The sequence below is a fragment of the Lampetra planeri genome, chromosome 55 (genome assembly GCF_965212315.1).
Source record: "Lampetra planeri chromosome 55, kcLamPlan1.2.h2, whole genome shotgun sequence".
Lineage (NCBI taxonomy): Eukaryota > Metazoa > Chordata > Hyperoartia > Petromyzontiformes > Petromyzontidae > Lampetra > Lampetra planeri.
In genome coordinates, this window is record NC_136161.1 from 1,945,807 (window position 1) to 2,089,351 (window position 143,545).

General features: G+C 48.7%; 6 protein-coding genes across 14 annotated transcripts in view; 3 read left to right on the top strand and 3 right to left on the bottom strand.

The window, feature by feature from the left end:
- The first annotated feature begins 4,222 nt into the window (after positions 1 to 4,222).
- On the top strand, positions 4,223 to 9,136 carry LOC144735477 (E3 ubiquitin-protein ligase TRIM7-like). The gene is made up of 4 exons (XM_078617877.1): positions 4,223 to 5,062; positions 7,533 to 7,628; positions 8,373 to 8,606; positions 9,032 to 9,136. Exons 1-4 carry the CDS (start codon positions 4,850 to 4,852, stop codon positions 9,134 to 9,136), a joined length of 648 nt encoding a protein of 215 aa, XP_078474003.1. The 5' UTR covers positions 4,223 to 4,849.
- A 21,816-nt stretch (positions 9,137 to 30,952) lies between these two features.
- On the top strand, positions 30,953 to 52,657 carry LOC144735574 (hemagglutinin/amebocyte aggregation factor-like). The gene is made up of 5 exons (XM_078618007.1): positions 30,953 to 31,132; positions 40,981 to 41,083; positions 49,552 to 49,746; positions 50,471 to 50,623; positions 51,751 to 52,657. The coding sequence occupies exons 1-5, from the start codon at positions 31,075 to 31,077 to the stop codon at positions 51,806 to 51,808; spliced, it is 567 nt and encodes a 188-aa protein (XP_078474133.1). The 5' UTR covers positions 30,953 to 31,074; the 3' UTR covers positions 51,809 to 52,657.
- Positions 52,658 to 56,349: 3,692 nt separating this feature from the next.
- Positions 56,350 to 85,589, bottom strand: LOC144735412 (complement C1q and tumor necrosis factor-related protein 9-like). Of its 8 annotated transcripts, none has more exons than XM_078617808.1 (6): positions 74,795 to 74,870; positions 74,437 to 74,501; positions 70,267 to 70,385; positions 69,337 to 69,526; positions 65,637 to 65,681; positions 56,350 to 57,224 (listed from the first exon to the last, which is right to left on the bottom strand). In XM_078617808.1, exons 4-6 carry the CDS (start codon positions 69,515 to 69,517, stop codon positions 56,743 to 56,745), a joined length of 708 nt encoding a protein of 235 aa, XP_078473934.1. In that variant the 5' UTR covers positions 69,518 to 69,526; positions 70,267 to 70,385; positions 74,437 to 74,501; positions 74,795 to 74,870; the 3' UTR covers positions 56,350 to 56,742. The 8 variants fall into 8 exon arrangements, with proteins under 8 accessions (XP_078473934.1, XP_078473938.1, XP_078473935.1 ...); XM_078617812.1 differs by having other exon boundaries at positions 74,437 to 74,497; positions 74,795 to 74,811; XM_078617809.1 differs by lacking the exon at positions 74,437 to 74,501 and having other exon boundaries at positions 74,795 to 74,884.
- Positions 85,590 to 93,236: 7,647 nt separating this feature from the next.
- Positions 93,237 to 102,282, top strand: LOC144735459 (uncharacterized). The gene is made up of 4 exons (XM_078617862.1): positions 93,237 to 94,364; positions 97,390 to 97,468; positions 100,653 to 100,798; positions 101,515 to 102,282. The coding sequence occupies exons 1-4, from the start codon at positions 93,960 to 93,962 to the stop codon at positions 101,701 to 101,703; spliced, it is 819 nt and encodes a 272-aa protein (XP_078473988.1). The 5' UTR covers positions 93,237 to 93,959; the 3' UTR covers positions 101,704 to 102,282.
- A 2,196-nt stretch (positions 102,283 to 104,478) lies between these two features.
- On the bottom strand, positions 104,479 to 106,598 carry LOC144735496 (uncharacterized). The gene is made up of 3 exons (XM_078617894.1): positions 105,870 to 106,598; positions 105,441 to 105,614; positions 104,479 to 104,837 (listed from the first exon to the last, which is right to left on the bottom strand). Exons 1-2 carry the CDS (start codon positions 106,344 to 106,346, stop codon positions 105,453 to 105,455), a joined length of 639 nt encoding a protein of 212 aa, XP_078474020.1. The 5' UTR covers positions 106,347 to 106,598; the 3' UTR covers positions 104,479 to 104,837; positions 105,441 to 105,452.
- Positions 106,599 to 114,354: 7,756 nt separating this feature from the next.
- Positions 114,355 to 143,545, bottom strand: part of LOC144735413 (uncharacterized) — a 29,710-nt gene continuing 519 nt past the window's right edge. The window contains exons 1-3 of one of the 2 annotated variants that reach the window (XM_078617814.1): positions 116,120 to 116,723; positions 115,294 to 115,467; positions 114,355 to 114,705 (exon numbers count right to left, since the gene is read on the bottom strand). In XM_078617814.1, coding sequence (XP_078473940.1) covers positions 115,306 to 115,467; positions 116,120 to 116,596 — 639 coding nt within the window. In that variant the 5' untranslated portion in view covers positions 116,597 to 116,723 and the 3' untranslated portion in view covers positions 114,355 to 114,705; positions 115,294 to 115,305. Of the gene's footprint in view, positions 114,706 to 115,293; positions 115,468 to 116,119; positions 116,724 to 143,545 lie in introns of those variants that run through there. The other variant, XR_013588605.1, reaches the window with a different exon arrangement.

A 143,545-nucleotide genomic window follows, 5' to 3' on the forward strand; every position in this document is an offset into this window, starting at 1 on the left:
TGACGGTGAAGGATCATGGGTCAGCGCGGGGTCATGGGTTATGAGGCGGTGATTGGCTGGGTATCGGTGACGCGCGCTGACAGCGAGGGGATCGTGTGGCAGCGCGTGGGGATTGGTCAACTAAGGGGGTGCTCACGTCGCGGTCCGCATACGCTCCTTCTCCCGGGAGCGGAGGCTATATAAGGCGGTGCGCACAGGCGCACGGAGAGTTGGTGACCAGTGAAGACAGAAGACGGAGGAGGAAGAGATAGGGCCCTGAGGCACCTAGTCCCGCTGTCCTTGTGGGGACCGGGGCCCTGTGTGGCTCAGAGGCGGGACCTTGGGACCCGGGGCCGAACGTCCGTGTGAGGGCCGGCCCGCGGGACCCAGAGGTCGTGACCCACGCCCAAGCTGGGGTGGGTCTGTAGGCTCCACGGACGCTACGGGGCTGGAGTGCCCGTGAGCGTGCACCGTGAGTGTGCAGCGTGAGCGTGCAGCGTGAGCCGTAGTAACCACACGTGTCAAGTGGAATGTGCAGCGTGAGTTGTAGTGACCACACGTGTCAAGTGGAGTGTGTAGTGTGAGAAATAGTGACCACACGTGTTATTGTGGAAAGACAAGATTTAATAAAGTGTGCTACCCGTCAAGTGGTTTCCCGCCGTCATTCCGAATACTTCACCTGTATCAAACTCGGCATCAATTAATACATTAATTCGCTACTTTAAAGCAATTTACATTTTGTATGGACGCCTTATTATTTATATATATATTTGTGGAGTTCTAAAACGCCGTGGTCCCTAAACTGTGGAATCGGCTCGCACAAAACGCAGGAAACCGCGTGTCTCAGGCGCCATTGACGTCCTTCTCGAAGACCGCGAGTTAAACGAAGCTGTTAATAAAACCTTTGTTTTTAAAAACTTTTTAAAACGAGTTTATTTCTTCAATCTACGTGACTTTACCGAAAGAAACATAGAAAAAATTAGTAATTGAGGTTCATGGTATGTGAAAAAGTGAACCCCTTGTTTTATTAGCTCAATGGAATAATTCGGAACAGGTGTTTAAATATTTAGGTAGACCATCAGGGGTGAGTTTGGGAGGCTCCACCCTATATAAATATCATAATCTGTGTGGCAATATGCTCCGATCTTCTTTATAAATATGTAGTGCTATTTCACGCGGACAACTGCCTCTTCTTTTTTCTCCAGTGTCACTTTTATTTGAACAAAACTCCTCGCGTTCAACACAGTTTTCAGTTTCATGTATTAGGTAAAGCCCTGTGAGCCATGCGGCTCTTGACTCGGGTGCAACCGCAACAAACAAAAACATGAACAAGAAACATCTTAAAGTGACTACACGCAAACAGAAAAATCCAGGAAAAAACAGCAAAGTCTTGCAGAAAAAGCACCGCATTGCAACACTGTGTGCAAAAATCCCAGTGGGATGCAAGTCAAACAATAACAGCCATAAGACAATTTAGATTAAAGTTATCAGGCTAACTCTGTACTACAACAAACAAACATGGCTAAACCAAAACGTTTTCGAAATCACCAAAATAAAGCGATAAAAGCAATTTAACAGTGATCATAGGAACTGTGATTGAAATTTAACAATAATGATCTATATAACATGTACGACCAAATTTTGCAGCCATAGCTGGCAGCATGAGTCACTCCATAACAGCAGGAGCATCACCACCTAACTCCGTCGCAACTCTCCCGCTCGCTCCACTACAAATACCTTGATAATTGTTTTTTTACCCTTCTATCTGGCAACAAAACTGACACCTTTTTACAAGGAGTCATGTTTGCATAGACCGCAATACCTGCAGTCATAATACAAACAAAAGACATAACTCTGATAATGTGCACAAATACCTTGTCTTTGAAACTGATTGACCGACACATGAGGTGCAGCTTTCGTCATCGTGGAGCACTTTTGTCCGATTGGCTCCCCCAGATTTGAAGCTTTCGTGACTGCAAGGATTCATAAGGATTCAGACCGGTAGAGGGGCCCTCAGTGCGCACAGCGCAAGCTGACCACGAGGCCCCTGGGTGCTTAACATGTGAGCTCACCACTAGGGCCCCCAGACCCCTCGGCGCTTACAGTGTGAGTGCTCCCATGCCCCTTGGCGTTTAAAGACTGAACAGACCGCTAGGGCCCCTAGGCTCCTGGGGCTTAAAGCGTGAGCTGACCACTAGGGCCCCTGGGCCCCGCAGCGCTTACAATGTGAGGCCCATCGGTGCTTAAAGCGTGAGTTGACCACTCGGGCCTCCAAGCCCCTCGGTCCATACATCGAGCGCAACGCCTGGGGGCCCCTTGGTACACACAGCACATGCTTGAAACGAGAGCCTCTTGGAGAGTGCAGTGCTTCTGTACAACTGAGCCACTGGTTGGCAAGCTACAATATGCTGTGACATGATACAATATTCACCAACAAGTCAGTTCATTTTGCACAACAGGACAGTTAGAAGGGCGTCATATTATGGCAAGTTTGGCGAAAAAGGAAAACTCGCCAAACAATAGCAGATGAGACTCGGGATGCCAAATATTTTTCAATAATTGCTGACTCCACCCCAGACCTGTCACGTGTGGATCAATTGACGTTCATATTCCGGTTCGTTAACAGCAGCGGGAATGTGGTGGAGCGATTCCCGGGCCTTGAGCCAATCGAGAGCCACACTGGTAAAAGTTTAGCAGACTGTGTGACTTTGATGGTGGAGGGCCTTGGGTTGGACCTCTCAAACCGTAGAGGTCAGTCACATGACAATGCAAGCAACATGTCAGGAAAATTCAATGGGCTGCAGGCCCACCTGAAACAAAAAAAACCCCTCTGATAGAGTCAGTGCCTTGCGCAGTGCATTCCCTTAGCTTAGTTGGTGTTAACACCTTAGACGGCAGTAGCCCAAAGGCTGACGAGTTTTTTTAACATGTTGCAGTCACTGTACACGCTTTGCTCTTCATCCACACACAGAGGGGGGAAAGTCTTTCGGAAGACAGACATCAGACTGGCTTTAAAATCGTTGTCCAGTACTCGGTGGAGTGCTCGGGCAGAGTCAACCAAGGCACTGTGGAGAAATTACACCCACGTCAGAGAGGCATTCGGTGGTGTGTGCAATGATGATAATGAGAAAAGAGATACTCGAATTGAGGCCGCTGGACTATGTGCTAAATTGGACACCTTACATATGGTGTTCATGGCACATTTCTGGGACGTCATACTTGACCGGTTCCACGCTACAAGCATGCACCTACACAAAAGTGACATTGACCTCTCTAGCAGCACAGCTTTTTTCTTCGTTGAGGGATTTTGTGGTGGGACAGTGAGACCAGTTTGAGGCATTTGAAAGGGCAGCCTTAAATGTGACAGGTGTATGTCAGTCATCTAAGCACGATCTTCAGCGAAAAATAAAACGCAAAACATTTGCAGATGAGAGCTCAGAGCCAGGTGTGACACTTGAGGGGAGGAAAACGTTCAAAATAGAAACATTTATGTGGTCATTGATAAGCTTGTGGCATGCCTTGAACATCGCTTGGACGCTTACAAGCATTTGACCAGTCTCGTTGGAGTTCTGTTTATGTCAGATCAGGTGCCTAACAGTGATGTCAAGTCTTTCATGTCTGACACTGAGGGTGTGAAGTTCCCAACTAAATTGCATGAAACGTTGCAGGCACTTAATCTGCAGTCAGTGTTCCCCAATGTTTTTCGTGGCACTTCGGATTTTTCTAACTTTCCCAGTGACAAACTGCAAGGGTGAGCGGACATTTTCCCTTTTAGGCAGAATAAAAAATGAGCTGCGGAGGAGCATGTTGCCAAACACGTCTGAGCTCATTGTCACTGATGTCAATAGAGTCAGACCTTGTCAGACAGCGAGATTTTGACGACCTAGTGGATGATTTTGCGAGAAGTAAGGCAAGAAAGACACCAATATAAGAAAGCGGGGGGGGGGGGGGGCTCCAAAAGTCATGTGCCCAGGGGCCTAACGGGACCATGATCCGGCCCTGCTGAGGAGATGGAATCTGCCTCAATAGCCAGCGATCACAAATCACTCTTGAATTCCATTAAAAAGTTACTGATTCATCCATGAAGAGCAGAGAGCATCAGGCAAAGAACGTCAAATTAATTGATAACTATTTTAAAATTCCAAAGCATGAGGCCAAAACGCAGCTGCTCGATTAACATCACGACAGTATTTATTTATGAATGGCAATGTTTTTACCACCTCAGCTTTGCTGTGGCCACACGAGAGGCCCCACCGTAGCCAGCGACACCAGTCTGTGGGGCAAATAACGAGTTCTCCTGGTTACATGGGTTTGTTTTTTACATTCACAGGTACGGATGGCCACATTGGAGTACCATTCAAGGGGCGTGTCTTGTGACCTATCTACAGTATATTTTACCCTCCAGTAAACTCAGTTTGCCAGCCGTGCAAATGCGAGGGTGTGTATCTCGTGAGAGATATAAATATCTGTAGTTCTACTGACCTCACCCCGGCCCCTTTCCGCAGCGTCCCCATTCCCCGACTGTCTCGAATCGTGGCGAGCGCAACCCACTGCGACTGTCGCCCGTGAGCTGAGCTGCCCCATCTGCCTGGCCACGTTTGACTGCCCCTTCATACTGGACTGTGGACACTCGTCCTGTCCCGAGTGTCTGGAAGACTGCTGGAAGCAAGGCAGCCGCTTCAGCTGCCCACAGTGTCCAGGAGTTCTCTCTGAGCGACCGCAACGTAAGAGGAACGTGGAGCTCACCAACCTGGCGGGCAAGCTCAGAGTTGGAGATGAAGTGGCCTTCACTGCCGAGCGCAATGCCCTCGATGACCCCAAGGCTCCTGCAGTGAAGAACTGCCCGAAACGTGAGAAGCCATCTTCTGTGATGCCCCTAAAGCCCCACGCGGAGACTCGCAAGTTGACGAAGCAGATGCCTCCCGTCGTGAGCTCGGAGCAGCGAAGATGCAAGAAGCATGAGGAGGAGTTCGAATTCTACTGCAAGAAGGAAGTGTGCCTGGTCTGCAAAACCTGCACTGTCACCTGTAAACGTTCAAAGCACGTTGTCAAGACGTTGGAGGATGAGCATAAGATACGGAAGGTGAGTCCTTTGTCGTGTTAGCTGGAGTTACTCTGGTGCAAACACCGTTGATACCTCAACACGAGCTGATTCTCAATACAATATTTAAAAGTACTTAAAAAAAAACACGCTTTAATGAAATGTACTGTCCGAGCTGCCCCTCCCCCTGCCCCCTTCCCCCATCGCCCCTCCCCTCCTCCACACCCCCCGCCCCTCGGCGTGGCTCCTAGAGGCTTGCCGTGACATAAGGGACCGTGGTGATTTACAGGCAACGTGAGTTGAGCGTCGACAATTAGAGCTGTTAACGTGGACAATTAGAGCCGTAAAAAAGATTGTTTAAAAAAAATATTTTAAATGTTTAATGATAGAATATAGTATTGTCATCCGTATGACACACCTATACCAAGTTTGCAGTCGATACGACATTGGGAATACGGTTGAAATTGAGTTACAAGACTTTAGGATACAACACACAGAGTAAGTTAAATAAAAGCGTGTAAAATGTAAAAATATATGTTTTGGATTTTTTATGATAGAATATAGTATTGTCATCAGTATGACAGGTATTTCAAGTTTGCAGTCGATAGCACATTGGGAAGTGGGTACAAATTTAGTTACAATATTTCATTTTTGAGGATACAACAGACGGAGTGAGTTAAATAAAAGCGTGAAATATTAATAAAATACACTAAACTACAGTGTTTTATTTTACTAGTGTAATAAAAGACTTCGCCCACACACTGCTTGATCTCCGTCACTCTTTATTTCCATTGACGCTCGCACTCCGCTGGTCCCGACAACGGACCAGCTGCTCCTCGCGCACGCCCCGCACGCGCTCTCCCGTCAATCGCACCGCTCCCCCGCTCCCGCACACCGCTGGCCGACGGTGTGCTCGAAGCTCCTCCAGCCACGTGGCTGATGGCGCGGATCCCCTCCGGCCACCCAACGTGGTCCAGCTTCGTGACTCCACCAACTGACCCGGAGCCCTTCCGGGATCCCACCTATAGCCCTTTCACCACGTGACCCTGTCTCCTCCCTCTCACCACGCCCTTCACCGAACCTTCCAGATCCGGCCTCCGCATAGCGCCTTGCTGGCTCCGCCTTTAGGTTCCGCCCCTGCTCACCTCGCATCCGATGGGGCCCGAGGTGAGCGGCGGACCTTCACATACGCCCCCATACTGGGCCCCGCCCCCCAATACCCTGGGCCGTATGATTGGCCCAGAGCCGAGCAGCGAACTCCACTGAGCTATATAGCTATTTTTCAGAAGCGACCTGGCCACAAATGATAGCTCAACGAAGTGGCTTATAACGTGAACATGTATAGTAGCAACCAAATGCTCTAAACGCGTGTTGTTTCTAAATGTGGAGGGAAAACTGTAGGACATGGAGAAACATACACGCGGCTACGGGGAGAATATGCAAGCTCCAAATCTACAGGCATCAGGGCAGTGACGTGCGGTGAGGTCAATGGCTGGGGAGGCACTGGTTAAGACACGCCCTCCTTATTGAGGCAGACGTGATAGCTGCCTCCCCTGGTGCTTTTTTATTGCAGTTTCATGACGAGACCAGCGAGCCTAAATATATTTATAGACATACGTGAAATAAGTTACCTGGACTATGGAAGGCGAGGACATGTAATGAAGGGATCTATAAACATTACATTGGTGACATACTGAGAGATAGTAACAGGCACGCGCTTATTGCCCGCGCTCCATCCAGTGTCTGAGGGGTTGCGCAATCAGAGGGGAGGCTGAGCTCGTCACTGCCTCACCTCTCGTCTCTTCCTGTTTTTGTAGCGGAGCTCCGCAAATTTGGCGATTTTGACTATAAAAATTATTGGAATCGTACAGAAATTACATTTATAAAACAGATCAGTGGAACAATCTTAATATTTATTTTATTATTATAATTTTTTGTTACTTTTCTTAACCGCTATTTCCATTGGAGTATGCCAGGTGAGGCTCTGCCTCCCCTGCCTCCCCTGACCCCACGTGACTGCATCAGGGTCAGGATCGGACCCATGACCTCCTGCATACCAGGCGAGGGAGATAACATCTTACCACCATGGCGAGATGTGCCACCAGTCATAACAACAATTAAACTTTTTAAGTGATGAGAAAACCCATCACATAAGACCATCGGTTCAGTAGAATTACAGTGTGGCCATGTAGTCATTTTGACCGTTAGCTCAGGAGAATTACAGCGGTAGTGGTGATGAGGAGGAGGGGACGTAATGAGGAGGTGTGGAGTTGTAACGAGGAGGAGGTGTGGAGTGGTGACGAGGTGTGGAGTGGTGACGAGGTGTGGGGTGGTGACGAGAAGGAGGTGTGAGTGGTTACGAGGTGTGGGGTGGTGACGAGGTGTGGGGTGGTGACGAGGAGGAGGTGTGGGGTGGTTACGAGGTGTGGGTGGTGACGAGGAGGTGTGGGGTGGTGACGAAAAGGAGGTGTGGATTTAAGTCTTCCTCTGGTGACGTCTCGGCCTCTCACAGGAGCGAGTCAGAGGGGAGACGCGAGCGGTGGATAAGAAGAGGAAGAAGGCGGAGGCGTCACTTGGACGGAATGAAGCCGCTCGCAAGGACGTGCAGGTACCACAGGGTTGGACTGGGGCCCTAAGCTCAGAAATGTAGTCCGTCACGTGATAGACTCACATCATAGTGAGTAGTCTGTCACGTGTTAGACTCACGTGGTAGTGAGTAGTCTGTCACGTGTTAGACTCACGTCATAGTGAGTAGTCCGTCACGTGATAGACTCACGTCATAGTGTGTAGTCTGTCACGTGTTAGACTTGCGTTGTGGCGAGTAGACAAAAACCGTCCAAAAATAATCAGATTTGTTCAGCAAGCTAGATGCAGTAGTTGAGGAATTCCTGAAAATAGCCACGTTAAGTAAAAACAACTTCCCCATAAATAATGTAGTGGCGATCAAGTTTGGCGAGATGCGATGTCCTACTACGCACACCATACATTGAGATGGCGTGACAAACAGCGGAGGATACGCCGCTACTGCATTACTGCATGATTCCGCGTACTGTATCAATCTACTGATCAGCCACGCAGTCGTGGTCGACCGCTCAGAAACCGCGTTATAACGGGGCGCGTTCTGCATTCTAACGGGGGCACATTCCACTTTCTGCGTTGTGCGAAAAAGTGTTCCCTTGTGGAAGAACCGTGGTATTATAGTGACAACGCGTCAACATACACACAAGCATGCAAGTGAGGACTCACCGTAGTCTAATTTGCAAGGGGGATGCAGTTTGCTAACCACTACACCACCAACCTAGCGATGGAGCCCTGAATAGGAATTCATGAAACACACCGCGTGTCCTTGCAGGAGTCCATTGCCCAAACCAAGGCTCGCATCTCAGGCAATTTCGCCCTCATGAGGGCGACGCTGGATGAGGATGAGAGGACGGCTCTGGATCGTGTGGACACGAAGGGCTGCCGGCTACTCTCCCAGATTGACAAGAACATCGCTCATTACGAGCGCGAGGTCCGCGAGCTCCAGGCAGCGGCCACGTGCCTGGAGGCTCTGGAGGAGGAAATGGACTCGCTCGCATTCCTCAAGGTGAGCTACCACGGCACCAGGGCAAGTGTGCAATGTTGTTTTCTGGTGCTGTAAACATTATTACTTCACCAGGTAAGGCTCACTGAGCTATCTAGGCCCTTTTCAATAGCGACCTGGCCACAAATGATAGCCACAAAAAGTGGCTTATCATGTGGCAATTTAGAGCAGACAAATATGAACGCACGTTGATTCTAAATGTGGATGGAAAAACAGGAGAATCCGGAGAAAAATCCACACGAAAACGGGGAGAACATGCAAACTCCAAATATACAGCAGGCGTCAGGGTCGGGACCGAACCTACGACATCCTGTGTACCAGGCGAGGGAGTTAATATCTCACCACTGTAACACACCGCTCCCCACCCCAGCTCTGTGATTGGTCTTTGAGGGATCTATGTCATCGCGCTTACGCAACACGTTTCACAGTTCATGTGCTCGAGGAAAAACAAAAAAGTTACTATAAATAGCCCAAAGCTCCTCCACGAGCAGCAGCAGCAGGAGTACCCCACGGAAGCGTTCAGGAAGCCCTGAATCTGAATGATTATTTGTTGTTAAACTCCTAATAAATAATAGTATTAAGTATTACATTTATACGTATTTTATAAATTGAGGGCTAAAATAATGATCTGATACTTAACATGTCTTCGGTAACGCAACCTCTCCCTATACCATGTATGTCTATGTGAAATGGGATTCATGCAGCGCGATTCGATTTACGAACAGTTTTTCATGAACGCATGTCGCGCGTACTGTGAGATACGCCTGTACACTGTTTTATGTGCTTCTTTTGAAACGTGGTTGTGTTTATACAGCATTGATATAAACTTGCTATGTGTGACAGCGAGAGACATGGCGAGTGAGCGAGATGACTCTTATGCACGCAAAGATGCCAGAAAAAAAACTTCGTTAGAGCGGCGTGCGATTCCGCGTTATAATCGGTTGGAAAAAGTTTAAGGAGATATAAAATTTTTGTTTACTCTTTCAATCGGTTATATGACAACAATTTACAGGCATTCCTCGACGGGACCCTCTTGACCTGGCAATAGCTTCGGGCCTCAGCACTTATCAGAAACCGGCCTTGCATTGATGGCTGAGCGCAGCCAATCCCACCACAGCTATCGATTGTCGCGTGTTGAACGTGACTGAGGAATACCTGACTGACGCTGCCCTGTATCTGACTCCTGCAGATTCACCTGGAGAAAAGCAGGTATTGACTCACTAGATCACGAGGCTGCACACACGAGGTGAAGCTGTTTTCGGGGACAATGGCTGTGTGTGACGTACATCAGAGGAATGTCAACGTGATGAGATCCTTTCGCATCGTACGTAGCCAACCATGTCAATAGGAAGGTGTGGGGGAAGGCCAACAAACTAAACACAAAAAACAGTTCTCAAGAAATTAGTTTTCAGTCTAAATTTCAAAGTGCATAGCTGCAGTGGCTTCCTAAAATCAGAAGGAAGAGCATTTCAGACGGCTGCAGAAGCGCATCTGAAAGCGCCACACGATGCGGTGACTTTCTTTGTTCGATGGCGAGCCTAAAGCCGCCGCTGCTGCGAGGATGAGCGAAGTTTGCGTGATGGTTGATGCTCTTTGACGAGATCAGCAAGGTGTTGTCGTTCATTTGTGGCAAGCACTTTGTGTGTAACGTATTAATTTGGCAACCAGAAGCCAATGCAGCTTGACGAGCACTGGATGGACATGGTAGGATATTGTAGTTGTACACGCATCAGCTTGGCAATGTGATGATGCTGCATGGGACACTGCAAGTGCGATGATGATTCTGTGTTTGAATCGGAGTTGATTTGATGTGTTACACGGAGGGTCAAATGTTGCAGAGATCGAGTAAAGAGTCCTTAAACTAAACACGTGAAACAGTGCAATTATAATGAGAGCAAGTGATGCCACAGAAGGTACAGGCTGTGTGTGATGGATGCTGTGTAAGACGCTGGCTGTGTGTGATGGTGCTGAGTGAGACACTGGCTGTGTGTGATGGTGCTGTGTGAGACACTGGCTGTGTGTGATGGTGCTGAGTGAGACACTGGCTGTGTGTGATGGTGCTGAGTGAGACACTGAGTGATGGTGCTGAGTGAGACACTGTCTGTGTGTGATGGTGCTGTGTGAGACACTGTGAGTGATGGTGCTGTGTGAGACACTGGCTGTGTGTGATGGTGCTGTGTGAGACACTGTGTGTGATGATGCTGTGTGTCACTGGTGGTGCCGTTTGCTGGTTCTGGTCTCACAGGACAGAGGGCTCCAAGGGAGCTCCGACCTCATCTCCCAGCCCAGAAGACATTGCCGCGATCAGTGCTCTGGAGGGAGTCGTCGTGAAACTGCTGGCGTTTATGTGTGAGTAACACCAGCTCTTGCCACATGTGTGTGAATGTGTGTGGAGAGTGGTGGTATAGCGGTTAGCGCGCTGCTTTACGAACCTGGTTACCTAAGTTAGATACCCGATCACGGCCACCAACACCAGGGATGATGATCTGAACTGGTGCTAGGTCTCCCCTAGGTGAACTCAGCCTCATGTGAGCACCTGATGTGGTGTGTAGTAAACATTGCCACTCGAGAGAAAAGGCGTCCAGGCATGGTACTGGCCACCCACCCCCCTCTTGTGCCGTGGCGGCCTTCATAGGTTCTTGCCAACAGCATTTGCCCCAACAGTCAACGCGGAACGCGCTCCATTATAGCACGGAACACACTCCGTTATGAAGCAGAACACGCGCCATTTTAACGCGGAAAGTGCACCATTATAACGCGGAACGTGCTCCGTTATAAGGCGGAACATGTTCCATTATAACGCAGAAAGTGCATTGTGGTAATGTGGAATGCGCACCATTATAACGCGGTTTCTGAGCGGTCAACGACGAACTATTTTGTTGAGCTGCGCGGCTGAGTGGTAGAGGTGATCCAGTAGGCAGAATGAAACAGTAACGCAATGGCGGTGTGCCCTGAGTTGTTTGTCTCGCCCTCTCACTGCATGGTGAGCGTAGTAGTCCATCGTATATTGCCAAATGTTATCGTTATTACATTAATTTATGAATATTTTATTATTACTTCACACTTTTTTCGCTAAATGTCGAACTTTTCAGGAATGCATCTACTGCTAGCGCGTTGAATAAAGACATCCTGTACAAGTACACATTATCTTACTGGTAGTTATGTACTAATATTTATAGATATGAAAGTGCTTTATTACAACAGAAAACCATTTTTTTTTAAATACATAAACGCTCTTGTTATACTCGTACTGCTATTATTATAAACGCATTGTTATCGTTACTACAGATGGACGCTCACCAACTCTGGACCCAAACTCAGCCCACAATGACCTCCAGATTTCGTCGGATCTCAGGACGGTGACCCTCACCCCCGTCTCGCAGCGTCGCCCTAAACACCCACACCGCTTTGATTCGTATGCCCAAGCCCTGTGCTCCGAGAGCTTCTCGTCGGGTCAGCACTACTGGGAGGTGAATGTGGAAGGCTTAGATTACTTTGAGATTGGAGTCGCGTATGGGACAATACCACGGAAGGGGATCGGAGTTTCTAGCTTGGGTAAGAACGACTCATCCTGGGTTTTGTGTAAACATGAACACACCTGCTCAGTGGTCCATGATGGGTTAGTGACCTCATTGCTAGTCAGGGATCCTCCCCAGAGAGTTGGGGTTCACCTGCACTGGGAGGCAGGGCTCCTGTCCTTTTATGATGCGCGCACAATGGAACTGCTACACTCGGTTGAGCACACGTTCACTGGGGCTCTCTACCCAGCGCTGTATTTAGATGACGATCATCGTGACTCTATGACGATTCTGGATCTGAGTTGCGCGTCACGTGAGTACTTGGTGTGAATAACAGAGAGAACATACACAGCACACACACATCACACAGACACATATACAACAACAGCCGCCATTCACAATTAAATGGTGGTCATGTGCCACGCTAGGTGTAATTTGAGGCCATGTGAAATGTGGATGGCTCGCTGCTGGCTGGAGATCACAGAACAGACCCAGGTGCCATAATGTTGCACACTCGAAATGAAGGATGTGGGCAGGTGCTCCAAATCGAGGGAAAAACATTTATTGTGGTAATTCTGTAAAATGCAACAGCACGTTTGTCACACACAGCAATCCTCAACCGAGTCGCCATTAACCACGTGACTGGTATACAAGTCCGGTTAATCAATAATCCTGCCAGCCACCCACAGGCCCAACTCAGTCATCACATGCTGGTGTACACACGTGCATTAATGTACTGCACAGCATATAAGGACTTTCACAAAACCACACTCCCTTGCTGCACGATGAGATAATTAAAAGAGTGTTCCATTCCTAATGTACTGAGAGGACGAGCAGATGCACCACCTATGCTCCCCACCGCACCAACTTGCTATGTTTTAGCTGCCCGCAGCTCCACTAGTTGTGAGTATTGCTTTGCTGTCTGGAACAGGCCAAAAGTGACCTTCACGAGTCTCTACCAAATAGGCCGATATTGACACTGCTGGTAACAGTCATCGGCAAGTCAACCCAGCGCTACAACCTCCTTCATCACATCCGCCCATCTTTGCTCAGTCTGTGCTGCGTCCATTTGCACCCGTCTCTATCCGGCCAAATAGAAGCTGCTTGGGCATGCAATGGCTGGGTCTATAGGTTACCCAGCCAATGCTGCCTCACCTGGAATAGGAGCTAAAGATGTGGGCCATGTCCAGTCTAGTTTCAAACCAGCCAAGACGATCTTTACAGTGGTCCACATTTTGCAAACATACCTCTGGCTGAGAAGACTCGAAGCTGCAAATGGAGTGACAGACCAGGTAGCTTCCACACAGCGTGACGCAGCCAATATTTTTTTTTTATAATTCTGTTCGACTGATTCAGAATGAGAACTCTGCTGCCAAAATGGCACTGGACATTGTCTCCACAACTGTTTCACCATTCGTGGGGAGGTGAGGGGTGGAGTATTTGATGACAATAAATATGCAGGCAGGTGCTTTGTTTTGGTGGAGCTGATGGTAAGGCCCAATCTCATAGTGTCACCTTCCAGGTTCAACGGTAGAGTTTATAACTCTTTCTCAGAGTGAACAGCAATTACAACCAGTTCAACAGCATCGATAACATGGTTGACCGAAAGGCAACCATCCCTCGACCACATCCGGGCATAGATTAGCCTCCCATTGTATTTGTATCAGATCGTAATCCTCCAGTACAGCCATGGAAAGATTCTCAAATCACGTGGTAAAAAACTATGTAAAATAGTGTATGAGGCAAAGAATATCCCTGTCGCACCCCAAGGTGAACAGGAAATGGCTCCAATCCACTTGGGCACAGAGAATGCTCAGTAATGCATTGCGCATCTATACTGTACAACCATCGGCGTGCATAATAAGTGTATATTATTGATATATTAAGATATATCTCCTTGCCTATTATACTCTATGCATTACATGAAAGAGACTATAGCCAATCTTAATTTGAAGCTTTCGTGACTGCAGGAATCCATACTCTTTGGTTCTTTCGGTAAAGTCACGTAGGTAGAAGTAAAATAAAATAAATCACGACGTTTCGAACGCAACGACAAGCACCCGCCTTCAGGTGAACATCGCGACAGCTGCGATTTCTGCTGCGAGCAGCATGATGTCTGCTCCCTTGTGAAGAGAAGCTGTTACCAGCAAGCGTTTATATAAGTTTTGAGAACAAAGGCAGCCTAAGTAGTGTTAATGGGGTATTATTATTACCTTTACACTATAATACCCCATTAACGTCGTGATTTAGACAATAGCCAGTCAGGGACGCTAAAACTTCGGCGCCATCTAGCGCCTCAATGTTCGCCGTGCAGCGTAAACCATGTTCGTCTTAATAGTGAAGTTCGTCATTCTCGAGTGTGTTATGGTGAGGTACAGAGTGCACATAGTACACATAGGGCCTGTTCTCCGCACCAAATGCTTCAATGTGTAGTGACAGGGTGCAATCTGCTGACCATGGGAGCTAATTACGGGTATGGGTGCGTTATAGAACAGCACACATATAAGCAACTACAAGGGGGGCATAACTGAGTCAAGGGTCAAGGAGAGGATCGATCTGGAAGCTCCTGGACCCAGCAAGAGAGTTCCGGAAGTGGGGCGTGGCCAAGGGCGGGGTTTGGCCACGCTGGAGGGATATAAGGGGGTTCAGGGCTGTCGTGGGGGTTCGGGTCCTGGATGTCGTAGCTGTCATCGCTGCCATCTCTTCGTCGTTGTCATCGCTGCATAGCCAGCCGGCTATTCAGTCTTCATCGTCGTCGTCGCTATATTGTCAGTCAGCTATATAGTGTACAACGCCGATGTGGCTGCATGGGTGGCTCAGCTAGAAGTAACTCAGCGTTTATGTTATTCCGTGACCCTGTCCTTAAAATATGGAGAAATAAATAAGAAACCCTCTACAAGTTGTCTCGGAAGTCGTCTCATTACAAATGTAACAGTTTAGTCACAGCTACCCGTGATGTACAGACTCAGTTTTGCTCCAAAAGGCAAAGTATGGAGGTAGCTTTGACCCAAGCATAACTTTTGTGATGCATAATTAGTTTATCTTGAGTTAAATTGTGGAGTAACATGTCATTAATGAACTTTAACCCTCCAGCACGTGAAAGAGCCAATCTAATCAAATTGTCACGAGGGCTAATATGCCAATTGACTTATGTGTTTTTTGAGAAAATCAGGATACAGTCTGTTGCTCTATAACGCGGGGGTAGTTGCGTTCCTGAAGAACACTGCATTATGGAAAAATCGCGTTATAGTAAATAATATATAGTATAGGGGTAAAGCACAGTCCGTAATAACACGTGAGATGCGTGCGTAGGCTGAACAAAGGCTGAGGTGCGTGGGTAGCATCTAAAAGCATCCAGCAGCAACCCATCTTATGTGATGCTACACCAAGGTAGCTTTACAACTGCGTATTCCTACTCGTGCGACGTAGTTCTGTTCACTCAATTGCGTTATATCCAATTTGCATCCGCATGATTAAAAAATGTGTTCCCTAATACATTAATCGTGTTATATCCAATTCGCATTATGAAAACACGTGTTATAAGAGAACAGGCTGTTTTGTAGAATGTTGACAATTTGACACGACGTTTCGCTAGAGATTACATTCCAGCATTATTAGCTGTTAGCAAAAGCTCAACTCTCACATCTAAATTGTATTCTTACCCATGTGTAGTGTGTTCAAAATTTACTCACACCGACACGTTGTAACAAGTCACCTGCTTACACTTTATTCACCGATTCTTGCACCAGTTGTAGGCACTCCTATAACTATCTGTGTGGACACTTATGTATAATTTCTCCCCACTCGTATCTACTTTGCACCTCACTTATCCTGCACTCGGCAGCTCTGCTCTCAGTGACTCCACACACAGCAACTCTACATCTCCACTGCTGCCCTCACCTACGCTCCCTCAGAGCCGCTCACCCGTCTGTCCCGGGCGGGGGGATCAGCCAACACCCGCCCGGCGATGCGTGAGGGTTGAGGTCCCATTGATGGCTGGAGCAGCAGTGGCGAGATGTCTTCACTCTTGTCCCCGGCAACAACTCCCTCTCCGCTCATGCACACACTCTTATATCACTCTGCTAATTATCCGAGACCTCCCGTGCGTCTCTTCAGCTCTTGCCAGGCTGTCGCCAGATGTCACATTAATCACCTTATCATCGCCCCCCATCTTCCTTCTTGTTGTGTTATCTTGCCCAAAGCTTGCATTTAGTGTTGAAACATCGGTAGGAATTTACGTAGTTTTGCAATTTGTACTTATATAATATTTTCTTACCTTTTCTGTATTTTACACTCCTCTTGTTATTTTTGTTTTCTTTTTGTATGGTTTGTGGCTGTACCTTGCTGACCTCATGCCTTACTGGACATCTGTGACAAAGCGCTTTGTAGCTAATCGGATCCCTCCTCCTGCAGTTTAAATACTGATTGTGAGCCAAATCATCAGGACAGCCATGCACGTGATTCATTTTAATAAAAAATAATTGAATTGTTTGTGATTGGCAGGTTAGATTATTGGAATGAGGTGAATCTATTGTAAGTGGCTGGTGAAAATAGGCTTAATTATATTGAGGTGTATTGTGCTTGTTATAAAGCTGGAGATGTCATGCTGTTGTGATTCTAGTTAAGCATTAATGGGTTAAGAAGGGTCATTATTTAGCTTCATGGGGATTTATCACCAAGAGGTGAGTCACCGATATTTATCAGGTAAGGCCCCACTGAGCTATACAGTTATTTTTCAGAAGCGACCTGGCTATCACAAATTATATCTCAAAGAAGTGGCTTTTCGCGTAGAAATTTAGAGCAGCCAAACACTCTAAACGCGCGTTTCAGATTTTCGGAGGGAAAAATCTGAGCTGGAGAAACATCCACGTGACCACGATGGAAGATAGAGAGGGAGAGACACACACAAACTCCAAATATACAGGAGTCTGGGTCGGGATCAAACCCATGATCACCTATATACCAAGCGAGGTAGTTAACATCTCGCCACAGTGGCGACCCATACCTCTAAAACAGACTGATAAATCTGCTGACTTCGGAACTAATTGGCACGCTTTGTTCACAACGTGACAACGCTTTCTAATTTGACTGTGTCGGGTGGAGGTCGGTTTGCAACACATTCACAATTATGCGAGCTAACGAAAAAAACACTTTTTATGAGCAACTAGCAACAACCACCATTCGCCACTTAGTGGCGGTGACGTCACCGGGCGAAAAACACACAAACACATCGACTTAGACACACACAGACATCAACCCACACACACAAACACATCGACTTACACACGCACACATATGGACTCAAACACACATCGACTCACACACACACATCAACTTACACACACATATATCGACTAACACACACACACTTGGACTCACACACACATCGACTCAAACACACATCGACTTACACACACATATATCGACTAACACACACACACTTGGACTCACACACACATCGACTCAAACACACATCGACTTACACATGCACACACATAGCGACTGACACACACACATCGACTTACACACACACATTTTAACTTTTCTCAGTTTTTAAAGATTAGTTTTCTATGTACGTCATGTTAAGGAAAGAACCAAGGAAGATGGAAAATGCAAACAATTGTTAATGCACCTTTGAGAATCAACGCACTGTAATCGAAGGTGAAGGTCATACTTAACTTGTATGATATGCCTTTGTCTTGTATTGAATGCTATGAGTCATACGTAATTGTTTAATCGTATAAAAAGACTAAAGTATTTGTACTGTAGTCTTTATTACTGATGTTTTAATAGTACTGTAGTAAGGCGCTTGAGGAAGCACAGACGGTCTATAATTTGTGTAATGAGAGAGCGCCATCTAAGGGACGACGAGGGGTGTTTGCATAGTCACTGCTGGGTAACTTATATCCAATCAGAAGGAAGGGTTCCATCTTGGCCAAAGGTAGCGGCCCGAGCTCGTGGGTATGTACGGGAAACATCTAGAAGGTTCCACGAGGGGCGTGGCTAGAGGCGGAGCCGAGAGCAATATAAGGAGAGGCAGTGAGAGGACTCTTGGTCGGTGTGCGGAGCCTGGAGTCCGGACTGCATCATCGCCTACCTCTGCTCGCCACCGGCCACGTGGCGGCCTCTGCCAGTGAAGCCTTCTCTCCTCCCAGCGCGCCAGCGGCGAGCGTGGAGAGAGAGAGAGACGCGCCGCGACGGTGGAAGGGGGAGTGCGTGCGTTACGGCAACAGAGAGAGAGGGAAGCCATCCGGAGAGAGAGAGCGGAGCTGTGCAGTCGTTGTTAATAAAAGACACAAGTCAACAGTCATCGTGGAAGTGCTTTATTACATTTGTAATACATGCATGGGGTAAATGGGGAGAAGGGAGGGAAGGCAGGTAGTGGCCGAGGCGAAATAAGAGCAGCACGCGGGCGGTGCCGCAAACAACCGCTGGCAGCCAGACTGCCGACAGGACACTTGGCAGGCATGGAGGCAGGCAGGAGACTTGGGGATGGAGCGATGAGATGTGGGACGGTGAGGAAGCCGCGCTGCATGAGCGCCGTGACGAACAGTCGCCGGCAGCCAGGCCACTGAAATGGTAGCCGGTAGGCGCGGGTGCAGGTAGGAGACCCGGGAAGGAAGCGATGTGAAGGCCGCACAGGGCAGCGAGTTGTGGGCGTGGCTCAGAGAGCACCTGCCGACAGCCAAACTGCCTACCAGCAGGCATGGGGTAAAGCAGCACATGTGGGAGGGGGGTCGTGCCCGCAACCAAAACAAGAGCCTTTCCAAAGTAATGAAACACAAAATAGGGCCTCTCCAAAATAATGAAACTGACACTTATTGCTGAGCCGCACCCCCCTATCAAAGAGCCTCTTTGTAAGCAATGTTTATGTTCTTGCCTGCTGGTCCAAAATTTTGTTAATATTTGTCATTGTCTACACGAGAGCATCCAACATAAAGTTGGCCATGAGAAAAGCACAGAGTTCACAAAATCAGTGACACCACTGTTAAAGATTGTCCTTGTGCCTTGTTAATGGATATTGCAAAGCTGAGGTGGATGGGGAATTGAAGCCTCCTAAATTCAAAGACTGTCGTTTGGGATTATATGTATGCGAGGGAGAAAGACGTATTCACCTTTAGAATTGTCTGCAATGATTGTAGTCTCAATTTGATCACAATTTATTTTCGTGAAATTTTTTTTCAAAAATTTTCCACTTTTTAGGAAAAAAAAAATCCTTTATATAAATTCACTTGCTTGCTTGCGCGCTTACGACCGTGCAAATCTTTCGGTCGTTTTTTAAACCACTTCCAGTGATCCAATCGAGCTGACATTTTGCACACAGACTCGTTGTGCGTGACAATTTATTTTCGTGAAAATTTTTTTTCAAAATTTTCCACTTTTTAGGAAAAAAATTTTTTCACTAACACAATCATATCTTTTTCCTAAACACAGAAAATTATTCAAGAAAACAACAAAAATGTACAATATAAACAATCATACACAAGCTGAAAACCTTATAATCCTTATATACGACTTTCCTTATATTTAATTTAAAATACCAATGTGATAAAAATGAAACTCTTACTCAAGATAAACAGAAATGAATAATAAAATAAAACCGATGCCACGCATATAAAGGATTTATAGTGAAAAACTTTGTTTTTACGGGTTAATTTTTTGTAAGGCAAAGACAGTTATGCAAGAGCCTTTGTTGATCTATTTGCACACATATTTGATGGCTTTCACAGAATTGCAGAATTCCACGTTAATGTGGGCCTCGAAGATCTTGCACAGAAGAAGGCAGTAGGGAACGATCCACTGGTTGTCAACCTTGATTTCAGAGTCAGTTCCAGGTCTGAGCGTTGTTTCAAATCCACCATCCTCAGTATTTGTGTGACGATGTAGAGGATAGCCATCATGCCGTGACTGAGTGTCTTTCAAGAAGTTTCGTGGATACTTCTTGGTTCCCTTACGGTCTTGCATATGTAGTAAGTATTCAGGAGGCTTGACGACTGGGTCGGAGGCACACTTATTTATTAACACCAACTTGTGCACAGTAACGGGTACACACAGTACTTAAGGGGTTATCGTTCCCTTACCCGGCTAACAGGGAGACACAACATCTAACCCCGCTAACCTAAGCCCAAGTCCTCCACTACGGAGCTAGGGGAGGCTACCTATCCCAGCCCTGGTCAAGCTGGGATCCCGGCACCCTGAGTCTCCAGACTGGCTCGTCAGTCTGGGCTCTCGGGGCCACGCCACCGGCTTGCCCTGGTCGGCCCTGACAAGGACAGCGAGCCAGGGGAGCTCCGGGGCCTATTCTAGCTGGTCTTCAGTCTTCGCTGGTTTAAGCTGATACTCGACCTCGAGCCCTCCGGCTCACCACCTTTTATAGTACTCGGCCCCCGGGAGGGGCCCGTGGGGGATGCAGGTGCGGACGTCGGTGCGAGCACCTCCTCTGTGTACGGCCCTAACCACGCCCCTTGTGTTTGTTAACCATCCGCGCCCATACACAATTACACCTCTACACATACATGGCGAATTTGGATTAAACTCCCCACATGGGCCATGGACCATTTGCTTGCAGACCACATAAAATAGGGCAGAGTCTTGATGGGGGTCAGGTAGCTCAGCACTGATAAATGTGTAATAAAGGACTCTTAGGCGATGTAGGTCTCCGTCTGTCCTTTATTGGGTTCTTGTCTCGCACCCCGCGGTGTCCCCGGTTGGACCCGCACCTCTTCCCTTGCGTGCCTCGCACGCCGTTCGAGTCCTCCGCTCTTTCTGCAGCCACACCGCTGCCCGTGTGCCCCGCACACTCTGCAGCCACCCCGCTGCTCCGTGTGACTCCGCACACTCTTCAGCCACTCCGCTGCTCCGTGTGCTTCCGCACACTCTGCAGCCACTCCGCTGCTCCACGTACACCGCTGGCCGACGGTGCCGTGACTCCAACCATGTGGCAAATGGTGCCACTCCTCCGCCAGCACCCCGCGTGGCTTCTCCTCTTTCCACTCTCTCTCGACTCCCGATCCCCTTCCGGCTCTCACCCTATATCCTCCTCCTCACGTGACCCTGACTCCTCCTCCTTTACGTGACCCTGACTCCGCCCCCACTCACCCCGCGTGAGTGGTGCGGAGGCAGCGCCCACCCTGTCCTTGCTCGCATTACATTACCCCCCCCCCCCCCCTGATGAAAAACCCAGCCGTCCCCGGCTGCAACAGAACAAAATAATGCGAGCAACAACACAACAATCAGGCATCACAAGACAAACAGAGATGATAACAACAACAATTAACGAAAGGAAAGGGACTTAGAGCGCGTGCGGGTCGCCGGCCCGTCCCGAACGGGGGGCGGCCCCTGCACAGACCGCGACCGCGACAGAGTTTAGGAGCGGTGGGATCGGGACCACCCGCCGCTGTTGGAGGCCCATCAATTCCAGCGCCCCTTTCCCCAGAGAGACCCGTCGCCGGGGTCTCCTGCAAATGCGTCCGCGGCGGGGTTGGAAGGGCAGCGGGGTCAAATGTCCCCGTTGCCGTGGTAGGCCCACCCGGAGCAGGATTCACTGTGTCCGCCTGGGTCACGGCCGGTCCGTCTGTAGAAGGCATGACAGGTGCGCTTGCAGGTTGAACAGGCAAAGTCAGTGGCGCGTCGGATGCAACAGACACCAGCAAGGCAACATTAGGAGATGACGCATCCGTCCGCGGGGCCACGTAGGGTTTCAATCGAGATGTATGGACGTACCAGCGCCGCGATCCGAAACAAACACGTGCGGACTGCGGACTAGGAACCTCAATAAGCACAACCGGCCCCTCTTCTTGGTTCTTTCGGTAAAGTCACGTAGAAGGGAAGTAATAAAATAATAAAAATAAAACATAATAAAACAATTCTCACGACGTTTCGGCCACAACGCAAGCAGCCATCCGGCCCCTGCCATGGTTTGTGCAACTTAGGGGAGGTCCCCACCCGCACCTGCGGGCAGTGCAGCCAGGCTATGTCCCCCACTCACCAGGGGGATTCACCATTCGAGCGCCGAGCGCAATGTTCGTTCTGGGCCTGGGTCTTGGCCGTAGCCAATCGGGCCCCCTCCCGCGCCTCTACCACGCGATGAACAGCATCCCGAACATACTCCGGGAGAGGCTTAACAGGACCCTTCGCCCCCGTACCCAGCTGCACGTCCACTGGCGGCACATTCTCGCGGCCGTACATTAAAAAAAAAGGTGAGTACCCCGTCGACGCATGAGGCGTCATCCGGTATGCGGAGAGCACCCCAGGGACATGCAAATCCCAATCAGCCTGCTTTTTGTTAACCGTGTGACAGAGCATGGCCGACAGGGTCCGATTAAGCCGTTCCACCATCCCATCCGTTTGCGGGTGGTAGGGAGACGTCCGAACCTTCTTGGTCCCCAGTGCAGCACACACCTCGGCCAATAATTTAGAAGAAAAATTTCGTCCTTGGTCCGGGACGTCAACTTATTGTGGCCGCACATGGGCATGGGGATGCCCAAATCCCTGGATAACTCCAACATTTGACCCAATATCAGGGGCTCCAGCAAGTCGGGCTCCGTGTCCGGATAAGCGGCCATAGCGAGTTCCATCACAGCGCCCCGGAATGCCACCGGCGATTCTTCAGGTGCCCGTTGCCGCTGCACGAACCTGCGATGTGCATCGTCCGGGGGCTCATATGCCTCCACCATTTCTTCAAACACCCCCTTTAGCGTCGTCTTCTTCGTGGCCTTGATGGAGCGGAAGAACCTGACGGACTCGTCGTCAAGGAGCATTGGCAAGACCTCCAAGGCTTCCGCATCCGTCCATTTGGCGGATCGAACAGCCGCTTGAAAACGGCAGGCGAATGCGCTCCAATCTCCGCCAATGGAGAACTCTTTCACAGTCGTTAGACGATGGCTGCGGGTCCCCACGCTGCCGTCTTCCGCCGATGGTGATCCACGCGGCAGCGACAAGATGGCGTCACTCTGCAACGTGGTCAAAATGGCGGCTCCCCGCCGTTCGTCCCTGACCACGCCCAAAATGGCGGCTTCCCGCAGTGGAGGCAGCAAGATGGCGGCTTCCCGCCGTTCGTCCCCGACCACGCCCAAGATGGCGTCTTCGTGCCACGTGTTGGAGAGGGCGGGAAGCGTCGGCAAAGCCCCACTCGGATGCTCCCAGCTTGGCCTCCCCGGACTCGTCGTCGGCGTCACCAGGGTGCACAGCTCCGTCAAAATAGCCCTCAGTGAATCAAGTTGGGCCGCCACGTGTCGGCATCCCTCCTCGGCGCCCACCAACGCAGACGGCCCTGCTGAGCCGGTAACATCTTGCACTCCCGGCGCCACCGCCGGAGAAGGATCGTCGTTGTCTTCAGAAGATGGTGCAGAAGATGGTGCAGGTATGTTCTTTTACCTGAGCTGTTTCGACATGCCGTCTCACTTCTGACTCCCCACGTGAGTGGTGCGGAGGCAGCGCCCACCCTGTCCTTGCTCGCATTACAAATGTGTCAATGTCACTTGCATACATTTTTTCCCTCATCCATAGCAAAATGTGAGCATGAGGAAGACCACGTTTTTGACACCCAAAGGTGTGCAAGTTACATCTTGTCTTCCCAAAGACGCCGCCTTCCTTTATAGTAATGAGCCTCATGAGTTCATCAACTTTGAGTTTAAACACCCTTGCAATGATGTCATGTCTGTCTGTTGGCTTTTGGTTTGGATAAAGCTCAACCTGGATATCCTTCAATTTAGGATTGCAAGTGAAGGTGATAAAGAGATGGGGCCTGCCATATTGCCTGATGTACGTCATCGCATCCTGAGTCTTCTCATGCATGTATATCGGTCCACCTGTGAAGGATGAAGGCAAAATAACTAATCTCCCCACATTCTGAGCGTTTGCATCTCCGTCAGCATTGGTAGTGTCCTTGAGATGAGCATACTGTTTAACACACAGGCGTTTTTGATTCAGTTGAATGTAAAGAAGTCGCTCACTCTCAATTTTGGCATAGTCATCGACAACGTACAGGAGGTTATCATTTGAAGCTGAGGCGACCTAGGGGAGGCTCACGACCATTTCAGAGAATCGTCATTGATGTTGGGCGTGAGGGGGAATGGAACTGGGGTCGGCGGGTTCGTGGTACATCGCGCTTACTGCTAGACTACCGACACACAAACACATGGACGGACACACATACAGCAAATGGCTGTACTTTGTTGTGTTAAGGCAGGGGTCTGCAACCTTTAAGACATAAAGAGCCACTTGGACCCGTTTCCGAAGGAAAAAATAAACTGGGAGCCGCAAAACGATTGCAACTATTAAAACAAATATAACACTGTATATATTGTTTCTTACCTTATTGCTATATACAGGATCGTGCAGTCAGCTGTCAATCTGAATAAAAAAAGGACTTTTTCACTTAACAATGTAAAATATATTTTTGCAAATTAATAGCTAAATTACCTGGTTAATGGGATTTTTGCTCCTGAACCTCAGTGCACAGTGTCTGCACATCAGGGCTGTAAGACGTCACCTTCATTTTCACACAGGCTTGCAAGCTGTCATCTGTGAGGCGTGATCGATGTTTGTTTTTAATATAGTTCATGTTGGAGAAGACCTGCTCACATACATATGTGGAGCCGAAGATCGACAGGACTCCAAATGCATACTTTTTCATGTTTATATAAGTGTTGGGGATGGCATTCCATGTTTCGAATACAAGTTTGTCCTGTTTGGGAAGGTTTTCAACATCACTCCATTTATGATTCTGAGCCAGAATGGCCTTCTGACGGGCAACATCCTCAAGAGTAGCGGTCAAGCATTTGAACTTGGACACCCATATATCTTTGTCGGCTATATCGGCCAGTTTCATCTCAAGATCAGGTTGACTTACACCTGCAAATGCAGTCATATTCAATAGGGATGGATCGATCGCCAGGGGAGTGACAGGGAAGGATAATGTCGTTTTTTCCTCTCTGAACTCACAGAATCGTTTCCCAAACGAACTTTGCATTGTGGTGATTGCAGACTTGAAATATTCCAAATTTATCGTATCATGACTTTGTTTGAACTCTCTCAAAGAGGGAAAGTGAGACAGTGTACCTCTCTGTAAATCTTTGACAAACACTGTCAACTTGCGCTCGAATGCCAAAACCTCCTCCAGCATGTGCAGGGCTGTGCCTCCTTTCCCCTGAAGGGTTGTATTTAGCGTGTTTAGATGTGCTGTCATGTCTACCATAAAATGTAATTTTTCCAGCCACTCTGGCTGTTCCAGCTCAGCAAAGGTGAGCTCTTTGCTGCCCAGGAAGGTTTTTACTTCTTCCAAACATGTGACAAAGCAACGGCAACGTTATTGCCTGTCACCGGGCGGGCAGTGTGGAGCGGAGCGGCGACCTGTCAGCAGCGGCAACGCCAGAGCAGGTGTCACAGTGCGCCTCCTCCCCTCGCTAGCATCCGCCCCGGAGCCGCGGTCAAGGTTCAAAAGAGCCGCATGCGGCTCCGGAGCCGCAGGTTGCCGACCCCTGTGTTAAGGGAATGAAATGGAGCAGTAGGTATGCACGGGAAAGAAAAGTGTTAGATAGTGTGTATCTGCTGTAATGAAACATCTTGTGTAAAAATTTCGCGGCGGCCGTAAAGTCCTGCTCGCAAGAGGAAAGTTTGTGAGGCAAAAGACACAATGCCTGTACTTTGTTTTCTTAAGTAAATGAAATAGAGCAGTTGGTATGCAGGGGAAAAAATCGCGTTACATAGTGTATATCTGCTGTAATCAAACATCTTGATTAAAAAGATAGCGGCGAGCGAGTTAAAAATAAATGTAAACAAACTGATAATAGTTAGTGACATTAAGTCCTGCTCGCAAGAGGGAAGTTTGTGAGGCAAAAGACACAATGGCGGTACTTCATTGTTTTAAATAAATGAAATAGAAGAGTCAGTATGCTGGGGAAAAAAGCGTGTAACATAGTATATATGTACTGTCAACAAACATCTTGTTTTAAAATTTAGCGGCGAGCGAAAGCGTGAAATAAATATGAACAAAGTGATAATAGTTATTGACATGAAGTCCTGCTCACAACAGGAAAGTTTGTGGGCAAAAAGACGCATTGGCTGGACTTTGTTGTGTTAAGGAAATTAAATATAACAGTTAGTACTCAGGGGAAAACGCGTGTTACATGGTGTATATTAACTGTCATAAAACATTGGTTAATGTGTGCGCTGTATTCTTAAAAAGTCAGCAATAGAAATGGGAGAAATAATATAGATGTATGTTTGAAGGGAGCTGTGAATCCGTGTGTGTTACCTTGGGCAGTGTCCAGACGAAAGAGAAATCCCCCCTCCCCCCAAGGAACGCGTGTGAGTTGGTAGGGCCCCCCCCCCCCCACGAAACGCGTGTGAGTTGGTATGGGCGAGCCTCCATGTAATAAATAAATAAATAAACAAACGAAAACAGCACTCAATCGCGAATGAAAACAAATTCCTGCGGAGGGAGCTGGTAGGAACGTTGGGTTGCTCGGTCAATGGCCAGGGTCAACGGCGGCGTGGTGTATTCCGAAAATATGACCGACTGTGAGGGCGGGCACAAGCCGGCGTGAGTAGGTTAAACGTTGAGTTTTAATAGGGCACCACGGGGTGACCAGCCCCTCGTCACCCAGCCCGAACCCCTCCCACCCCCCACCCAGCCCAACCCTCCCCACCCAGCCCCTCCCCACCCTCCCCACCCAGCCCCTGCCCACCCTCCCCACCCAGCCCCTCCCCACCCAGCCCCTCCCCACCCTCCCCTCCCCACCCAGCCCCACCCCCTTCCATTAAAACTTCAGGAAGCTGAAATTCTGGAGTTTTTTCCTCTTTCTCTTTTCTGTCTTTTTTCTTGACTTGGACCTGGTTGAGGCACTGAACGAGATCTACTGTACAGGCAGATTGAGGAGCGGCGCTTTGTTTCAGTCGAGCACGGGGCATATGCAGGTACGCGGTGACTCATCCCGACCTATACAAGTTCTAGCAAGCGCGTCGTATCCCAAGCAAGACGTCGTATCCCAAGACATTTTTTGCTCGTCAATAACGACGTATACCAAATTAGACGTACAGTATTCCAAAGCGGTCGTATACCGAGGTATAACTTTATCACAAAACCTGTTCTTCATGCCAAAAACCAAACTATTCTTTATTTACCAGGTAAAACACACTGAGCTATGTGGCATTTTTTCAGAAGCGTCCTGACGACAAACAATAGCTCAACGAAGTGGCTTATAATAGCAGCAAAATAATCTAAACCGATTTCACAGAAACCCATATATTCACACAGAGCCATAGATTAACACTGAGATCCATATGCACACCACACATAGACCCATAGACTCACAATAAAGATGCATGTTGTATATTTGGAGTTTGTGTCTCTCTCGCGTGGCTTTTTCATTGATTCCTCTGGTTTTTCCCTCCACATTTAGAATCAACGTAACGCGTTTGTCGTATTTGGCTGCTACGAAAATTTTTTCACATGACAAGGCAATCATTTGTGATAGCCAGAGCTATAATACCTAAGTGGGCCTTACCTGGTAAAAATAGTGTATAGGTACTAAATCACATTTTTACATTTACACAATATAGCTCGGCTTAGACACCTTGTTTACCATTAGATGGCGCTCTCTCATTACAGGAGATTTGAATACGAAAAAAAGTCACAAACAACAAATAACCCAACACAATAAAAAAACATGAGCTGCGGCACATGGCGCTGAACGCGCCATGCACAACACAAAAACGGCACGTGGTCGTCGCGCACGCCATGCTCGACGACCGAGCACGTTAGAAGGTGAAAAGGAGGGTGCCGTTCACATTGGTGCAGAGGGTTTGTCCGGCCCTCCAGCGTTCGGAGAAAACGCGCGCGTCACTGGCATTTCAGTGGTATGCGTGCTCTAGCCGGAGCCACGCCTTGAGCAGGCCCCTGAATGCTGGCACCACTGAGCAGCCATCAGTGTCGCCTTGCAGCATCTTTTACCTCGTATTGTCCACTGCCATCTTCGCTTGGGCACAGACGAAGTTGGCGAGATCGTTGCGCTTTGTCAGCCAGGTAAGGCACCCCACATATGAATCAGCTGTTGTAGAAGAGCACCCCCAGTCTCCTGAAAATGGTTCCCAAAAGGTGTAACATTGGGTTGAGCCGCTGGCAGCGTAAGTACTGTTGGGGCAGATCCTCCCTGGCACCACAGAAAGCGCATACGTCTGGTACCCCCGGGGAGATTCGGCTGAGCCACACGACTGATGGCAATGTCCAGTGTGCCAATTTCCACCGGAGGTCACTGCAGTGTTTGGCTACGAGAGACTTGTACAGGTAGTCCCCGGGTTACGATATTTCGATCTTACGATGGCGATAGCCATACGACAAAATTGCCATCAACAACCTAACATCGTTCAAGCATGCAGACGACGGACAGAATCGTGGTGAGTACAGTACAATATGATATGTTACGTATCGTTCAATGCATGAATGATACGTAGCTTTAGCGATTTCATTTCTAGGTTACCACGATACGATACGTTTAATGCATGTTAAAAGTTTTTTTTTTTTTATAGCAGATAAGATTGTTTCCTGAACAAACTTTCGATTAAATTGCAGTTCATATAGGTAGGCTAAGAATTTACCTTGTTTTTTACTTAAAATTTCACTGTGCAATACAGTATTGTCATTAATAAATATATACAGTATATAGTTAATACAGTACGGTACTGTAAATTGCTCTGTTTTGCTAAATTATCACCATTCTGTAAGCCTCCTGGGTAGGCTAGGCCATCTTCGACTTACGATATTTTCGACTTACGATGGGGTCGTCGTAACGCATCTCCATCGTAAGTAGAGGACTACCTGTACATTTGCTTCCGCTGGGGGGTGGCCACAATGAGGGGAGAGAAATGATCTCTCCATTTTGTGTCTGGTAGGTAGGCCAGGTCCCGGGAATTCAGCGCCTTGACGCAGCACGTGTAGAGCTCTTTCTCTGGGGCGCCCTTCTGCTGGGGCACGTTCCTGCAGCCTCGGAGTTTCAGTAATTTCCTGGAGTTGTTGTGGCCAGGGGCCTGCATGCAGGAGAAGCAACAACTCCGGGAAGGAGGAGGAGGGGGGTGGGCTGCCACCGTTCTCTGGCGCCTTCAGCTTGACAGAGAGAGATCATACAAACTCTACTCACTGTCACTCTGTAGAACAGGGGGATATCATACTAACTCCACTCACTCTGACTGTAGATAAGAGGGAGATCATACAAACTCCGCTCAAGCTCTATAGAAGAGGGAGCGCTCATACCAACTCCACTTATTCACTCTCACTCTATGGAAAAGGAGGAGATCATACGAACTTCACTCACTTTCACTCTGTAGAACAGGGGGAGATCATCCAAAACTCCACTCACTCTCACTCTGTAGAATAGAGGGAGATCATATAAACTCCACCCACTCACACTGTTGAAAATAGAGAGATCATACATACTCCACTCACTCACTCTCACTCACTCTGTAGAACAAGTGGTGATCATACGAACTCCACTCACTCTCTCACTTTGTAGAGTAGAAGGAGATCATACGAATTCCGCTTATTCACTGTCACTCTGTAGAATAAAGGGAGATCATACGAACTCCGCTCACACTCTATAAAAGAGGGTGAGATCATACAAACTCCACTCAATCACTCTCACTCTGTAGAACAGGCGGTGATCATACGAACTCCACTTATTCACTGTCATTCTGTAGAATCGAGGTAGATCATACACACTCCACTCACTGTCACTGTGTAGAACAGGGGGATAACATACAAACTCCACACAGAAAGGAATCTGAGTCGGAGACCGAACCGAGGCCCGTTTTTGTCGTGGGCGCACGAGTGTTACCACCCTGCCTCCTGATATCTGCAGATTCTGAAATGGTTGCGAATTATGATTCAAAATACCACACGAACCATTGGTTGCTGTGGGTGACCTGTCTTTTTAAAACTCACTAAACACGCTAAGTGGACACAAAGTCCCCCCTATCTCTTGGCAAATATTAGCGTTGTGTGTCAGAGAGAATGCAGCCTGTTACAGAAAGTAGATAAACTACAGAGGGAACCACACACCCGGTCACTTATTGTGAGCGTCCCGCAATGAATAAACCAATCGAAACTTGAGTATAAAGACAAAGACACGGGTCCGCCGTGTTGCCTAGCTACTCGCGAGTAGTAGTACCTAGGAAAGCCGGGCACTGCCATCATAGCCAACAACAATACCCGGCTGCCTTTGTCTTCCCAATGGCGATGTTTACACACCGCTCCAGGTGCTCATTTGAGGCTGAGTTTACCTAGGGGAGGCCCAGGACCGATTCAAATAATCATCACTGGGATAACCGGGTTCGTAGTGCTGACCACTACCGCTCCCCCGCCACACACCCCCAACATCGTGTCTGTGGTGTCACCACGGCACTTGTGCCAGGCTAGGTGCACTCCGAGTCCACGTGAAGCGTCGAAGGCTCGCTGGCAGGTGCCGTTGGTTGACTGAGATGGCTGGCAGATGCACCACCTGTGCCTCCTAATGTTCCGAATCGCTGGTGTTTTATTCACCCGGCGCTCCGCTCGTTGTTGTGAGTGTCACTCCTCTGACCTACCGCCTTGTGGGAAAAGTGTTCGCTAATGTAAGAACCGCATTATAGCGATGAAGCATCGTGTGAAAACCACTCATTAAGCGAGGACTTACCGTATTGAACCCAGAACTCAGTCTGACAAGAACACATTTGAGGTTGATTGTATGTGTACACAAATTCCTTTTACAACAATAAGATGTTTTGTTTACATGGAGGGGAGATTAGTGAAGCAGGCGAATAAATTATCTGCTTTTAGACTTTGCCACTCGCTCACTCAGCGTTGGCCGAGCGGTGGTGCAAGAGTTGGAGATTGCAGCCACGGGGTTCTATTAAAGGGGAGGGGGTTCACGAGGCAGAAGCCACAACATTCCACTTCCCAACCCTCATCCATCACGACCATGCTGCTTCTCCTCCTTCTCCTGGCTCTGGTGGTCGGCAAAGAGGCGAAACCCCTGAGTGAGTGCAGCCATCACAGTCATCAGCATCATCATCATCATCAACAACATTATCAATAGCAGCATCATCATCAGCACAAAAGAGGCATAACCTGCTATACCACTCAGGATGCCTTCTTGGTAAACGGATTGCAATAGGAAACAGCGCTATAGAAGGTTTCCAATGGAGATTTTTTTTAAACTTATGAACGCTATTTTGTTTAACCTATGAGCGATATACGATGGCTTCATTGGGGTATCCGTAATAGCAAACCTGTCAACGCATACGATTTACCTCGTATTCTTGTACATTGAAATTGTGTTTTTAGGTGCAGATGGCATACAGCCATTTCAATACGGGCAACAACGAAAATTGTGTATATTTGTGTTTCTCCCTTGTGATGGGACTTTGTAGGATGAACATTTAGATTTATAAGGGCACGGGGTGACCAATAAGGTCTGAATTGGTCTGTAATAAGGTCGGAACTGATGAGCGGTTGACAGGTATGTAATAGCCTTAACGATACTGTACACATGATAAATGTGTTAAAGCATTTTATAAATAAAACAACTATAACTTTTAATGATAGTGACATATGAAATACAATAAGTAGTGCACTCTCCAATGCATTCGGTCAGAGCTTGTGTAAGATTAACCACCGTCTACCGTAAACACACGTTTCCACGGGAAGTTGTACTAATGGGATTACTCAAGCCATGGGTCGGCAATGAATCGACACAGCGATTAATTCTCAGCAATAATAACAATACAGGAGGTGTTGCGATGTTCAAACACCAAATAAACACCGATCACAAGGCATAATGAAGTCTGCATTAACCACACATCATGCTTGAGGTAATACATGCGGAACAAACATGCTTTTGTAATGAGAGAGCGCCATCTAATGGGCGGAAAGGGGTAACCACATGGCCACCACCGGGTAGCGGGTATCCAATCCCAAGCGGGGATATATCTGGGCCAAAGGTAATGGGCTTGAGTCAAAGGGGAACGTGCGGGAACCATCGAAAAGGTTCCACAAGATGGCGTGGCTCTCGGCGGAGCTTAGCTCGGCGGAGCTTAGCTCCGCCGAGAGGGATATAAGCAGGGGCAGCGGAGGACTCAGGGGTCGGTGTGTGTCCGGACTGCGTCGCTGCACAAGCCTCTCCTCGTCATCGACCACGTGGCAGAACCCAGCGAGGCTCGCCTCTCCTCCCGGCACGCCGGCTCGCCTCTCCTCCCGGCATGCCACCAGCCAGTAGTGGGATTGGGGAGTGGGAGAGAGGCGAATAGAGAGAACGACTCGTTCCCGGCCGCAGAGACAGAGAAGGGAAACATACGGGAAGAGCGGGAGTGAGCTGTGCAGGAATTCTATCAAAAAAAGACGCCAGTCAAGATCGTTGTGGAAGTCGTTTATTACACTTTGATAAAGGTGTAATACAGGTCGTTGAGGCAACTTCTGGAATCCGGTCTTTTATTCAACTTTGCCTTACAGCTTTCCTTCACGCTGCTGACAGGCAGCATGAGAGGGACAGATAGAGAGAGAGACGCACTGCCACGTGGCAACCCGGAGCCCCGCTCCCGCGTGGCCCCCTTCCTCTATTTGTTCCCGTTCTGACCACGTGTCGTCCGTCTTCACCCCTATTTAATACCCGGGTCACGTGGTACGTTTCCACCAATCCTGGTTAGCCTCTATGGAATATTCCAGAGGCTACCGGGACCACGCCCCTGACTCGTCTCCCCATTGGCTGTGGCTAAAGCCAGCAGAACCAATCCTCTACAACCAGCTGTCACCTTTCCATTACGTCAGGGCCACACCCCTAGGCTTCCCCCCCATTGGCTATGAACCAGGACCAGCAGAGCCAATCGTCGTGACGAGTTGTAATCCGTCAAAGGCCCGGATATAACCTCACATTACAAAGGTACACACATTGTCTTTGAGACTGATTGGATACACAGCTCTTTTTCAGAAGCGATATGGCCACAAATGATAGCTCAACTAAGTGGCTTATCATGTGCAAATTTATAGAAGCCAAATACTTGAAAAAAGGCAGGCCTCCTTTTGGCCTTGTCTCGCCACCAGTGTTAGGCCAGAAAACAACGCTAAAAGGTGAACAATACAAGTGTAATGCGGGCGTAAGCGACCTTCCGGATGTGACGTCACGGGGGGTGGAGCCATGTGACGTGGGTGGAAGGTTCGGGTCCTTAAGCGGGTAAACCGGAAGGAGAAGTCAGTCGGGGTGTGAACGGAAAAGAGTGAGGCCACGCGGGCGAGTGAGAAGAGGGAGGGCACCGACGGCCATCGGGAGCCAACCCCGAAGACAGGAGGAAGCTACGGAGTGGTGTGCAGCTGCGGAGAAGACAGCCAGAAGGGCTGCGTGTTAGAGGCAGCGGTGTGGCTGCCAGGTGTGGCGGGAGAGAAGAGGGAGAGACAGCACGAGGCTGTCAGAGCTGCAGAGAGGACGAAGGAGAGAGGAGTTGCAGCGAGTACAGCCAAGGGGGGCTGTGTGAAAGTAACAGCAGCGGGGCTGCTGTTGTGGACCGGGCCGACATCGGGGTCAGCACCGTGGAGAAGCTACAGAGTAGAGACAGCCGTGTGGGAATACAGTACGAACCGAATAAAGGACACTGAGCCAGACATCGTGGTCCAGTCGTTTATTACACTGGTGTCAGAAGTGCAACGGCATGTCGAAACAAGTGAGGAAGAAAGTTAATCCGGCGCCTGCATCGGCTTCTTCGTCCGACGATGACGAACTCCCTCCAACCACGGATTCTGCTGGGGTGGTGGAGGAGAGCCCTGCTGAGGCGAGCACGGGGACGGGAGTGGAGGATGTCGGCGCGGTGGCGGGTCCGTCGACATCATCGGACGCTGATCAAAGATGGCAAGAGATGGCGGTACAACTGGAGGCACTAAAGGACGTCCTGACGCATTTATGCCATCTCGTCGCGCCAGGGACGATGGAGGACGCAGTTGGTGCTCCGCGGGCCGCCACGTTGCCTGCCCTGCCGCCGCCATTGGCCACGCGGCAAGAAGCCGCCATCTTGCGCGCTCCGCGGCGCCAAACCGCCATCTTGGCCACGCCGCGGGCCGACGCCATTTTGAATTTGCCACCACAACCACCACCATTGGAAGACGGCGGGAAGAGGAGTCGGAGTCGCCACCTTACCACAGTTAAAGAATTTTCCATCGGTGGGGACTGGAGCGCTTTCGCCTGCCGCTTCTTGGCGGCGGTACGCACAGCAAGATGGACCGATGCTGAGGCTTTGGAGGTGTTGCCGACTCTCCTGGACGACGAATCTGTCCGATTTTTCCGTTCCATAACGACCGATAAGAAGGCAACTTTACGTGGTGTTTTTCAAGAAATGGCCGACGCTTATGAGCCACCAGATGATGCGCATCGGCGATTCGCTCAACGACAACGAGCACCAGAGGAGTCGCCCGTGGCGTTCAGGGGTGCGGTGCTGGAGCTGGCCATGGCAGCTTATCCTGAGACGCCACAGGACCTGCTCGAGCCTCTCATATTAGGGAAAATGTTGAAGCTGTCTCGGGATCTAGGGATCCCCATGCCTGTGTGTGGGCATGAGAAACTAACTTCCCGGACGGCTGCTAAGTGTCTCGATGCGCAATTCAATCTCCGTCGCTGGAAACAAGTGACGGCGTGGACGGGGGGGCCTGTCAAAGAAGGGGATGTGCTGGGGTGGAACCCTGCGCAGGCTGTCTTTGTTCCGGATGACCGGGGCCCTCAACAGCTGATGGCCGCCTCCGCTCCATGGACGGGACGCGGCGGGCCGAGGCCGCGCGCTGCGCTACCGGAACGGGGCCGTCGGGAGGCAAGGCCTGCGCTTCGGCGCAACGATGCCGAATGTTTCCGCTGCGGGCGTAGGGGCCACTACGCCAGAGACTGCTGGGCCCGCTTCCCGGCTCCGCCGCAGCAGGAGGCCTCGGTACCGGACAAGCCGACTAAAGATCCTCCGAAACAGGCATGTCGGCACGCACCAGACACCCGGCAAGGCTTTACACCTCACCCATCACCTTCGTTGCGCGATCCTAATGTTGTTGTTAAAGAAAGCCCTTCGACGGGGCCTTGTCGCTCGGTCACGCAGTGGCGCAAGTTGGCACGGAGAGTCGTCGCGGCCGCTACGGGTTCGCCCACTGTACCGGGGTCTATACAAGGGGTGGACGTACGCATTTTGGTCGACTCCGGCGCGTCTGCGACTATTATTTCGGATGTCATTTTCCATCTGTTGGGCATCCCGCCGGGGGCTGTGCGTCCAGTTTATGGGTCGTGTGTCGCTGCGAACGGGGGTAGCATGGGTATCGTGGGCCAGGTGGATGCTAGGATATCTATTGGGGATGTGTCGGCCTCGGGCGTTGTGTTAATATCGAGATCTTTGGCGGTTCCTTGTTTGTTAGGCACCGATTTTTTGGCTAAGATGCCCATTTTGATCAAAATCAATGAGAATTGTATTGAACTGCCGGGGGGCCGTCAAATCTCGTTTCTGCCGTCGCCCTGGGGGCGACCTGCTTCGGCCGTACAAGTGCAGGCGCTGTCCGTCGCATCTGTGGACATCCCACCTGGTACACAGATGCTTATACCCTTGTGGTATCGGAAGCCCCTGCCTGATCGGCTAGGAGCAGTAGGGGTCTTGTTGTCACCGTCCGCCACGATAACAACCGGGTTGGCGTTAGTGGGGGCACAGACCATCGTCCGGCCGGATCAATTACCGTTTTTACAGGTGCTTAATGCGGGGGGGAAAACGTCCGTGTTCCGGCCGGTACGGTTGTGGCACATGCCACTACGGCGTTTGCGACGCATGATTGTCCGCATAGCCGGGGAGTGGTTGCTGGGGTTTCCGAGCCAAGGGGTTCGGATAATCGTTGGGTTGCTGACTTATGTGACGGAAATTCTTCCCTGTCCATGGAGCAACGTGGTGCGCTGCGTAAATTGTTGTTGACATATTCCGATGTGTTCAGCTCCGATGATTTGGATTTGGGCCGCACATCGTTGCTTTACCATCACATTGAGACGGGCGATGCTGCCCCTATTCGATTAAATTCGCATCGGATGAGTCCTGCGGAGCGAGAACACGTGCGGGGGGCAGTGGAAGACATGTTGGCTGCGGACATTATATCGCCATCTAACAGCCCATGGGGCGCTCCGGTCGTCTTGGTTAAGAAAAAGGATGGCAAATTGCGATTTTGTGTTGATTTCCGGAAATTGAATAAGATATCGGTGGCAGATGCGTACCCCCTGCCGCGTATGGATGACTCCCTCGACGCATTGTCGGGGGCTAAGTTCTTTTCCACACTGGACCTCTCTTCGGGATTTTGGCAGCTTCCCCTTGACGAGTCCTCACGGGAGAAAACCGCATTCCGTACGCCGCAGGGGTTATTTCAATTCAACTGTCTCCCGATGGGATTGAATGCGGCCCCTGCTACATTTCAAAGATTGATGGAGCTCGTTTTGTCGGGGTTGCAGTGGGAGACGTGTCTTATATATTTGGATGATATTATTGTTTTCAGCCGCACATTTGATGAACATTTGACGCGGCTGGAGACAGTGTTCACGAGGATGCGTTCTGCCAAATTGAAATTTAAACCAAAGAAATGTCACCTACTGCAACGGTCCGCCCGCTATTTGGGGCACATTGTGAGTGCTGAGGGGGTGTCCACGGATCCGGAAAAGACGGCGTGCGTCCGGGATTGGCCGACTCCGGCCACCGTGGGGGATGTTCGGCGGTTTTTGGGATTTGCCTCGTATTACCGAAGATTTGTGCCGGGTTTTGCGACGATTGCGAGGCCCTTGCATCTCCTTACGGGTAAAGGACGGAAGTTTGTTTGGGGACAGCCGGAGGAGGCGGCCTTTCGGAGTCTGCGTGATCTATTGGCCACGGCCCCAACATTGGATTATCCCGATTTCGATCACCCATTCATTCTTGATACGGACGCGAGTGACACGGGTATTGGGGCGGTATTATCACAGTCTAAAGGGGGTGTAGAGCGTGTCGTGGCGTATGGTAGCCGAGTCTTGTCTCCTGCGGAAACCCGCTACTGTGTCACTCGCAGAGAGCTATTGGCGGTTGTTTTTTTCCTACGGCAATTTCGACCATACCTCTACGGTCGTTCTTTTATTGTGCGTACGGATCATGCGGCCTTGCAATATGCCCTTAAAATTGACCAGCCATCCGGACAGTTGGCACGTTGGTTGGACACGCTACAGGAATTTTCCTTCCAAATTCAACATCGGAAGGGAGTGCGCCATGCGAACGCTGACGCACTTTCCAGATTACCGCGGCGCGCCCCTTGTAAATGTGCGTCGGGGACGCATAGGTGTTCGCCGATTCCAAACCCCCCTCAGCCGCTTACGTTGGCCGTCGAGAAGTCGGACACTCCGATGGAACCGGGACCGGCTGACGGGGTTTTGAATCTGCCGCGGTCTGTCTGGATCCGGGAACAGATGATGGATGAGTCGTTGGTGTCCTTGCGGAAGCGGTCTGCTAGGGACAATGGGAGTCCGAGTACGGCTGTGGGGCCGCAAACCGCTCTCCGAGATGGTCTGCTTATGTGGCGGGAGGGGTTCCAGGAACGTTGGCGCCTGGTGGTACCAACGTCCTTGCGATTCGAGTTGATTAGAACTCTCCATTGTGACACTCTCTTACATTTAGGGGTGCAGAAGACCTTGTTGACGTTGCAACGTCATTATTTTTGGCACGGCATGGCGACAGATGTCGTAGGGCACGTGCGCGCGTGCCCTGCGTGTGCACGACGTAAGCCGCCGAAACATCCTTACGTGCCGCCTCTCCAGTCGATTCAGGTGTCTCGAGTCAATGAATTGGTGGCACTGGACATATTGGGACCTTTTCCACCATCGGCGAGGGGTAATAAATATTTGCTGGTAGGGGTTGAGTACCTCTCCCGTTGGCCGATGGCCTGGCCGTTGCCCGATCAGTCGGCCGCGGCCATTACCGACGCCTTTTTGTTTGGGTATATTATGGACAAGGGGGCGCCTGAGAGACTCCTCACGGACCAGGGCAGGAATTTCTCTTCTAAATTATTGGCGGAAGTGTGCGCGGGCCTTGGGACTAAGAAAGTACGGACATCCCCATACCATCCGCAGACGGATGGTATGGTTGAACGGCTGAACAGGACATTGTCTGTCATGCTTTGCCATACCGTGAGCGAACAACAATCAGATTGGGATCTGCACATCCCCGGAGTGCTTTCGGCGTACAGGATGACGCCTCATGCGGCTACAGGGTATTCGCCGTTTTACCTTATGTATGGTCGGGAAAACGTGCCGCCGGTGGATGTGCAATTGGGAACTGGGGTGAAGGGACCTCGTAAACCACTTCCTGAATACATTCAGGACACGGTTCGCCGAGTCACGGAGGCGCGGGAGAATGCCCGCGTGGCTACGGCCAAAGCCCAGGCCCGGAACGAGCGGTATGCGCGACGGTCCGAGGGGGAGTGCCCCTGGAAGGTTGGGGACCTAGCCTGGCTTCATTGTCCACAGGTACGTCCGGGAACCTCTCCGAAATTGCACAAACCCTGGCATGGTCCCGTACGCCTCATTGCGGTTCCCAACCCACAGTCAGCACGCGTCCAAATTGGATCTCGTCGCTGGGTTGTGCATACGTCGCGCTTGAAACCATATGTTGCTCCCTTACATGATGCGTCATCCCCCAATGTTGCCTTGCCGGGGTCTGTTGCTGCTGACTCTCCCCTGCCTGCGTCCATTGATCTTGCTAGAGCGCCTGTCGTACCTGTTCCAGACAGGCCGGCCGTGACAATGCGGGGGACGAGGGGCCCTGCTCGGAGGACGCCTGCCAGGTCTGCGGGACCTTCGAGCCCTGCAGCCCTTCCGACCCAGCTGCAGGCACGGTCACGGGACAAGCCCAAGACTAATTCTTTAGGGACACGGGACGTTGGTGGACTTCCAGCTGCGACAGGGGGATTACCCCCTGTCATTCCTCGACTTTCATCGCGTTCCCATTCTGCGAGTGGGCCGCCGACCGTCCGGGACGGGCCGGCGACCCGCACACGTTCCAAATCGCTTACGTTTCGTTGATTGTTGCTGTGTTGTTATCTTTTTCTTACAGTTGTATTTATTGCATGCTTTTTGTACGTTCGTTGATGTTAATTGCGTTGTTGTTGTTGTTCTTGCTGTTACATTGTATGCTTAGTGTCCTTTAGGGGGGAAGGTCGATTCGCCGCATTACGATTTGCTATTGGTCAGCCGAGGTCGGCTGGGATTTTTCTACGGGGGAGGGTGGTGTAATGCGGGCGTAAGCGACCTTCCGGATGTGACGTCACGGGGGGTGGAGCCATGTGACGTGGGTGGAAGGTTCGGGTCCTTAAGCGGGTAAACCGGAAGGGGAAGTCAGTCGGGGTGTGAACGGAAAAGAGTGAGGCCACGCGGGCGAGTGAGAAGAGGGGGGGGCACCGACGGCCATCGGGAGCCAACCCCGAAGACAGGAGGAAGCTACGGAGTGGTGTGCAGCTGCGGAGAAGACAGCCAGAAGGGCTGCGTGTTAGAGGCAGCGGTGTGGCTGCCAGGTGTGGCGGGAGAGAAGAGGGAGAGACAGCACGAGGCTGTCAGAGCTGCAGAGAGGACGAAGGAGAGAGGAGTTGCAGCGAGTACAGCCAAGGGGGGCTGTGTGAGAGTAACAGCAGCGGGGCTGCTGTTGTGGACCGGGCCGACATCGGGGTCAGCACCGTGGAGAAGCTACAGAGTAGAGACAGCCTTGTGGGAATACAGTACGAACCGAATAAAGGACACTGAGCCAGACATCGTGGTCCAGTCGTTTATTACACAAGGATAATGCCAATGTATCAAAGTGTAAGGGATGTTAGGGGAAGGATTCCCGCCAAAAGTAGGGGGACAGTGGAGGTGGAAACAGTGGAGGGGGGAGGAGCAGGCCAGGAGATATAAGAGGGGGGCTGAGAGGCGCGAAGGGGGAAGACTGGCTGGAAACGGACGGAGAAGGCTGGGGACGAGTGTGGACTGGGGGAAGAAACAAAGGACGAACCCCTTGCAACCTCGTGTCGGCTCTCATTTACATCTGGTGGCAGCGGTCGGATCCACAATGGCTACAAGGAAGAACCTCCACAGAAAAGAGCCAATGGAAGAGGAAGCAGGGGCCGGAGACCCCCCAGGGCCCCGGCAACAAGGGGAGCTGCTCACGGGAGCAGCAGCAGGGGCCCCGGACCCCATGGAGGACCCCATGGAGGACCGCATGGTCCACATGAAGAGGGCGCTCCAGGAGCTACTGTATCGGCACCCTATGGGGGGCCCACCGGCGCCGGGACCCCCTCTCCCACTCGTGCTACCGGAGGAGGCGCCACAGGACCCGGAGGCCGACCCGCCATCTGGGCATGAGCCACAACCAACCCCGTCACGCCAGCTGCCGCCGCCACTCCCACCAAGGCCTCCAGGGGTAAACACTCAACAGAGGGAGAAAGTGGCAGGACGAGTGCGCCGGCTGGGGCCCGTCGAGAAATTCGTAGCCGAGGGAGGCTCTCGAATGGTCGGACGAAGAGGGGCTATGGGCGCTGCCATCTGTTCTGGATGACGATGCGCTCGACCCTTTCACCTCCCTTCCCGTGCGTAGCAAGACCACGCCAAAGGCGGCCTACGAGGCTTTGGAGGATATCTACTCGAACATCTTTTTCCCTTGAGATTCACTGTATTGAAATTCATTTGCTTTTTTACATAATTTGTTTGTGGAGATTGTTTTTCATCTTTGCTGTCTCTAGGGATTCACCGTTAGTCGGATTAACTGTCTCTTGAGATTCGTGTCCCCTGATATTCTCTGTTCAGTGTGATTCACTGCTGTGCTGATATTCACTGCCCCGTCCATGTTCCGTGCAGATGGCAATGGACTGCGGTCACTGCACAAACGTTTCGTGAATTCCTACGACGAACCCATCGACTTCTCTTGTCCCGATCACCAGTCCATCTACCTCATTTACAGGTACAAAGACAAAGATCCCTCGTATAGCCTTTAACAGACTGTTGGGGCAGGCACTGTTAGCGAGTAGTAGCATCTATGAAGGCCAACAATATGGCACACGTGGGGGTAGGTGGCTAGCACTACACCCGGCCGCCTTTGTCTCCCCAGTGGCGACGTCTACTACACAGCGCACCAGGTACTCATTTGAGGCTGAGTCGACCTAGGGGAGGCATATGAATGGTTCAGATATTCGCCACTGGTGTTGGTGGCCGTGGGCAGGCATCGAACTCGGGTTGCCTGGTTTGTGGTGCAGTGTCGCGCTAACCGCCACAGCACTCCTCCCTCAACAATACAGCCGCCCACTCACCACGGCGCCGGTGCCAGCCGATGTGCAATTTAACGCCACGTGAAGTGTCGACGGCTCGCTGGCAGGAGGTCACGGGGTAGACTCAGGTGCCATGCGTTGATTGACTGAGATGACTGGCTGATGCACCACCTGCGCCCCCCCCTCGCCACTGTGCCAACTTGCTGTGTTTTTATCAGCCCCTGCGCTCCGCTCGTTGTTGCGAGCGTCACTCCTATGCCCTCTGCTGTTGCTGGAGAGCGACTGCCTCAACTGCCCAGTAGCAGCGTCCATTGCGAGTGTCCTCAATAGAGATCGATCTTGACACTGCGGGTCCCAGTCGTCGGCAAATCCATTCAGCTCCATCTGCTCACGTACAGCACGAGTCAATCTCTTCACTCGCCCGTGCCGCGCCCGTTTTACCCCCCTCTATCCAACCAAACAAAAGCTGCTTAGGCATGCGGTAGCTGGGCATGGCTGGTAATTCTAATGTGGGATAATGCTGAGTCACAGTGTTCAGTGTGTGGCAACCACTCTTCTTCTGCAGGGTCGTGAGGCTCATGATGTTTTAAAGCTCAATCAGTGTGTACATCAGTGAGGGTGTTTGTCTGCGTTTGGGGAGCGGCAGCACAACGGTTAGTGCGTTGCGCTACGAACTCGATGAGCCACGTTCGATTCTTGCTCACAGCCAAAACCAGTGACGATTATCTGAACGGGTCCCGGGCTTCCCCTAGGTTGAATCATGAATGTATGTATGTTGAACTTATTTCCCCCGGTATGCAGCCAACCATGCTAATTGACGGTGTCAGCATATGTGTAGTATGGTTCCAGGGAGACTTGACACGTAGTTGGAGGCACACGCTTATTTATTAACACCAGCACCTAACTCGGAAGCTTACAGTAACTGAAGGGGTATCGGCCCCTTCACCCGTCGAGCTATGGAACACAACAGCCTAGCTCACAGCTAGCTTACAGCTAGGTTACGGCACCCCGAATACCCAGACCCCGCTCTTAGAAGAGCGTCGGTTCTGGGCTCTGGGGGCCACGCCGCTGGCTTGCCTGGTCGGTCCTTAAAAGGACAGCGATCCCAGGGAGTTCCAGGGCCGGTCTAGCTGGTCTTCTTTCTTCACTGGTTACAGCTTAACACTAGACCCAGAGCCCTTCGGCTCACCGCCTTAAAAAGCCCTCTCCCCCCGAGGGGAGGGGCTGTGGGGGATCCCAGCGTACGGCGAGGACGTCGCTGCGAGCACCTGCTCCGCGTACCGACGTAGCCACACCCATTGTGTTTGTTTGCCACCCGCGGCAAGTCTAAATCAGGCCGTCTACAACGGCTACAACGGCTCTACATCACCCCCCCCTGTACAGCTCGCAGCCGTCCCGGCTGCAACAAAATAGCAATAAAGATGCATCCCCCCATTTGAACCCGTGTGTGCCTCACAAATGTTTAACAACAACAACAAACCAACACGACGCACCCCGACCGAATAAATACTCCATCCCGTAAAAACAACATATATACAAGAACCGAGGGCGGTCGCTCGCAAGGGTCGCGTTGACGGCCGGCCTCACAAAAGTCTACGCGTTCTGGCGCGCGTCCTTGCAGCAGGGCCGTCACAAGGGACCCCTCTGGTTAGGCCAGTGGCGGTTATTAGCAGTCCGGGTGTGAGGGTGTCCGGCTCTGCTGCAGAGCGACCCCCGACCCCCCCAGGAGGGGTTGGCGGTCGTGAGCGTGTCACTCCTGGTGCGCTTGGAGGTGGAACAGACGGTGTTAAGTCAGGTGACAGCAGAGAAGTCGTACTCCAGGAGTCGGTGGACCCCTCACATGATTGGCCACGCGTGTGTGAAGTATGAACATGGGGCGCAACGAACGGTTTTAACCTGGAGGGTTGCACAAACCACCGACGTTTCCCCCATCGGATACGCACACATTGTGGGCGCAAAACCTGCACCACCTCCACGGGCCCCCGCCACGGCCGCACCAGTTTAGACGAGGTTGCTAGCGGGACTTGGGGACAGTGCAACCACGCCTGGTCACCCGGCTTCCACCGAAGCACGTGCACCCGACCCAGCCTGAGCCTTTCATTCGCCTTCTGGCGGAGTTCAGAGTTCTGCATGGCCGCCTCCCGCGCCTCTGTCAATTTAGCAACGTTGAATTTCACATGTTCGGCCAATTTGGATTTACTATGCGGCGTGGCGATCCGCAGCTGAGTCGGAACAGGTGGGTTAGGCTCGCGGCCATACATTAGGAAAAAGGGCGAAAACCCGGTCGCCGCATGGGGAGCCATCCTGTATGCTGCCAGAACCCCCGGGATATGAAGGTCCCAATCGGTCTGGGATTCAGACACCTGCTGGGACAGCATGGACGTGATGGTCCGATGCAGCCGCTCCACCATTCCGTCCGTTTGCGGATGATATGGGGAGGTACGAATCTTTTTCGTTCCCAGGAGCTCGCACACCTCGTGGAGAAGCTTTCCCGAAACATTTTTACCCTGATCGGTCAGCAGCCGCTCCGGAGCACCTTTGTCGAGGACATAGCCTTGGACAAAGGCCTCCACGATGGCTGCTGCTGACTGATTGGCAAGGGGCCAGGCCATAGGCCATCTCGTAAAATATTCTACCCCGGTTAACAGGTATCTATTCCCCCTTGGCGTAGCGGGGACTGGGCCCAGAATATCTAGTGTGACGAGCTCGTTAACTCGGGAAACTTTTACGGACTGTAAGGGCGGGTTAGACCCCTTCGCTGGTGGCTTCCTTTGTGCGCACTGGGTGCATGACCCCAACAGGTCCTCCACATCCTTTGCCATGCCCGGCCATGAAAAATCTAGTTGGAGTGTGGCAAGGGTTTTGTGGGTCCCTAAGTGGAGGAGTTGCTCGTGCACAGCCCACACGACTCTCCCCCGCAACGCAGAAGGCACCACCAGCTGGTGTCGACGGGATTTGCCGTCCCAGTGCATGAGAAGGCCCTGGACCAACCCCCAGGAGTCGACATTTTCACCCCCCCGCACGATTCCCCTGACACGACGGCGCAAAGCGAGGAGGGAAGTGTCCTCCATTTGGAGGCGCCCCCACTCCGCAACCGACAACCCCAGCAAGGAATCCCTCCCTTCTTGCTCGATAGGACCGGCAACGGAAGGCGCATCGGCGGCGGCTGCTAAAACCGAATTAGAGCTGACATTCGGAGGTCTGCAACGCCCCGAACCCAGCAGGCAAGCGCACTCAGAGGTGAGTGGTAACCGGGACAGAGCGTCCGCATTGGTGTGGCGAGTGCCCTTACGATAGGTAGTCGCAAAATCGAAATCCTGAAGGATTTCCAACCATCGAGACAATTGTCCCGATGGCTGTTGAACCCGCAAAGCATACTGCAGCGCCGCATGATCTGTGCGGACGGTGAACCGCCGACCGTACAGATATGGGCGGTATTGTTGAATGAAGTACACGATTGCCAATAGTTCCCTACGTGTAACGCAGTATCTTTGTTCCGCCGGAGACAACACCCGACTGCCGTACGCAACCACATGTTCCACGCCCCCAATAACCTGGGAGAGAATGCCCCCGATGCCCGTGTTGCTTGCGTCTGTATCGAGCAAGAAGGGTTTTGTAAAATCCGGGTAACTCAATGGCGGAGCCCCGACTAGGGCGTCCCGGAGCGAGTGAAAAGCGGCGTCTTCCTCCTCACCCCAATGAAATTTGACCCCCTTAGATGTCAGGGCATGTAAGGGTTTCGCAATGGTAGCGAAATCAGCGACAAACCGGCGGTAGTATGATGCGAATCCGATGAAACTCCTGACCTCACCCACCGAGGTGGGAGTCGGCCAGGAGCGAACACATTTCGTTTTGGCGGGATCAATGGCAATGCCTGAACGGCCCACAATGTGACCCAAATAGCGCACCGATTCGCGGAGCAAGAAACACTTCTGGGGCTTGAACTTCAAATTAGCAGCCCGCATTTTGAGAAAAACGGCACGCAACCTCTGGAGGTGTTCATCGAATGTTCTACTAAAGACGATGACATCGTCTAAGTAAATCAGACACGATTCCCACTGCAAGCCAGCCAGAACCAATTCCATTAATCGCTGAAAAGTTGCCGGCGCGGAATGTAATCCCATCGGCAAGCGATTAAATTGGAAAAGGCCCTGCGGCGTACGGAAAGCAGTTTTCGGTTTGGAATCGTCATCCAGGGGGAGCTGCCAGAACTCGGACAATAAATCCAATGTGGAGAAGAATCGCGCCCCTGCCAGAGCATCAAGCGATTCGTCCATCCGGGGAAGCGGGTATGCGTCGGCTACAGAAATTTTGTTAAGCCGACGGAAATCCACACAAAAGCGCAATGATCCGTCGTGTTTTTAACCAGAACGATCGGCGCGCCCCAAGGGCTGGTGGAAGGGGATATGATATCCGCAGCTAGCATGTCGTCTACAGCCGATTTAACATGCTCCTTTTCAGCGGGACTTAACCGAAATGGATTTTGGCGGATCGGCGCGCTGTCACCCGTGTCAATATGGTGTTTCAGCAATTTAGTACAGCCAATATCGTATTTATTTAGACTAAAAACGTCTGAAAATTCGCGAAGGAGGACTCGAAGCATCTCACGCTGTGGACCGGACAGGTCCACCGATCCCGCGCAAAGAGCATCGAGCCACCCCTCACCACGATCCGAATGTGATAACGAGGGCGAACCGGTGCTCACCTGAGCAACAACCGGTTCCTGCCGAGGCACCGGCGTCGCGTGCGCGAGCACGGTCCCCTGAGGAACCACGGCCGTTCGCGACCCCACATTGAGGACCGCGATGAAGGGGTCCTCGTCCCCTTTGATCAGGGTCTGGGCCGCTACCAAGTCGGGTCTGTTGACCCCGGCCCTCGATGGTCCCAACAGAACCCCCCGATCCCCGACGCCCTCCCCAAACGGTCGGCGCAGCCTAAGAGGTACGAGCATTTGAGCTCCCGGCGGTACGCGTACTGTCCTCGCGACCAGCACTGGTACCGTCGCAAACGCCGTACGGACAGTGGTAGCGGGGGATGACAAAAAGGCCATACGTCGCCCCGACGGAAGTTCAATGCATCCTTGGTCGATTAGTATACGAATGGGCATTTTGGCCAAGAAATCCGTCCCCAACAGGCACGGAACCGCCAGCGAGGAGGAGACCAACATCGGGCCGGATAATTTAATGTCCCCAATACAAATTTGCGCGCGGATCTGTCCGATAATGCCCAACGAACCCCCGTTAGCAGCGTAACATGGGACATCAACAGGGAGCAAGGGACGACTTTGAATGGGGAGAATGTTGTAAATCAAATCAGACACAATAGTCGCCGATGCTCCCGTATCAATCAAGACCCGTACCTCGACCCCATCAATATGTCCCACAACAACCGACGACCCCGACGACGCGGCAACAACACGATGAGCCAACTCGGACCACTGGGTCGGTTGGACCGCACACTCCATGGAGGTACGTTTTGGCGTGACAATGGATAATTTCTGACCCCCGTTCGTTGCGGTGTGTGAGTGAGAGGCAGGTGTGTGTGTGGGCCAATCATGTGGGGTGCCACGACTCGCCGGATTTTGCTGGGGAGACTTGGGTCGAGGTGCGACGTCCTGGCGAGGCGTCGCACCACGCTGCCGAGGAGCCCGGCATCCTGATGCCACATGGCCCTGGAGGCCACAGTTGTAGCAGCGCGTGAGTGTTGCTGATGGCTTGGGCTGATCCCGGCGGCTCGGTCCGTCCCGAGCTGGCCGTACTCCGGACCTCCACTCCGTCGGGTGATCCACAGCGCAGATGTCTTCCGCTGGGAGGGCGGATGCAGCCACGGTATGGCTGGCCGTTGCTTTGCTGGCCTTCCGACGTTGGGCCAGCAGGTTGGCATGGATGTGCCGGGCGGCCGTCAACGAACACATTTCCGCGTCGTCCTCAGCCAAGACGACAATGTCCAAATCATCGGCCACCAGCAGTAGCTTTTCCGTGACCATGGCGTCCACCCCATCCTCGTCCATCCGTGGAAAAGCCGTTTTCGCCAGGGCCAGGAGAGCCGTGCGGTACGCCAGGGCCGACTCCTTGGCGCCCCGCTGGCGATCGTAAAACAGCTGGCGACAGTCCGAGGGTGGTCCATAGACCACGGCGAGGAGTTGCAGCGCCATTTGCAGCGTGGCGCGCTTCGCCCTTGGTGCCGAGGTGAGAGTGGCGAGGGCATCGCTGTCAAGCATCGCCGGCAGCGCACGCAACGCCTCGTCATCGGTCCATTTCGCCATCTTTTGATGGGCGAGGAAGCGCCTCCGGAAGCCACCCCAGTCGCCTTCTCCTCCCACGAATTCCTTGAGAGGTGGCAGTCGCTGTTGCAGCACAGCGTCCGTAGGCGAAAAACGCTCTCCGTCACTCCGTGCAGCTTTGGCGTGCTGGGCGCGTGGCAACGGCGGTTGCTGTGGTGACGTTCCGTTGTCCGCCGCTGCCGACGTGGCTTGTGGTTGGTGAGTATCGGCCACGTGAGGTAGCCCTGCCTCGCCGTCAGCCTGCACTGTACTTATGGCGGGAACTTCAAACTCAGCGTCCTTGGAAATGGCGGGAAGCGGCATCTTATGCCGGCCGCCATCGGCCCGCGCAGCTCCACCCAGCCGGGTAATTTCTTCCAGCGTCGCGGCTGCAGTATACAGCAATTCGGCCAGTCGAGAGTGTGCCAGCCGCAGTCCTTCAGGCGACGGTCCCCACTCGTCCTGACGCTGCGGTGTAGGTGGACTTGGCTCCTGCTGCTCGGGTCCGCCCGCAGCCATCTCTGGCTCGAAGTCGGCCATGGTTTCCTCCGCCTCCGTCTCTCTGGTACGAGCTGTGCATCGCGTCTCCATCCTTGTAGAACCACTCCTGACACCAGATGTAGTATGGTTCCAGGGAGACTTGACACGTAGTTGGAGGCACACGCTTATTTATTAACACCAGCACCTAACTCGGAAGCTTACAGTAACTGAAGGGGTATCGGCCCCTTCACCCGTCTAGCTATGGAACACAACAGCCTAGCTCACAGCTAGCTTACAGCTAGGTTACGGCACCCCGAATACCCAGACTCCGCTCTTAGAAGAGCGTCGGTTCTGGGCTCTGGGGGCCACGCCGCTGGCTTGCCTGGTCGGTCCTTAAAAGGACAGCGATCCCAGGGAGTTCCAGGGCCGGTCTAGCTGGTCTTCTTTCTTCACTGGTTACAGCTTAACACTAGACCCAGAGCCCTTCGGCTCACCGCCTTAAAAAGCCCTCTCCCCCCGAGGGGAGGGGCTGTGGGGGATCCCAGCGTACGGCAAGGACGTCGCTGCGAGCACCTGCTCCGCGTACCGACGTAGCCACGCCCATTGTGTTTGTTTGCCACCCGCGGCAAGTCTAAATCAGGCCGTCTACAACGGCTACAACGGCTCTACATATGTACCTGGTGTCATAATCGCCACTTGAGAGACAAAGGTGGCCGAGCGTGGTGCTGGCCACCCATCCCCTCGAGGTATGTATGTATGTTGAACGTTTTTTTCACCGTATGAGGCCAACCGTGCTAATCGGAGGTGCGGGGGAAGGACAACAAACTAAATTCAAAACGCATTTCTAAAGAAATTAGTTTTCAATCGAGATGATTTAAAATTGATTGCATAGGGGCCGTCCATAAATGACGTCACGCGATTTTGGACGATTTTTGACCCCCCCCCAGTCACACGGCGTCACAAAACGTCAGACCCCCCCTCAAATAATACGTTACAAAGCTCGCCCCCCCCCTAAAAAAAATATAACATGCTTCAAATCGCTTTAAACTATTGTCATTGTAGTGCGTATTTAATGTGGCGCTGCACTCTGATGTTGTAGGAGAAAACATTTATTAAAAAGTCTATTTTATTAAGTAGAACGTGTTGTCTATATTTATTTAAAGTTGCGCATTTTGATGTGACGTCACATTTCTCAACCCCCCCCTCCCCTTCGTTACACATCGTCACAAATGTCTGAGCCCCCCCCTAGATGCGTGACGTCATTTATGGACGGTCCCATAGCTCTAGTGCCTTCCTAATATTGGATGGAAGGGCGTTCTAGACGATCGCAGAAAGTGCGTGATGCAGTGACAAGAGTCTTTGTTGGATGGTTGGCCACCAGTCGTGTTCAAGGATACACGGGGGATCTTTGTCTTTGTCTAGCATCGAAAACAGATATTTCAAGGACCGGCTGTGGGACTTCTACTGCAAGCCGACATTCGACACGAGCCACCCCATCTCCCCTCAAAAGGGCAACTACGTGAACGATTTCGACGGGGAGGTTAACTTCACCTGCCCCGTCAACTCCGTGGTCACGGCTATAGGGAGCTACCATGACAACTGGGCGGAGGATCGCAGGTGAGGTTCTGGACACCTGTGGAAAAAGACCCCCACAGCTCATCGGATTTCGAAGTAAAAATTCCGATAAATAAAGATTCTGAGGTTGGCGCTTTAAATAAAGTAACACCCTGATTCATGCCCTCTCGTTTTGCATACTTTCGATATAACGTAACTCAAACTTACTGATACCCAGTCCATTTTACGCATACCGTGTAACCTTGCTATAAGCTGCTGCCTCCACAGCACTGAATTACTGCATGCGGAGTGCACAGCCACCACACAAGCGGTCGTCCTCAGGTGGGGAAAAAGGACGACCGCTTGTGTGGCGATCGAAACGTCGTGATCTATTATTATTATTTTTCTACGTGACTTTACCTGGTTTTTTTGGTTATTTTTCTTTGAACCTATCTACGTGACTTCACCGAAAGACCCAAAGAATATCAATTCCTGCAGTCACGAAAGCTTTAAGTCAAGATTTAATCCATACGTTATTTGCACGTTTGTCTGCACTGTCCATGTACCGTTCACCTTTTGGCGTTGTTCTCTGGTCTACTACTGGTGCGGAGACAAGGCCACGCGTGTTTGCATATTTTACCACACGCATGATGTATGGTGAATGCAGACTCGATGATGCCTTGCAATAATGAGTGTGTCTATTCGGTGTTTGAACGCCTCGCGCCTGCTTTGTTATAGCTGGAAAGGGTAAAGCCGAATTATTTATTGGCGATCGTGACCTTGACAGATGGAAGTTCACCTGCACCATGCAGGCCGGCGTCTGCATGGATGTGTGCCAGTGGACCGATTACCTCAACGACTTCCACTCGCTGCTCTTCTGGGTCGCCCCGGACGTCCATTACCTGACCGGGGTGCACAGCTACCACTGCAATGTCGCCGAGTGAGTGCATCCATCGCCCCTGGGGTTCAATGTTAAAAGCTCCCACAGGATTCAACGTTAAAGGCTCCCAATGGCGTTCGACGTTAAAGGCTCCCATGGCGTTCAACGTTAAAGGTTCCCATGGCGTTCAATGTTAAAGGCTCCAATGGCGTTCAATGTTAAAGGTTCCCATGGCGTTCAATGTTAAAGGCTCCCAATGGAGTTCAACGTTAAAGGTTCCCATGGCGTTCAACGTTAAAGGCTCCAATGGCGTTCAATGTTAAAGGCCACTGGGCGGCAGGGTGGCGGCACAGTGGTCACGTTCGTGCATCACAGCATGACGGGTGCCTGGGTTCAAATTCCCCACTTAGTCGGCCTTTTTGTGTTGCGTTTATATGGTCTCTGACATGTTCTGCAGACTGTGTGAGTTAGTAATGGGGGAGCGGTAGTGTAGTGGTGAGCACACTTCGCTACAAACCCGGCGACCCGAGTTTGAATCCCGCTCACGGCCAATACCAGTGACAATTATCTGAACCGGTTCTGGGCCTCTCCTATGTCGACTCAGCCTAAAATGAGTACCTGGTGCGGTGTGTAAACATCGTCACGTGCGTGACAAAGGCGGCCGAGCGTGGTGCTGGCCACCCACCCCCTCGTGTGCCGTGCCGGCCTTCATGGGTACTCGCTAAAAGCACTTGCCCCAACAGTCTGTTAAGGCTATACGGGAGATCTTTGTGAGTAAATGATTGGTGGCGCAGTGGTTAGCGCGCTGCGCTACGAACCCGGCAGCCCGAGTTCGAATCCCGCTCACGGCCAACGCCAGTGATGATGAATCTGAACCTCTCTTAGGTCGACTCAGCCCCAAACGAGTGTCTCCCAAGCCTGCTGGGCTATGAGGTTGCCATCGCCGCATTCATGGCCACTGCGCTCTACTCTCACGTGGTATACACACTCAGTGATGGAGTTGGCCAAACATCCCAATGTAGGGCGTCCCCGTGCCTCAATGTAAATAATCAGAATCTTTAGACTCGAGGAGGAATCTGATGAGCTATGAAGCTCTTTATCACAGATATCCAGAGGGGTACGGGGTCAGTAAGGATAAATGTGCGTGTGCAATCTTATTTATTTGCTTTCTATTCTCATGCCTACAGAGACCGCCGCTGGAAATTCCAGTACTGCTCCAAGGTGTCGTGCAGAACCAGCTACTAAGCATCGGGTGGTCAGGGATGATGCAGTGGAGTTTATTTCTATAAATGCGCTCTTACTTTTCATGGCATTTGTCGCGTGCATTAACTGTTATGCATCACAGCTTTTCAACTTGCACCGAGCGTCTTATGAGGTTGGTTCAAAGTTAAGGAGCACTTTTGTTTCTTATAAACGTTGAAAACAAAGTGGAAGTGCGTGAATCTGACACTCAATTGATAGCAATGTTATAAATATAAAACATTAAACAAAACATTAAACGCATGGGCAGATTTATGAGCACAGTTCAGTATCAGGCTGCTCATTATGTTCGACAAAATGTGAAAGTGTAACCGATTTAACCCTGTTTTTTAAAAGCGTTCTGCTACGTATACGTATTTGTCCCGTCGGTGTTGAGATGCCTTGATGTCAAATGAGTGGAAGTTTTTAGTAGCGTGCCTTTGCTTTCACATGATCGACACTCTACCGAACTCACTGCTCAACCACACATCTGCAACAGAGACACGCATCAGCAAACTCGTGCAAATGTCAGCTTCATCACACGACGCTTGCTGTCCCCTCCAATAAAAGTTTGCTGCCATCTTGGAAACACCAAGACTGCTTTGTACAGCTGTGGTGTACTAACTACAGAGGAGTTGCCAAATGTTGCAACTACGAAGCCACAAAGCTTCAGTGGCTCACCCACCGCTCCCTACTGTCTCCACATGGACATGCATAACCAAACTGCGCAGTCAACTTCCTGTAAATTTCTAAATAATCACAAACTGCTCCACGCGCCTGATGATTGGTCAAGTGGCCTTGATTGTAACATCGATTGTACCGATTCAAATTAAAATAGGATGTGATTAAAATCGAGATGGAGCACGTGTGTGAGTGGGGATGGCTCAGGGGAGTGTTCCTTGTACCGTCATCATGATCAAATTATTTGTAATGTCGCACAGATTTCACGAAAAGGATACAATTATCGTTCTATTTGCAAACTCGGAGGTGCGGCATACAGGGGGTCATGAGTTTTCGTGTGCCAGGCTCCACAAGTGCAGCAGCAGCAGCAGCAGCTTCAAACAGCTCCTGAAGGTCGATGGGAGTTTGAACACATTGCCCATGGAGTGGGAGAGAGTTCCAGATGATGGAAGCAGCCACTGAGAATCACTGCCCAAGCCATGACAGTCCTGATTATGGGAACAATTGGCAAATATTGGGACATGCCACGTAGAACAGGGCACTTCTCCGTGCGCAGAGTTTTAAGGAAAGCAAAGAAATACGGGGACTGAATTTGAAAGACGTCATGGTGACGAAGGATAATTTTGTCTGCGATTCTGGATTTGACAGGCAGCAAGCGCAAGGTGTTTGTTAGTGCAGTCGCGGAGTCCACACAACTTGGCAATGTGGAGCTTCATAGCTCATTAGATTGCTCCCGGATTATGATTCTGAAAATATGATTCTGGCTGTGCCTGGTGTCAAAGCCAGTATTTTTCAGGCTATTTTGGATTCGCTGCAATTTTTATATTTAAAATCTGATATCTGAACAAAAATGGTGTTACAATAGTCCAGAAGACAGCCAACGATGCTACATGGCAGTGTTTTTTTATGGCAACTGTCAGCATCGGTCAGAGCGTTAAATGAAGGGTGACATCCAAGGTTTGCTGGTGGTTAGACACTAATGGGAGAGCCAGTGATGATGAGTAGATTGAGGCAGTGAGGGGGCCCTAGTCTTCTTCTTTCGTGTGGCTACTGAGGTAGATGCAGAGCAACAACTATAATTTCACGTTCAGATGGTCAAGCCAGATAGCCGCGACAAGAGTAGCAGAGTTAATTGCTGTGATGACTCCTTCGTATTTGTGGATTGGGCATTGCATCGTTATATGTTGTACGGACTGTTCTGGATGACCAGCCGCACATTGGAGCGTGTTTAATTGTCCCTCAGGTATTCGCATCTGCCATGGTTATCCATTGTAACTTTTATCCATTGTAATTTTATGCGGCGAAGGAAGCTCATTTACTTTGACATGCTAATCTCTCTCCCTAATCTATCTCTCCCTAATCTCCCCCATTAACACAACTGATGTGCTTGCGTGCGGGGATGGGACTCCATTCCAGCTCGGACCCCGCCTGCTTGCCCTTGGCCAACATATATAACCTCTTGTTGCAGCAGCTCTCTCGCTGTGTTCTTCCTGGTTCAGCAGTTCTACTGCTGGATTATTTTTTCTGCATGAGGACGATCGCTGATGTTGCGATTGAAACGTCATTATATATTTGATTTTTTTATTTTTCGACCTACGTGACTTTACCGAAAGAGCCAAATAGTATAGATTCCTGCAGGGTTCTCTTCCACGACGACTACACTGAACCGCGCTCGAACACAACACGGCAGATGCGCATACACGTTCCATAAATGGAAGATCAAAGAATCGCCCAACTGCGAATGTGGAGAAGTCCAAACCATCGAACACATCACCGATGAATGCTCCATCCATGCACATCCTGGCGGTATCGCTGAAATCCACACTGCGTCAACCACATAATTAGACTGGATGAGGAACCTTTGCATGCATTTGTGACAATTAGGAAAACATTAACTGTTGCTTTTCACAATGCCATACGAAAAAAGAAGTGAAGGCAATGAATGATTAACAGAGATGAGAGCCCAAAGCCTCACGTGCACGGCAGGCCACGCCCAGTAGTGTGGAACCAATTCAGAGTATCGGGCACACTCCAAATTCGAATTAAATTCAGGTGTTCTCCTTGAAGAGGGACTGAGCTGGGGTGTTGTGACGTGGAGGGTGATGTAGGCCCGTGTCTCGTCATTATTGCAGGCATGCAAATGCTCATTGGAATAACACTTTGAACTCAAATGTCGCCGTTTCACAAACCTCCGGTACTCATCTGTTGTGGCATCGCCCATGTCTCAGGAGGACAGAACACAACGCAGAGTATCCACTCATCGTCTCCAAACTTTATTATTTTTGTTGCCTATTATTTGGTTCTTTTGGTAAAGTCACGTAGATAGAAAATAAAATTAAGAATAAAAACAAAAAACCCACGACCTTTCGATCGCGGAGAGAAAATGGGGGGCAAGCCACCAAATGCAACTGCTTATAAGGGCTTCCGAAGTTGTGAGTGGGCGGAGGACGAGAGTTGCAAGGCAGCAGCAAAGAAGCTGCGCGGCGAACGGCACAGTCCAAGAATGTTAACAGCATGGGCGGGGCAGCCAATGCTAATGAAGGAGTAAAGCGCGAGATAGAGGTAGAGCTGAGCGGCGAGGGGCGCAGTCCAAGTGTGTTAGACAATGAGGGGCGAGGGAGGGGGTAGAGATAGGGGGAGAGAGAGGGGGGGTAGAGATAGGGGAAGAGAGGGGTAGAGATGGGGGGGGGCATTGCACTTCGCTACACACATCCACACAGCTGACGATATAGGTTGATAAGAAAACACAAATCAAGTCATGACCCAAAGTGGTTGATGACATCTTTCCAATGATTGCTGAGTTTATAACCGTCCTCTCGGTTAAAATTGTGTCTGTGACTGTGGATAGCTTCGTGAACAAATCTTTGTTAATTGCCAGTCGGCTTGTAAAGTACCATAGTCTTAGAGAAATCAATTTCACGTGAGCTAGCCGCATTAAAGTAATGATCAACCATGGCAGAAGTATTGGTCCTGCCGTGTTTCAGATCTGCCTTATGTTCACGAACACGGTTCGAGACGTCTTTTAGTTTCCCCAAAGTAACTGCTGTCGCAGACACAGCTTAGTTTGTAGACGCCAGGATATTGCATGTCAGGAATCTTGTCCTTCACAGATGGGATCAGATCATGAATTTTATGCACTGTGTTAAATCGGACCTTGATCTTGTGTTTGTTCAAGATTTTGGAAATCTTTTTGGTTACCCCTGCTATGTATGGCAAGGTGATGGCTTATATTTTATATCTAATTGACTTTACCGAAAGAACCAAAAAATATGAATTCCTGCAGTCACGAAAGTTAAGTCAAAATTTTTGTTGCCTATTTAGCCAAACTGTCCCCCTCATTACGATTCACGGGAGAGGAAACAGGGCGAGCCGGCTACATGACCATCACTCTGCACCACACTCTGGGCCTCGCTCTGGGTCTCACTAAAAGCAACACCGCCCCTTACTGTGAAAAACGTGACAGGATCCTCGAAAAAGAGTCTTGAGACTCACTGCAGTGTTTATAGGTAAACGAGCATAGGCCTAGTGCTGCTAGGGGTGCCATGGTGGCGAAATGTTATATCCCTCGCCTGGTATGCAGGAAGTCGTGGGTTCAATCCCGACCCTAATGCCTGTATATTTGGAGTTTGCATGTCTCTCTTTATGAGAGACATTCAATTGACGCACGTTTATAGTATTTCACCACTTTAAATTCTCAGGTGATAAACCACTTCGTTGAGATATCATTTGTGGCCAGGACGCGTCTCAAAAATATCTATATAGCACAGTCGGCCTTACCTGATAAAATTAAAGTTCATAGTTGGAGTGAACAGTGATCGTTGTTTGTAGGGTTAGATATACCGAGTTAGCCATTCACGCCACACTGATTTTTTTTGCAGCAGATATTTGTTTTATTCCATAAGCATTTGCTGTGCGTTGATCACTGTAAATTAATTATTTGCCAGTTTCACCTCTCGCCTGAGGCAGGTCATTGCGCACACAGACATCAACACGAATTATATCAAGACGACACGCCTCGATCACAGACTAAAGAACGGCGTCAGGGTAGGTCAAATAAATGTGGCCATGGTGTGGAAGGTGCAATACCTCTCCCCTCCCCTTCCCTCCTCTCTTCTCTACTGCCCTCCACACCCATCCCCTCTTTTCCTCTTTCATCAACTCCCCTCCTTCTCCCCCTCCTCTTTTTCCCCCTCCTTTCCCCCCTCCCATTCCGTGGTGTCGCTCACCTGCACTCCCCACCACCCCTGCCACTCCCCCACTCAGTAGCTGAGCAGGAACCCGGAGAATACGCTGTCCCCCCCCTCCCTGGGCACAATGACCAGATTGGCAGCGTTCCCTTCATGCGCGCGCAGCCACACGGAGTCTCCGGCGGCAAGCGCAACCACGGCACTGCCAGAAATCTCCTCGTCAGTCTTGCCGCCGAAATTCGCCACAATCTTCCCCTTCTCACTGGCAGCGCCCGCCTTGCTCATCGCCAACTCCACCCTCACATACGCTCCTCTCACTCCTGCTTCTCCTGGTCCCCCCAGGGTGAGGTGGAAGGATAAAAAGTAAAGTCCGGCTACGGGGCTCGTGAAGTTGTTGTAGTGGGTGTCGTAGATGCCCTGGCCGTTGACCACGACGGAGTCGAAGTGGAAGACGCCCCCCGGCGGCACGGTGATGGTGACGCCGATGGAAGCATCCGAGGTGGAGGAGAGTTTGACGGAGAACGCAAGCGGCGAAGGTGAGGCTCCTGAGCAGCCTGCGTGGAGGGGTGGAGGGGTGAGTGGTTTGTGGGGGGGGGGATTTATAATTTGAGTGCTGCCAATGTGAAAAGGGTCGGGTTAAGGGTGGTGTTGGGGCTTCCAGTGTGGAATTGTTGGATAAAGTACGGATGCTCAATTTCCCAAACTCCACTGCCTCCCTGACTACTATCGCCGACTGTTTATATTGCTCACTCTTCTTACCTATAAAAGTTATTCTTTGTCTGTGTGTCTGTCTGCGCGGGTACCTCGAGACGTTTTTAACTGACAAACTGTGGGGGTTACGTATCGAAAAAGTACACGGATACCACGCCGCATTCCGAAAAAGTGCTATTCGTATTTCACATGTGTCAAGTTCAAAGTAGTTTCATTAACAATTTATTCCCTTTTATAAGCACAGGGTGGCACTAGAGCACGCATCTGTGCATGCGCGAGAACGCCGGCAAGCGGTGGTGGTTGCACTAATAATGCACACACACGATCGGTGGGGGGAGTTCTCATTCGTGTTAAAAATGCAACAACAAAAAATACACAACGCTAAGGTAAATTATTCACAGTGTGATGTCCTCTTCTCCCCAATGTGTGCACTTACTACTATAGGGTCAGTAGATACTACTATTATAGTCCTTAGATAATATTACTGTAGAGCGGGTGGGGGGATGGTGGGGGTGGGTAGCAGCCCAGCCCCAGCCTGCAAAGGTGCCACCGCGGCCAGCTGGGCAATCTAGGCGAGGCGGGGAGCTCTGCACGGGACTAGGCCTCACAACGGCACTCTGTGAAGTCAGTAGTTAACTGCTATAGAGTCGATATATACTATGAAAGAGTCGGTAGATACGACTAGAGAGTCAGTAGATACTACTGTAGAGTCGGTAGATGCTACTGTAGAGTCAGCAGATACTGCTACAGTCAGCAGATCTTGATATAGCGTTAGTAGTTACTACTATAGTCAGTAGATACTACTTTAGAGCCAGTATTCACTACTACAGAGTTGGTTTATACTGCTATAGAGTCAGCAGATACTACTATAGTCAGAAGTTACTACTATAGAGTCAGAAGTTACTACTATAGAGTTAGTTACTACTATAGTCAGTGGATACTACTATAGAGTCAGTTGATACTACGATATAGTCAAATACTGCTACAGTCAGTATATACTGCTGTAGAGTTGGTAAGACACGACTATAGAGTCAGCAGATACTGGTATAGTCATCCCATACTACTGTAGAAAAGGGATGTGCATAGTGAGCATAGTTGAGAGGGTGCAATTGGGGACAAACAGGTGTGAGCATTGGGGCACATGAGGACTCAGAATGAGGAGGGGTATATAAGCAGGAGTGTGTGTAAGGGGAGTTGTTGTTCGGGGACCAAGTGAAGAGACGTGTCGCCGCTGCTGCTCAGACCTGAACAGGACCTCGCCTCTCACCTCGTTGCCGGACAGGTGTTGCCTGACCCCCCACCCGGGACAGACGGGTGAGTGGGTGCGAGAAGGCGTAGGTGAGGGCAGGGAGCAGCGGCGAAATAGAGAAGAGCAGATGCTGGGCGGAGTAGATGAGAGCGGGTAGGAGGAGGAAGCGGCGTGTGTAAAGACAGTGAGAGGCAGTCAGAGGTGTGCCTACAACTGGTGCGAGAGTAGGATTAATAAAGTGTAAGCAGGTGACCTGTTACTCCGTGTCAGTGTGAGTAATTACTACACTACACTACAATGAAGTTCATAGTTGCTACTATAGTCATTATATACTACTATAGAGTTGGTTCATACTACTAGAGTCGTCAGATATTACTATTGAGTCAGTAGATACTACTGCAGTCAGTAGATACCACTACGTCAGTAAATACTACTACAGTCAGTAGATATTACTAAACAGTCAGTAGATACTACTACGGTCAGTAGATACCACTACAGTCAGCAAATACTATATTCAGTAGATCTTACTACAGAGTCAGTAGATACTATATAATTAGTAGTTACTACTATAGTCAGTGGATACTACTATAGTCAATAGATACTACTCTTTATTATCTCACTATCATCTTGAGTACAATTTTATGTTTTGTAAAGGACATTGCATTTAGGCACTACGATATAAAACTACATAAGAAGATAAAAAAGAGGACCCGACAACGAATAACATATAAGTGGGTTTGTGGGTGCCTCTGAGTGTTTGCACTGTAAGTCAATAAAATCGGACACCCCACAAAATCACCAATTCGGCCCATATATGGAAGAAATCAGGTGTGGTGTTGCCAGTGGGGCGTGTCTCTGAATCTTTCCCATCGGGGCTCCTCCAGAAACAACAAAAAGACACTACGGATGACCACGTGGAATGTCCGAAAGCTCACTGCGGAGGAAAGGCTGCCACTCCTCTGTCAGGAGCTGGACCAGTACCGCATGAATCTCTGTGGCTTTCAGGAGGTCCGGTGGACCGGCTCTGGCTCCTGCCACCATGAGGGGTGGACAGTCCTATACTCGGGGCAGGAGACTGCCAAACAACAGATAATGGCTCTTCTTCTGAACAAAATAATGAAGGGGCATGGGAGCGTGGTGGTGAGGTGTGGGAAGCTGTAAGCCCCAGGCTACTTTGGGCTCGCCTTCCCATCAACCGGAGGTGAGGAGTGGTGGTCGTGGTTACTTATGCCCCCACCGAAGACGAACATCCGTGGAGAAATGCAGGCAAGGCTGATGAGTCAGATGGCTTCTATGACCTCCTGTCACAGGTGCTAGCTAAAATGGCCCCTCTGGATAGAATCATCTTGTTGGGTGACATCAATGCCCGAGTTGGTCATGATGCTGGCACCTGGTCTGGAGTGATTGGAAGCCATGGACCAGATCAGCTCAATAACAATTGTAGGAGGCTGCTAGATTTTTGTGCAGCCCATTGGCTTGTAATTACCAACACGTTGTTCTGGCATCGGCGCATCCACACAACATCATGGATGCATGCCGGGTCCAAGCAAGAACATCTGCTGGACCACGTAGTTGCGGAACAGCAGATGCAGGCACATGTCCTTGACACCAGGACCTACCGTGGAGCTGATCTGCCCTCTGACCATCGACTTGTCATCTGTATAATGCGCCTGCCATTCTTCCACTCCGGTGGTGGGTGTACATCCAGGACCCCATGCCAACATAAGGGGCCATTCATAAATTACGTCACGCGATTTTGGACGATTTTTTACCCCCTCCCCCTCATCACACGGCGTCACAAAAAGTCAGATCCCCCTCAAATATGACGTCACAAAGCTCTGCCCCCCTCCCCCCCAAAACCATATTTCCATTTTGAAAATAAAACATGCTTCAAATCGATTTAAACTATTGTCCTTGTAGTGTGTATTTAATGTGGCGCTGCACTCCGATGTTGTAGGAGAAAACATGTAATAAAAGTCTATTTAATTAAGTAGAACGTATTGTCTACATTTATTTAAAGTTGCGCATTTATGTGACGTCACATTTCTCCTCGTCACACATCGTCACAAATGTCTGACCCCCCCCCCCAGGTGCGTGATGTCATTCATGGACGGCCCCTAAGGTGGCCTGGTCTCAGCTAGCTGATGAAAGTTGCAAGCGAGAACGTCATCATCACTTGCGGCTGGGGTTGGCATCGTCCCCCACTCCTCCAGATGTCGATGGTAAATGGGCGAAGTTTAGGACTGCGATTCATGCAGCTTGCAATGGCTGCTTTGGGTAGGCGGTCGAGACCTCCCCAGAGACCCTGGCTGACAGAGAAGGTGTTCAGGATGGTTGAGAAAAAGCGACAGGCCCACTCTAATCGTCTGCAGCATCCCACGTCAGAGAATGAGGAGGCTTACCGCAGCCTTCGCTCGGAGGTTCGGAGAGCTGTGAGGCGCTGCAAGGATGGGTGGTGGTCGCGGGTTGCTGAGGAGATGGAGTCTGCCTCAATGGCCCGCGATCACAAATCCCTATTTAACTCCATCAAAAAGTAACCTGCAGTGCCACACCTATTATCATCATTAGGGGAAAAAACGGTGATCCAATCTCCAACCCCCAGGAGCAGGTTTGAAGATTTGCTGAGCATTTCTGTTAAGTCCTGGGGGAGGGGAAATCCCTCGACATGGAAAACATCGTAGGACAAAGTGGGGATGACCCTGCTGAAGCTGCGGTGCCTCAAATATTTGAAGAAGTCACCCTCTGTTAGTGGCTGGCTGAGGTGCCATCTAATGGTAGGTTTTTACCCTTTTAACTGGTACAAAACTGACACCTTTATTCAAGGCATCATGTTTGCAATGACCACAACACAAGTAGTCAATAAAGCAAACAAAAAGAAGCAACTCTGATAAGGATAATAATATGCACTGTCCTTGAAGTTGATTGGCCCACACCCGAGACGGCTTTCTTTAGAGCCTAGTCCCCATTGGTGTAGGGCCAGATGACACCAGAAGGCGTACAACTCAAAAACAGTGCAATATCAGAGTATTGAGAGTTCGGGGTAAACATTTACACTATGAGATCTCTTTTACCAGTGGCAAAATAAAAATCTACCATTATATTTTGCCACTGGTAAAAGAGATCTCATAGTGTAAATGTTTACCCCGAACTCTCAATACTCTGATATTGCACTGTTTTTGAGTTGTACGCCTTCTGGTGTCATCTGGCCCTACACCAATGGGGACTAGGCTCTAAAGAAAGCCATCTCGGGTGTGGGCCAATCAACTTCAAGGACAGTGCATATTATTATCCTTATCAGAGTTGCTTCTTTTTGTTTGCTTTATTGACTACTTGTGTTGTGGTCATTGCAAACATGATGCCTTGAATAAAGGTGTCAGTTTTGTACCAGTTAAAAGGGTAAAAACCTACCATTATATTTTGCCACTGGTAAAAGAGATCTCATAGTGTAAATGAGGTGCCATCTGTTGAGAAAGTACTAAAGGCGATCCTTCTGAGACCAGGAATAGGCTCCGGGCAAAGATGATCTCCCAAGCGAAATACTGAGGGAGGGTGGCGTTTGTGCACAGACTGCCCTACATGACATCATAACAGTCGGGACCACTGGACGGGTTTCGCAGGATTGTAAGGATGCCCTGGTTGTCCCCCTCTTTAAGAAGGGGACCGCACAGACTGTAACAACTACAAGAGCATCTCACTCCTCAGTGCACCGGGAAAAGTCCTGGCAAGGATTATTCAACATCGCCTTGCCAGGCACGCTAAGCAGAGGCTTGCGGAGCCTCAATGTGGTTTCAGAAAAGGGCGGTCCTGCACAGATGCCATATTTTCGGTCCGTTTGCAACAGCAGAGGTGTAGAGAATTCCAACAAGAGCTACATCTCTGCTTTATTGACCTGGTCAAGGCCTATGATACCATCAGTAGGCCTGGGCTCTGGGTTGTTCTTCGTACTTTCAGAGTCCCTGACCCTCTGCTCATGATCATTAAGGACCTTAATGATTGTGAGCGGGCCCGGGTAAAACTACGTGGCCGGGAGTCGGAGTCATTCCCTGTTTACCTTGGGGTGCAACAGGGATGTCCTCTGGCTCCCACATTCTTTAACATCTTTTCGACCACGTAGTCCGTGAAGCTTTTGATGGCTGTACCAGAATAATTTACATCTGGTACAGATATAATGGGAGGCTGATCGATGGCCAGGATTGGTCAAGGGATGGCTCCTTATTGGTCAACCACGTTATGTATGCCGATGATTTGGTAATTGCCGCTCACTCAGAGGAGGAGTTGGAGGTGCTGATGCTGAACCTGGAGCGTGCCACTAAGAGGGCCTTACCATCAGCCCCACCACAACTAAGCACCTGCCTGGGTATTTTGTACCATCGGGCACTCCACTCCCACAACTCCCAATAGGTGATGGCGCAGTTGTGGAGAAAGTGGAGAGTTTCACATACCTGGGCAGTGTGCTCATGACCGGCTCCAGTTTGACAGCAGAGGTCTCACTCAGAATCAGTCGAGCGGCATTATCTTTTCATCGGATGCGTAACACTGTGTGGAAGCTATCTGGTCTGTCACTCCACACGAAGCTTCAAGTCTTCTCGGCCACAGTCATTCCATCCCTTCTCTACGCTTGCGAAACGTGGACCCCCCAAATTGAGCATCTTCGCAGATTGGAAATATTTAGGCTGGCCTGCCTAAGATCCATCCTAGGTTTAACTAGGCTGGATTGTGTGAGGAGCTCACAAATCCTAGGAAGATCTGGGAAAAGTCCCATCAGTGAGCTCCTCCAGCAGGCAAGGCTGCGTTGGCTGGGTCATGTAGCCCGCATGCCCAGCCACCGCATGCCTAAACAGCTTTTGTTCGGCCGGATAGAGGGGGATAAACGGATGCAGCATGGGCTTGAGAAGAGATGGAGTGACGTGGTACAGGAGGACGTGGAGCTGAGTGGACTTGCCGATGACTGGTATCAGCAGTGTCAAGATCGGCCTCTGTGGAGGAGGCTCGTGAAGGACGCTGGTGGGCAATTGGAGGAGTCACCCTCCAACAACAACGAAGGGCGGAGAAGCGACGCTAACAACAACGAGCGGAGCGCCGGGTGACTAAGGCACAGCAAGTTGGCACAGTAGAGAGCACAGGTGGTGCATCAGCCAGTTATCTCAGTCAGTCGACCCGTGGCACCTGGGTCTACCCCGTGACCTCCTGCCAGCGCACGTTCGACATTTCACGTGGCCTCAAGGTGCACACAGCGTGGCACAAGCGTCGTGGTGACGTCACCGCCACTTAGTGGCAAATGGCGGTTGTTGTTGTTATTGTGCATCGTGAATAGAGGTGTCTATTGTATCGATTCTCCTCAAAGTCGATCCAAGAGCCAAGTTAGAGTATCAATTCATCGAGGGTTAATCACTTCGTCAATTCGTTGGCAAGAGATCCACGGATCGAGTAATCCCATTGGTTAGTATAACTTCGTGCGAATCACCCCCCTTTTCTGATTGGCTAATATCCGCATGATCGGCGATTCAATCACAGTCCGTTTTCATTGCGCAGCCATTCTCAGGCACGCCTCGTGCTGGACTCATCTCCACAGTTGAGCAGGGATTGGCTAAAACATCTCAATTCCTAAAAAATGTCCTGCAAGTCACTCAGTTGAGATCAACGACAACCTGTATAGCCTAAACAGCCTGCCGAGCCAAGTGCTGTTAGCCAGCAGCACCAATGAATGCCTGCACGGCATACGAGGGAGTGGGTGGCTAATACCCCGCCCGGCCTCCTTTGTCTTCCTAGTGGGGATGTTTACTACACCAGACTGTCCCCTCATTTGAGGCCGAGTCTACGTAGGGGAGGCCCAGGACCGGTTCAGATGATTGTCTATGATGTTAGTGGTGTTGGCCGTCAGCGGTAATCTAACTCGGGTCTATGCCGGGTTCGTAGCGCAGCATGCTAACTGCTGTGCCACCACTCCAAGAGATTGAGATCACACACAGCAGCAGCAGTATGTATATTGAACTTCTTTTGCACCGTACGTAGTCAACCGCGATAATTGGATGTGGGGGGGGGGGGGGGGGGGAAAGACAAACTAAACACAAAAAGCAGTTATAATGAAATTAGTTTTAAATTTAGGTGTTAAAGTGCATAGCTCCAGTGACTTCCTAAAATCTGAAGAGCGTTCCAGACGGCCGCAGAAGCGCATCTGAAAGCGCGCAATGCGGTGACCACCAGCTTTGTTCGAGTGGCAGCAACACTCGCTATTGCGAACACTTGGAAGTACCCTCCTGTAAAACATGTTCTTGAGACTCTGTGAGCCATTCCTGGGTAAACTAGTTTAGTAATAATCTATGGGACCATTTTTGGCCGGTATCAAAATGTTTGAAAAGAATATATAAGCTTTACCCTTCGAAGCTAAATACAATAGGTGGTAAGATATTCAGACACGAGCCCATTGTTGCAAGCAAGTCTGCATCAACCACACATCATGCTTGTGGTAAAGCATAAAAACATGATTTAATAAAAAAAAATGTTATAACATAGATACAAAAAAGGTCCTATAGCTATAACTGGTCGACCCAAGCTATTAATGCTGTGATATTTCCATTGTCCTTGCAGTGTTCGCCTTCTGTTGTTATTCTCTGGTCTAACACGAGTGGTGAGACAAGGCAATAAAGGAGGCTGTCTCGGGTGTAGGCCAATCAGTTTCAAAGACAATGCATACATTATCAAAATGTTTGTTTGCATGTTTTACCACAAGCATGATGTGTGGTGAATGCAGACTTGATGACGCCTTGCAAAAATAGGTGTCTGAACATCTTAACATCTTATGTATTTTAGCCGGAAAGGGTAAAGTCTATTAGTTTTAAACTAATAATCATAATCATCATCGTAAAACTTGCAGTTGTAATAATGTTTTGATTCATAACAATGCGTCGTTCATGCAAATTTCAATCTGACAATCGCTGAGGAATTACAGAGCAAGCCGCAAGTCAAGATGTTTTCAGAGAATGCTGTCGAGTTTGTGTGGACGCACCTGGAAGTCCTTGCTCACTACTCTTACAGGGAATTCCAGGTAGACCTAATGTGGAACAGACAAAGACAAAGATCCCTCATTATTAGCCTGAACTCAATGTCCTATTAGACAGCACACATCAAAGCCACTCGCCTTCTGGATGCGCTAAGAACTTTTTTAAAAACTCAACTACAGTATGATGGGCTTTGTGTCTCACTGACGCAACCAACGTTACAGTGGTTCACTTGCGTGGACGCGCTTGCCTCACAGTGCAGTTGGCAGCGCCGCAGCTTGTGTTACACATAGACATGACATTAATTTGATTTGAAGCTTTCATGACTGCAGGAATCCATACTCTTTGGTTCTTTCGGTAAAATCACAAACACAATAAATCACGACGTTTCGGGCCCGAAACATCGTGATTTATGTTGTTTTATTTTATACCTACGTAACGTTACCGAAAGAACCAAAGAGTATGACATTAACTTGCTAATCCCCCTAATCTCCCTGCCTAATCTCTCCCATCAACATAGTGCTAATCCCCCATTAACACTGCTGTGGTGTGCATATGCGACCGAACTCTTATGCGGCGACGGAAGTTTATTTCATGCTAATCTCTCTACCTAATCTTTCGCTCCCTAATCTCCCCCATTAACACAACTGACGTGCTTGCGTCCGGGGATGGAATTCCTTTCCAGCTCAAACTCCGCTTGCTTGCCCATCACCACATAAATAGCCTCTTGTTGTAACAGCTCTCTCGCTGGTGGGGCTGATGGTAAGGCCCCACCTCTTAGTGGCACACTCAAGTTATCAGCAGCAGCGCCTCCAACTCCTCCTCTGAGTGAGCCACAATTACCAGGTCATCGGCATACATAACGTGGTTGACCAATAAGGAGCCATCCCTTGACCGCACCCGGGCATCAATCAGCCTCCCATTGTATCTGTACCAGATGAAAATTCCTCCGGTACAGCTACTAAAGGCTTCACGAACTACGTGGTCGAAATAGATGTTAAATAATGTTGGAGCCAGAGGACATCCCTGTCACACCCCAAGGTGAACAGGGAATGGCTCCGACTCCCGGCCACGTAGTTTTACCCGGGCCCGCTCACCATCATGAAGGTCCTTAAATGATCGTGAGCAGCGGGTCAGGGACTCCGAAAGCACAAAGAACAACCCAGAGCCCAGGCCTACTGATGGTATCATAGGCCTTGACCAGATCAATAAAGCAGAGATGTAGGTCTTGTTGGAATTCCCTACACCTTTGCTGTAGCAAACGGACATAAAATATGGCATCTGTGCAGGACCGCCTTTCCTGAAACCACATTGGGGCTTCGCAAGCCTCTCCTCAGCGTGCCTGACAAGGCGGTGTTGAATAATCCTTGCCAGGACCTTTCCCGGCACACTGAGGAGTGAGATGCCCCTGTAGTTGTTACAGTCTGTGCAGTCTCCCTTCTGAAAGATGGGGACCACTAGGGCATCCTTCCAGTCCTGCGGACCCGTCCAGTGGTCCAGACTGTTATGATGTCATGTAGGACAGTCTGTGCACAAACGCCACCCTCCCTCAGCATTTTGCTTGGGAGATCATCTCTGCCCAGTGCCTTTCCTGGTCTCCGACTCTGGATTGCCTTCAGTACTTCCTCAACAGATGGCACCTCAGACAGCCTCACAGGGGGTGACTTCCTCTTCCAATATTTGAGGCACCGCAGCCTCAGCAGGGTTATCCCCACTTTGTCCCACTATGTTTTGCATGTCGAGGGATTTCCCCTCCCCCAGGACTTCAGAGAAATGCTCAGAAAATCTGCAAACATGTTCCTGGGGGTCGGAGATTGGATCACCGTTTTTTACCCTAATGATGGTAATAGGTGTGGCGCTGCAGGTTACTTTTTGATGGAATTAAATACGGATTTGTGATCGCGGGCCATTCAGGCAGACTCCATCTCCACAGCAACCCGCGACCACCACCCATCCTTGCAGTGCCTCACGGCTCTCCGTACCTTCGAGCGAAGGCTGCGGTACGCCTCCTCATTCTCCGACGTGGGATGCTGTAGCTGATGAGAGTGGGCCTGTCGCTTTTTCTCAGCCAGCTTGAACACCTCCTCTGTCAGCCAGGGTCTCTGGGGAGGTCTGGACCGCGTACTCAAATCAGCCATTGCAGCTTCCGGAGTCACAGTCCTAAACCTCACCCATTTACCCTCGACATCTGGAGGAGTGGGGGACGATGCCAACCCTAGCCGCAAGCGATGATGAAATTCTCGCTTGCAACTTTCATCAGCTAGCTGAGACCAGGCCACCTTAGGTTTGAATGGGGTCCTGGGTGTACACCCACCACTTGAGTGGAATAATGGCAGGCGCATCTTACAGATGACTAGTCGATGGTCAGAGGGTAGATCAGCTCCACGGTAGGTCCTGGTGTCAAGGACATGGGCCCGCATCCGCTGTTCCGTCACTTCGTAGTCCAGCAGATGTTCTTGCTTGGACCCGGCATGCATCCATGATCTTGTGTGGATGCGCCGATGCCGGAACAGCGTGTTGGTAATTACAAGCCCATGGGCTGCACAAAAATCTAGCAGCCTCCTACTGTTGTTATTGAGCTGATATGGCCCATGCCTTCCAATCACTTCAGACCAGGTGCCAGCATCATGACGAACTCGGGCATTAAAGTCACCCAACAAGATGACTATCCCGAGGTGCCACATTAGCTAGCACCTGTGACAGGAGGTCATAGAAGGCATCCGACTCATCAGCCTTGCCTGCATCCCTCCACGGATGTTCGTCTTCGGTGGGGGCATAAGTAACCACGACCACCACTCCTCGCCTACGGTTGATGGGAAGGCGAGCCCAATATAGCCTGGGACTCACAGTTTCTCACACCTCACCACCACCCTCCCATGCCCCCTTCATTATGTTGTTCAGAAGAAGAGCCACTCCCTGTTGTTTGGCAGTCTCCTGCCCCGAGTGGAGGACTGTCCACCCCTCATGGTGGCAGGAGCCAGATACGGTCTACCGGACCTCCTGAATACCACAGACATCCAGGCGGTACCGGTCCAGCTCCCAACAGAGGAGGGGCAGCCTTTCCTCCACTGTGAGCTTTCGGACATTCCACGTAGTTATCCGCAGTGGCTTTTTGTTGTTTCTGGAGGACCCCAAGGGTAAAAATTCAATCTCCTGGCTCTGCCAAATGGGGTGTGGCCAGGAGACGTCATAGACGCCTCTCCCCCCGGAGCCTCCGGCACAAGCTTGTTAATTACATTTTTTGGTCGTAGTTTAGTGGTAGTTAATTGAAGGTGGAGGGGTTACCAGCCCCTCGCACCCGTCCAAAGCCTCCATTTAGCCACTGTGGTGGTCACAGACGCCATGAGGGGAAAGGCCAATCGGAATTGGCCCTCCCCCCACAGCACTGCCCACGACAGTGTTTCCCGTCCGGCACCACGAGCAGGTAGGGGGTTGTTTTGCCAGACATGAAGGCCACACTCACCCACCCACTCACACATGCACTCACCCATTCACTCACCCAGTGGGTGAGTTTATGAGTGAGTAGGTGAGTGAGGGAGTAGGTGGCTGAGTAAGTGGGTAGGTGAATGAGTTGGGGGTGAGTTGGGGGCGAGTAGTTGAGCAAGTAGGTGGGGGGGTGACTGGCTGGGTGAAAAGGGGCGCGAGTCAGTGAGTGGGTGGGTGGTGGGAGGGGGTGTGGGGGGGTTCCAATACATTTATTTTCCTTACCAGGGGGCCCCATTGGACCAGGTGATCCCGGCAGCCCAGGATATCCGGGAGGCCCACGTGGCGCGGGTGGACCCACGCAAGTGCATTTGTCTGGACGGAAGGGCTCCGAGGTCGACCAGCTGGGAGCTCCCAGACCACAGAGTAGAGCGGCAGCGAGCAGCAGGGACGCGTGGTGAGACATCACCTAATCCTGTGCACGGAGAAACCACGTGGTTGGTGGTGGTGGTGTCAGCTGCACAGAGTCTGCCATTCTTCCACTGGGGTAGTGGACACCTACCACCGTAGTTGAAGAATGGCAGGGGCATCTTATAGATAAGTTGTTGGTCAGTGGAAAGATCCACTCCACGGTAGGTCTTGGTGTCAAGGCCATGGGCCCGCATCCACTGCTCGGTAACTATATAGTCCAGCATATGTTCTTGCTTGGATCAGGCATGCATCCATGATGTTGTATGGATACACTGAAACTGGCACAGTGTGTTGCTAATTACAAGCCTATTGGCTAGAAGCCTCCTAACGTTATTATTGAGTTGATCTGGCCCATGTCTTTCAATCACTCGGGCCCAGGTGTGCATCATGACCCACTCGGGTATTAAAGCCATCCAATAGGCTGACTCTATCCCGAGGGGCAACTTTAACAAGTACTTGGGACAGGAGGTTATAGACTCATTGGACTTGTCTGCATCCCTCGACTGATGTTCGTTTTTAATGGGGGCGTAAGCAACCAACATCATTTCTCGCCTCTTGATGATGGGAAGCGAGCCCAAAGCAGCCTGGGACTCACAGCTTTCCACACCTTGCCTACACACTCCCATAACCCTTCATTCGGTTGCTTATAAGCAATGCCACTCTCTGATGTTTGGCACTTTCCTGCCCTGAGTGTAGGACTATTCACATCTCATGGCAACTGGAGCCAGAACCAATCTACCAGACCTTCTGCATTCCACAGAGGGCCAGGCGGTATCGGTCCACCTCCCGACAGAGGAACGGCAGCCTCTCCTCCTCAGCGAGTTTGAATATTCCACGTTGCCAACCGCAGTAGTCTCCTGTTTCTGGAGGAACACCGAGATGGGGGGGGGGGGGTCAGTCTGGCTCCGCCAAATGGGGGTTGGCCAGAAGGCGCCATTAACGCCTGTCCCCCTGGGGCCTCCAGCACAAGCTTAGTTGGGTGTTTCCACTGTGGTTTTTCGTAATAGTGCCAGGTGGAGGTGTTACCAGTCCTGTGCACACATTTATCTAACTACATAAACACACTAACAAACTTACTCAACCCCTGCTCACCCCACTACACCCGACCAACCACACACTGTACCACATCACATACCCACATTGTAACCATACACCAAAGTCAAAGACTAAATTGGAACAAGTGTGAGTTTGTTACTCCATCCTCATTTTTAAAGCCAATTTTTTGATCACGTAACATTTGTGAAACATTATTACTCAATCAAGTATTGATTTTATGTATTTTAAATGTCAGTAAAAATGTTAATTTAACATTTGGGAAACATTACATCCTGTTTACAAAACCGGATGTAATGTGACACACGTTTACAATGTGTTTCCAGTATAAGGTCACCATTGATCGATTTCTGACACAGAAACTTCATTTGCGCATCTTTCAACATGACTCTGCAGACATTTGAACAGCAATGTTTCTACTGTGCAACCTAGTAAAAAGTCAGTTTGTTTCTTAAATAAAAGGTCACGTCACTGCAGGAAAGGAAGAATACAAGGTAAAAAAAAACACATTTTAAACATTTCTCAAATGTTTTGTGTTAATCTCAGTAAAAATAATCATGTTTAGTACTGCAATCTACACTTATCACTCTTCGCCAAATCAATTTATAGCACTCGGGGGCTGTTTTATAACATGTTAAAGCATTAGTAAAGGTTAAAACTTCAAATACTTAACTAAATCCCATATTTCTGCCTTTTTTTCGTGAAAAATTTGGGGTTCAAGCCCGTGTTCAGTAATGTATGATTGCGCCGATGGCAAAATAGGGTCTGAAAATGACCATCTGATTTACAACGTAGTTTCCATCTCACGAAGTCGACAGCAGTCTTGTGCTCCACTATCTGGGCACGCTTCTGCATCACAAACATGGAGCAACTTCTTATTAAGACTTGCGCACAATTGTAACCTTTAAATCAGCCTATGTGAAACTCGGACTTGTTGAGGATAATAATGCAAAGGATCCAGTAATGTAAGTAGTCAATACCATCAGATTTGGGACTCAACTACGTCAAGTATTCACCACTATCCTATTCTACTGCACTCAGGCTGAACCACTGATCTTCTGGAACAAATGTAAGTATGAACTTAGAAAAAACTTAATGCACAACGACAAAACTAACTAATTCACTCCACTCATTGAACGTATGGTGCTCCTCCTTCTTCAAGAAAGAGTGTAATGATAAGGACTTGATCTCCATGCAAACTTCTCGTCTACACCTGATCCAAAAACATAATGCGGAAAGCTCAAGTACCAAGAGTCTTCGGGAGGATACCAATTTTGATGAAGCTGAAGTTGAAGCCAAGATTCAAAGAAAGTTGCTCACTCTTAATCCCGTACAAATATGTGTATGACCACGTCATGGAATCGATTGCACACGAACAAGACAAAGTCTTTGCCCTCAATGCAAGTGGAGGCACGGGAAAAAACACAAACCATTAATGTCATTTTTCGATTTAAAGCTTTCGTGACTGCAGGGATTCATCTTCTTGGTTCTTTCGGTAAAGTCACGTAGAAGGGAAGTAATAAATTTATTTTTATTATTTTATTACTTCCCTTCTACGTGACTTTACCGAAAGAACCAAGAACATTAATGTCATCCTTGACAAAGTATGATGCGAGGGAAACATTGCAATTTCTACGTGAGGAATAGCAGGCACTCTGATGGAATATGGCCAAACTCTTCATTCAAGATACCTCGGGATATAAAACAGGAATCCACTTGCAACTTCACCAGAAGTGATGCGACGGACAACTTAATACAATCTTACATTAACACGCTAATTTTTACCTGGCAGCCCTTTGATTGGTGGAAAACCCACCACCATCGCTGCCCACCACTTACATTAACAATGGCTGCTGACATTGGGGCTATGCCCATTTCAAACCTTTATAAACAGTTGCCTTTAGAAGCTAACCCCCTTTTCCTGATGATGACCGCTTGTGTTGCGATCGAAACGTCGTAGTTTTTTGTTATTTTATTTTAACCTATTGTGGCACATTAGGAATGGATCACTCTTTTAATTATATCCTTGTGCAGCAAGGGAGTAAAGTGTGGTTCTGTGAAAGTCCTGATGTGCTGTGCAGTGCATCAATGCATGTGTGTACAGCAGCATGCGATGACTGAGTTGGGTCTGTAGGTGGCTGGCAGGGTTAATGAATAACCGCACGTGTAATCCAGCCACATGGTTAATGGCGACTCGGAAGAATTGCTGCGTGTATCACGTGCTGTTGCATTTTACAGGTAAAGGACCCAAAGGATGTTTTTGATCGTATACTGTACACATACAGTACATATAATGGGTGTAAGATACCGATATAAGTGGATGGTATAGATATACATACAGCTTAGGATTAAAGTAATCTTCGAATAGTGATGTGCAAATGTGATTGTCAAAGACAAAGATGGTTTATCAGTAGTAGAATTGGGTTTAAGAGAAAGGGTTAATGAATAACCGGACGTGTAAACCAGCCACATGGTTAATGGCGACTCGGAAGAATTGCTGCGTGTAACACGTGCTGTTACATTTTGCAGAGTGACGGTGCTGCTCTTCACAAGATTAATATTAACCACAATTAAATGTGCTTTCCCTCGATTTGGAGCACCTGCCCACGTCCTTCATTTCGAGTGTGCAACACTATCTACGTGACTTCACCGAAAGACCCAAAGAATATCCCCCGTATATCTTTGACAGACTGTTGGGGCATGTGCTGTAAGCGAGCAGCACCTACGAAGGCCGGCACGGTACACGGGGGGGGGGTGGGTGGCCAGCACCATGTGCAGTCGCTTTTGTCTCCCTCGTGGCGATATTTACTACACACCGTGCCAGACACTCATTTGAGTCCGAGTTGACACACACGCACATACCAACAGCAGTTACAGGAACCACGACTTCTGGAGGTTAGCGGTGGGGGGGGGGGGTTTGCCCCCTTCCTTACAGACCTCCCCCATTCCTTCTGCACCAACCCCCTCGTGTATCGTTCCGGCTTTATCAGACGCTACTCGCTAAAGGCACTTGCCCCTGTTAAGGCTATACGGGGATTCTTTGTCTATTATTGTGCTACTGAGATGTTGAACCATCATTAAGGTGTTGAAATGTTTCTGAAATAAGCGTGCCGAATGGCGCTGGAGAGTAAATAAAATATTAAAATAAACAATGCCGAGCTTGACCGCCAGAAAAGTAAATGCAATGCACTTCGCATCCATTAGGCAACGGGTCCTTGGGGTTACTATTGTTGTGCAGTCACAGCACGGGCAGAACATCGCTTTGCGAGACCTCACAGGACGCCGATTCATTCTAGTGCCCTTTGTCGTGGAGAACGTTTTGTACGAAATCCAAAAATAATCTGCAAAGTGCTCACGAGTGAGAACACTCGGCGGCGCTGCCTTAGGAAATGTCACCCCGCCCCCACAATTCGTTCAGCCAATGAGAGAGATGCGCGGCTCTGAGCCAACCAGAACACACCACACCACTCCCCGCGATTCGATGACCACGATTCGTGGTCACGATTCCGTTCAACAAAAAAAAAATTCTTTAGCCAGGTGAGAAATCATGAGAGAGCAGGATAGAGTTACAGGCTCCAGCTAAAATAAACCTCACCAGAGACATTTAGACCAGTGGTTCTTAACATTCACTGTAGACTTGCACCCCTTTGCTGCTCAATTGTAAAACAAATTGTGTTAATACATACATTGCTCTGATGAAACTTACGTGCCCTTGCTCAATTCGTGCTTTCGATTACTTACCTTCTAAAAAACATCTGGCCAAGTCTCGCATCCCCAGTAAGGACATCTCGCATGCCCAGGGGGTGCGTGCGCCCCAGGTTAAGAACCACTTATATAGACCGAGAGCATCGCTAGGGTTACCGAGGTGCTGGAGCTCTTCTCTGAGTGATCCCGGACTGGGAGCGCAGCAGCTGCCCCACCGCTGCCTTGTAGGAGTTCAGAACAATACATTCTGGAATACAGTTCATAATACTTACTTATGATTTTGTATTTTTTTTAAAGAGGTAACGTTTACCGTCCGTATTATTATTGTTGGCGTTATTACCGATACCTCAATGAAGCCCTCCTATATATTGCTGATACCAAAGAAATTACGTCGGGAATGCATCCCCATATTTCCCATGATACAATAATGACCCCCTGTCACGCTGATTGGATGAGCGCTCACTTATCCACGAGCAACGCATGTTGAGGAGCGCCAAGCGAGCTCTGCCTTTACCTGGAGAGCAGATGTGAAGAAGAGGAGCTCTGTGCGAGAGGAGATCTGTACGAGGCCCAGTCAGCAACGATTGATGTCGCAGACTGCCCCCCCCCCGTTTATTATTGCCTCCCTTGTGAGCAAACATCTCCCCCACTCTCCCCCTCTGTGTGTTTTAGAGATTGGGGCAGGGGGAGGTCACGAAAAAAAAGAGCGATAGAGGGAGAGAGCTGAGGAGCGGTTAGGGCCATGGACTCGTTATCAGAAACAACAGAAAAAAACAAATGCAACAATAGCAACTGCAACAACAGCAGCAGCAATATTAACAACAGCAACAATACCTTGTGATGGTGACGCTGTGACTCATGCTGCTAGTGACCGTCTGTTTGCAGCCGGGCCTTGCTCTCGCGAGACTCCGGCTGAGCGAGCTGAGTGGTCTGGTCAAGAAATGCCTCCCCTCTTCCCTGGATAATGGGGGGCCATACCCAGAACTTCTCTGGCCTGGATCGACAAACCAATTCTATTTCATCTAATGCCGATACTGTGGTGGGACTCACCAGCAGACTCGGCCCAGCATCCAACGTGCAGAAGTGAGTGCTGATCGGCCGACTCTCTGGTTCAAACTATGCGAGTTCCACACCCACTATGCTATGATCTGCTGTGGAAATACCGATCCCTACCCGAGCGTAACTTGTTGCAATGCCTCACGCATAGTTGTGCTGCAGATCCGGTCAGTTATTCTGCCCTACATTCACACGATCACGGAAGAGCGACTTCATTGCCATACTGCTCCTGATGTCGGTTGTCCAGCCAAACCCTGGACCAGGGCAACTCAACTTTCCATTGGTCAACGCATGCTTGGAAGAAAACCGAAACAAAGATGGTCAATGCATCACACGTTTTCAGATGTGCTTCTGGGGCCATCTGGAATGCTCCTCCTTTCGATATTCGGAAGCCACTGAAGATATCCATTTTAAAATCTAAATTGAAAACTAATTTTTTAGAAATGCTTTTTGTGTTTAGTTTGTTGTCCTTCCCCCCACATCCGTTTATAATTACATTTGACTACGTACGGCGTGAAAGAAGTTCAACATTCATACATCACACATGTTTAGTTTTAAGGCAGAATTCTTGAAGAGTGTGTGGAGTCTTTTTAAGGAAAGTTCTGCCAAGTTCTTTCAGCAGTGGGGGCGGGGCAGGCGATGTTGCTGTGCATGATCCCCATTGCGTGATTTGCAGCGAATTTTTTAGCATTGAGATATTTTGACCAATACCAGTTACGAGCAGTCCTGAACTTACAAACGGGTTATATGTTTCTGATACTTGTTCGTAAGTTGGATTTGTTTGTAACTCGGAACTCAATAGTTAATTATACACTACACACAGTTCGTATTATAAAATGTGTTTGGTTCAACAAAAATGCGAAGCATTGTTAAACTCATAAATAAGATGTATCGTACATTTGCAATGGAATAAATACTGTACTAAAATAAGACGTAAAATAAAGTAACATAAGAATAAAACTCAGTTTTATTTTCAGTTTACCTGAATCCTGATGCTGGCTTCCTTGTTAGAAGGGGTGCAATGAGTCCACACGGGATGCTGGGACTCATTGCATATCGCAGAGGATCACTCCGCTGAATGTAATAGTTCCACGGTTCGGTTCTTAATCATGACCGAAAGTTTGCAAGTCGGATGGTTCGTTCGTAAATGCGGATGTTGGTAAGTTGGACGTTCGTATCTTTCAGGAACTCCGTTGTACTTCATGTCTATGTTCATAATAAAGGTTTTTGGGTTAGATCGCGTTATTTATAAATGTGTCGTAACCCTCCACCACCCGACACGGCCAAACAGTAAAAAAAATGTGTCACGTTGACAAAAGACAAATAGTTCACTACTTTAGCCCACCGGTGTGTTGAAGAGTGAATCCACAGCATTTACAATTTTTGAGTACGACGTTTCGCTGGTAATTACATCCAGCATCATCAGGCAATTCGCCAGAATGGTGAAGTCCTCACTTGCTCCCAGTCTTAAATAGGTGACTTCATCATTTAACTCATTCAGGTGCAGTGATTTGAGGCGGAGGGGGGGGTATTGTAATTATATAATATAATTGGTAAGCAATCAATTTTTAAGATTAGCAACGAGTTGTAGATTAGTAATTAATTGTAATGTGTGTTATTGTAATTATATGCTACGTTAGTAATCAGTTAATTAGTATGTTTTTCCCCTATGAGGAATTGTAATATGTATTATTTAATAATATACTTCCAGGCCGCACAAAGCCTGTAGCTGTCAGAGCGATTAAAGTTATTTATATTTCTCTCAATTTCAATGGATTCTCTAATTAGTCTTTGCCAGTAATAATTAGTTTTACACAACACTTCAACGTTATCAAAATCAATTGAGTGTCCTTGTTGACAAGCAAGTTCTGCTACTGTCGACAGTTGTGTTTGAGATAATGTAATATTTATTTGGTGTTCTTTTAGTCTTACGCTAATGTTACGTCCCGTCTGTCCAATATAGCATCTGCCACAAACAATTAATCCGATATACATCTTCTGTTGATAATTTAGGTAATTCGTGTTTAGTGCAAGACACTAGTTTTCTATTTTGTGTACTGTACCAAATCTTACTGTAATGTTTTGCTTTTGCAAAGCACGGGCTAATTTGTCAGTTACTCCTGAGATATATGGTATTTTAATTGTTTTAACAATCTGATCGCTTTCAGTAGTGTTGCTTTGCGATCGTGATTTGGCATTCAGTGCTCTGTTAATTTGAGCATTATTGTAGCCATTCTGTCGTAGTGCTTCTTTAACATGTTTAATCTCTCTCACTAGACTTTCACCATCTGACACTGTTTTAGCCTGATGTATGAGCGTCTTGATAAGAGGATTTCTGAGCTGGGTGATGATGTGAATCTGCATTCAAATAGGCATCAGTGTGCGTTCGCTTTCTATAAACGCTTTGTGTTATTTTACCATTTAGGCCATGTCCAAGCAAAATATCCAGGAACAGGAGTGTATTATTCACCTCCATTTCCATGGTGAACTGGATGGCCGGGTTTCGTGCATTGAGATGATTTAGAAAATCATTAAGTGTATCTTTACCATGTGGCCAGACAACCAAAGTGTCATCCACATATCTAAACCAAAAATATGGTTTTAATGTGCTCGAGGCAAGTGCTCTTGTTTCAAAGTTTTCCATGTACAGATTTGCTATAGCAGGAGATAAAGGAGAGCCCATTGCTGCTCCTTCCTTTTGTTTGAAGAAATCACCTCTCCATAAGAAGTAAGTATTATTTAAACAATGGTCAACGAGTTTCCGAAAATCTTTTGGTAAACCTGAATTCTTTACTAGTGTATCAAGTAATTTAAGTGACTCGTTCACTGGAACCTTAGTGAATACAGAAATCACATAAAAACTCACCAGAATATCATTAGGGTTAAGTTTAATATCTTGAATCACATTCACAAGATGTTCTGAATTTCTTATGAATGAAGATCTACTACTGATGTAGGGCTGCATTTGTTTAGTTATATATTTTGCTAATTTGTATGTGGATGAGCCAATTGTACTATGGGTCGTAATGGGATGCCGATTTCATTAATCTTTGGTAGTCTATACAGTCTAGGTGGTTTTGAGGCCCTTGGTTTAATTTGATATTACTCATTCTTAGGGATTAATGAATTTGAAATGATTGCAGTAGTCTTACGTTCTAAAGTATTAGTTGGATCTCGTTTAATTTTTATGTAGGTACTTTCCTCTAGTAAATCTTTAATTGTATTATCATAATCGGCTCGTGACATCACTACAGTAGTGCGCCCTTTATCAGCTACCATGATTTGAATATCTTTATTTAAACGAAGTTCTCTTAAGGCTTTTGCTTCGTTCGAGCTAATACTTACTTTTGGTACTTTACTATTCTCAATTATTTTGGCAACCTCGTGTCTAGTCATCTCTGCCTCATTATGTGGAAGGAGTCTTACCGCTGATTCTACCTCAGCAATTATCTCATCCACTGGAATTGTGCGTGACGTAACGGAAAAGTTAAGGCCTTTAGAAAGGACAGAGATTATGTCACTGGTTAAAACAGTGTTAGTCAAGTGCATTACGGTTTTGTTTTTAAATTCCTCATTTTTTGTGGGGATTTGTTTATTATGAAGTCTAGAGAATGTATTCATTTGGCTAGTTTTTGTTAGATTAAACACATCATCAGCCAATTGTTGTGTTATGGTATCGATTATATTCCAATAATGCATGGATACACCATTGCTTATATCTAAGTGCAATTGCCTTAGAGATTCCGAAATGTAAGATAATGCACTCCTGTTGTGTTGTTTTCTCTCTATTAATAATAATTCGCTAGCTTTGTGTAGTATTTGGTTAGCTTTAGCAGACTTTACGTGATGTGTCATTTTAACTGCGTTTGGTATTACCTTCGAATCTCTGCACCTTTTGAGGAACGCCAGTGAAGTTATCAATTTAATCCGCTTAATGATGGAGCTTCTCCAATTTTCTGGTTTTCTGAAAAGAAATCTTCCCATATAGGTTAGTCAGTTTAACACGTAGGCTTTCGTGACCAATATTATTCATAATAAAGGTTTTTGGGTTAGATCGCGTTATTTATAAATGTGTCGTAACCCTCCACCACCCAACATGGCCAAACAGTAAAAAATGTTTCACGTTGACAAAAGACAAATAGCTATGGGAGGAAACCCATGCAGAACAAGGTGAGCACATACAGTCTCCAATAACTCGCACTTACACATACAATAAAGACAAAGATCTCCTTATATTCTTAACAAACTGTTGGGACAAATACTTTTGGCGAGCAGCTATGAAGGCCGGCACGGCACGCGAGGGGGTGGCGATGTTTACACACTGCACCAGGTACTCATTTGAGTCTGACCTAGGGGTCGACGGGTTCATATTTCAGCGCGCTAACCACACATCCTCACACTTAAACTCGCTCACACGCTATCATCTTACACTAAAGTACAGGAGGAGAATATACAATTGCCTCACGTACAGACACACAACAAAAATAATTTACCACTAAGTAGCAGTGACTTAAACATAGCGAGTGTGCCAGGCAAGGTGTAATTTGAAGCCACGTGAAGTGTTGAAGGCTCCATATCAGGAGCTCACGGAACAGACCCAGGTGACATGGGTTGACTCACTGAGATGACTGGCATATGCACCACCTGTGCTCCTTACTATGCCAACTGGCTGTATGTGAGCGTCACTCCTCTGCCCTCCATTGTTGTTGGAGGGTGATTGCCTCCAACTGCCCAGTAGCGTCGTTCACGAGCCTCCTCCATAGAATCCGATCTTGACACCGCTGGTACCAGTCTTCAGCAAGTCCACTCAGCTGCACATCCTCATTTACGACATCAGCCCACGTCTTCTTGAGGCTGTGCTGCGCTCTTTTAGCCCCTACCTGGTAAAAAAAAAGTTGTTTGGGCAAGCGGTGGCTGGCAAAGCATGCTACATGGTCCAGCCACTGCAGTCTCGCCTGCTGGAGGAGCTCACTGATGTAACTGTGCCAAGATATCTCAAGCATCTCTGAGATCCTCACACAATTATGGTTAAATCCAGGGTTAATCATAGGCAGGATAGCTTAAATATTTTTAATCGGTGCAGGTATTCCTTTAAAGGGGTCCACGTTTTTGAAGCATAGCGTCATGTAGAGCAACAGGCCAGGTAGCTTCCACACAGCGTTATGCAGCTGATGAAGAAATAATAATACCACTCGACTGATTCCGAATGAGACCTCTGCTGCTAATCCGGAGCTGCTCATAAGCACACTGCCCAGGTATGGAAACTCCTCTTCCACTCTCTCTTCCCAACTGCCTCATAACTCATGGGAGTGGAGGGAGGAGCGGGGGGGGGAGTGTTTAATGACATAAAATACCGAGGCAGGTGCTCTGTTTTTGTGGGGCTGATGGTAATGCTCCACCTCTTAATGGCTCACTCGAGATTCAGCCGTAGAATCTCCAACTCCTTAGAGTGAGCAGCAACCACCAGATCATCAGCACACATAACAATGGTTGACCAACTGGGAGCCCATCCCTTGATCACACCTACTGAGCCTGTCCCTCAGAATGCACAGCAGGGCTCGCCACTATCAGCTCACTTCAATTTTGCACGCTGAGGCTGAATGAAAGAATAATTCTGACAAGTAATCTGGTTACATTCCACTAAGGGCTTTAAGCGTCCTCATAGGATTTTAAAATAAATTGTATATTTCACTGGAAACCAGTGCAGAGCTACAAACACAGACTTAATATGCAATCACTGTGTTGTTTTGGTGAGAACCATGCATTCATTCATGCAGTTAGCGAATAACCGTTGTGCCAAACGTTTGCCCTCTTGCGACAGCATTCACATAAACTTATCTTGTTGCCATACACCGTTGTCTCGAGTATTTTTTTTAAATCCATGGATCACGGGGGCACCATGGGGGCAGCACCATTCCTTTGAGGGTCGCAATCTACTACGAACATGAACTGCCAACTGAAATGCGCAGTTTGTTAGAGGAGTTTGCGCATCAAGACGGGCGACGTGTCCACAATGAACTGAGCTCTCGATCATGAGAAGACTGGTCTCATAGACGCAATGGGAACATGATTAAGTCGAACGATCGAATGACAAGAAGGCATCTTTTGCATCGTGTGTGGAAAGACTGCAGCAAATCCTAATCAGCTCGAAGCAATTGTCCAGGCCTCCGCACCGTACAACAACATTGAGAGAACACAGCACTGGTAGACTCTCAGTTTGGTGCCCAGACTTGACCGTTTCTAGAACCAAATGTGGTTCAGACCGTTCTGAACTCTTGCAGTTGAATTCGACACGAGCTGTAGCCGTGTTAAGGCATGACTTGTCAGCCCAGCAGACAGAGCATTACAGTCGTCTGGTCGAGATGGAATAAAGGCATGAACTTTATCGGCAGCAGTGAATGAAATATATTACATTTTGACAATAGTTCTTAGATAATAGAAACACATCTTTGTAACCTGTTTAATGTGACTCAGTAGTTCGACCAGAGTCAAAGATAACACCCTGATTTCTCACTTCACAGTTTAAATTTAAACCAAAAAAAGCTTTAAATTTCGATTTAAAGCTTTCGTGACTGCAGGGATTCATCTTCTTGGTTTTTTCGGTAAAGTCACGTAGAAGGGAAGTAATAAAATAATAAAAATAAAACATAATAAAATAATTCTCACAACGTTTCGGCTACAACGCAAGCAGCCGTCTTCAGGTGAAGAATGAGACACTGCCAAGCTAGGAGCTTATATATAAGCTGAGTTGGAGGTGGAAGAAGAGCGCCTTAACAAAAGAATGTGCATATCAAGAGGAATTTAGCATATTCATGGTAAATGCATAGGAGGTGGGCGGGGGGGTTTCAAAGTCATATTATGCCCATGCATTATGCAGGATCAGCAGCACCAAAGGGAGGGGGCAGGGGGTAGCATTAACAAAGGGAGGGAATGTTAATATTATGTAGAAGCAATGAAACATGTGAATGGGAGAACGGTGGCAGGAGACCCGCTGCGGAGCAAATAATGCATTCCCTGTGGAGAACACAAGATACACAGTTAATGCCAGTGAGTGGACTGCGGTCTGAAAGTCACCGTAAACGTGAACAACAATCAGTTAAGATCCGATATGGTTTATTACGTCCTTCCAATGATTGCAGAGCCAGAATCCATCTTCTCGGTTGAAATTGTCTCTGTGTTTGTATATGTGGATCGCCTCATGAATGAATCTCTCATGGTAGCCAGATGGCTTGCAGAGAACCTCTGTCTTGGAGAAGTCAATGTCATGTGAGCCCACTGAATTGTAACAGTGATCTGCCACGGCTGAGGTGTTTGTCCTACCGTGTTTCAGGTCTGCTATATGTTCACGGATGCGGTCCGAGACATGTCGTTTGGTTTCTCCAATGTAACTGCTACCACAGAGGCAACTTAGTTTGTAGACGTCTCTGTGGTAGCAGTTACATTGGAGAAACCAAACGACATGTCTCGGACCGCATCCGTGAACATAAAGCAGACCTGAAACACGGTAGGCAAACACCTCAGCCGTGGCAGATCACTGTTACAATTCAGTGGGCTCACATGACATTGACTTATCCAAGACAGAGGTTCTCTGCAAGCCATCTGGCTACCATGAGAGATTCGTTCATGAGGCGATCCACATATACAAACACAGAGACAATTTCAACCGAGAAGATGGATTCTGGCTCAGCAATCATTGGAAGGACGTAATAAACCATTTCGGATCTTAACTGATTGTTGTTCACGTTTACGGTGACTTTCAGACCGCAGTCCACTCACTGGCATTAACTGTGTATCTTGTGTTCTCCACAGGGAATGCATTATTTGCTCCGCTGCGGGTCTCCTGCCACCGTTCTCCCATTCACATGTTTCATTGCTTCTACATATTAACATTCCCTCCCTTTGTTAATGCTACCCCCTGCCCCCTCCCTTTGGTGCTGCTGATCCTGCATAATGCATGGGCATAATATGACTTTGAAACCCGCCCGCCCACCTCCTACGCGTTTCCCATGAATATGCTAAATTCCTCTTGATATGCACATTCTTTTGTTAAGGCGCTCTTCTTCCACCTCCAACTCAGCTTATATATAAGCTCCTAGCTTGGCAGTGTCTCATTCTTCACCTGAAGACGGCTGCTTGCGTTGTAGCCGAAACGTCGTGAGAATTATTTTATTATGTTTTATTTTTATTATTTTATTACTTCCCTTCTACGTGACTTTACCGAAAAAACCAAGAAGACAAAAAAAGCTTTTTTAATTTTACCAGATAAAACCCACTGAGATATTAGCTCTTTTTCAGAAGCGACATGGCCACAAATAATAGCATAACGAAGTGGTCTATGTGGAAATTTATAGAAGTAGTCAATTATTCTAAACGCATGCTGATTTTAAATGTGGAGGGAAATACTGGAGGACCTTGAGAAAAATCCATGCCACCAAGACATGTAAACTCATCATATACAGAGCTTCAATGTCGGGACTGAACCCACGACCTCCTACATACCAGGTGGTTTCGTGGTAATTTAGATGAATGTGGAGAGGTCACGAGCCCCTTGCACCCATCCAGAGCCCCTCGTATGTCGCTGTGGTGGCTACGAGCGCGATGAGGGGAACAGCCAATTGGAAATCGGCCTTCCCTCCATCACAGCGTTACCGACCAGCACCACTGAGGAGATAAGGGGATTTGCCGAACTAGTGGAGAGTGGTAGTGTATTGGTTTGTGCACTGTGCTACAAACCCGTCGACCCGAGTTTGATTCCTGTTCATGGCCAACACAAGTCACGATTATCTGTACCAATCCTGGGCCTCCGCAAATGAGTACCTGGTATGGTGTGTAAACATCGCTACTCGGTAGACAAAGTCGGCCGGGCGTGGTGCTTGCTCGTACTCATGTGAGACTGAGTCGACCTAGAGGAGGCTCGCACACAGCTACACACACAGATACCCAGTTGCATACACAGACTCAGCTACACACGCACACAACTACACAAGCAGAGTTGCACATGATGACCCTGGGCTCGAGAGCATTGTCAACAGAAGCTGCGGCCGTTCAAACACAAATACCGGGAAGTTGCTGAAGTTGCTGACGTTAAACCCAGCTGTGTGAGCACTGCATGGAGGGGTTGGTGAGGGCCAGTGGGAGGGCGATATGGAGATTTATAAAAGCCAAATACTGGAAGAACATGTTTCTAAATGTAGAGGGAGAAAAATCCACGCGACCATGGGGAGAACACGCAAACTCCAAATAGGGTCAGGGGTGTCAGGGTCAGGAGAGGTAGTTAACATCTGAAAGACCTAAAGAATATGTTAACATCTCGCCACTGCGAGATGTTAACTGTTAAGAACAGCATCACTATAACTCTCAACTTCTATGAACGAAAGCCAAGCAGATCTGAGCTGTTACAGTGCCTGGATGTGTGCCCACCATCACAAACAGGTTGTCTTAGGGTTGTGGGGCCACGTTGTGTTTATATCCAGTTGTACTATGCGTCTATGCTGCCACCTTTACCAATCCCCAATGACCAGCTGGGGTGAAGTATGGTCAAACGGCCTCCACAATCAGCACGGCGTGGGGAGGGGCCCTCATCCAACAGTGGATTGAGAAAAGACCTCTACGCTCCTACGGGTATTGTGCGGCGCTCATCTCCACCAGTGGAAATTCCACATTCCCATGGCAGGTAACTTGTTTAACAACCACTGACTTCGCACAAAGTGGTACATATTTTATGACCCTGTAGAGATGACTATAATGGCTTGTTTATGTCAACCGTTTGACCCTACAAGAAATGAAAGCATAATTGAAGGTTGATAGCATGCAGAACGAAGCACGGCTATTACAATTGGAATAACGATCACCCTGATTGTAAAGTAGTGAAATTCCATTTAGAGCAAGGCGATACGTATAACGTGTTTAATTGTCGTATTTGCGATCATGAAGTAATGCCCTGTATGAAAGACGGTAAGACACATGGATTGCAATGCTGTAACAATACACGCATATGCACAATACTGCATATCGCGACACTGTGTTCAACGTGCACAGATTTAGCACTTTAATTGAAAACATTTATATAAACAATAATAATTAGACAATTTCGCCAATTAAAATAGCGATAACATTAGGGCATTTCATTGGAAAACAACTCACCTGCTCACTCAACTTGAGCAGAACCATGCTGCCCCCAGCGTGTCGGAACGGGGCGTCACAAAGCTAACGATAATGATATTTATTAAGATCATAACTACATAGTGTTTTTAGTAATTGTTATTGTAATTATTGGTCTCGCGCGAAGTGGGAACCACAGCGCCAGCTCCGGCGCCATGACGAGCGGCGATGTAAGCGCGCCTTTCATTGGTCATAGGCTGCCCTGCAACAAATGCTCTGATTGGACGAGACGTTTGACCTCGTAGCTGGGCGCAACCACTCGATATTTAAAAAAGGGGGGGGGGGTGGGAGTGAAATGTACCATTATTCATTATTAAAATTAAGTAAAAAACACGAAAAGGCGCTGGATTGGCGGGACCTGGACCGGTATTTTTCGTGAAATCTTGAAATGTCACGTGAGACGAGTCTGTGTTGAAAATTTCAGCTCGTTAAAGTTCGTAGATGCAAAGATATTCAGTGTCAAACTTTTGATAGAATACAAATAGACAAGGCAAGTTGAATAAAAGAGTGTAATAAACATCAACGGACGCTCAGCATGCGTCACATAATCTGTCTGTGCCCACTTGTTAAATTTCGATTTAAAGCTTTCGTGACTGCAGGGATTCATCATCTTGGTTTTTTTCGGTAAAGTCACGTAGAAGGGAAGTAATCAAATAATAAAAATAAAACAATAAAATAATTCTCATGACGTTTCGGCTACAACGCAAGCAGCCGTCTTCAGGTGAAGAATGAGACACTGCCAAGCTAGGAGCTTATATATAAGCTGAGTTGGAGGTGGAAGAAGAGCGCCTTAACAAAAGAATGTGCATATCAAGAGGAATTTAGCATATTCATGGTAAATGCATAGGAGGTGGGCGGGGGGGGTTTCAAAGTCATATTATGCCCATGCATTATGCAGGATCAGCAGCACCAAAGGGAGGGGGCAGGGGGTAGCATTAACAAAGGGAGGGAATGTTAATATTATGTAGAAGCAATGAAACATGTGAATGGGAGAACGGTGGCAGGAGACCCGCAGCGGAGCAAATAATGCATTCCCTGTGGAGAACACAAGATACACAGTTAATGCCAGTGAGCGGACTGCGGTCTGAAAGTCACCGTAAACGTGAACAACAATCAGTTAAGATCCGAAATGGTTTATTACGTCCTTCCAATGATTGCTCAGCCAGAATCCATCTTCTCGGTTGAAATTGTCTCTGTGTTTGTATATGTGGATCGCCTCATGAACGAATCTCTCATGGTAGCCAGATGGCTTGCAGAGAACCTCTGTCTTGGAGAAGTCAATGTCATGTGAGCCCACTGAATTGTAACAGTGATCTGCCACGGCTGAGGTGTTTGTCCTACCGTGTTTCAGGTCTGCTTTATGTTCACGGATGCGGTCCGAGACATGTCGTTTGGTTTCTCCAATGTAACTGCTACCACAGAGGCAACTTAGTTTGTAGACGTCTCTGTGGTAGCAGTTACATTGGAGAAACCAAACGACATGTCTCGGACCGCATCCGTGAACATAAAGCAGACCTGAAACACGGTAGGCAAACACCTCAGCCGTGGCAGATCACTGTTACAATTCAGTGGGCTCACATGACATTGACTTATCCAAGACAGAGGTTCTCTGCAAGCCATCTGGCTACCATGAGAGATTCGTTCATGAGGCGATCCACATATACAAACACAGAGACAATTTAAACCGAGAAGATGGATTCTGGCTCAGCAATCATTGGAAGGACGTAATAAACCATTTCGGATCTTAACTGATTGTTGTTCACGTTTACGGTGACTTTCAGACCGCAGTCCACTCACTGGCATTAACTGTGTATCTTGTGTTCTCCACAGGGAATGCATTATTTGCTCCGCTGCGGGTCTCCTGCCACCGTTCTCCCATTCACATGTTTCATTGCTTCTACATATTAACATTCCCTCCCTTTGTTAATGCTACCCCCTGCCCCCTCCCTTTGGTGCTGCTGATCCTGCATAATGCATGGGCATAATATGACTTTGAAACCCCCCCGCCCACCTCCTACGCATTTCCCATGAATATGCTAAATTCCTCTTGATATGCACATTCTTTTGTTAAGGCGCTCTTCTTCCACCTCCAACTCAGCTTATATATAAGCTCCTAGCTTGGCAGTGTCTCATTCTTCACCTGAAGACGGCTGCTTGCGTTGTAGCCGAAACGTCGTGAGAATTATTTTATTATGTTTTATTTTTATTATTTTATTACTTCCCTTCTACGTGACTTTACCGAAAAAACCAAGAAGACAAAAAAAGCTTTTTTTAATTTTACCAGATAAAGCCCACTGAGATATTAGCTCTTTTTCAGAAGCGACATGGCCACAAATAATAGCATAACGAAGTGGTCTATGTGGAAATTTATAGAAGCAGTCAATTATTCTAAACGCATGCTGATTTTCAATGTGGAGGGAAATACTGGAGGACCTTGAGAAAAATCCATGCCACCAAGACATGTAAACTCATCATATACAGAGCTTCAATGTCGGGACTGAACCCACGACCTCCTACATACCAGGTGGTTTCGTGGTAATTTAGATGAAGGTGGAGAGGTCACGAGCCCCTCGCACCCATCCAGAGCCCCTCGTATGTCGCTGTGGTGGCTACGAGCGCGATGAGGGGAACAGCCAATTGGAAATCGGCCTTCCCTCCATCACAGCGTTACCGACCAGCACCACTGAGGAGATAAGGGGATTTGCCGAACTAGTGGAGAGTGGTAGTGTATTGGTTTGTGCACTGTGCTACAAACCCGTCGAACCGAGTTTGATTCCTGTTCATGGCCAACACAAGTCACGATTATCTGCACCAATCCTGGGCCTCCGCAAATGAGTACCTGGTATGGTGTGTAAACATCGCTACTCGGTAGACAAAGTCGGCCGGGCGTGGTGCTTGCTCGTACTCATGTGAGACTGAGTCGACCTAGAGGAGGCTCGCACACAGCTACACACAGATACCCAGTTGCATACACAGACTCAGCTACACACGCACACAACTACACAAGCAGAGTTGCACATGATGACCCTGGGCTCGAGAGCATTGTCAACAGAAGCTGCGGCCGTTCAAACACAAATACCGGGAAGTTGCTGAAGTTGCTGACGTTAAACCCAGCTGTGTGAGCACTGCATGGAGGGGTTGGTGAGGGCCAGTGGGAGGGCGATATAGAGATTTATAAAAGCCAAATACTGGAAGAACATGTTTCTAAATGTAGAGGGAGAAAAATCCACGCGACCATGGGGAGAACACGCAAACTCCAAATAGGGTCAGGGGTGTCAGGATCAGGAGAGGTAGTTAACATCTGAAAGACCTAAAGAATATGTTAACATCTCGCCACTGCGAGATGTTAACTGTTAAGAACAGCATCACTATAACTCTCAACTTCTATGAACGAAAGCCAAGCAGATCTGAGCTGTTACAGTGCCTGGATGTGTGCCCACCATCACAAACAGGTTGTCTTAGGGTTGTGGGGCCACGTTGTGTTTATATCCAGTTGTACTATGCGTCTATGCTGCCACCTTTACCAATCCCCAATGACCAGCTGGGGTGAAGTATGGTCAAACGGCCTCCACAATCAGCACGGCGTGGGGAGGGGCCCTCATCCAACAGTGGATTGAGAAAAGACCTCTATGCTCCTACGGGTATTGTGCGGCGCTCATCTCCACCAGTGGAAATTCCACATTCCCATGGCAGGGAACTTGTTTAACAACCACTGACTTCGCACAAAGTGGTACATATTTTATGACCCTGTAGAGATGACTATAATGGCTTGTTTATGTCAACCGTTTGACCCTACAAGAAATGAAAGCATAATTGAAGGTTGATAGCATGCAGAACTAAGCACGGCTATTACAATTGGAATAACGATCACCCTGATTGTAAAGTAGTGAAATTCCATTTAGAGCAAGGCGATACGTATAACGTGTTTAATTGTCGTATTTGCGATCATGAAGTAATGCCCTGTATGAAAGACGGTAAGACACATGGATTGCAATGCTGTAACAATACGCGCATATGCACAATACTGCATATCGCGACACTGTGTTCAACGTGCACAGATTTAGCACTTTAATTGAAAACATTTATATAAACAATATAATTAGACAATTTCGCCAATTAAAATAGCGATAACATTAGGGCATTTCATTGGAAAACATCTCACCTGCTCACTCAACTTGAGCAGAACCATGCTGCCCCCAGCGTGTCGGAACGGGGCGTCACAAAGCTAACGATAATGATATTTATTAAGATCATAACTACATAGTGTTTTTAGTAATTGTTATTGTAATTATTGGTCTCGCGCGAAGTGGGAACCACAGCGCCAGCTCCGGCGCCATGACGAGCGGCGATGTAAGCGCGCCTTTCATTGGTCATAGGCTGCCCTGCAACAAATGCTCTGATTGGACGAGACGTTTGACCTCGTAGCTGGGCGCAACCACTCGATATTTAAAAAAGGGGGGGGGGGGGGTGGGAGTGGAATGTACCATTATTCATTATTAAAATTAAGTAAAAAACACGAAAAGGCGCTGGATTGGCGGGACCTGGACCGGTATTTTTCATGAAATCTTAAAATGTCACGTGAGACGAGTCTGTGTTGAAAATTTCAGCTCGTTAAAGTTCGTAGATGCAAAGATATTCAGTGTCAAACTTTTGATAGAATACAAATAGACAAGGCAAGTTGAATAAAAGAGTGTAATAAACATCAACGGACGCTCAGCATGCGTCACATAATCTGTCTGTGCCCACTTGTTACGCTGGGAAACCACGTGGCTTACGATAAATGACTTTAGAAAGGTATTTTATCTCGTTATATCATACCTGCCAACCCCTCATCAGTGCCCTACCTTATTACAGACCAATTCAGCTCGTATTGGTCACCCCGTGCCCTAATAAATCTCAACGTTCATCCTACAAAGTCCCATCTCAAGTCTGCATTAGCCACACATGACGTGGCAAAACAAGCAAACGCGCTCCGTTTACCCCCCTCCCCACCCCTCTTCACCCCGTTCTTCTTCTCCCGACCCCTAACCTCACCTTCATGAGAAGGAAGCCCATGAATCCTAATCATCGCCCTGGCTAGCGGGAGAATAAATACCGAGATGACACGGCCCTGCGGATTTGTGTTCTTTGCTCGCACGGTCAGTCGCCCTCTGCTTAAGGCACGGCTCCGGCTGGAGCACGCCATGTACCACACACATGTTGGTGATGTGCACGTCTTCTTCGAACGCTGGGGAGCCGGAAAAGCCCTCTGTACCAGCGTGGACGGCACCCTCGTGTTCACCTTCTGATGCGCTCGCTCGTCACCGTGGCGTGCGCGATGACACCGCAACCACCACGTGACTTATCTTTCGTGTTGTGCGCGGTGCTTTTAGCACCACAGCGCGTCGATTTGTAGCGTTTATTTTCATTTGTTTGCTGGTGACTTTGTGTATTTCATATCGAAATCGCCTCCAGTGCATTTTCTGCTGGCGGCAATAAAAGTTGTTTAAAAGTAAAAAAAAGTCTGTCATGTTCGCGGTTGTGGGGTTCATTTAAAAAAACGACCACAGCAGTCGCTCTCAGAGCGCACAATCGGATGAGGATGACGCTCCCACGGCGACGACGAAACCCGCCCCTTTGGGGCCGTCCATCAAATGACGTCACGCACCTGGGGGGGGGGGTCAGACGTTTGTGACGATGTGTGACGATGAGAAATGTGACGTCACATCAAAATGCGCAACTTTAAATAAATATAGACAACACGTTCTACTTAATTAAATAGACTTTGTAATAAATGTTTTCTCTTACAACATCACAGTGCAGCGCCACATTAAATACGCACTACAATGACAATAGTTTAAAGCGATTTGAAGCATGTTTTCTATTTATTTGGGGAGGGGGGGCAGAGGTTTGTGACGTCATATTTGAGGGGGGGTCTCACTTTTTGTGACGCCGTGTAACGATGGAGGGGGGGTAAAAAATCGTCCAAAATCGCGTGACGTCATTTATGGACGGCCCCTTAGTTTAACACAGAGTAGACTTTTGCGACCAATATCATCTATAATACAGTATTTTTTTGGGTTAGATCGTGTTAATATATAAATGTGTCGTTAAACCCGCCACCAATTACAAGTAATTACAATTACTGGCGAAACGTCGTACTCAGATTGTAAATGTTGTGTCTTTGCTCTCCAACACACCGGTGTGCTGTACTAGTATACTACACTATACACTACACTCTACACTACACACTAGTGCTGTACTAGTATACTACACTATACACTACACACTAGTGCTGTACTAGTATACTACACTATACACTACACACTAGTGCTGTACTAGTATACTACACTATACACTACACACTAGTCCTGTACTAGTATACTACACTATACACTACACACTAGTGCTGTACTAGTATACTACACTATACACTACACACTAGTGCTGTAATAGTAACGAAATGGCATGTTCTGTTTACGTGACAAACCTTACTAGTTGGCTGTGTAGGGTGGTGGCGGGTTTAACGGCACATTTATATATTTAAGCGATCTAACCCAAAATAAACCTGCATTATGGACCATACGGTTTACCTGTATTTTTATACAGGGAAATTGAGATTTCAGGTCCATACGGCATACAGCCGTTTCAATACGAGCAAAAAAAAGTGTTTTGTCTATTTGTTTGTGTTTCTTCCTTGTGATGGGACTTTGTAGGATGAGCGTTGATATTTATAAGGACACAGGGTGCCCATTAAGGTCTGAATTGGTCTGTAATGAGGTAAGGAACTGATAAGGGGTTGACAGGTTTGATGAAGTTGGGTAGAAGACGATAGCTTGAGGATGCAATCGGGCGGGAGGGATGACGAATCTGGTTTCCATTGCTCTGCAGAGCGATCGCCAATTGTGGACAATCACAAAATCTCCCTTCAGTGACCCCTCGGCATTCTCCTGCGATGGGGGTCACAAGCTCGCCCCCAGCTCAGCCACAAAGGAGACCCTTGGCTGAGTTCACGCGAGGAAACCCAGCGGGACAGGTCTGGTCGTGGGGTTCATCATAATACTGGCGATGATGATGATGCTGCTGCTGATGATGCTGCTAATGCTGCTGCTGCAAATGCTGCTGCTGATACTGCTGTTGATGATGCTGTTGATGATGATGCTGTTGATGATGATGCTGCTGATGCTGCTGCTGTTGATGCTGTTGATGATGCTGCTGATGGTGATACTGCTGTTGATGATGCTGTTGATGATGATGCTGCTGATGATGCTGCTGCTGTTGGTTCTGTTGATGATGCTGCTGATGATGATACTGCTGTTGATGATGCTGTTGATGATGATGCTGCTGATGATGATGCTGCTGCTGTTGATGCTGTTGATGATACTGATGATGCTGCTGAGTGGGCGATGTGGATGGGGGGAGGGGTTGGATAACAAATTATAATAGCACACTGTCCAGGTATGGGAAACTCTCCACTCTCTCCACAACTGCTCCATCATCAATGCTTCGTTTTGGTGGGGCTGATGGTCAGACCCCACCTCTTCGTGGCACTCTCCAGGTTCAGCAGCAGCGCGTCCCTGAACTTCCACCCCAACTCCCCCCTCCTCCGCCCCTCCCCCACTACCCCTCTCCCTCTCCACTCACCCCCACCCCTCGCCCACGTAATCGATTGATTGGCCAGCTGGCCGCCCAATTAACGAATAAAGGGAGGCGATTGCGCATGCGCAGTGCGCTCCAAGTTAGTTTTTTTTTACCTCCTCCTCGCCCTCCTCCTCCTCCCTCACCCTCCTCCTCCTCCCTCACCCTCCTACTCCTCCCTCACCCTCCTACTCCTCCTGCTCTCTCAACTGCTGGATGGAAGCTGCAGTCACCACCAACTCCTGCACTCCGCGCCGGTTCAGATCTCCACCCGACTTCACCGGTTTGGGTTGAATCGGACTCCTCTTCACGCATCCTCGCCGTCGTCACTCGCCTGCATCGTCACTCGCTCGCTCACCCACCCACTCACCTGCTCACTCAGCCATTCACAGGCACACTCTCTCGCCCATTGACACTCACGCATTCACACACCTATTCACACTCAATCACCAGTGCACCCTCGCCTGCTCATTCACTCTGTAACTCACTCGCTCACCCATAAACACAAAGATAACCCGTATGGCCTTCTAAACACACATTGACACACTCACCCATTCAATCTCACTCACCTAGTCACTCACCACTTACCCACTCACTCACCAATTCACCCACTCACTCACCAATTCACCCACTCACCAATTCACCCACCCACTCACCCATTCACCCACCCACTCATCCACTCATCCACTTACTGACCCATTCACCCACCCACCAACCTATTAACCCACCCACTCACCCATCCATTCACTGACCCATTCACCCATCCACTAACCCGACCACTCTCCCACCCACTCTCCCACTCACTCACCAAGCCACTCACCCAATCACCCACTCACTCACTGACGATGGAACCCCAAACTCTGACCCACCCCGTTCAACCCGACCCCCAACCCCTGCCCCCTCGCCGTGCGTCTCTTGGCGCTGAATGGGGGGGTGGCCTACCCCCCTACAGCGAAAGAGGGGGCCCCCCCGCGGGAGGAGTGGGGGGCACCCCCGCGGGAAGAGTGGGGGGCCCCCCCGCGGGAGGAGTGGGGGGCCCCCCCGCGGGAGGAGTGGGGGGCCCCCCCGCGGGAGGAGTGGGGGGCCCCCCCGCGGGAGGAGTGGGGGCCCCCCCTGCGGGAGGAGTGGGGGCCCCCCCCGCGGGAGGAATGGGGGGCCCTGCCGCTCCCCACGCGGTGGTGAGAACTCAGCCGAGACAGGCGCAGGACTGGGGGCCAGCAGGAGGGGTCACAGCCCCCCATTGTGCACAAGTGAGTGGGGGGGGGGGGCGTGAGTGAGCGGTGAGTGGCGGGGTGAGTGGGGGGGGGGTGAGTGAGCGGTGAGTGGGGGGGATGAGTGGGGGGGATGAGTGGGGGGGGTGAGTGGGGGGGGGTTGAGTGAGTGGGGGGGGGGGGGGGTGAGTGGGGGGGGGGTTGAGTGAGCGGTGAGTGGGGGCGTGAGTGCAGCAAAAACAACCCCCTACCTCCTCGGTGATGCTGGACGGTAACGCTGTAGTGAGCAATGCTATGGGGGAAGGACAATTTCAATTGGCTTTTCCCCTCATTACGTTTATAGCAACCACAGCAGCCAAAGGGGGCTCTGGATGTCTGCTGGCCAAACCCCACATTGCGCAGCCAGGAGATTGAACCCGTACCCCTTGGGGTTCTTCCAGAAATTGCAAAAAGCCACTGCGATCTCTGTGGCAATGAGGAGGTCCGGTGGACCGGCTCTGGCTCCAGTCACCATGAGGTGTGGACAGTCCTCCACTCAGGGCAGGTAACTGATAAACAACAGTGAGTGAGTCATTTTCTGAACACATCATGAAGGGGGCGTGGAAGCGTGTCGGGGGAAGGTGTGAGAAGCTGCAAGACCCAGGTGACTGTGGGCTGGCCTCCCTATCAATGGGAGGTGAGGAATGGGGGTGGAGAGTTGCTTATGCCCCCACCCGATGATGAACACCAGTAAAGGAATGCTGGCAACGCCAATGAGTCGGATGCCTTCTATGACCTCCTGTAACAGGTGCTCGCTAAAGTGGGATAGTCATCCTGTTGGGTGACTTTAATACCCGAGTGGGTCATGACGCTGGCATGTGGGTTGAAGTGATTGGAAGGCATGGGCCAGATCAGCTCAATAATAATAGTAGGAGGCTACTCGACTTCTGTGCAGCCCATAAACTTGTAATTACCAACACGCTGTTCCGGCATCGGCGTATCCATACAACAGCATGGATGCATAACGTGTCCAAGCAAGAATATCTTCTGGACTATATAGTGACGGAACAGCGGATGTGCACCCATGTCCTTGATGCCAGGACCTACCGTGCAGCTGATCTGCCCACTGACCATCGACTTGTCATCGGCTTGTCTGTAAGATGCACCTGTCATTCTTCCACTCCGGTAGTGGGTGTCTATCTAGGACCCCATTCAAACCCACAGTGGCCTGGTCTCCACTAGCTGATGAAAGTTGAATGCGTGAATTGTATCCTCGCATTAAGCTGGGGTGGGCATCATTCCCATATCGTCTTGATGCTAAGGGTAAATTGGCGATGTTTAGGACTGTGGCCCATGCAGCTGCAATGGTTGCTTTTGGTACATGGTCCAAACTTCCCAGAGACCCTGGCTGACAGAGGTGTTCCAGCTACAGCATCCCACGTTGGAGAATGAGGAGGCTTGCATTAGCTTGGAGGTTTGGAGAGCCATGCAACGCTGCAAGGATGAGTGGTGGTTGCAGGTTGCTGAGGAGATGGAGTCTGCCTCAGTAGTTTGCGATAAAAATCACTCTTACATTCCATGAAAAAATTACTTGCGGCACTCCAACTCTCACCATTTTTATGGGAAAGAAAGGTGATCTGATCTCCGACCCCCAGGAACAAGTTTACAGATTTGCTGATAATTTCTGAGGTGTTTGGGGAGGGGAAATCCCTCAGCCAGGAAAACATCATGGGGCAACGTGGGGATGACCCTGCTGAGGCTGCAGTGCCTTATATTGGATGAAGTGAACTGCTGAGGGTGGTGTTTTTATGCTGACTGCCCTATATCACGTAATGATAAGTCTGGACCACAGGATGGTTTCTGCAGGTTTGGAAGGATGCGCTGGTGGCCCCCCTCTTTAAGAAGGGGGACTGCACAGGCTATAACAACTACAGGGGCATATTCCTCCTCAGTGTGCTGGGTTCTTCTGGCAAGGATAATTCAACATCCCCTTGCTAGGCACGCTGCGGGGAGGCTTACGGAGCCCCAATGTGGTTTCAGGTCAGGGCGTTCTTGCACAGATATATTTTCTGTCCGTCTGCTACAGCAGAGGTGTAAGGAATTTCAACAGGACCTACATCTCTGCTTTATTGACCTGTAAATGCCTAATTATAACCTCAATAGGCCTGGGCTTTGGGTTGTTCTTGGTACTTTCTTTATAAGACCCTGACTCTCTGCTCACAATCATTAAGGACCTTCGTGGCGGTGGGCGGGCCCGGATTGAGCTACGTGGCTAGGAGTCTGAGCCATTCTCTGTTCATTTTGAGGTGTGACAGGGATGTCATCTGGAATCTACATTAATTAACATGTTTTATGGTTGTGAAACATGGACTCCCCTAATGGAACTTCTTTGTCGGTTAGAAATATTCAAGTTGGCCTGCCTACAATCCATCCCGGGTTTAACCAGGCTGGATTGTGTGAGGTTCTCACAAATCCTCAAGATCTGGACACAGTCTCATTTATGAACTCCTCCAGCAGCCAAGGCTGCATTGGCTGGGTCATATAGCCTGTATGCCCAGCCACCGCATGCCCCCAAACAGCTTTTGTTAAGCCTGATTGAGGGAGCTAAATGGGTGTGGCACAGGCTATAGATGAGATTTAATGTGGTGCGAGAGGATATGGAGCTGAGTGGACTTTCCAATAACTGGGACCAGCGGTGTCAAGATCGGCCTTGTGGAGGAGGCTTGTGAAGGACGCTCCTGGGTAGTTGGAGGCAGACGCCCTCCAGCAACAACAGAGGGCAGAGGAGCAAGGCTCACAACAACAAGCGGAGTACCGGGCGGCTAAAACATAGCAAGTTGTCATAGTAGGAGGCACAGATGGTGTATCGGTCAGTGAACTCATGGCACCTGGGTCTGTCCCGTGACGTCACTGCCGCTTAGTGGCAAATGGCGGTTGTTGTTGAGGGCGTAAGGGGATGTGTGGCTTACGGTGGTGTTAATGGGTGAGTCACGGTGTAAGTGGTTGAGTGATGTATGAGTGAAGGGTGTGTGTGAGTGGTTGGGTGTTGATGGCATCTCCTCTATCTCCATCTCCCTGTGGGCAGGGCCCCACTGCCGTCACATTGATGTCCATGCCAGTCTGGTCCAGCGGTCTCTTCTCCTGCTACCAGGACCTCTACTCCTGTGAGCCTCCACGCACTCCCTCCAGCAGTAGATCGACCACGGCTTTCACTGTGCGTGTGTTTCCTATGCTTCAGGAGGGGATATCTTCCATCGAGCAGCGGTGGCTAGGTGATATTATCTCTCTCGCCTGGTATGAAGGAGGTCGTGGGTTTGATCCAGACACTGATACATTTAGTTCAGTTCATTTAGTTCAGTTCATTTATTTGGTATAGCCTTGTGAGCCATTCAGCTCTTGATTCGGGTGCAACCGCAACAAACAATTACATTAACAAGACACATTTAAAATTGACTGCACGCAAATAGAAACATCTAGGAAAAAACATTAAATTATTCCAGAAAAAGCGCCGTTAGTTATTGCTGTGTGCAAAAATCCCAGTTGGATGCTAGATAAACAATAACAATCATAATACAATTTAGATAAATGTAATGTCTAACTCTATACTACAACAAACAATATGGCTAAATTAAATCTTATACTGGTAGGAACGAAGTGGACCAGCCTACAATAAATTATATCGTCCGTCCGTGTAGCAACATCGCCCCCTACTGCAAACACTTGGCATGACCCTACAAAAACCTTTAGACTCAGTGACGCTTTCCTGGCTAAACAAGTGTAACATTCCCTTATAATTCCCTCAGATAGCTTTTAATTAAAACATTTAAATTAATGAGGCTTTCCTGGCTAAACAAGTGTAACATTCCCTTATAATTCCTTGAGATAGCTTTTAATTAAAACTTGTAAATTAAAATTTAACTCATAGCGGCCTAAAGCCTACAGCTAGGCCTAAAGCCTCGAACAACGCCTCAAACTCTCCCTTCGTATCGTTCCCCCGCGTGTGTGCAAGGGAGTTAATGTTTAACAATGTTACATTCCCTGATGCTTTTAAATAGAAACATTTAAATTTAAAGCTTTTACATAAAAAAAAAAAACAGTTAAATTAAAAATTAACTCACGGCGGCCTAAAGCCTACAGCTAGGCCTAAAGCCTAGACCTAGGCCTCAAACTCTCCCATCGTATCGTACCCCCGCGTGTGTGAAAGGGAGTTAATGTTTAACAATGTTACATTCCCTGATGTTTTGAAATAGAAACATTTACATTTAAAGCTTTTACATAAATAATTAAAACATTTAAATTAACAATTAACTCACGGCGGCTTAAAGCCTACAGCTAGGCCTAAAGCCTAGAATTAGGCCTAAAACTCTCCCTTCGTATAGTTCCCCCGCGTGTGTGAATGGGAGTTAATGTTTAACAATGTTACATTCCGTGATGTTTTTTAATAGAAACATTTAAATTTAAAGCTTTTACATTACAAACAACTCCCTACCCCCCCCTCGTCGGCGGCTCTCCAGCTTAGAGCCAGGCCTGGGAATCTCTCCCCCGCTAGGGGTGTATTGGGCGGGGCTACAGCGGCAGGGGGCGGGGCTACGCGGGGCTGGACGGGGCAACGGCGGCAGGGGGCGTGGGCACGAGGTGGAGGGCGGGGCTACGCGGGGTTGGGGCAGGGTTACGGCGGTAAGGGGCGGGGCAACGAGCTGGGGGCGGGGACACCGAGATGGGGCGGGGCCACGGGTGGCCGGGGCGGGGTTACGCGGGTGGAGGGCGGGGCCACGGGGCATCCACTTATTGGCGGCCATTTTTTGCCATTTCATTTTATTATAGCCATTCAATTGTTCGTTCCTACCAGCCCACCCCTCAGGGTCCTGTTTCGAAATCACTAAAATAATGCTATAAAAACAATGTTACAGTGATCGTAGGAACTGTTATCGAAATTTAACAATAGCGATATACATAACATGTACTACCAAACTTTGCAGCCATCGTTGGCTGTGTGAGTCACTCCATGACAGCCCGTGTATCAGTTGGAGAAGCAGCACACTATAATCAAAATACAAGATCATTCTTTGCTGAGGTAATCCGTTGTGATATATTTGATTTCAGGCCAGTTGATAGCAGTGGCAGCTAGGGTTTTAAAACTCCTCTAGAGTAGTTTTTAGTGATGATCTCACAGGTAGTAATCCAAGTTGTAGTTTATTGGCGATAGCATTCCAGACCCTGGGGGCATCAATAGCAAAGGCCCTTCCTCCAGTATTTGTACGGCAATAAGGAATGTGAAGCTGGTAAATGAGTGAAGATATTAGGTTACATTTGTTCTTCGAAACGGTGAGGAGATCAAGCAGGTAGTCTGCGGATTTTCTTGTAGGTACATCGGGAATAAATAATATCTGATGCACAAGCCGTCGATCATTAAGAGATGTTAAGTTTGATCCAATGTAGAGATCACAGTGGTGGGTCCTATAAGGGCAGTTCAATGCAAATCTTAAGGCCGAGTGATATATTGAGTCAAGCTTCTTCATTACAATACTGGGTGCTGATTTATATATGATGTCACAGTAATAAAATAGAGGCATTATGGTAGCGTTTATCAATTCCAAACGGAACATCGGTGGAAAACAGTGTTTGTGTCTACAGAAAACCAATATTTATTTTTGTCTTTTATCCAATATAATCAGTGTGATCTTGAAAATTCAGTTTTGAATGAAGGATGACTCCAAGATACTCATAGATCTTGACTTGCTCTATTGTACAATTATTTAGGGAATGTAATTGGGGAAAAATAACTTCCTGCTTTAGTCCTGGTGTGAAGCATAGCACCTTGGTTTTGGATGTATTCAGCACTAGTTTAAGAGCAACTAGATGATGTTGTAGTTTGTTGAAATCACCCTGGAGCTTAGCAATCACGTCATCCGGACTGCAACCAGCAGTCATCAGTATCATGTCATCACTATGTTGAGCTATCGTTTGTGGCCAGGTCGCTTCAGAAAAAAAACTGTTTTTTCTTTTAGTTTCGTCTATGAGTCTCTGTGTAGTGGTTCTGGCTTTCTGTGTGAGTATGTGTCTCCACGTGGTGAGTCTATGGGTCTTTGTGTGGTGAGTTTAGAGTATTTGGCTGATAGAAATTTCCACGTGATAAGCCGCTGTTGAATGATCATATGGGGCCAGGTTGTTTAGAAAAGGAGATACTATCTCAGTGGGTTTTACTTGGTAAAGTGAAATAGTTTAGTTTCAATATTTAAGACTGACCACGGCTCTTGATAGGTGTGTGTGTCCTATGCTTGAGGAGGCGTCCTCCTCCATCCAGTAGTGGATCGACCACTGCTCTTGCGTTGTCGTCCCTGCGCGCAGGCCTGCTGGGCTGCCTCTGCCCCTGTGCTCTGATCGGTGGACTGGCGAGCAAAATGGGAGAGAGCTCCATGCTGGGGTGTCCGTGCTGGATGCAGGTCGCGGCCAACGCGATGCGGGCGTCCATCCGCGAGAGATACCGCATCAGCGTAGGCGACGTCACGCGAGCACACACGGCCAGAGTCAGGTCTACAGCCTACGGGACAGGGGTCAGCTACCAAAACAACAAGAATTCGAATTCGGGGGAAAAAAACCCCGTAATTTTAAGAGCCGCAATACAATGTGGTGAATGCGTCTAGATGGTAGTCCTTCATAAATAAAGTGGTGAAACAGTGTTTACTGAGCCACAGGTTGCCAACCTCTGCCCGTGGTGCACTAGACTTCCACGATGAACTGAATTTCTTACATAGTCAGGCACCGGCAACCAAAAGAATAAGACATCTTTTAAAAAGAAATTCGAATTTCAAGAGCCACTCTGCAGTCTTTAAAGAGCTAACCGCAACATCACTGCTCCCCACTACACACACACACACGGGGTTTTCACACGACTTGGATCTGATTGCAGTGTGTCCATCCCTCTCTCTGTCCATCCCTCCCTCTCTGTTTGTGTCCATCCCTCTATCTATCTGGCCATCTGTCCATGTGCGTGTCCACACACACACAACTTGGAACACATTGCCTCTGCCAGAAACCCTTAGCGACGTTCATACTAAGATCTATTTACATGCGTCCATTCATTTATCGATCTTCAAATGTGTTTAATCTCTCCATTCCGCGTGACTATCTGTGCATATGTCCATCCATCCGAGTGACCATTTGTCCGTGCTTGTCTGTGCATGTGTCCATCCGTGTGTTGCGTGTGCAGGGCTCCCTGTGTAACGATCTCCTCACCCTACACTGCTGCTTGCCGTGCGCCGCGTGCCAGATGCACCGCGAGGTGTCCGTACGGGGCTGGCACCGAGGACGCAACAGCATGGACGGCCTCCTGCGCTCCGCTGGGTTCAACCCCTACGCCGAGCCCGGCATGGGCATCAATCCCAGGGCCATGGCCTGAGGCTGGGGGGCCATGGCCTGAGGCTGGGGGGCCATGCGCTCCCTAGAGGCCGGGAGCCACGTCCCCCCCTCCCCAGCGGTTGGTGGCCACGCCCCTTCCCAGTGGCCACTCCCCCTCACGGTGACCACGCCCCTTCCCAGTGGCCACGCCCCCTCATGGTGACCACGCCTACTCACGGTGACCACGCCTACTCACGGTGACCACGCCCCTGACGGTGACCACACCCCTCAGTGGCCACGCCCCATCACGGTGGCCACGCCCCTCAGTGGCCACTCCCCCTCACAGTGACCACTGCCCCACTCCAGGTCTCGCCCTGTCTCATTCTGATGTCTGCTGGCAGACACTGGCAGAACATAGACAGCACGAGCGGTGCTCAACACATTGAGACTTCCCCCGCTCCCTCGCTCGCTCCCACAGCCGGCTTTGTCTCTCCCGCTCTTGATGCGCTTTGCATGCCCTTCGTAGGCGCTTGCTGTCCACTTAGCAGCAATTGCCTGTAAAGTGCATGAAGGCTGCACGGGGGACGTTTGTATTTTGCGTGTTTTGTAAACGTGGGAAATAAAACTTGAGAACTTTAAACCGGTTTCCACATTGAGTGCCCCATCAGCAGCAGGGTCAGGCTTTGCTTCAACCATTGGTTCAGTACAAAACACTGAACTGGTTTCCACATTCAGCAGGGCGAGGTCATACAGATGCGACTCGCCACAACAGCCCTTGTCCTTCAGTCTGAGGGTTATACGGGGGACCTTTATCTGGGAATATCTGTACGGAGCGGTGTCGCAGCGGTTAGCACGTCACGCTGCGGGACCCGAGTTTGATTCCTGCTCAAAGCCAACACCATCACCAAAACCAGTGACGGCGATTATCTGAACTGGTCCGGGACCTCCCCTAGGTCGACTCGGCCTCAAATGAATACCTGGTGTGGTGTAATTATCGCCACTAGGGAGACAAAGGCGGCCGGGCGTGGTAGTCGCCAGCCACCCCTCGTGTGCCGTGTTGGCCTTCATTGGTGCTCGCTAAAAGCACTTGTCCCAACAGTATGTTAAGGCTGTACGGGGGATCTTTGTCTTTATGTAGGGCAAGGTGGGGATGGCCTTTGCTGGGGCTGCAGTACCTCAAATATTGTAAGAAGTAATCCGAGGTGCCATCTGTTGAAGTATGGAAGGCGATCCAGAGTCTGAGACCTGGAAAAGCGCTGGGCAGAGGCGATCTCCCAAGTGAACTGCTGAGGAAGGTTGGAATTTGTTTGCAGACTGCCCTCCAGGACATGATTAGAACCGTTTGGGCCACTGGACAGGTTCCGCAGAATTGAATGATGGCCTTGGTGGTCCTGTTTAAGAAGGAGGACCGCAATATTGTAACAACTACGGAGGCATCTTCCTTCTCAGAGTACCGGGAAAGGTCCTGGCAAGGATTATTCAACATTGTCTTGCCAGGCACGCTGGGGAGAGGTTTGCGGAGTCCCAATGTGGTTGCAGGCCACGGCGGTCCTGCACAGATGCTATATTCTCCTGCACAGACGTCATATTCTGTCTGCTACAGCAACAACTGCAACAACACCAGCAACAACAATACAATAACAGCAGAAAATGCTGCCACCACTCTGCAATATTCGCAGCCAAAAATTCGCCGCCAAGCTGCAGTGGTCAAGATGCTTCACTTCCACATCTTCAAGCCTCCTCTCGTGTCTGAAATCCCAGTGTGGGCGCTACCACAACCCAAAGACTTTAGTATGTGGGAAACCCATACTGTTTGGGACAAGGAATGGAGATGCGTGGATGTGCCAAACAAGGGCCTCATCAGTGATCCGTCTGTCGAGATGCCTGGCTTCGACTTCCCAAGGCGCCATTGGGTTCAGTTGAACCACTTCCGTTGTGACCAGCGGGTGTGTGCTGCTTCCGAACGTCTATGGTGCATCGTACTACTGCGTGAAAGCTCGCTGTGCGAATGAGGGGAGCAGAAGACCATGGCGCACCATTGTCTCTGGCTGTGAAGTCCTTCAGGGCGTGCCGGGCAGACCGCACGTGCTGGAGGAAGAGACTGCAAAGTGGCTGTGTGGCTTTGTGGGCTGACGTCCACAAGCATGTTTAGTTATGTTTTAGTTTTTCTTGCGTATCTGGCGCTCTTACTGTATGACAGTCACGTGTAAAAGCCTTCACGAAATATAAACGGCAGCAACAGCAGGAACAACACCTTGCGATGACGATGCTGCTACTTCTGCTGCTGCCTGGCTGAGTGGGAATCAAACTCGGGTCTCTGCCGGGTTCGTAGAGCAGTGCAGGGCTAACCGCTCCACCCCTACTTTCCACTCTCACACACCCACTCACCCAACCAGTCCTTCACTAAGCCACTCACCCAACCACTCATTCACTCACCTACTCATTAACTCACCGACTCACTCAAGCAACTACTCATTCACTCACTCAACGACTCATTTATTGACCCACTCATTAATTCCCCCACTCACCCACCCACCTACTCATTCACTCAATCACCCACCCTCCCAAACACTCACTCAAGCCTGCATCCCTCCACCCTAACCACTACACTCCCCTTATATCGCGTGCCGCGCTCAGAGAAGGTGCGTGTCCTAATCTCCCTGGGCGCACGTGGACGGGAAGTGGGATACCATGAGCTGGGCAGCACCAATTTCACTTCCTCCCCCTCCTCCTCTGCCTTCCCCACCTTCTCCACCTTGCCCTCCTCCCCCCACCTTCCCCCCCCCGCTGACCCCTCCCCTCCCCACACGCACAATAACAGCAAGGGTTACACAATCTCGTACACTTCAAGTTGGTTTTATTTTCATCTTCATTATCTTCATCATCTTGTTCAATGTTTATTTTTTATTTATTCATTATCTTCTTAATTTTAAGGTTGTTGAGTTGTGGGCTTTTAGTTTGTTGGGTTGTTCCTTGGCATTTTGTAAGATTTGGGTTGGCAATGTGTTGTAATAATTTGTTGTTGATTTCAGTATTTAAAAACTAATCTTAGGTATTACCATTTTTTTGCTTCTTATCAAGAAATGTATCACCACAATTTGTTTCACCTGCGCTACCCTATACTCTGTGTGTGCACCCTATTGGCCCATTCTTCCGTAGCTCGGCCACCGCCGATGTTTTGCCGAGCCAAGCAGTCTGCAACAAATGATCATCGCCAACATCATCGAGGGACGGAGTAAAGAGCTCAACCCAGTCCTGTAAGAAGTTTCCAGTACGCGGAGAATATTTTGGATTTCGTGCCAAACAAAACTCAGCAGAAAAACCGCAGAACACAACCTAAGCCTACCTACAAACTCACCCAGCCACCGACCTACTCACCCGTTTAACCACTACACTGCAGATTACAATAACTCATTGCTGTGTATTCAGCGGAGGAGGTTTGTGGGTCAAAGGGCTGATAAGAACATCAGCCATGCATTTTTTAGAGTTAAAACTAAACTATGTATTTACCAGGTCCACTGAGCTATTCGCTATTTTTTCAGAAGCAACGTGGTCTTCAATAATAGCTCTTCGAAGTCGCTTTCCACGTGCAAATTTATATCAGTCAAATACCCTAAACGCATGTTTCTAAATGTGGAGTAAAAAACCGGAGACCCGGAGAAAAAAGTAACGCGACCACGGGGAGAGAGACGCAAACTTCAAATATGCAGCAGGCGTCAGGGTCGGGATGGAACCCACGACATCCTTCGTACCATGAGAGCAAGATAACATCTCGCCACTGCAGAGCTCCAAACGTACCGTGACAAACCCTCAGTGCTCGCTGTGATGTCCCTGATTTCTCTCTTGATTCAGTGGCTCTAAGGTCCAGTCTCCATTCCCGTTGTCTCCGAGACGTCCGTATTTGACGTGAACGACCCCAAGGATGACGGCGGAGATGGCTCCTCCCACCATCATCACGATCACTCCAGCGAGCTGTGGGACAACCAGGCCGAGATCACAAACCGTGAATTCACTTCTCCACCACCGCACAAGCATGAGGGTCATGGTGGCCCATCCCTCATGGCGCACAGACAGCACGGAGAGATAGAGAGGTACAGGTGGACAGACAGAGGTGATGCACGCACACACACAGGCACGCAGGTTGATGCACAGACACTGCAGTGATATCTCAGTTGGAGCGGGGAGTCAATGATAGGAATGGAGGCGTTGCCTTGAGGATCACCGTACCCGAGAGTCGGAGATGCACTCCTCGTTTTGCACCACGCCAGGTATGCCCTTCTCGTAGTTTGCTATGCTGTGGAGACACGGCGAGTCTCCGGGGTAGCCGCCTCGGATGCAGCACACGGCCTCGGAGTTCAGCAGCGCCACGCAGAGCCACACCACGGAGGCCACGAACGTGAGCACGACGTAGCGCGCGAGACGCGTCCCCGCGGCGTGGTCGCGCTGAGCTCCGCACGCCTTCCAGACGGGGGTGGCGAGGGACACGACCATGATGACGACGGGGCCCAGGAGCGTGAGCCAGCCGAACGCCACGCCAAAGTTGCAGGGGCAGTCGGTGATGTGGTTGAAGAGCTCTTGGAGTCCGGTCATGAGCAGAGCGGCCAAGCCGTTACTTAGAGGAATGCTTTTTGCTACAGACTCCCAAAAGCTATTTCGGTGGGGGTGCACCCCGGGCTGGTGGCGCTGTTTTGCCGTGGTGATCATGGTGGTGATCGTGATGATGATGCTGCTACTTATTCTGCTAATGATGGTGATGGCGAGTCACCAAGAAGGATTATGATGGACCGCTTCCCGTTGGTGCGAGCTCTTTAATAGCGGCTCGAATCATTGGGGGGTACCCCCCGTACGGTTATTTAGTTCCTCTTCTGAGGTTACGTGGAAAGGGTATGGAGAAAGGGAGGGAGGGGGGATTGCTTTGCAGGCTTATTACTTCACAGTGGATGCTCACTGAGGGGAGTGTGGCGTTACATGTTACATGGGAAAATGTGCAAATATTTTCGATTTGTGGTGTAAAAAAGAGGCCGCAAAAATGTACAACAAAACAACAAAAAGCGACATGATGAATGAAGCAAAGTGCCGATTAACCAAACAATTATTTTGTTTCTTCTGATCGAAAAAAAGGAGGGAGGGAGTGACGGAGGGAACATGATCCTTGCCCCACATCATCATCTCGCCTCTCTCATCTCCTTCCACGTTTCCTTCTCTCCTCCTCTTCGTTCCAAATATTATCTCTCTCTGTGTGTCCTTCCTCCCTGTGCCCAATTCCGATTCTTCTCCTTCTCCTTTTTGCACCCCTCCTCTGTAATCAACTTCCCCTGTACGTTGAGCAGCACTGTCGATAGATTCAACACTATCCATAGACTCGACACTTCCTATGGACTCAACATTGTAAGCTTGCAAGTATTTACATAAATGTGTGCTCCCGCTTTGATCTTCGGAAACGACGGTGATGTCCGGGTTGCAATCGCGTTGCTCGCTAGGCGAGTGTAGAGTGGCTCGCTGCTTAGGATCATAAACCAGGTGCAGATCTTCGGCGGCCATTCAGTCGGTGAGGTCTTCGTATAGCCCCACATAGTATGGTGGCTGTTAAAGTCGCCAACGTAAGGGGCTGGGATTGGTGCATTTGGGAGCGCTGGCTTTGGCCATTTTGAAATAGGGACTTTGTACACGTGGGGGATGTGCAGCTCCCCTTTCTTGATACTGATGGTGTAAGTGGCTTCTCTTGCAGTTGGTGGGAAGGCATACAGTATAACTCTGCGATCGGGTTCTTCACAAAAATGGCCAAGCCATATTTCGGGTAGTAGTGGCTCCTCGTGAAGTTCTATCCGTGGATGTTCCATCACGCAGCAACGCTGCAGTTTAGGGTCCCATTTCATCAACAATCCTCACCATTTTGCAAATGGCGCTCCTGGCTGTATATCCACGGCTGATTCTGCCGCCTGTGCGGCAAGGGACTCCAGTGAGTCGTCCTCCTTTTGTAAGCGGATCCATTCGGTCTGTATCAGCCCGTGATCATGATCTGCGAGCGGCTTGTTCTCGTTATCGATTGTTGCATTTATCTGTGTCACTAGGCCCGGCGCTTCAGGAAGTCCTGGTTTACATCAAGCTGTCCCATTTGTACAGGTGAAGTACCGTTGATGACTCTTGGACACCGTTGGTGAGGCACACGTATTTATTCCGTACAAGTAGTCACAACTGTGGACATACAATACTAGAGGGGGTATCGGCCCCCTCACCCGGCTAGCTGGGAATACACTGCTAGCTATCTCTGACCTACCTCCTAGTCCTCCACTAACGGGCTAGGGGAGGCTGTCTGGCCCGACACTGGTAAGTCGGGCTACGGTACCCGGAGTCCCAGAGCACTAGCTCTGGTTCTCGGGACCACGCCGCTGGCTCGGTCCTGCGCGGCCCTGACAAGGGCGGCGTCCCAGGGGAGTCCAGGGCTCTAGCTAGACGATCTTCGGTCTTCACTGGTTTAGCTTTAACATTCTGCCCCGAGCCCACTGACACATCTCCCTTTATACTCCACCCCCGCTGAGGGGTGGGGCCCCGGGCTGCCTGGTGCGGACGTCGTTGAGAGCACCCCCCCCCGTGCACTCACGTAGCCCCGCCCACTGTGTTTGTTTCCCATAAGCTGCCATGCATAACGGCTCTCTCTCTAACACCCCTACACAGGCACACACGTTTTTCCCTGTGCTGGTTTCTGTGTCTGGCCACAAAAAGCGCATTCGCTCTCCTGACGGTGTCACGATACAACCCTGTTTTTACTTTGCCAATGATTCCTAAGCTACCACCGTTTGCTGCGACAAATTTGCTGTACACCGGCTCTAAGCGACGGCCAGCCGATGGTAACATTTCAAACACGAGCTCCCGTTTCCACTAACACCCTAACAAGATTTGTTCCTACCGCTCCTGCTAACACGGACATCCTTGTGGCTGCTGCTATAACCCTTCTCGCTAACCATTTCCATTTAGTTTTAGATGTTGGCTAATTTTGCCCTGTGGTGTTGCACAGGATTGCCGCGATCGAGTGGGGTGCCAGTGATGATGGTAATGAGGGTTTTGATGAGGTATCTGCATGATTTGGCCGAGTGCCCGTTGTTGTATGTAATGTGTTTTGAAAAAATATATAAATGTAAAATATTCTATTTTATGAAAGTATGCAAATTAATTAAATTATGCAAATGTATATACGTATGCAAATTGGGTAAACATTAATAAAATAATTCAACGTATGTGTATGTTTTCATGTTAATTGAGTGTAAGTGTAATATGATCAATCGTATGTATGATTAAATGTGTATCAAGTATTACGTGGAAATGTATGTATTTGATCTATGTGTGTGTAGGAGTATTATGAATGTAGGTGTGTTAGTTTGTATTATCATCAATAGGTGTGCGTGTAGTTACGTGTATTATTATTCTTGGCTCGGTTTCGTTGTCTCGGGGTGTATTCTGTGTGTGGTTATCTGTGATTGATGTGTGTGTGTGATGTGATGCTCGGCTTCGTTGTCTAGGGGTGTATTACCAGTCGTGTTCATACAATGATTCTCGCTTTAACTTTTATTGATTATGATTTTAGTGTAATTGCTTCCGGTCTCAATATTCAGATCTCGCCGCAGGATACAGTTCTTATAATTAAGATTATTATGCATGAACCATTTAAACTCCTCTGTGTTAAGAAACGTTGATATCTAAAAACACTCTTATATGCGAACACACTTATGATCGGAATTGCCACAACAATACTCCTGCAGATGTCCGACTTATCGATCCGTCAAATTAAACGTAAATGGTTACGTTGTTAAACTGAGCAATAGTACAATAGGCTAACTCCTCATAGTATCGCGACACACGACAATAGAAAACGTCCTTATTGTTGGCAGTATTCATACGGAACCGCGCAAAAGAAACCATGTGCCTAATGGAAAAAGTGGACATCAATGAATTCATTGGTAAGATAATGCAATTAAAAATATGTCCCGAAACAATAGTGTACGTGCGAGTGTGTAGGTTTGGCTAACAGATGCTTAGAAATTGGCTAATGGAACATCAATGTTCGCGGGCAATATTGTGTGATTAAATGTAATATCTCAAAACAATAGTATTCATGTGAGTGTGTAGATTCGTAACATAGATGCTTATACATGTTTAGTGTGTCATCAATTAATTAAATCTTGACTTAAACTTTCTGTGACTGCAGGAATTCATATTCTTTGGGTCTTTCGGTAAAGTCACGTAGATAGGTTAGGTTGTGGAAGAGGTACGTAGATTACACGTTCATCATCTTGCCACATGGCCGACCAGCTCTTAACCAATTCCTCAACCACATCAATTCCATACACCCAGCCATCAAATTCACCATGCAGGTGGAAAAGGATAGCAAGCTACCATTCTTGGATGTTTTAATCGAAAAGAGACCAGATGGCTCAATGGGACACTGTCTACAGGAAAGCCACCCATACGGATGCATATCTAAAACCTGACTCCCACCACCACCTTCCCAGAAGAATTCCCTCATCAAAACTCTACACCATAGTTCGATGTATGTCTGACCATCATTACCTAGCCAGTGAACTGGAACACGTACACCAAGCTCTTAAGATGAATGGATATTCAGACTACACAATCCGTAAAGCTATCACCCCAACTGTTGGGAAAGAACCATCCGAGGATCCAATCAAAACCATTACCTTGCCATACATAGCAGGGGTCACCAAAAATATTTCCAATATCATGAGCAAACACAAGATCCAGGTTTGATTTAACACAGATAAAATTCGCGATCTGATCCAATCTGTGAAGGATGTGATCCATGACATGCAATACCCCGGCGTTTACAAATTAAGCTGTGTCTGCGGCAGTAGTTACATTGGGGAAACTAAGCGACATGTCTCAGACCGTGTTCGTGAACATAAGGCAGATCTGAAAAACGGTAGGACCAATACCTCGGCCGTGGCTGATCATTATTTTAATGTGGTGGGCACACACGAAATAGATTTCTCTAAGACGAAGGTACTTTGCAAACCCACTGGCTATCAACAAAGATTCGTTCATGACGCCATCCAAATTTCAAGTCACAGACACAATTTCAATCGAGAAGATGGGTACAAACTGAGCAATCATTGGAAGGACCCTATTAACCAGTTTAAATCATAACTGGCTGTGATGTTCCCATCCTACCACCTTCCGATGTTAGTTGTTATTTTCGGCTCTCTGATTTCACATTAACGGGTTTAATTTCTCACATTAACACAGCCACCTCGCGCGCCAACCTCGAGGTTGCTGCTCTGTGATCTCCCCACGAGGTCAAATAATTATCGCGGGCAGTATGGTTCGAGTTGTCCACGTATCATTTCTGCTAACTGTGGTTCTGAAGAATCAGTGGCTTCCGCGGTGCAGTTCCTTGTACGGAAAACACCTCAGGTCCCCAGCAGGGGGCGCTGGGTCGGCGTGTGTGCATGTCGAACACACAGTGCTCTCGGCTGCGCCGTCAGTCTCTCTCCACCGCTGGAGTGGTTGTTGAGTCAGCACGCTGCTCACGCTGGCGGCGATGCCCGTGCTGGCGGGGATGATGGGTCCGGCTCCGTCTGCGTCGATGTGCGCGATGGTCCCGTCGCCAGATAGCGCTCGCAGCTCGTCTGCTCGGCTGCAGCGCGTCATCCCCCTTGGCACCATACACTGTTGATCCTTGTAGACTGTGGAACGGCTTGGAGAGACAGCGCCCGTCGGCTTCGCCCCTCTCCACGAGAGTCCTCCGGCAGTTGTCTGTACGACTCGTACGCTGCTCAGTGGACACGTGACAGATCAAGTTATATCATTCCATGTCAGTTTCTGATCCGACCCTCAACTATCCTTCACCTGTGGGTTGGCGATTTCCTGGGCACTCTCACGAATCGTGGTTGCTGCAGGTTTTCCCTCGAAGGGGTTGACTTTGACCGGAGCACAATCGGAACAATCGTGACACTGCGAACAAAAATTGTGGGAGGACCAGTTGCCGTGGTCGCAGACTCGAGGATTCAGTTTACTCATCTAAAGAGCCTCGGCACCTCGGCGCCATACTCAAACAGAATATGTTGATTGATTACCACGTGAAAAATGTAGTCAGGTCATGCAAATTTCATATCAGGACTCTATGACATAGCCAACGCGGTGGCGTGTAGTGTAGTATTGACTGAGTCTCAGGACTAATTTTGATGATGGTGCTGCCACTGCCACTTTCACTACATTGGGGTTCTTTTCGTTGTTTGTAATCTGATGAGTTTTGCAACTCTTTGTCACAGATGTCCAGTTAGGGGCATGGGATCAGCAAGTTACATCTCTATGAGCCTGTATCTCTATGGCACATCATATATAGCTGTGAGTCCTCTATGTATTTCTACGAGTCTCAATGTATCTGTATGTGTCTCTATTTATAAGCCTTAATGTATCTTGATGGGTCTCAATGTGTCTCTATCAGTTTCTACGTATCAGAATCGGAATCTGTTTAGAGACTGCAAGAGGAGGAATTCGATGAGGTATGAAGCTCTTTGTCACAGATGTTCAGTAGGGGCACGGAGTCAGCAATTTACAAAACAAACACAATATACAAACAACGATAGAAGTACAAAGTAGGGAGATGTTGAGCAAGGTACTGCATGTAATGGCAAATAAATGTAGTATAGGAGTAGAAATTGCATTTTCTACTTATATGTAGGACTCGTATCGACGCGACAGCTTCTTTGTCTTTCCTTGGTTCTTTATTCAATCATATAGTTCCACATCTCTCCCGTCGACACCACTCAACGATCCTCCGTACACTCCAACCCACAACTCCCCGTCAACATCACTCAATGTCCCTCCGCTCGCTCGCTGCGCTGGCTTCGCTCGCTCTACCCTGCTCCTCCAGCGACTCTCCACTCTGCTCTCTCTCTCCAGCTCGGCTGCTCTTTATTAACTCTGTCGTACCACTCCGCCGTAACTCTCCGTCGTCTCTCTCTCTCTCCACTAATGTCCATTACTCCGCTGCTACCCTACGCTGTACTCGCTCTATCCACTGCTACTCTATACTGTACTCTCTCTATCCACTGCTACCTTATACTGTACTCTCTCTATCCACTGCTGCCCTATGCTATACTCACTCTATCCGCTGCTCCGTCTCTCCATCCGTTCGTCTCTCGTCCCAGGCACCAACTTTCCGTTTCACTCCACGCTCTCCACCTTTATCCCTGAACCAATTACCCTTAATTGATTGGGTCATCCCCCGCGACCCCACTCGCCCCCAGCCCCCCCCCCCCCCCCCCCCCCCCGGTGCCACGTGGCGTTGTTATTCCAGACACGCCGGCGCCAATTCCAGACACCAATACCTCTCGTCCAATCACCGGCCTGCGTCCTCAATTACCCCCGCCCACCTGCAGCCCCCTTAACTATCACACCACCTTAATATGTACAATAACAACAGTTAGTCGATCAGCGCCCTGTGTCCTCGTTTGCCCTCACTGTCCGCAACGTGCACGCATACTGACCAAGCGCGTGACGCGTGTTTCTCAAGCCCTACATATATATACTTTCTTTAAAAGTACATAATTTCCTGCCAATTTGTCAACACCAAATGCAAGCTTGGGGAAAGGCAGCAAAACAACAAGAGTCCCAGACCACACCAAGATAACAACAACAGTCACAGACCACACCAAGATAACAACAACAGTCACAGACCACACCAAGACAATACAACCGATGAACCGTGATGAGTTGCCTTCTTTATTATTATTCACATGAGTTGGGACCCGGGGATACCCCAGAGAAAACCCACGCCTTGCACGAGGGGGCAACGCTCTATCCCATGGCTTACATATAGAAACAGATGGAGATATTTAAGACCAAAACAGGGGAACTTCTTCACAATTACGGCTATCGCCTGATGAAGCTGGCTGTAATCACCAGCGAAACGTCGTAATCGAATTGTAAATGTTGTGGGTTTACTCTCCAACACACCGGTGTGCTGAAAATGTAATTTATTGGCACGTTTTGTTTACGTGAAAAAACTTTACTAATTCGATCTTCCAGGTGGTGACGGATTTAACGACGAATTTTATTTAAGCAATTTAACCAAAAAAATATAATGGATAACATTGGTCGCGAAAGTCTACGTATTAAACAGATGGAGATTTGTCCACATTGTGGTGAGCAGCCTTCCCCTGGCAGCGCCAGGTTTACGGCTCCTCCTCGATGCCCTGTGTTAGATCCATATGTGCGTGATCCTCGCTGCTAATGCCTTCAGCGCCCGGCCAATCACCCACTCACCCACTAATTCTCTCACTCAACGACTTACACGGGTACTTACTCACTCACACAAGCAACTACTCATTCACTCACTCACTGACTCATTTACTGACCCACTCATTAATTCACCCACTCACCCACCCACCTACTCATTCACTCAATCACCCACCCTCCCAAACACTCACTCAAGCCTGCATCCCTCCACCCTAACCACTGCCTTCCCCTTATATCGCGTGCCGCGCTCAGAGAAGGTACGTGTCCTAATCTACCTGGGCGCACGTTGACGGGAAGTGGGATACCAGGAGCTGGGCAGCACCAATTTCACTTCCTCCCCCTCCTCCTCTACCTTCCCCACCTTCTCCGCCTTGCCCTCCTCCCCCACCCCCCCCCCCCCCCGCTGACCCCTGCCCGCCCCACACGCAGAATAACAGCAAGGGTCACACAATCTCGTACACTTCAAGTGGCTTTTATTTTCCTCTTCATTATATTCATCATCTTATTCAATGTGTATTTTTTATTCATTATCTTCTTCATTATAAGTTTGAGTTGTGGGCTGTCAGTTTGTTGGGTTGTTCTTTGGCATTGTGGGTTGGCAGTGTGCAGCGCAGTTATAATTTGTTGATTTCATTATAAAAAAATTCATCTCATGTATTACCATTTGCTTGTTCCGTATCAAGGTATTTATTAACACAATTTGTTTCACCTGCGCTACCCTATACTCTGTGTGCATCCTCTTGGCCTGGGCTCGCGTTTCATTCTCACGTAGCTCTGCCACTGCCGATGTTTTGCCACGCCAAGAAGTCTGCAAAAAATCATCATCGCCAACATCATCGAGGGAAGAAGTAAAGAGCTCCGCCCAGTCCCGTAAGAAGTTTCCAGTACGCTTAGAATATTGTGGATTTCGTGCCAAACAAAACTCAGCAGAAAAACCGCAGACCACCACTGACTAATCCACCCAACTACCTACAAACTCACCCAGCCACCTACCTACTCCCCCGTTTAACCACTACACTGCTGATTACAATAACTCACTGCTGTGTATTCAGCGGAGGAGGTTGCGGGTCAAAGTGCATTTTTAAAAGTAAAACATCTACTCTATATTTACCCGGTCCACTGAGCGATCAGATCTTTTTTTCAGAAGCAACGTGGCCATAAATAATAGCTCATCGAAGTGGCTTTCCACGTGGAAATTTATATCAGTCAAATACTCTAAACGCATGTTTCTAAATGCGGAGTAAAAAACCAGAGACCCGGAGAAAAAAGGTAAAGCGACCACGGGGAGAGAGACACAAAAATATGCAGCAGGCGTCAGGGTCGGGATCGAACCCACGACCTCCTTCACACCATGAGAGCAAGATAACATCTTGCCACTGCAGAGCTCCAAACTTACCGTGACAAACCCTCAATGCTCGCTGTGATGTCCCTGATTCCTCTCTTGATTCAGTGTCTCTAAGGTCCAGTCTCCATTCCCGTTGTCTCCTAGACGTCCGTATTTGACGTGAACGACCCCAAGGATGAAGGCGGAGATGGCTCCTCCCACCATCATCACGATCACTCCAGCGAGCTGTGGGACAACCAGGCCGAGATCACAAACCGTGAATTCACTTCTCCACTACCGCACAAGCATGAGGGTCATGGTGGCCCATCTCTCATGGCGCACAGACAGCACGGATAGACAGAGAGGTACACGTGGACAGACAGACGTGATGCACGCACACAAACAAGTACGCAGGTTGATGCACAGACACTGCAGTGATATTTCGATTTAAAGCTTTCGTGACTGCAGGGATTCATCTTCTTGGTTCTTTCGGTGAAGTCACGTAGAAGGGAAGTAATAAAATAATAAAAATAAAACATAATAAAATAATTATCACGACGTTTCGGCCACAACGCAAGCAGCCGTCCTCAGGTGAAAACCAGGTCTGTCGAGGCGACTGCGTCTGAATGAAACAGCACACGTGCTTGGAGCATATATATAAGCTAGGTTGGAAGGGGGGGGGAAGGGCGCCTTGACAAAAGAATTTGCATATCAAGAGAAATTTAGCATATTTATGGGAAATGCAGGTATGTGATTAGTACTACTTATGCCCGTGCATTATGCAGGATTAGCAGCATCAAAGGGAAGGGATAGCATTAATAAAGGGAAGGAGTGATATATCGGTTGGAGCGGGAAGTCGATGATAGGAATGGAAGCGTTGACTTGAGGTTCACCATACCCGAGAGTCGGAGATGCACTCCTCGTATTGTACAATGCCAGTAATGACATTTTCGTAGGTTGCTTTGCTGCGGCGACACGGCGAGTTGCTGGGGTAGCTGCCTCGGATGCAGCACACGGCCTCGGAGTTCAGCAGCGCCACGCAGAGCCACACCACGGAGGCCACGAACGTGAGCACGACGTAGCGCGCGAGACGCGTCCCCGCGGCGTGGTCGCGCTGAGCTCCGCACGCCTTCCAGACGGGGGTGGCGAGGGACACGACCATGATGACGACGGGGCCCAGGAGCGTGAGCCAGCCGAACGCCACGCCAAAGTTGCAGGGGCAGTCGGTGATGTGGTTGAAGAGCTCTTGGATTCCGGTCATGAGCAGAGCGGCCAAGCCGTTACTTAGAGGAATGCTTTTTGCTACAGACTCCCAAAAGCTATTTCGGTGGGGGTGCACCCCGGGCTGGTGGTGCTGTTTTGCCGTGGTGATCATGGTGGTGATCGTGATGATGATGCTGCTACTTATTCTGCTAATGATGGTGATGGCGAGTCACCAAGAAGGATTATGATGGACCGCTTCCCGTTGGTGCGAGCTCTTTAATAGCGGCTCGAATCATTGGGGGGTACCCCCCGTACGGTTATTTAGTTCCTCTTCTGAGGTTACGTGGAAAGGGTATGGAGAAAGGGAGGGAGGGGGGATTGCTTTGCAGGCTTATTACTTCACAGTGGATGCTCACTGAGGGGAGTGTGGCGTTATATTTTACATGGGAAAATGTGTAAATATGTTCGATTTGTGATTTAAAAAAGAGGCCACAAAAAGGCAACAATTTACAACAAAACAACAACAAAAAGCGACAGGATGAATGAAGCAAAGTGCCGATTAACTAAGCAATATTTTGTTTCTTCTGATCGAAAAAAAGGAGGGAGGGAGTGACGGAGGGAACAGGATCCTTGCCCCACATCATCTCACCTCTCATCTCCTTCCACGTTTCCTTCTCTCCTCCTCTTCGTTCCATATCTTCTCTCTCTCTGTCCCTCCTCCCTGTGCACAATCCCGATTTAGCTCCTTCTCCTTCTTTCCACCCCTCCACTGGAATCAACTTCCCCTGTATGTTGAGCAGCACTATCGATAGAATCAACACTATCCATTATTATGTTTTATTTTTATTATTTTATTACTTCCCTTCTACGTGGCTTTACCGAAAGAACCAAGAAGATGAATCCCTGCAGTCACGAAAGCTTTAAATCAAAACTATCCATAGACTCGACACTTCCTATGGACTCAACATTGTAAGCTTGCATATATTTCCTTAAATGTGTGCTCCCGCTTTGATATTTGGAAACGACGGTGAGGTCCGGGTTGCAATCGCGTCACTCGCTAGGCGAGTGTAAAGTAGCTCGCTGCTTAGGATCATAAACCAGGTGGAGATCTTCAGTGGCCATTTAGTCGGTGAGGTCTTCGTATAGCCCCACATAGTATGGTGGCTGTTTAAGTCGCCAACGTATAGGGCTGGGATTGGTGCATTTGGGAGCGCTGGCTTTGGCCATTTTTAAATAGGGACTTTGTACACGTGGGGGATGTGCAGCTCCCCTTTCTTGATACTGATGGTGTAAGTGGCTTCTCTTGCATTTGGTGGGAAGCCGTATTATTATGGTGTTCTTCACGTAAATGGCCAAGCCATATTTCGGGTGGTAGCGGCTCGTTGTGAGGTTCTGTCCGTGGATGTACTATCACGCAGCAACGCTGCAGTTTAGGGTCCCATTTCATCAACAATCCTCACCATTTTGCAAATGGCGCTCCTGGCTGTATATCCTCGGCTGATTCTGCCGCCTGTGCGGCAAGAGACTTCAGTGAGTCGTCCTCCTTTTGTAAGCGGATCCATTCAGTCTGCATCAGACCGTGATTATGATCTGCGAGCGGCTTGTTCTCGTTATCGATTGTTGCATTTATCGGTGTCACTAGGCTCGGCGATTCAGGGAGTCCTGGTTTACATCGAGCTGTCCCATTTGTACAGGCACACACGTTTTTCCCTGTGCTGGTTTCTGTGTCTGGTCACAAAAAAAGCATTCGCTCTCCTGACGGTGTCACGATACAACCCTGTTTTTACTTTGCCAATGATTCCCAAGCTACCATCGTTTTCTGCGACAAATTTGCTGTTCACCCACTCAAAGCGACGGCCAGCCGATGGTAACATTCCAAACACGAGCGTAGATATGATGCTGACCGAGGCTCCCATATCCACTTACACCCTAACAAGATTTGTTCCTACCGCTCCTGCTAACACGGACATCCCTGTCGCTGCTGCTACAACCCTTATCGCTAACCATTTACATTTAGTTTTAGATGTTGGCTAATTTTGTCCCGTGGTGTCGTACAGGATTTCCGCGATCGAGTGGGGTGCCAGGGATGATGGTGATGAGGGTTTTGATGATGAGGTATCTGCACAATCTGGCCGAGTGCCCGTGGTGTTGCGTCTAGCCTGATTATTTCTTGGAAATTCCCGCGGCGGTGGTCGGAGATAGCTTGCTTGTGCCGGGTCGACTTCACCCCGGCATCCTCTTGTGATGTGGCCCGGATTCCCGCAGTGGTAACAGTTGATCTCTGGCCACTCCCTTATTTCTCCATGGCCCTGTCATGGTTGCTGCTCCTGTCGATTGTGCCTTGGGTTGGTGAACTCGCGAATGGTTGCCGCCATCCTCCCCAAGGTAGCTTGAAGATCGCTGGCCACGTTGGGTCCAGCGGTAGCCGTTGCTGTTTACGGTTTCTCTGTAGACTCCCAGGCTCCTCCGTTATCCGTCATCTCCGTCACATGCGCCGCCATCAGGATCGATACTTTTACCTCTTCATGTGCCGGGAGGCACCTCGTGAACCACAGCAAAGTCTGGTCGCTCTCTGGCACAATGGGCTGTACGATTCCACTTCTTTGGTTGACCCCCCCATATTTTATCCACCACCAGTGCGTCTCTGTCCGCCTCGTCCTTTCTGGGAAATGTCATTTTAGTGAGTGCCAGAAGGGCACTGCAGAAGGCCATCGGTTGCTCGTTCTCTTCCCGCCGCCAGTTTGACAACTGTTGCCTGGTGCTGAATGGCAGGGCAGCATATTTCCTCCATCTCTTCAAAGGCCTGTTGTATTGTGGTGCGTTGAGCCTCTGGGATGGTGCAGAAGGCCGTCAGCTCCCCATCATCGAGCACTGTGGGCAGTGCTCGGAGGGCCTCTTCTTCATTCCAACAACTGACCCTGATGGCTGCTTCAAAACGCTTCACGAAGGCTACCCAGTCGACTCCGGTGGCCGCAAACTCTTTGATTGGGCCAAGCCTTCGTACTCGCCCTGACAAGCTCTGGGTTGGTTCAGAGGTTGTCCGGGGCTGTGGCTCAGTTGGTGCGGGGACCCCTGCTGTACAGGCTGGTCGATCCTTATTCTCCAAGCTACGAAGAGGGGCGAATGCTCCAGGACTGCTCCAGCCCGTCGAGGAGTGGCGACAGTTCTGGCTCTAGACTGTTTGCCTGCCATGTTGCGAGGGGCGCCGGCTGTCCATGCTGCGCCTCGTTGACCCGGCCCAGTTCTCTCTCATCGACGATCTTCATTATCAGCCTATCAATCGACAAGGTGATGCGATCGACTTCCTCCATCAGCTGTCTCCACCCTTCCTTGGAGTTCTCCCAGGGTGACATTTCGGGTTCTCCTGTGAATGTGGTGTCGAACGGGGTCCGGCTCCCGCTGGCATCCAGGTCTTGGGGACCCGGGGCGCTTAGGGACGGCACCCCCTCTTCTTGTTGAGCTCCTCTTCGGGTTTTTCATTAGTATGTCAAGGATGACATCCCGCCGCTGCCACCAGTGTAAAGGAGTTCCTGTGAGGCGTCCATTTCAAAAAGGGTAAGACTTTATTTCGGTTTAGATAGTCGGTACAGCTCTGTTGAATACATCCCAGCTGCACCACGCCTTGGTCGTTTCTCTACAGTCTTGTCACAGCCTTGTGCTCCGAACTTAGTTCGGGCTCCCTCTCATATACTCTCCTTATCAGACCATGTCCCCACGTGGACAGACCACCCGCTCTTAATTAACTCAACGTGTGCGTTGCCCAATATTTCCCCTTACAGTTTCCCATGCCTATACGTCCACTGCATCTCAACGTGTGCCTCGACCATAACTCCGATATACAGTCCCCTACATCTGTACACAGAGTGTAGGGAGTAGGCTGTGTGTATACAGAGTGTAGGGAGTAGGGTGTGTGTATACAGAATATGGGGGAATATTTCTAAGAATATGGGGGAATATTTTTCTTTCATTTATTATTGATAGGGTCAAACCCATCATGTAAACATTATATAAGAAGTTAGTTTATGGTAATTGCATGAACACACGTGCATTGCCTTTGTTGTCATTGTCCAGTGGGTCTCATGACCTCTCCAGACCAGGAGGTGAAGGACTTTTGATCGTCTTTGGTTCGTGCAGTGTAATACATTTTCGATGACGGCATAGTTTCAATAAGTGATTCCAGTGGTATTTAATTTGAGAAATCTCCACGTGTGATCCCCTGTGTATTCGTCTTTGCTTGTTGGAGTGGTGATATAGCGGTTAGCGCGCTGCGCTACAAATCCGGAGACGGGAGTTTGAATCTTGCTCACGACTAATATCAGTAGCGAATATTGGGTGCGGTCCTGGGCCTCGCCTAGGTCGACTAAGCATCAAATGAGTACCTGGAGCAGTGTGTAAACATCACCACGAGGGAGACAAAGGCGGCCGCCCACTCCCTCGTGTGCCGTGCTAACAGCACTTTCCCCAGCAGTCTGTAAGCATCCTCTTAAGCAGCGGTCCCCAACCCGCGGGCCGCGGACCGGTATCGGTCCGTGGCCTGTTAGCAACTGGGCCGCACAGCAGCAGGAGGTGAGCGGTGAGTTCGCGCGTGGCCCGCCCCCATTGTTTTATTGACCACTTCCATCCGCGCCTCTTTCCCACAATGCGCACTTGTCTCAGTCACAGTTTTGGTAAGCCCACAAGCTGCTAACCCCTTGCCAACATGAGTAAAAAACAAACGTCGCTGGAGAGCTTCTTTGAAAACGGGGAAAGATCCAATGATGACCCCCCCCCCGGTCCGTGAAAAAATTGTCTTCCACGAAACCGGTCCCGGGTGCCAAAAAGGTTGGGGAACGCTGCAGTCTTAAGGATATTTTTCTGACTCTGCTTGTTAAGGCTGTGCTGCCATCTAGTGATAAAAAATTATCAATGCAAGTGTTTTTTACCGTGTTAAATGCAAACGGCTGATTAACACAGATGGTGGTTCTCCTCGGAGACACGTTCCACAGTTTATGTTGATGTTGATTGCTATGGAGAAAAGCCCCACAGAGTTGCTGTGGATGCTTGTTGGTATGGAGACAGGCACCACAATTGCTGAGGATGCTAGTTGCTATGGAGACAGGCGCCACATGTATGATGTAGATGCTGGTTCTATGGCGCCTGTCTCCATACCAACCATCATCAACACCAACCGTGTGGCGCCTGTCTCCATAGCAACCAGCATCCATGGCATCCGTGTGGTGCCCGTCTCCATAGCAACCAACATTCACATCAACCGTGTGGTGCCTGTCTCCCTAGCAACCATAATCCACACGGTTGGTGTTGGTTGCTATGGAGACAGGCTGCTGGGGATGATGGTTGCTATGGATACAGGCACCACACGGTTGGTGTGGATAAGAATTGAGGCTGTCAGGTAGAGGCTTAGTAACCAACGGAAGCGTGAGCTGATTTGTAGTTTGCGGAAAGGACCTGTGTGGTGGAGGTGGCATGATGTTACCTCCCTCGCCTGGTATGCAGAGGGTCAAGTATTCGATCCCGACCCTGACGATGCCTGTTGTATATTTGGAGTTTGGCGTATTCTCTCTTTTTCTCTACTGCCCGTGGTGGTCGCGTGGATTTTTCTCCGGATCCTCCAGTTTTTCCATCCACATTTATAATCAGCATCGTGCGTTTAGAGTATTTGGCTGTTTTAAATTCCGAAATGATCGTAAGCCAGTTTCTGTGAGCTATCATTTGTGGCAGCAAGGTCGCTTCTGAAAAAGAGCTACGTAGCTCAGTGGGCCTAACCTGGTCAAATAAAATAAAAAAAATGTGTTTATTGTTTTAAACGCCCTCTGTGTCCATCTGTCCACGGCCAGATGGATACAGAGGACATTGACACCGCGATGTGCACTGCGCCGCAGAGCAGTACAAGGCCGTTAAAAGTCGCAATGTGGACATCGCGATTTTTTTTATTGTATTTTACCAGCTCAGGCTCACGTTTAGCTAGTAGCTCTTTTTCAGAAGCGATCAACATGTGGGCATTACAGACGCATAGAGATGCATAGAGGTGCATAGGACATTTATCGTCAAAGCCAAATACTCTGAACGTACGTTGATAAAATTTTGACTTAAAACTTTCGTGACTGCAGGAAGTCATATTCTTTGGTTCTTTCGGTAAAGTCACGTAGATAGAAAAAGAATAATACAATATAAAGTGAAAAAAATCTACTAATGTAGACTGTTATTTAAATATAATAAAAATAAAAAATATAACTAGAAACAAAAACCACGACGTTTCGATCGCAACACAAGCGGTCGTCATCAAGAAAAGAGGGATTAGCCTTGAAAGGCAAACTGTTTATAAAGGTTTAGAGATGGGCGTAGCCCAAGTGTGTCAACAGCATGGGCGCGGCAGCAAATGTTAATGTAGGAGAAAGCAACGTCAACGCAGTGGGTCTAATCTATTTCTGAAGCTGTCGTGACTGCAGGAATCCATACTCTCTGGTTCTTTCGGTAAAGTCACGTAGGTATAAAATAAATCACGACGTTTTTGGCGCAACACAAGCAATCATCATCAGGCGGGAAACCCACAGCAATTTTTTTTTTGCTGAAGTGGGAGAGATGCCGTGGTAAGAGGTTACTGGAACACGTACACCAGCCCGTCAAGATGAATGGGTACTCGGACTGCATTGTTCGCAAAGCTGCTTCTCCAACCATGGAGAAACAACCCCCTGAGAATCCGATCAAAAGCAGGTGTGACCAAAAAGATTTCCAAAATCTTAAACAAACACAAGATCCAGGTCCGATGCAAATACAACACACAAAATCCGTAATGTCATTGGGACGCTGTCTTTCCGACAGCTCTGTTTCTTCACCTGAGGACGGATGCTTGTGTTGTGGCCGAAACGTCGTGAGAATTTTTATTTTATTTTTATTATTTTATTATTTCCCTTCTACATGACTTTACCGAAAGAACCAAGAAGATGAATCCCTGCAGTCACGAAAGCTTTAAATCGAAAGATGTCATTCCTGACATGCAATATCCTGGAGTTTACAAACTAAGTTGTACCTGCGGTGGCTGTTACATTGGGGAAACGAAACGACATGTCTCGGACCGTGTTCGCGAGCACAAGTCAGATCTGAAACACGGCAGAACTAATTCCTCTGCCATAGCTGACCATTGTTATAACACTGTAGGCTCTCATGATATTGTTTTTTCCGAGACCAAGTTACTCTGAAAACCTTCGGGCTACTATCAAATGTTTGTTCATGAATCCATCCAAATATATAAACATAGACGTAACTTCAACCGAGAAGATGGATACAAATTGAGCAATCATTAAAAGGATGTTATTAACCAGGTAAAACCTTAACAGTTTATGGCTGTTCCATCATATTTGCCGGGCACTAGTTTATTTTGCCGAGTTAATTGCATCCCCAGCGTTTGGCATTGCTGCTGCATTGGCATTGTTGGCTTCATTGGCATTGTTGCTGCACTGGCGTTGTTGTTGCATCCCCCCCCCCACGCATCCCCAGCTCTCTCAGCCTTCCACTTCCAGCCCCGCCCACTTCCCCCCGTCCAGCTTCACGTCCCTCTCCTAGCGTCCACGCAACGCTCCCCTTCCCCTACCCCCTCCCTTTACCCTCCCCCTCTCTTACCTATATACCCTCTCACCACGGAATCTCTCTCCCACTTAAGCAAAAACATTTCATTCTGTGGTTTTTCAACCTGATGATGATTGCTTGTGTTGCAATCGAAACGTCGCGATTTATTTTTATTTTATTTTATACCTACGTGATTATACCGAAAGAACCAGAGAGCAGTGGATCTCCACTAATCAAAGGGCCACCAGGCAATCATTGCACCTCGCTCCACTACCCACACTGCTGACGGTGGAGGTTGACAAGAAAACACAAATCAAGTCATGACCCAAAGTGGTTGATGACATCTCTCCAATGATTGCCGAGTTTTTAACCATCCTCTCGGTTGAAATTGTGTCTATGTCTGTATATATGAATAGCTCCATGAACGAATCTTTGTTGATAGCCAGTAGGCTTGCAAAGTACCATCGTCTTAGATAAATCAATTCCAGCCGCATTTAAATAATGATTAGCGACGGCAGAAGTATTGGTCCTACTGCGTTTCAAATCTGCCTTATGCTCACGAACACGGTTCGAGACATGTCGCTTAGTTTCCCCAATGTAACTGCTGCCGCAGATACATCTTAGTTTGTAGACGCCGGGATATTGCATGTCAGGAATCTTGTCCTTCACAGATAGGATCAGATCACGAATTTTATGTACTGTGTTAAATCAGACCTGGATCTTGTGTTTGTTCATTATTTTGGAAATCTTTTTGGTTACCCCTGCTATGTATGGCAAGGTGATGGTTTTCATTGGATCCTCAGATGGCTCCTTCCTCATGGTTGGGGTGATGGCTTTGCGGATTGTGTAGTTAGAATATTAATTTGCCTTGAGTGCTTGGTGTACGTGTTGGAATTTACTGGTTAGGTGTTCATGGTCGGAGATACATTGAGCTCTATGGTATAGCGTTTTGGTGAGGGAATTCTTCTGGGATGGATGGTGGTAGGAATCAGGTTTTAGGTAGGCATCAGTATGGGTTACTTTCCTGTAGACAGGATGGCTCCTTGAACCATTTAGTCTCTTTTTTATTAGGACATCGGCGAAGGGTAGCATGCCATTCTTTTCTACCTCCATGGTGACTTTGATGGCTGGGTGTATGGAATTGATGTGGTTGAAGAATTGGTTTACAACCGGTCGGCCATGTGGCGAGATGACAAACGTGTCATCCACGTACCTCTTCCACAAGGACGGGCGGAGAGTGGATGCCTTGATGGTGTCCATCTCAATTTTTTCCATTAAAGTATTCTCTCTGTGTGCGTCTCTCTCTGTGTGTCTCTCTCTCTGTGATTGTCTCTCTGTGTGTGTGTCTCTGTCTATGTGGGTGTCTCTCTGTTTGTGTGTCTCTCTGTGTGTGTCTCTCTCTGTACGTGTCTCTATGCGTGTTTCTCTCTCTCTTTGTGTCTCTCTGTGTGCGTCTCTCTCTGTGTCGCTCTGTGTTGTGTCTCTATGTGTGTCTCCTTATGTGTCTCTCTCTGTGTGGGTCTCTCTCTACGTGTGTCTCTCTAGGTTGTGTGTGTCTCCTTTTCTGTGTGTCTCTGTGTGTGTCTTTCTCTATGTGCTTGTGTGTCTTTATGTGTGTCTCTTTCTATGTGGATGTCCCTTTCTGTGTGTGGGTTGTCCCTCTCTGTGTGTCTCTGTGTGTGTGCGTTTTTTGAGTGTGTCTTTCTCTCTGTCTTTCTCTCTGTGTGTATCTCTCTCTCTCCATGTGTATCTCTTACTCTTAGGGTTTTTTTGTTCCTCTTGCCCAGCTCTCTAACATTGCTCTCTGACATTGGCATGCTAGAATTTAACTTTTCGTGACTGCAAGGATCCATATTCTAGGTTATTTCGGTAAAGTCGCGTAGGTAAAAAAAAAGATAAAAATAAATACATTTAATTGTTACCACCTGATGACGGACGCTTGTGTTGCGCCCGAAACGTCGTGATTTTTTTTCTTTACCTACGTGACTTTACTGAAAGAACCAAGAATATTGCCATGCTAATCTTCTCATTGGCACACCTCCGGTGGCTGGGCAATCTCACATTGACATGCTAATCTCTCACATTAAAATTTACGTACAAATTCCTTCTCTAGCTCCGCCCACTTCCCCTAAGGTTGGGCCTACCAAAATTCTATATAAACTCTTGTGGCAGCAGCTCTTTTTCCTATGTCAGCAGTTCGCCTGCTGTGTTTGTTTCACCTGATGACGGTTGCTTGTTTTGCGATCGAAACGTCGTGATCTATTAGTTTTCTATCTATCTATGTGACTTTACCGAAAGAACCAAAGAGTAAAGATGTAATCAGTTGTCTCCTATGAAGGAAATCACCAGACCTTTCCACTATAACACCGGAACAAGTCGACCTAGCATCTGGATGCAAGATATACCTTAAGGACTCTGTGACAGCTTGATAGCTACTCGCTTCATGGGTCTGGAGAACATCGAGGGTGATCAGTCCCCGGTGTCTCCTTAGTTGAGTGCGGTGCCTTATTCACCCCACAGAACTTGGTCACTCTTCTGCCTGGGCCTCCGGAACCTTGTTGGTTCATCACTAGCCAGGTGCCAGGGGGAATCATTTTGAAAAGAGAAATGTGGGCAGTAAAGGAAAGAGATAATTAAATATAATTACATGGAATATTGATAACCAGGAAGTAAGAGGGAACATCGGGCCAAATTCTAAACACATCTTATATTTCTCATCCACCGGATTGCCAGGGTCACCCAGCACAATTCAATTTATTTGATTTGTAAAAGTGTCAAGCCAACGCTACGCCCTCGCCAGTGTCCTTAGACCCACCCACGGAACCTGAGTCCAAGATGCCGGGCTGTGGCACATCTGCAAACCCTATAGGTGTTACAGGCAGGTGTCTTTTGTTGCATTTTATCTGAAATTGGACACACGCAACAGGAAAAATGTTGTGTGTTCAATAATTCCATATACCTCGAAGCAGACAAATGACAATTGCTGCCAAAATATCCGAATCGCGGCACCGAGTGTAGCCGGCCCATCCTGTCCCTCTCCTCCTGTGAATTGTAACGAGGGGACAGGTCGGCTGAAGTGACGACAACAATAAAAATAATACAGTTCGGAGACGATAAGTAAATACTCTGCGTTGTGTTCTTTCCTGCTGAGAAGTGGGCAACTCCACACCAGATGAATACCGGAGGTTTGTGAAACGCAAATGCTTCATTTCAAAGCCTTCCGAGGAGCATTTGTGTGCCTGCAATATGACGAGAGCCACCCCCGCATCGCCATCCACGTCACAACAGCACAGCTCAGTCCCTCAGCACGGAGTCCACCAAAATCTGAATTGGGGGTGTGCCCTGTACTCTGAAATGTCTACACACTGCTGGGCGTGGCTTTCTGTGCACGTGAGGCTTGCGCTCCTATCTCTAATCATCATTGCCTTCAGTTTAACACGCTTTCGTGACCAATATTATCACTAATCGAGGTATTGTTTTGGTGATATCGCGTACGTATAAATGTGTCGTTAAACCCGCCACAGCCCGTTAGTAATGTTTTTAAAGCCGCCACCACCCAACACAGCTCGTTAGTAATGTTTTTAAAGCCGCCACCACCCAACACAGCTCGTTAGTAATGTTTTTAAAGCCGCCACCACCCGACACAGCCCGTTAGTAATGTTTTTAAAGCCGCTACCACCCGACACAGCCCGTTAGTAATGTTTGTCCCGTAAGCAAAGCATACCAATTAGTTACCACTTCAGCATATCGGTGTGTTGTAGAATAAACCCATAGCATTTACATTTTGAGTACGACGTTTCACCAATAATTCCAACCAGCATCATCAGGCGACAGCCAGAGTTGTGGAGAAATCATCCTGCTTTGGTCTTAAATAGAGGGACACATGTGATGTCGCCACTTGTGAGCCAATCAGGTGCGAGGACCAGGGGCGGGGCGGAGTTAATGTCTTCATATAAATTACAATGGATATAGGTTACAATGAATAACGATGGCAGATGCGAATAGCTGATGCACAAAGGAACAATAAAAATCGCTTCAATGTGTGGCTGGTCATCCAGAACAGTCCGTACAACATATAACGATGCAATGCCTAATCCACAATACCAAGGAGTCATCACAGCCATTCACTCTGCTACTCCTGACGCGGCTTTCTGGCTTGACTATCTCAACGTGAAATTATCGTTGTTGCTCTTGTTGTATATATTTTTTCGTAATTTTTTTTAAATATTAAAATGTCTTAAATTATGCAAATTTGTGAAATTATGCAATTAGGCGAAAATAATACAATAATTCCACGTGTGTATTTCACGTTCATTGATGTTAATTGAATATAAGTGTAATGTGACCAATCGTATGTGTGATTAAATGTGTGTAAAATATTACGTGAAAATGTATGTATATGATCTATTTGTATGTGTATAGGAGTATTATTGTCTGTGTGTGTAAATTTGTATTATGATCAATAGGTGTGCGTGTGGTTACGTATATTATTATTGGCTCGGCTTCGTTTTCTAGGGGTGTATTCTGTGCGTGTGGTTATTTGTGATTGATGTGTGTGCTGTGATGCTCGGCTTCGTTGTCTAGGGGCGTATCATGTGTGTGTGACGGTGCGTGTGATGCTTAGTCCAGCAAAACAACCCCCTACCTCCTCGTTGTGCCGGATGGGCAACGCTGTCGTGGTCAGTGCCGTGTGGTGAGGGCGAATTCCAATTGGCTTTTCGTCCCATGGCGTTTGTAACTACCACAGTGGCGAAATGTGGGCTCTGGATGGGTGCAAGGGGCTGGAAACCACCCCCCCCCCCCCCCACCTTCAATTAATCACCACTAACCCACGTTTAAAATATCTAATTAATAAGCTTGTACCGGAGGCCCCGGGGGGACAGGCGTCTATGACGTCTCTTGGCCAAACCCCATTTTACGGAGCCAGGAGACTAAATTCTTACCCTCGGAGCTCCTCCAGAAACAACAAAAAACCACTACGTGTGGCCACGTGGAATGTTCGAATGCTCACTGTGGAGGAGAGGTTGCCACTCCTCTGTCGGGAGCTGGACCGGTACCGCCTGGATCTCTGTGGTATTCAGGAGGTCCAATGGACCGGCTCTGGCTCCTGCCACCAGGAGGGGTAGACAGTCCTCTACTCGGGGCAGGAGACTGCCAAACAACAGGGTGTGGCGGTGAGGTGTGGGAAGCTGTAAGCCCCAGGCTACTCTGGGCTCGCCTTCCAGTCAACCAGAGGCGAGGAGTGGTGGTAGCAGTTAGTTATGCCCCCACTGAAGACGAACATCCGTGGAGGGATGCAGGCAATGCGGATGAGTCAGATGGCTTCTATGACCTCCTGTCACAGGTACTAGCTAAAGTGGCCCCTTGGAATAGAGTCATCTTGTTGGGTGACTTCAATGCCCGAGTTGGTCATGATGCTGGCACCTGGTCTGGAGTAATTGGAAGACATGGGCCAGATCAGCTCAATAACAACGGCAGGAGGCTGCACGATTTTGGTGCAGCCCATGGGCTTGTAATTACCAACATGCTGTTCTGGCATTGGCGCATCCACACTACATCGTGGATGCATGCCGAGTCCAAGCAAGAACATCTGCTGGACTACATAGTGACAGAACAGCGGATGCGGGCCCATGTCCTTGACACCAGGACCTACCGTGGAGTTGATCTGTCCACTGACCATCGACTTGTCTTCTGTGTAGTGGGTCAGGAACCAGAGGAGAACGTAGGTGAGAAAACACAATATTTATTTAACTACACTGAGTACAAGGTCCCTAACATAAAGGGGTAATGGCCGCCCTCCACCTGATACCTAAGGAGGTATGGCCTCCGGGCTACACTGCCTCCTAACACTGGGACCACGCTAGCTCTGACCCTCCAGCTAGGGGCCCTAGAGGAGGCCACGCTGACCCGACCGTCCAACGGTCTCCAGGTCTTGACCACTAGACTCACTGAGCTCCGGCCCTTAGAAGGACAACGGAGGTTGGGGTCCAGGGTCCTATCCTCTCCTGACCACTGGCCTCACTGAGCTCCGGCCCTTTAAAGGACAACGGAGCTTGGGGTCCAGGGTCCTATTTTCAGCTCCGTTTTCGGTCTTCAGCTTGGAGATGACTGAGCCGGACCCTTCAGAGGTCCGGCTTATATACAGGTCCGTGGCTTGCTCTGCCCTAGCCACGCCTCCCTTCCAGAACCTTCTGGAAGGTGACATCATCCCCTAATGCCCCCTCCCGGGGTTTGGGGATTGTGTCCCAGGATCCGTTTTCCCAGGTATTGGCGTTGGCCCCTTGGGCCATGATCCTTTATACTGGCGTGACCCCGCTTCCGCCCCCTGTTGACGAGAAGGGGGAGCTACCCGCTAATAGTATGGGGAGAGTATATTAATACCCCTACATCTGTAAGATGCGCCTGCCATTCTTCCACTCCGGTGGTGGGTGTACACCCAGGACCCCATTCAAACCCATAGTGGCCTGGTCTCAGCTAACTGATGAAAGTTGCAAGCGAGAATTTCATCATCGCTTGCAGCTGGGGTTCGCATCTTTCAGGAAAGGGCAGTCCTCCTGATGTCGAGGTTTAGGACTGTGGCTCATGCAACTGCAATGGCTGCTTTGGGAACACGGTCCAGACCTCCCCAGAGACGCTGGCTGACAGAGGAGGTGTTCAAGCTGGCTGAGAAAAAGCGACAGGCCCACTCTCATCGGCTACAGCATCCCACGTCGGAGCATGAGGAGGCTTACCGCAGCCTTCGCTCGGAGGTTCGGAGAATCGTGAGGCGCTGCAAGGATGGGTGGTGGTCGTGGGTTGCTGAGGAGATGGTGTCTGCCTCAGTGGCCCGCAATCACAAATCGCTCTGTAATTCCATCAAAAAAGTTACCTGCAGCGCCACACCTATTACCATCATTAGGGGAAAAAACGGTGATCCGATCTCCGACCCCCAGGAACAGGTTTGTAGATTTGTTGAACATTTCTGTGAGGTCCTGGGGGAGTGGAAATCCCTCACCCAGGAAAACAACATGGGACAAAGTGGGGATGACACTGCCGAGGCTGCGGTGCGTTAAATATTGGAGGAAGAAGTCTCCCGCTGTGAGTGGCTGGCTGAGGTGCCATCTGTTGAGAAAGTACTGAAGGCGATCCAGAGTCTGAGACCAGGAAAGGCACCGGGTAGAGATGATCTCCCAAGTGAAATGCTGAGCGACGGTGGCGTATGTGCACAGACTGCCCTACATGACATCATACCAACAAGCTGAACCACTGGACGGGTGCCACAGGATTGGAAGGATGCCCAGGTGGTCCCCCTCTTTAAGAAGGGTGACCGTACAAATTTTAACAACTACAGGGGCATCTCACTCCTCAGTGTGCCGGGAAAGGTCCTGGCAAGGATTATTCAACATCGCTTTGCGGAGACCCAATGTGGTTTCAGGAAAGGGCAGTCCTGCACAGATGCCATATTTTCTGTATGTCTGCTACAGCAGAGGTGTAGGGAATTCCAACAAGACCTACATCTCTGCTTTATTGACTTGGTCAAGGCCTATGATACCATCAGTAGGCCTGGGCTCTGGGTTGTTCTTCGTGCTTTTGGAGTCCCTGACCCTTTGCTTCATGATTTTTCTTCTTCTTGGTTTTTTCGGTAAAGTCACGTAGAAGGGAAGTAATAAAATAATAAAAATAAAACATAATAAAATAATTCTCACGACGTTTCGGCTACAACGCAAGCAGCCGTCTTCAGGTGAAGAATGAGACACTACCAAGCTAGGAGCTTGATGGTGAGCGGGCCCGGGTAAAACTATGTGGCAGGGAGTCAGAGCCATCTCTGTACACCTTGGGGTGCGACAGGGATGTCTTCTGGCTCCCACATTGTTTAACATCTATTTTGACCATGCAGTTCGTGAAGCCTTCAATGGCTGTACCGGATTAATTTCCATCTGGTACAGATACAATGGGAGGCTGATCGATGCCCGGGTGCGATCAAAGGATGGCTCCCTATTGCTCAACCATGTTACGTATGCTGACGATCTGGTGATAGCTGCTCACTCAGAGGAGGAGTTGGAGGCGCTGCTGCTGAACCTGGAGCTTGCCACTAAGAGGTGGGGCCTTACCATCAGCCCCACCAAAACTAAGCACCTGCCTGGGTATTTTGTACCATCGGACAATCCACCCCCACAACTCCCAATTGGTGATGGGGCAGTTGTGGAGAGAGTGGAGAGTTTCCCATACATGGGCAGTGTGCTCATGACCGGCTCTGGGTTAACAGTAGAGGTCTCACTCCGAATCAGTCGAGCGGCATTATCTTTTCATCGGTTGCGTAATGCTGTGTGGAAGATACCTGGTCTGTCGCTCCGCACGAACCTCCAGGTCTTCTCGGCCACAGTCATTCCCTCCCTTTTCTACGCTTCCAAAACGTGGACCCCCCTAATGGAACATCTTCGCCGGTTAGAAACATTTATGTTGGCCTGCCTTACGATCCATCCTGGCTTTAACCAGGCTGGATTGTGTGAGGAGCTCACAAATCCTTGAAAGATCTGACCAAAGTCCCATCGGTGAGCTCCTACGGCAGGCAAGGCTGCGTTGGCTGAGCCATGTAGTCCGCATGCCCAGCTACCGCCTGCCTAAATAGCCTTTGTTTTGCCGGATCGAGGGGGCTAAACGGGTGCGGCATGGACTAGAGAAGAGATGGAGTGATGTGGTAAAGGAGGATGTGGAGCTGAGTGGACTTGCCGATAACTGGTATCAGCGGTGACAAGATCGGCCTCTGTGGAGGAGGCTCGTGAAGGACGCTACTGGGCAGTTGGAGGTAGTCCCTCTCCAACAATAACGGAGGGCAGAGGAGTGATGCTTACAACAACGAGCGGAGCGCCAGGTGGCTAAAGCACAGCAAGTTGGCACAGTAGGGGGCACAGGTGGTGCATCAGCCAGTCGTCTCAGTCAGTCGACTTGTGGCACCTGGGTCTGCCCCGTGACCTCCTGCCAGCGGGCGTTCGACGCTTCACGTGGCCTCAAGGTACACATAGCCTGGCACAAGCATCGCAGTGACGTCACCACAGCTTAGTGGCGAATTGCGGTTGTTGTTGTTGTTGATGCTTAGCTTCGTTGTCTAGGGGTGTATTACCCATCGTGATGATACAATGATTCTCGCTTGAACTTTTACTGATTATAATCAGTAAAAGCTATAATCATAATTATGATTCTCGCATAAAACATTTACTGATTATGATTTTATTGTAATTATTTCCTGTCTCAGGATTCAGATCTCACTGCAGGATACAGTTAGTATAATTACGATAATTATGTATGAACTTAGAAAGGAACCACTCAGACCCTTCTGTGTTAAGCAATTTTGATATCTAACAGAACCACTCTAACATGCAAAGACACTTATTATCGGAATTGCCACAACAGTACTCTATCAGATATCCTACTCATCGATCCGTACAATTAAACCTTAATGGTTAGGTTGTTAAACTAAGTAATAGAACAATAGGCTAACTTCTCATAGTAGCGCGAGAATACACGATGATAGGAAAGTCCGTAAAATCACCATATTCATACAGAACCGTGTTAAAGAAACATGTCCGCAATGGCAAAAGTGGACATCAATGAATTCATTGGTAAGGTTATGCAATTAAAATAAATATCTCAAAGCAATAATATTCATGCGAGTGTGTTGATTCATAACATAGGTGCTTATAAATGTTTAGTGTGACATCCATAAATTCATATTCTTAGGTTTTTTCGGTAAAGTCACGTAGGTAAAACATTAAAATTAATGAAAGTAAAATAAAATAAAAATCACGACGTTTCGGAGGCAACACAAGTCTCCGTCATCAGGTGGGACCGTCACAGCCAGATTTGCTGCATCAAGTGAGGCAATGATTCAAGATGCAATGATTCAAGATGTAATGATTACATCCAAGATGTAATCATTACATCCAAGATGTAATCATTGCCTCACTTGATGCAGCAAATCTGGCTGTGACGGTCCCACCTGATCACGGAGACTTGTGTTGCCTCCGAAACGTCGTGATTTTTATTTTATTTTATTTTAATTAATTTTAATGTTTTACCTACGTGACTTTACCGAAAAAACCTAAGAATATGAATCCTTGCAGTCACGAAAGCTTCAAATCTAGAATCCATGAATTCATTGGTAAAATTATGAAATTAAAGAAATATCCCGAGACAATAGGGTACATGCGAGTGTGTAGGTTTGGCTAATAGATACTCTTGGTTCTTTCGGTAAAGTCACGTAAGTATAAAATAAAATTACTTAAATCACGACGTTTTAGGCGCAACACAGGCGTCCGTCATCAGGTAGGAGAACCACAGCAAGAAATAATTGCTGAAGTGGGCAAAAGGGCTGCTGTAACAAGGGGCTGTATAGGTAAAAGAGGGGGAAGAGCCAGGTAGAGAGGGGAGTGGAGCAGGGAAGTGCAGTGCTGCTCTCTGGAGGGACTAAAGAGCAAGCCACGACAAAATGTCCGGGGAGGGAAGGGGAAGTGAGTAGGGCTAGGAGTAGGAGGCTAAATAAACTGGAGATGCGGATATGAAGGCAACACCAAAAGGCAGTTAAGGTTTTACCTGGTTAATAACATCCTTCCAATGATTGCTCAATTTGTATCCATCTTCTCGGTTGAAGTTATGTCTATGTTTATATATCTGGATGGCTTCATGAACAAACCTTTGATAGTAGCCTGAAGGTTTGCAGAGTACCTTGGTCTCGGAAAAAAACAATATCATGAGAGCCCTCAGCGTTATAACAATGGCCAGCCACGGTGGAGATGTTAGTTCTGCCATGTTTCAGATCTGACTTGTGCTCGCGAACACGGTCCGAGACATGTCGTTTCGTTTCCCCAATGTAACACCCACCACATGTGCAACTTAGTTCGTAGACTCCAGGGTATTGTATGTCAGGAATGACATCCTTCACAGATGGGATTAGGTCATGGGTTTTGTGAACTGTACTGAATCGGACCTTGATCTTGTGTTTGTTTAAGGTTTTGGAAATATTTTTGGTAACGCCTGCTATGTATGGTAACATGATGGTTTTGATCGGCGTCTCAGGGGGTGGTTTCTCCCTGGCTGGAGAAGCAGCTTTGCGAATAATGCGGTCCGAGTACCCATTCATCTTGGATGTCATGTCTAGATGTTTGACATCATTTATGGACGGCCCCCTAGCTTGCAGTGTCTGTCCCAATGACACAAATGAAAATATAAAACAAACTCCCCATGATGCGTGGCTTCTGCCAGTGCAGAGCTCCCTATCAATTGCCAGTCACGAGGGCAATTTTCAGGAGTCTGCCTCTCGCAGATCTGATTTTTGTGGTTGTGCTCTTGCTTATATTCGAAATTTTCCGCCTCAGGCGCAGGCTGAGAAGTCACAAAGGACCCGAATTCCTTTGATTTCGCTCCTTGGTCTGTCATTGGTCGGTTTTCTGTCACAACGGAGCAGCTGTCAAATTGAAGTCGTGACCTTTGTTGTCCAGATGTCTTTAACTACCGTCATGTTTTCCGTTTACGTTTTGAGCCGCGTTCTTACATCCTCCCATCACGGGTTGTAAGTATGAAAGGAAAAATAATACTTTCGCACACCTCTTATAGCTTAGTACAGTACAACTTCTCACAGTCCTTGACTCTGCAAGAGATCCAAAATACGTTTTGAGCAGCGTTCGCAGCAATCACGTCGCAGTAGGAACTCTCGCATGGTATTTAATATATTAGAGGTGCCCCCGCATAGCATAATTTCCTGCTACCACCTGCTATGTTAGCTACTGGGAAGACAAAGGCGGTTGGTGAGGCTCTGATCTCCTGGAATACATATTATCTTGGTCGTGTGTGATTAAAATAATTCGTATTGTATCTGTTTTGAATGATTCTTGGTCTAATACTACCATAATTATTTGGTTTATGCTTAACCAAGATTTGTGACATAGAGTAATTGTTACCAAGGACATTCCGAGGGTACTGTTGTCTGTATCGCCAAGGATCTGCACTTCTTATTCTCAAGTTATGCTTTCATATCCTGATGTTGAAGATATAGATAAGCTTAGAACTCTACTGCTGAACTTTTAAACTTTCCCCAGCCAGTTTGTAATGTTTAACCCCCGTTAGGTAGTTAGGTAGATTTCGCTATCCAGTAGAGGCCCCTGGTCCCCTCTGGTTCTGTCTCTGTGTGTCATTTCCGCTATTGCGTGGTGTTGTTTCCTATATTGCGTGTTGTCTCTTTCATTGCGGTTTCCTCTTGAAGTCAAATTTGGGGTTTCCCCAGGAATCTCATTAGCTCCCATTAACCTCCAGATGTCTTTTGTGTGGGCGAGACATCGGGGGGGGTGGAGTGGGGGGGTTTCATCGCGTGTTTGTGCCACAGCGCTAAATTCAGATCTAAAAACAATTACGTAAAAATTAGGCATATATACAACACTCTGCATCTACATCAGTAGCCATGTGAAAGAAGAACACTAGGGTCCCCTTCACTGCCTCAATCTACTCATCACTGTCTCTCCAATTAGTGTCTAACCACTAGCAAACCTTGGATGTTACCCTTCCTTTAATGCTCTGACCGATGCTGACAGTTGCCATAGCAAACACTCTGCCATGTAGAATCGTTGGCTACCAGCTGGACTATTGCAACACCATTCTTGTTCGTATATCAGATTTCTTGTAGGGTCAAACGGTTGACGAAAGCAAGCCATCATTGTCATCTCTACAGGGTCTTAAAATAGGTACCACTTCATGCGAAGTCAGTGGTTGTTAAACATGTTCCCTCCCATGGGAATGTGGAATTTCCACTGGTGGAGATGAGCGCCGCAAAATACCCGTAGGAGCATAGAGGTCTTTTCTCAATCCACTGCTGGATGTAGGCCCTCCCACGCCGTGCTGATTGTGGAGGCCGTTTGACCAAACTTCACCCTAGTTGGTCAGTGGGGATTGGTTAAAGCAGGCAGCACAGTCGCATAGTACAAGTGGATATAAACAAAACATGGCCCCGCAACCCTATGACAACCTTTCTGTGCATGGTGTGCACACATCCAGGTACTGTAACAGCTCAGATCTGCTTGGCTTTCGTTCATAGGCATTGAGAGTTATAGTGATGCTGTTCTTAACAGTTAACATCTCACACTGGAGAGATGTTACCTACCTTTCATGGTATACAGGAGGTCGTCGGTGTATCACTGACCCTGACACCCCTGACCCTATTTGGAGTTCGAGTGTTCTCCCCGTGGTCGCGTGGATTTTTCTCCCTCCACACTTAGAAACATGTGCTTCCAGTATTTGGCTTCTATAAATCTCCATATCGCCCTCCCACTGGCCCTCACCAACCCCTCCATGCAGTGCTCACACAGCTGGGTTTTAGCGTCAGCAACTTCAGCAACTTCCCGGTATTCGTGTTTGAACGGCCGCAGCTTCTGTTGACAATGTTCTCGAGCCCAGGGTCATCATGTGCAACTCTGCTTGTGTAGTTGTGTGCGTGTTTAGCCGAGTCTGTGTATGCAACTTGGTATCTGTGTGTGTAACTGTGTGTGCTAGCCTCCCCTCCCCTAGGTCGACTCAGTCTCAAATGAGCACCAGCAAGCATCACGCCCGGCCGACTTTGTCTACCGAGTGGCGATGTTTACACACCATATCAGGTACTCATTTAAGGCGGAGTCGACCTAGGGTAGGCCCAGGGTTAGTGAAGATAATCGTGATCAGTGTTGGCCATGAACAGGAATGAAACTCTGATCGACGGGTTTGTAGCGCAGTGCACAAAGCAATACACTACCACTCTCCACTAGTTATGCAAATCCCCTTATCTCCTCAGTGGTGCTGGTCAGTAACTCTGTGGTGACTGTGAGCAATGCTATGGAGGGAAGGCCGATTTACAATTGGCTGTTCCCCTCATCACGCTTGTAGCCACCACAGCGACATACGCGGGCTCTGGATGGTGGTGAGGGACTCGTGACCAATCCACCTTCAACTAAATTACCACGAAATCACCTGGTATGCAGGAGGTCGTGTCGTGGGTTCAGTCCCGACCTTGAAGCCTGCACATGTGGAGTTTACATGTCTTGGTGGCATGGATTTTTCTCTTGGTCCTCCAGTGTTTCCCTCCACATTTAAAATCAACATGCGCTTATAATATTTTACTGCTTCTATAAATGTCCACATAGACCACTTAGTTGAGCTATTATTTGTGGTCAAATCGCTTCTGAAAAAGAGCTACAGTATATACAGTGAGGGAAAAAAGTATTTGATCCCCTGCTGATTTTGTACGTTTGCCCACTGACAAAGAAATTATCAGTCTAGAATTTTAATGGTAGGTTTATTTGAACAGTGAGAGACAGAATAACAACAACAAAATCCAGAAAAACGCATGTCAAAAATGTTATAAATTGATTTGCATTTTAATGAGGAAAATAAGTATTTGACCCCTCTGCAAAACATGACTTAGTACTTGGTGGCAAAACCCTTGTTGGCAATCACAGAGGTCAGACGTTTCTTGTAGTTGGCCACCAGGTTTGCACACATCTCAGGAGGGATTTTGTCCCACTCCTCTTTGCAGATCTTCTCCAAATCATTAAGGTTTCGAGACTGACGTTTGGCAACTCGAACCTTCAGCTCTCTCCACAGATTTTATATGGGATTAAGGTCTGGAGACTGGCTAGGCCACTCCAGGACCTTAATGTGCTTCTTCTTGAGCCACTCCTTTGTTGCCTTGGCCGTGTGTTTTGGGTCATTGTCATGCTGGAATACCCATCCACGACCCATTTTCAATGCCCTGGCTGAGGGAAGGAGGTTCTCATTCAAGATTTGACGGTACATGGCTCCGTCCATCGTCCATTTGATGCGGTGAAGTTGTCCTGTCCCCTTAGCAGAAAAACACCCCCAAAGCATAATGTTTCCACCTCCATGTTTGACGGTGGGGATGGTGTTCTTGGGGTCATAGGCAGCATTCCTCCTCCTCCAAACATGGCGAGTTGAGTTTATGCCAAAGAGCTCCATTTTGGTCCCATCGGACCACAACACTTTCACCCAGTTGTCCTCTGAATCATTCAGATGTTCATTGGCAAACCTCAGACTTGCATGTATATGTGCTTTCTTGAGCAGGGGGACCTTCCAGGCGCTGCAGGATTTCAGTCCTTCACTGCGTAGTGTGTTACCAACTGTTTTCTTGGTGACTATGATCCCAGCTGCCTTGAGATCATTGACAAGATCCTCCCGTGTAGTTCTCGGCTGATTCCTCACTGTTCTCATGATCATTGCAACTCCACGAGGTGAGATCTTGCATGGAGCCCCAGGCCGAGGGAGATTGACAGTTCTTTTGTGTTTCTTCCATTTGCGAATAATCGCACCAACTGTTGTCACCTTCTCACCAAGCTGCTTGGCGATGGTCTTGTAGCCCATTACAGCCTTGTGTAGGTCTACAATCTTGTCCCTGACATCCTTGGAGAGCTCTTTGGTCTTGGCCATGGTGGAGAGTTTGGAATCTGATTGATTGATTGCTTCTGTGAACAGGTGTCTTTTATACAGGTGTAATAAAGGACTCCTTCACACACGATGTCGCTCTCCGTTGGTCCTTTATTGGGTTCTTCCTCGCAACCTGCCGGTCCTCTCTCTGACCCTCGCCGTCTCCGTGTTCGTGCGCTCTGCGCACGCTCCGTGTGGCTCTCGCCCACACCGTCTCCGTCGGCCCCTCCGTGTGCCCTCTCCTCACCCGCCCTGGCCACACCGCCCTTCGGGTACCCTGCACACTCCGCTGGCCCTCTCTATCTCCGTGCGATCCCGCACGCTCCGCTGGCCTGGCCGCACCCCGCGTACGCTGGATCCCAGTACGCCTGTGACCCCCGACCACGTAGCAATGGCGCCACTTCTCCTTCCACCGCCAGCGTGGCTCCCTCCGTGGTTCACTCTCTTTCTCCCCCCCTCCTCTTCCGGCTCTCTCCTTATATCCCCTCTCTCACGTGACCCAAACTCCACCTTCTCTTACTGCTCGCATTACACAGGTAACAAGCTGAGATTAGGAGCACTCCCTTTAAGAATGTGCTCCTAATCTCAGCTCGTTACCTGTATAAAAGACACCTGGGAGCCAGAAATCTTTCTGATTGAGAGGGGGTCAAATACTTATTTCCCTCATTAAAATGCAAATCCATTTATAACATTTTTGACATGCGTTTTCTGGATTTTTTGTTGTTGTTATTCTTTCTCTCACTGTTCAAATAAACCTACCATTAAAATTATAGACTGATAATTTCTTTGTCAGTGGACAAACGTACAAAATCAGCAGGGGATCAAATACTTTTTTCCCTCACTGTAGGTCAGGGGCTTTATCTGGTAAAATAATACAACTCTTTTTTGTTTAAATTTAAACTGTGAAGTGAGAAATCTGGGTGTTATCTTTGACTCTGGTCTAACTACCGAGTCACATTTAACAGGTTACAAAGATGTGTTTCTATTATCTAAGAACTATTGTCAAAATGTAATTCCTATCATTCACTGCTGCCGATAAAGTCTATGCCTTTATTGCATCTCGATCAGCCGACTGTAATGCTCTGTCTGCTGGGCTAACAAGTCATGCCTTAACACGGCTACAGCTCGTGCCGAATTCAACTGCAAGAGTTCAGAACGGTCTGAACCATATTTGGTTCCAGAAACGGTTAAGTCTGGGCACCAAACTGAGTCTACCAGTGCTATGTTCTCTCAATGTTGTTGTACGGTGCGGAGGCCTGGACAATTGCTTCGAGCTGATTAGGATTTGCTGCAGTCTTTCCACACACGATGCCAAAGATGCCTTCTTGCCATTCGATCGTTCGACTTAATCATGTTCCCATTGCGTCTATGAGACCGGTCTTCTCACGATCGAGAGCTCAGTTCATTGTGGACACGTCGCCCGTCTTGATGCGCAAACTCCTCTAGCTAACTGCGCATTTCAGTTGGCAGTTCATGTTCGTAGTAGATTGCGACCCTCAAAGGAATGGCGCTGCCCCCATGATGCCCCCGTGATCCATGGATTAAAAAAACCACTCGAGACACCGGTGTATGGCAACAAGAGAAGTTTATGCAAATGATGTCGCAAGAGGTCAAACGTTTGGCACAACGGTCCTTCGCTGACTGCATGATGAACGAATGAATGCATGGTTCTTACCAAAACAACACAGTTATCGCATATCACGCCTGTGCTTGTAGCTCTGCACTGGTTTCAAGGGAAATACAAAATGTATTTTAAAATCCTATGAGGACGCTTAAAGCCCTAAGTGGAATAATATTCTTAGGTTTTTTCGGTAAAGTCACGTAGGTAAAAAAATTACATTAATAAAAGTAAAATAAAACAAAATAAAAATCACGACGTTTCGGAAGCAACACAAGCCTCCGTCTTCAGGTGGAACCGTCACAGCCACGACAGCTGTATCAAGTAAATGAGAGATCACAAGAAATACCACCCCGTATATATAATGGTTGAGGGGGGAAGGGCAAGGAACGGCACACTTTTTATTAATATGGTAAGGTGAGGCTTAAGACTAAGAATAGACTGCATAACAAAGGACTGAGCCTTTGTTATGGAGAGGTGCGGTTTGTAACTAACACCTAGCATACATAACAAAAGTGTGAAAAAAGGAAACAAGTAAAAACTAAAACTGGTAAAACAACAAACTGGCTGTCTATCAATAACCTGTAATAGTTGTCTGTCAAATAAGATGGTCCAAATAAGTGTAGTTACATCTTTTTTGCATGGTTAATCACATCTTTCCAATGATTACTCAGTTTGTAACCCTCATCACGGTTGAAATTATGTCTGTGTTTGTATATTTGTATGGCTTCGTGTACAAACCTTTGCTGGTAGCCAGGAGGTTTGCAGAGCACCTTGGTCTCGGAGAAAGACAATTTCATGAGAGCCCACAGAGTTGTAGCAATGATCGGCAACAGCCGAAGAATCAGTTCTGCCGTGTTTCAGATCTGACTTGTGCTCGTGGACACGATCAGAAACATGACGTTTCGTCAATTTTTTCGTAAATTTTTTTTTACCTACGTGACTTTACCGAAAAAAAACCTAAGAATATGAATCCTTGCAGTCACGAAAGCTTCAAATATAGGACCCTAATTGGAATGTCACCAGATTACTGTCAGAGTTATTGTCACCCAATCAGCCTCAGCGTGCAACATTGAAGTGAGCTGATAGTGGCGAGCCCTGCTGTGCATTCTGAGGGACAGGCTCAGTAGGCGTGGTCAAGGGATTGGCTCCCAGTTGGTCAACCATTGTTACGTGTGCTGATGATCTGGTGATTGCTGCTCACTCTAAGGAGTTGGAGATTCTACGGCTAAATCTCTAGCGAGCCATTAAGAGGTGGGGCATTACCATCAGCCCCACAAAAACAGAGCACCTGCCGAGGTATTTTATGTCATTAAACACTCCACTCCCATTAATTATGAGGCAGTTGGGAAGAGTGGAAGAGGAGTTTCCATACCTGGGCCGTGTGCTTATGTACAGCTCCGGATTGGCAGCAGAGGTCTCATTCCGAATCAGTCGAGTGGTATTTTTATTTCTTCACCAGCTGCATAACGCTGTGTGGAAGCTACTTGGCCTGTTGCTCTACACGACGCTGTGCTTCCAAAACGTGGGCCCTTTTAAAGGAATATCTGCACCGATTTAAAATATTTAAGCTGGCCTGCCTATGATTAACCCAGGATTTAACCATAATTGTGTGAGGATCTCAGAGATGCTTGAAAGATCTTGGCACAGTTCCATCAGTGAGCTCCTCTAGCAGGCGAGACTGCAGTGGCTGGGCCATGTAGCATGCATTGCCAGTCACCACTTGCCCAAACAACTTTTTTTTTACCAGGTAGAGGGGGCTAAAAGGGCGCAGCACAGCCAAGAGAAGACGTGGGCTGATGTCGTAAATGAGGATCTGGAGCTGAGTGGACTTGCTGAAGACTGGTACAAGCGGTGTCAAGATCGGATTCTGTGGAGGAGGCTCGTGAATGACGCTACGAGGCAGTTGGAGGCAATCACCCTCCAACAACAATGGAGGGCAGAGGAGTGACGCTCACATACAGCCAGTTGGCATAGTAAGGAGCACGGGTGGTGCATATGCCAGTCATCTGAGTTAGTCAACCAATCGCACCTGGTTCTGTTCCTTGAGCTCCTGATAGGGAGCCTTCGACACTTCACTTGGCTTAAAATTGCGCCTTGCCTGGCACACTCGCTATATTGATGTCACTGCTACTTAGTGGCGAATTATTTTTGTTGTGTCTGTACGTGAGGCAATTGTATATTCTCCTGTACTGTTGAGTGTGAGATGAGAGCGTGTGAGTGAGTTTGAGTGTGAGGATGTGTAGGGAGTTGTAGTGTAGTGGTTAGCGCTCTGCACTATGAACCCGACAACGCCTAGGTCAGCCTAAAATGAGTACCTTGTGCAGTGTGTAAATATTGCCACCCCCTCGCGTGCCATGCCGGCCTTCATAGCTGCTCGCCAAAAGTATTTGTCCCAATAGTTTGTTAAGAATATACAGGGGTATAAAATAAAATAATCCACGACGTTTCGATCGCAACACAAGCGACCGTCATCAGGTGGAACAGATACAACAGCAGTTATCC

Excerpts from the sequence above, each read along its gene's own strand:
- LOC144735477 (XM_078617877.1), top strand. The coding sequence starts at position 4,850 with ATGCCCCTAAAGCCCCACGCGGAGACTCGCAAGTTGACGAAGCAGATG. Across the intron at positions 5,063-7,532 it reads ATGAGCATAAGATACGGAAG|GAGCGAGTCAGAGGGGAGAC; the intron begins GTGAGTCCTTTG and ends GGCCTCTCACAG. Across the intron at positions 7,629-8,372 it reads CCGCTCGCAAGGACGTGCAG|GAGTCCATTGCCCAAACCAA; the intron begins GTACCACAGGGT and ends GTGTCCTTGCAG.
- LOC144735574 (XM_078618007.1), top strand. The coding sequence starts at position 31,075 with ATGCTGCTTCTCCTCCTTCTCCTGGCTCTGGTGGTCGGCAAAGAGGCG. Across the intron at positions 41,084-49,551 it reads TCCATCTACCTCATTTACAG|CATCGAAAACAGATATTTCA; the intron begins GTACAAAGACAA and ends GTCTTTGTCTAG. Across the intron at positions 50,624-51,750 it reads TACCACTGCAATGTCGCCGA|AGACCGCCGCTGGAAATTCC; the intron begins GTGAGTGCATCC and ends TCATGCCTACAG.
- LOC144735412 (XM_078617810.1), bottom strand. The coding sequence starts at position 69,517 with ATGTCTCACCACGCGTCCCTGCTGCTCGCTGCCGCTCTACTCTGTGGT. Across the intron at positions 65,682-69,336 it reads TGGTCCAATGGGGCCCCCTG|GTCTACCTGGAATTCCCTGT; the intron begins GTAAGGAAAATA and ends GTTCCACATTAG. Across the intron at positions 57,225-65,636 it reads TAGTGAGCAAGGACTTCCAG|GCTGCTCAGGAGCCTCACCT; the intron begins GTGCGTCCACAC and ends CCCTCCACGCAG.
- LOC144735459 (XM_078617862.1), top strand. The coding sequence starts at position 93,960 with ATGGAACCCCAAACTCTGACCCACCCCGTTCAACCCGACCCCCAACCC. Across the intron at positions 94,365-97,389 it reads CAGCCCCCCATTGTGCACAA|GGCCCCACTGCCGTCACATT; the intron begins GTGAGTGGGGGG and ends CCCTGTGGGCAG. Across the intron at positions 100,799-101,514 it reads GCGAGAGATACCGCATCAGC|GGCTCCCTGTGTAACGATCT; the intron begins GTAGGCGACGTC and ends TTGCGTGTGCAG.
- LOC144735496 (XM_078617894.1), bottom strand. The coding sequence starts at position 106,346 with ATGATCACCACGGCAAAACAGCGCCACCAGCCCGGGGTGCACCCCCAC. Across the intron at positions 105,615-105,869 it reads AGTGCATCTCCGACTCTCGG|CTCGCTGGAGTGATCGTGAT; the intron begins GTACGGTGATCC and ends GTTGTCCCACAG.